Below are 144,179 nucleotides of genomic sequence, written 5' to 3' on the forward strand. Positions count from 1 at the left end.
CTAAAAGCACTAGCTTATTAGTTTCTACTGTCCATATATAGTCTACAAAGACTCAACTTGTTAGAACACATCCGCTTTCCAAGGACATGTCTCTTATTTTTGCCGAACATAGTAGTTCTTGGTAAGCTTCCACAGAAGAGTCAGGGCAAGCAGGATTATTAAGCAATATTCAGAAATCATTGTAAGTTGCTATAAGTAAATAAGTTGCAAAGCAGGTGATCATTTCCTTGTATCAACAGTAACATAGCAGTACTTCTCCTACCTTGTTGCCTATAACGTGACAAATTAGAACAGATAGAAAGAGGATGTTAGACTTGATAGCACAAAGAAAAAATGGTTTTAGCATTAACCCCTCAAAAAGCAGCCAATTTTCTCCAAGGAGATGTGAAAAAAACTTGGTGGAGCTAGCACATCTGTTTTTCATTTAGTTCCAGGAGAGAAATATACACTAAAGTTAGGACATCTCCCACATTTGTAGTTCTTTGGAAACCTGACAAAATAAATTAACCTGTGCTATACAGTACATCTCTGACAGTAGTTTACAGCATACTGTGATCAGTTTTCTTTTATCACACTAGACACAAGAACTCCTGTTTTCTGTACACATTAGCATCTCATTAAAAGCTAAATTTGAAAAAATTTATCCTAAGAATCCAGTTACTTGTATTATCTAAATAAACACAAATTGTTCAAATGGATAGTTTTTGGATGCTTTCTGAGCAGCACAAGCTAGACTCCCTCATGCGCTGATACCGAAAAAGCCGGTCGAAGAACTCTCTAAGACTCAAAGTTTAGAGTTTTAGAAAGCAGGCATTCTTTATTGCAGTGCTGGGTGCACGGGGGATCGCTCCACCTATCATGCACACCCAAGCTCCTTAGCTTACTTCTTAAATGCAGGTATCTTATACATATTCATAGAGTTACACAATACAAACATACATATGTGAAGTGCAAAGGCTTGGACAATAAGCCCAAGCCAAAGTTGACCTATAGATGAATCCCGTACATTTTATAACTGATAACCATTGTGCTAATAGGTATTATACTAAGTTATAGCAAACCAACTATTCTGATGTAAAAGGTGGGAGTACTGAAGCCTGAGCAACAGGCCCTGAACTGAAACTGCTAACTCCGCATGTAGTCATTAGTGAAATATGCATAGAAGACGTAGCTTAAACATCATAAAACATGTCTATCCTGAATGTATCCTTATATTTCTTTATGTGTGAGCAAGATAACACGGCCACAGAAACAGTTGTCTGGCCTTGTGACCTTGCTCATAAATCAACTAGATAAGCAGGGAAACTCCCTTAGCTTCTCCCTTAAGCCCTGGCCAGGCTCTGGGGGGAACCTAATGTGAGATGAAAACCAGATATTTCCGCTTAAAAAAAAAAGGTGCCAGCTATTCTGGCTTACTGATTTTTAGGTATATAAGGCTGGACCCGCTCACAGCGACTTTGGAAGCCTCACCTACGGGTGGACGCACCGCGTAGGATTTCCCACTTGCAGGGAAAGGTTCTCCAAATCCTCGCTGTAACCGGGGCTGCCCAGCGACTGCGGATCTGGATGATGGTAACGTATGCAAGTGGTGATGGGTCTTTCTTAATCACTATTCTCTCCCTCAGGTAGTAATGATTTGATGCATTACCCTGTATTTTCCTATTTAAGTGCACTATTCTGTCTTTTCTTACTGTATGTTTCCTGTATTATTCTGTTATATTATTTAGTTATTTCTAGTAAAATACGCCTGCTCTTTTCACTCTGGTGTCTGAGTTTAATTGATATCCCTGATCAGCAAAACAATATGCACGACTAAGGTGGGGTTAATTCAAAAGACTTGTGTCAGCAGTTTTAAAATGTTTATGTCATCCTTGCGCCTGCGCGTTGCCTCCTGGTGGTCGTCTTCGGGGGTCTTTGGGAGGAAGGCCGGCAGTCTTCCTCGTCACCTTTCCCTCAGTTGCAACATCGCCAGGTCACAGAATCAGTTCTTTCTGGTCAAATTGCTCATTAGCCTCCTTATCTGTAGAATGTAGCGCATCCTTGGGCCTAGCCTTAGTCCTCTGCGTAATAAATTGTCCGTTATCTTCCGTTGCCATGGTTCCTTCTCCTCTGTCCTTGGTGCCTCTATCTCTGTTCTTTAAGGCTCAGCAATTCTTTGGTTAAACATACAGTTCTTAGGCCTAATATTATTAGTCATTTTAGTTTCTCCATATCCCTATATTGTTAGTCTGTTAGTTAGTTTTTTCAGTGTCCCTATATCAGCGCAGTTAGATTCTTCTGCATCTACTTATTCATATATGAGCCCTTAACATACCTGCAAGGGAGGAGAAAATGGATCTATGAAGAGCATGACCTACTTATTCCTGCTCCCTCCTGTTGCTGGCTTTCTTTGCTGTGTGTCTGTTTATAGACACGAGGTGTTGAGTAACATTAGCACAGGTCTGCTTTGACACTGCAGGAAAAATACAGCTTGGGGGGCGGGGGTATTAAGCCTATAAAGTCCCCATCTTTGCCATTGATTATACCAATGTAAGATGGAGGCAAATGCTTCTGTATCAGCACAGCAGTAATGCTTTGTGCAAGTGTGAAAGGTGCACAAAATTGGGGATGAGTTCAAGGAAACTGGATGAATCGTAGAGGGGATCTAAACCAGTTAAATAAAGGAAGACCAAAAGCTAAGGTCTTTTCTGTACCTCAAAGTTTCACTTGTCTAAATTTCATTTTTAAAAAAGAGAAATTTGAACTTGTGCTAGATGATGTTGATGTCTCTATGGAATTTTCTATGCTGCTCATTCTGCTGAAACAAGAACTTGTAAATAGACCAATGACAGGGTAAGTTACTGATTTAAGACTTTTGTTGCAGTCAAAAGAAGGAACCAGGAGATAAGGGAGTGAGTTGCTCCAACTTTGCATAAACAATGCATGTCTTGCTAATGACTATACCTTTGAAGATGAGCTAAAAGATGGTATAAGAGGGGAACATCCTGCCCCAGAAGGTGCCAAAGGCTGGATGATTGTCTGAGAAGCATGAAGTCAGCGACAGTCAGCGGTAACTGTGGGAAAGGTAAAGGCAGCAGGGGGGAGACCGCGACCACTGACTCAATTTAAGTCCAAGAAGACGTGCACCCCCTCACTCTTTGAGTTTGCGCAGAATAATTAAAAGACACTGTAACTTTAAATCAAGACGAGGCATGTTGTTAACCAATGAAGGACAAAGTGATAAGAAATTAACCAATGGTCGTTACAGTAAAGGTGTATTTGTGTAGTCTGGAGTGTATAAATACACTGAAGTTCTTTTGTGCGGTGTGCTAGCTTTGTGGAATTACCACCTAGCACCCCACTCTGTGCAGACATGGAATAAATAAATACCTCTGCTCTGGGTGTATATTGGCGTATTGCACACTGGGTAAACAACCCCACTTGAGGGACAACAACGTGAGGTGTGAGCCAGATGCAAGCCTGCTTATAGCAAGTAACTTTTTCAAATTGTCAAGGGATTTTCTTACCTTGTCAGATCATCAAAGCTAATGTGGCTTGTGTCTGGGAGCCTATCAGAAACCTTGGGATGTCACCAGAAGTCAGTAAGGTATCCCAGGGGTGGGGCCCACAGAGCGCAATTCACGTGCACAGTGGGCAAAATATAAGCCTTCAAAAGAGACCAGGCACAAATGAAAGTAAATAAAACTTTTTCATTTAATGGAAAATTCACTAACCTTGTGTCTATTCCTTCCTCCATCTTAGAAATCATCCAAGTTCTTTGTACTACAGAGAAACAGGTAGAATAGCGCTAACTCCCAGAGAGTCGCGGGAAGTCACGAAAGAGAGGGCAGTACCTTTTCCTATTGCTTTTTTACCCCGGAAGAAGATTGAGACGAACAGGAAGTAGGGAGGGGGCAGGCGAAGGAAAATATTCTGATCCTTGTTGTGTGGTCTTTACATAGTGCTCTTCCTTCTTCTACTGTGGGTATAGCGTTTCTGCTTTTTCCTCTTTCAAACGCAGGTTTCTCGTAGGGGCGGTGCTAGTATGTCGCGGCGGCGGCGGCACAGCAACGAGAGCGATGGTAAGCATGGATGGAGTGAGTGAGTTAGTTCCAGGGTCTGGACTCCGCACGCCCTGCGCTTGGGGCCGTATCATCCTTAGGGCTGGGGGAGGGGGAGGTCTCGGCTGAGATGACTCCCCGCGGCGCTGCCTCGTCTTTGGCTCGGGGTGGTGGCGGCTCACCCTGTTCCTCTGTCAGGACTTGTAGGGCGCTCTGGTGCAAGGAATCGGATTATGTAACTGGGGCTAAAGACTGTCCTGAGCCATTGCTTCGGTCTGCCTCAAATACAGGGAGCGCCCTGGGTGAAAGTAAACGGATCAGAGCACTCAGCTCTGCATACGTGTAGTCAGAAGGATGTGTTCTCGCATCTCGTAGAGGCTTAATGGAAAACGTTCAGAAAACATTGAGAGTGGAGAACGACCAACTTCAGAAACGGGAGCAAATGCTGTTTCTCTTAATAATGTAAATCTGTGTGAGCAGAGAGTTGGACAGTTTTGTGACTAGCTTTTTCAGCTTTTGATTGCAAAGATAAACTGTTTTTTAATCACACTTTTTAAAATTGCTTTGATGTGCAGTTTTTTCTAAGCTTATAAAAAACCCTAAAGTATAAGCTAGGATTCTTAATATTTTGGGTTTTTTATGTATGCTGAAGAAGGTGTTATAAAACACTAACACAATACACAGTAACTGGTAACTCTGTAAAGTATGTTTAGTTTATCTCACATATACTGTCTCATGCTGTAGCAGAAATGCAGAATTATTTCTAAATAAAATTTGAGGCAGCTACAATGTTAACTGTTTCTACTTCATGGATTAGGTCATCCGTAATATACTTTTGTTTTTCTGTTTATTGAGTCAATTTTGAATGTTTTGTCAGGACTTCTTTTCTTAGAAGTATGTTGCTGGAATGGCAAAAGTAGAGAGTTCTTTTAGAATAAGCAGGTGTACCGGGTCTGGCTGGGATGGAATTAACTTTCTTCATAGCAGCCCATATGGTGCTGTACTTTGAATTTGTGACCAAAACATAGCGCACCAATGTTTTAGCTATTGCTGATCACTGCTTGCACAGCATCAGAGCCTTTTCTTTTTCCCCTCTTTGCCCCTCCAGCAAGTAGGCTGGGGGTGCACAAGAAGTTGGGAGGGGACACAGCTGAGACAGCTGACCCCAACTGACCAAAGGGATATTCCATGCCATATAATGTCATGCTCAGCAATAAAACTGGGGGGTAATCTTTCCAAGGTGGTTGTCACTCAGAGACTGCATTGGTCTGCTGGTGGGAGGTGGTGAGTGACTGCCTTTGTATCACTTGTTTCCCTCCTGCCCCCCCTTCTTCATTTATTAAACTGCTTTTTATCTCAGTCCATGAGTGTTCTTGCTGTTGCTCTTCCTATTATCTCCCCCAGCATGCTGGAGGTGGGGGGAGTGAGTAAGTGGCTACGTGCGTGCTTGGCCGCTGTCTGGGGTCAACCCACCACAGCAGGCAAATAATATATTTAATGTATTGAAACAGGGCAACCTCACAAAAGGCGGAGAACATCTGAGCCATCTGAAATTGAAGAGAGACTCGAATCTTTAATATGCAGAGTGGGAGAGAAGGTATAAATACTATTTCTATATTGTTTTGTGACTTAGGGTCCTTGAACATAAAACATCGTTTTCTTTGTTTTATATGTTTTTATGTGTTAATAGAACATTAGTGGTCCAAAAAAAGAAAATCCATAAAATCCATTGGAAACTTCCTAGCTGGAAAATTGTTGGCCTCTGTAAAACTGGGTTTTTAAAAAGAAAATTCTTAAATGCTAACCCTGTCATACAATGCTGAAGTATAACTAGTGAAGAGGTATCATTCGACTCTGAACTTTATCACTGCTTCCATTTTTTTCAAGGAGTAGAGGGGAAACTAATGAGATGTGTACCAAAAAAACCCAAACAAACAAACAACAAAAGACCCCACCAGTGTCACAACTGATCTTGGGACTTGGATGTGTTTGGTGCTTGTAACAAGCTTAGAAAAAAGGGTGACAACAAATATGATGGGTCTTATACATTAATTTAAACCACATACAAGCTATGTAGTTGTTTCAGTTGCCCTGATGTCATTAATATAATGTTAATTCAGTTACTGAGAGACCTCTGAATCTATGTTAATTCTTACTTCCTAGGAAAACACTATAGCTCCTTGCTGTGGAGAAGTCACAGTTGAAGCTGCTCTTAGTCATTTTTGCTTCTTATTTCTAGCAAATGAGAGAAATTGTGAATTCCTAGTGGAACTTGAATCATTACTTCTAACAGGAAGAAAATGTGGAGTAATATTTTGTTTATCCTATTTGCTTGTTTTCCACTTGTTACTGGGGGCATAGTTGATATACCCGATTGATGATAAGATACTCTTTTCTTTCTTAGAGTACTTCCTCTCTGGAGAGCAACTTGGAGGGTCTAGCTGGTGTCTTGGAAGCTGATCTACCAAACTATAAAAGCAAGATATTAAGAATTCTTTGTACTGTGTACGTATGCAGAAGATTTGGGAGGTGGTCCGTTATCTATGCTAAATAGAAAAATTTAAGTATTTGAAGTACTTTAAATGCTGTGAACAGCTTTTGGTTCTTGAACACTGTTATTGCTTAGGGTTTGTCTTACTCCAAGAAAAAGAAATCTGAGGAGAAGCTTAGTCTGTTGACTTAGGCATAAATCAAGGAAAATATCCATGTACAGTACTCTCACTTGAAATGTGTGCGCAAGGTCATAAGCAGAGTAGATCCCAGAGCTGCTTTCTCGTTGCCATGGGGAATATGCTGGGTAGTACCTTGTTTCTGAATTGAACAGTCACTAAAGAATACAAAAATCTGTTGGGTGCCAATTCTTATCTGTGTATTCCTACTTTTCCTATTTCCCTTTTTAGGGGCTGAGGTGCTCCTCTCTCCATGAACCTACCCTCTAGTAGTGGAGAGATGAAGGGACCAGAGGTAGGCTCCCCCCTTGGCTAGCAGCACTCCTTCCTCTCCCAGTACAGTACATCTGTTTCACACAACAGCTGAATGCCTTTGAAGGCATGGAGTTAGCTTACACGTTTACAAAACATTTGAAGAAAATAAGTGATTACGATAGGACCTAACCCGTCTATTTCTTTAAGACCTTATACTGAAAATTGCTTACTTAAGTTTGAGATACTTACAATCAATTTTAATTTTTAAGTGTTGTAAAATGTTTTCATCTCTTGTGTAATCTTGCTATTCTAGTATAATAGAATGGCTAACTTACGCTACACTGAACAAGTTGTCTTAAATGGTATTATATGGCCATATTCCCATAGAATATATAAAACACTGGAAAAATGAGGCAGAATAGTCAGAATGGTTTCTAATATATATATATATTTAATTAACAGATTTTTAAAAAAATTACTGATACTTTCAAAACTTTCTGTTAAATTGCCTATTTTGACAGTACTTAAAATTATATTACTAGAAGCTTTTGTCAAATGTCATTCCAGTCTGGTACTTATTGCCCTTTGCTTCAATAACAGCTTTTGTCCACATTGAAAGTTCTGCTGAGTTGGAGACTGAAGCTGAAAATGTCTTAAAGTGTAGTTGCTATAGGTTTTAGAACCTACTATAATCCTAAATGCTTACGAGTTAAAAATAAATAAAGAGAGAAAATATATTGAAATGTAGTTAAAAGTAGCGTATATATTCCTAAAGGATTATAGTCCTAAAAAGGTTGTTCTGTAATCTTTTGTCCACAGGACATATAACTAATGTCAGGTTAGCAGTTTACCTTGTTTAAACACAAGAGAAGCATAGCCTATACAAAGCAGGTTCAAAGATGCTATGTAAATGTAGTTGTTGGCATGTGATAAATGAACAGCTAACAAAATGCTTGTTTTTCTTTATTTAAATCAGTGCACGTCTATTACCAGAAAAGCTTACCATTTACACAACGTTAGTTGGGCTGCTGAATGCCAGGAACTACAACTTCGGTGGGGAATTTGTAGAAGCCATGATTCGTCAGCTCAAAGAATGTTTGAAAGTCAACATGTACAATGAAGCTGAGTACTTGGTAAGTGGAATCATTCACGTCTCTCTTCCCCCGCCCCCCCCCCCCCCCCCCCCCATCTTCCTCTCCCCATCCCCACCCAATATTACTTACTCTTCCTTTTGACATCCAGAGGGGCTGGAGGTTTTCTGTATGCAACATAGTCTTTTCTGGCATCCCCATGTAGTGCTCCATAGACATGCCAGGAGAAAGTATGTAGTATTTCTTCCTAAGGAGATGAAAAATTAGGTTATGATGGCAAAACTGACCTCCAAACTATGTGTGAAATTTCCCACAGGCAAATTAATTCTCAGGAAATCAGAGGGTTTCTTTCTCTCCCCACCCCCCCCCTCCCCCGCCTTGTTCAGTTTGTTCTACAGGAGAATGTAGAAGGTGAATGAAAGCTATTAATTTCTACTGTGCTCAGAGACAAATACTGTTCCTGTTGGGTCCCTTTATTTATTTATTTATTTATTTAAAAGGCAGATTATTCCCAAGTGGATAGGTTATATTGGATGGCTGTAATCAGTCCTGTATTCTCATCCTGCCTGTGAGTAATGAGGACTAAGTGGGTAATTTTCAGTGCTGGCTCCTTTTGAAACCACTTCAATTTGATTAGCAGCATACCATTAGTTTGGTGCCTTGTTAAAACCTGACAATAGCAGTGGTTTTAAGGGTCTGTCTTTGTGAAACTAGTTCAAGTTATGGATAAGTGACCGTAGAAATGTATTTTGTATGAAAGTCATGTATGAGCAGCATACTGATTTAACACTGATGTGTACTCTTATTCTTCTGGATACACGCAAAAAGTATCTTCAGTCTTGCATACTATGTGTGTGTTACTCTGTGTCTCTCACCCCCAACAGCTCCCCTGCCCCACCCCTTGCCCTCTCCCCATGTCTCTTATCTCTCTGACTCTCACCCCTGCCTCGTGTCACGCTGTCTCACTTGCAGGACTCTGCCCTATGTCTCATGCATGCTCTTTCCAGCCCCTGCCCTGTGTCTTGCTGGCTATTTCTTTCTCTGCCTCGTGCCCTGTGTCTCACTCTCTTGTTCTTTCTCCAGCTACTACCCTGTAATGCGCGTCTCGCTCTCAGGCTTGCGCCCTCTGGCTTGCTCTCTTGCTCCTGCTTTCTTCAGTTCCCTCCCTGTGATGTGCTCTATCATGCACTGGATTGCATTCTCTGTGTCTCACTTGTTCTTTCTTCAGCTGTCAACCGTTGGTGCCGGTCTCGGTCCAGCCGGGATCGGGACAACGCACAGAAGAAAGACAAACTCACACCAGTTTGTTGAAGGGGGGGCATTGCCAAGAGCAAATGCCCCTGCACTGTGTGCCAGCTTCCAATTTATTCCCACTTGTTTACATAGGTTTTTTTTTTACTTCTACATCCTACTGACCTTCAGGTTTTGTCTGTTTACTGCTCACACGCTCACCACGCATTCTGCAGGCGGTGTTCCGACCTGCTGCTTCTCACGCTCGCAACACAGGGTTCCGAATGTTGCCTCAGTTTCCCACAATCATTCTTCTAACCTCAAGGCCAGTTTACATTTTGCTAACTACCAGTTCTTAATTCCCACACGTTGGTGCCCTCTAGCTTGTTCTTTCTCAAGCTCCCACCCTGTCATGCACTCTAGCTCATGTGTTTTGGCTTGTGCATTCTTGCTGCTGCTTCTCATGCTCCCACCCTGTGACACGTTCTGGCATGTGCCCTGTGTCTCCCTCTCACTTCTTTCTCCAGCTGTCACTGTGTGTCCCATCCATTTCCCCCCCTGCTCTCTTGTGCCCTCTTCCCCCTCCCTGTGCGTGTCCATCCCTCTCCCTCCCACCTCCTTTGAAGTTGAAATAATGCTTATTTCTTTTTGTGTAGTTGTGTGCTGGTTTTGCGTGGCAGGGTTTTTTGGTAGTGGGGGAGGGGGCTATGGCAGTGGCCCCCTGTGAGAAGCTTCTTGAAAGCTTCCCAGGCTCCAAGTCGGACCTGCCTCTGGCCAAGGCCGGGCCAATTAGCGATGGTGGCTGCGCCTCTGCGATAACGTATTTAAGAAGGGAAACCTGAGAGGAAGGGGGGACTTGGAGGACGAGTTACGAGAAGGACACCTATGCGAATGTCACCAAAACGGGACAAAAGAACTTATCGACACCAGTGTGATGCAGATAAGCAGACACTCCTTTATTAACGGCCGGGTGCGCAGGGGAGTCGTCTCACCAACAACGCACCCCTAACTCGTGTAGCATGCTGATTATATAGGATACAGTAATACATAATAAACAAGTTCTCATACATAAACATGATAATTCCCGTAACTCATTTTCTTATTCCCACCTCTTTCCGGTCATGCGCACTTGAGTCCTGAAATGAGTCGGGGGGCTGCTTTTGCGACCACCATGGACCACTGACTCAAAAGAAAAGACCCTCCAATGTCCTTGTCTCAAGGACTTTGGCTCACATTGCAATTTTAACATGCTTCGAGGCCCTTTCACAATGTATCTTTTAGAACACCTGGTCTACAGGGCAATAAATCGTCCTTACCAAACAGCCTAACAATAGTACCTGGTCATGAGTCTTATCATTGAATAGAAATCTGGTTAATGATTATTACCGGCCTACTCGGCCTTAGCCTGGGACTTTACAAAGGACTTTGTAGCAGCATGACTGGTTGTATGGTTACTCTAAATCATTCCTTATTTAAATCCAAATCACCCCAAATCATTAAAATCAGCTCAAATTAATAAGAAATCAGTAACACGAACACCGAGGTCAGTGGAAGGAAGGAGGAGGAAGCAGGGGGAAGTGTGCCGGAGCAGAGAGCCCCCCCTGTATCCCGTGGTGAGACAGAAGTGCTGCCCTCCCTGCCACCCATGGAGGTCACTGGAGGAGCAGAGATCCGCCTGCAGCCTGTGGAGGACCCCCAGGACCCTGTGGGAAGAAGAAGCCCCTGCTGTTGTAGTTTGGCGCTGGGAGGACTGCAACACGTAGGGGCGACCCATGACAGAGCATCTCGAGAAGAATGCATCCCATGGGGAGGACTCACAATGAAGAAAGTTTGTAGAGGACACTCTCCCGTGAGAGGGACACCACGTGGAGCAGGGTTAAGAATGCAGAAGAGTGCTTCCCCCACACCTTGGAGGAAGAAGCGGCGGACTGATTGCACCCCCTATCCCCTTCCCCTGTGCCACTGGGGGAGGAGGTAGAGATATCGGGAACAAAACCGAGCCTGGGAAGAAGGGAGGGGTGGGGGGAGGTGTTTTTAAGATATGGTAACGCTTCTCACTGTCCCATTCTGTCTGTTAAGTGTCGTTATCATTAGTGTTTTGAATTAAAGTGATGTCCTTTTTCTTCCCCTAACAAGCCTGTCTTTTGCCTGTGACTGTTAATGGGTGAGCGACCTCTCCCTGTCCTTATCTCTATTCCAGAGCCTTTTGATTCATTTTTCTCCTTCCCAGCGCTGGGCGGGAAGGGACCCTTCGTGGTGCTCAGTTGCCCTCTGGGCTCAAACCACAAGTTGAATGCAAGAGTATTCATTTAAAAATTAATAACATTTCTTGTTGTTGTTCAATAGGTTCGTTTTCTATCTGATCTTGTGAATTGTCATGTAATAGCTGCACCTTCGATGGTAGCCATGTTTGAGAACTTTGTGAGTGTGACACAGGAGGAAGACATACCGCAAGTAAGCATAGTAACTGCCATCTCGAGTGTTGTGCTGTTTTTACACAATTTCACTTTATCACGAATAAAACATTCACTTAGCATGAATAAAAGGATCCTGTGAGTTAGACAATACATGCATACAGTGCAATAGCTAAGTCTTCTGTAGTGAGGTAACTCCAGTAAATTTCTTTTCCTTTGCTTCTGGCAAGTATATAATAGTCAGTGAGTTTTGCCAAGTTTATTGAACAGTTGTAATATATAGTTAGTTTGCAGAAAGATTCTAAAAGTAATATTTGCTCTCTTATGTGTGCATGTCATGTTCCAAATAAAATATAACATCTTTCATGTAAGAATATGTTTTTTCCTTGGCTGCCAATCCAGCTAACGCACCGTGGGCTATGGTAATTGGGTTTAGTTCGTTCTTTCATGATGAGTGAATTGCAGTAGCCTAAAGAATTTGTAGATCACATTAAGTTCACTGTAACAGTGATGCACTTAATTGACCCTTCCATAAAGTAGGCATTATTAAATCATTCTGCTGATAGCTTAGTTCAATTTCACTTTTTTTCTTTGTTAAGGGTATTAAAAGAAATTCTTCAGGAAACTTGGCATTAGTAACTTTGAATGATTTAAGTAAAGAGGCTCTGTAGAAGGGTTTTTGTGTGGGTCTCCAAATATACTGTATGTCTACATGTCTGCCTCTTGGATTATACATTCCTGTTTTCAAACAGCCTCTTGACACGTCTTCAGGAACTTGAACTGACACACAGTTGTAATCCCAAGTATTGATTGCTGATTTAACTGGAGTTGATATCTACATCCCCTTAAATACTCCTGGGTTTGCTACTCTTTGCATTGAGACAAATTCAATAAGTTTGTCAAAGAAATCCCTTTTTAATTTATTTCCTGTAGGTACGATGTGATTGGTATGTGTTTGCATTTCTGTCGTCTTTGCCTTGGGTTGGAAAGGAGTTGTATGAGAAGAAAGATGCTGAAATAGATCGCCTCTTGTCCCACACAGAAAGCTATCTGAAGTAAGCTATAACCAGTAAAAATAGACTTTTCCTGGTACCTATTCAAGTATGAATCAATAGCTTTGATTACTGTTAATTTAGAAATACTCTAAATTCTTAGACCCAAACAACTGTGGGGAAAAGACCCTGAGAAATAAAATAGATGGAGAGGTTTATGAATCTAAACAACTTAAGTATCATTCTCAACTTCTGTGTGTTTTGAAGGTAATATTTTCTTGATGCATATATGTCTGCATTGTTATGACTAGGCTGCTGGTCACCTGTGTCTGTGTGTGTGTCTCTTTTTCTCTAAGTGATTTGAGTTAACACTACCATTGAGACTAGGTGTTAGCAATAATTTAAATGTTCACAAACCTGGTTTTATACTACTGCAGACCTCATCAGCTCAATAGACCAAGTAGTAGTACACTCACAATAAGAAAACATTGCTTTCTTAGATCAGCTTTTTAAGTGTTAGGTTTTCTTTCCTGTATAAACAGGCGTCGCCAGAAGATTCACGTACCCATGTTACAAGTTTGGACTGCTGATAAACCACATCCACAAGAAGAGGCAAGTAGGCTTTATTTATTTTGTACTGTTTAAAAGATGCTTTAAAGGAATTATTTGGCTGAAGCATTCTTTGGAAATTTAAAATTAAATGTGCTTTAAGAAAAAACATAATTCTTTTGAATCGCCCTCCCATGTGTCTTTATTCCAAATGGATTCCAGGTAAGAAATTCTCTTCCAAGTCTTGGGCTAAAACTTAGAGCTGCATTGTGGGAGGGCATTTTGTTGTTTGGTGACAGTCCCCTTTAGGAGATGCTGCTAAACAAGGAATGGTCACTGAACATAATATTCTTGGGAAATGGGGTTACAAGGCTCTGTACTGAAAGTACCTTTTGGAGAAGAAAGATGTAATTTAACCATTAAAACATTTCCCTTCTGCAAAAAGAAAACCTTTAGAGTGCACTTCCCGCAGTGACTTTGCTTTTTATAGCTCTAGAAAGTGCTGAACAGATGCATGCAAATGTTATGCAGCACTAATTGCACCCTCTTTCATAATTAAACCAAAAGTATTAGAGGGTAGAGGTGGCTGATATGGGGTGGTTTTTCTTTTTATTGAGCTGTTACTTTTTCTTCCACTGGACTCACTCCATTATATATCAATGTCTGCCTTGTACTGAGGAGCCCAATACTGGACACAGCACTTCAGATGTGGCCTTATAAGTACTGAATAGAGGGGAAGGATCACTTCCCTCGACCTGCTGGCTATGCTCTTGCTGATAAAGCCCAGAATGTGACTGGCTTTCTTTGCTGCAAGGGCACACTGCTGGCTCACTTTTAACTTGTTCACCAGGACCCCCAGGTTCTTTTCTGCAATGCTGCTTTCTAGCTAGTCAGCCCCCAGCATATACTGGTGCCTGGGGTTGTTCCTCCCCAGGTGTAGGGTTTGGCATTTGCCTTTGTTGAACTGCATGAGGTTCCTGTCAGCACATTTCTCCAGCCTGTCCAGATCCCTCTGAACATCAGCCCTGCTCTCCTTGTATTAACTGCTCCCCCCCAATTCGATATCTCTTAGACTGTATTTAAATCTTTAACTGTAATATTGAAATAATGTGGGTCTTTTTGTAGGTGGAATGAATGTTGACTGAATTAATATTGATGCAGTGAATTTGCGTATTACACTTAGTCTCCTGGACTGCACTCTGGTGTTTATTTTACTAGTAAAATGGCAGATGCCTTTAATGTGTAAAATTAAGAGCAAGATTGCTGTTCAGAGTTGTTAAGTTGTCTCTTGGTTTACTGAATCATTAGATGGCTTCTAATAAGCAATTTAAGTAGCTGCTTGGGTTTTCTTCTGAATGCAATAAGGAATTTACCTATATGTTTAATAGTCCATATGTCAGAGGGAGCTACAAGTTCAGTTATAAAATTCAGCATATCTGATATTTTGTGTCTTTTCCTTCAGTACTTGGACTGCCTTTGGGCCCAGATTCAGAAGTTGAAAAAAGACTGTTGGCAAGAAAGACACATTCTGAGACCTTATCTTGCCTTTGACGGTATTCTTTGCGAAGCATTGCAGCATAACCTGCCTCCATTCACTCCTCCGCCTCACACTGAAGATTCAGTGTACCCAATGCCAAGGGTTATTTTTCGGATGTTTGACTACACAGATAACCCAGAGGTATGTATTTGCTAGGGTGGAACGGAATGTGCAATGGTGGGGTTGCAAGGCAGTGCTGGTCAAGATGCAGTATCGCCTCTCCCAGAATGGTTGTCAGTGTGAAAGTCAGCAGTAATTACATTTTGATACTGCTGGGGAGATTAACTAGATGAGAGTTAATGCTGACAGGTAGATTATTGAAGTTTAAAATTTAATAAGTGATTTTTCAGAGGTTTTCATTAAGGATATGTCTTGAATGGATTCTCTGATGTCTAATAATATAACTGTGTTTGGGTAGCAGCCTCTCCTTCTGGTTTGGGTTTCCTTAGCCTAGCTGCTTATAGGAACTTTATACATTGAAGACTATCCTCTACCCATCTGTTCAAATTGGTTGATAGAGATCATGGGACATAGTGGTTGACCTGGGTTAGATCAAAAGTCCATCTAGCCCGGTTTCTGTCTCCAGCAGTGGCCAAGAGCAGATGTTTTGACAAGAGAATTTAGGCATAGGAGAAGAAAAGAAAATGTTTTCTCCAAGCACTTTTCCACCTGTTAGCTTCATTTGATGGCCCCCACTTCTTGCATTGGAAGAGACAACAAACATTAGTTCTCAGCGAGTATGACTAGAACTTCATACGGAATGGAAGATGTGGATGCACCATGAACCTATACAGTGGCATAATGTTCAGTGTTGTTCCCTATTCCTTTTCTGATAAGTCCAGTCTGTTATTAAATACTGAGAATACTGTTTGTATAGAACTATGTCACAACCAAGTTTGCATTCCTGAACAGTAGAGGGCAGTTCAGTGCTCACCGCTTTATATGTGAAGCTGGTCTGTTTTTCCCATCTGTAGGCAAAAGTCAAAAAGTCATTTTATGGTTATCTTCTGCTTTAACACCCAGTCACCAAGTTTCTCAAGGGTTGGTTTTTTTTTTTTAATCTGCAATTTTTCATGGATGGCCCTTGTTGTTACCAAGTTATTTAAAAGTAGCATCTGCAAGCTTTTTCATATCCAATGCCTGCTCCCTTTCCAGATAATTTATGGATCTGCTGAACAGCACAGGTCCCTGGATAGATTCCTGTGGGATTCTGCTGGTGACCCTCCTCTGCTGTGAGAACTGATCACTCACTTATCTTTTAACCAGTTATTTACCTGTGTAAGGACTTCCCCTCTTATACTGGTTGCTTAGTTTACATGAAAGTCTTTTGAAGATACAGCTAGGCTGTCAGCCATGTTTCTCATATCTACACACAATTGTTGACTTTGTCAGAGAGCTCCAATAAGTTTGAGAGGCCTGACTTTACAAAACCTGTGCTGCCTCTTCCCCAAACAGCATTTATGCTTATGCCTCCTAATGCTATTATTTCTTTAATAGTTCTCAATAATTTGCCCAATATGGAAGTCAGCCTTGCTGGTTTGCAATTTCCTGGAAGACCTTTACAATTGATATTGTCTTAGTTAATTAGGTACCGAGTTGATTTTGAATGAGAGGATATGCACCCCAATTAATAGGTCAGCTCTTTCATTCTCAAGTTCCTCGAACTCTTCAGTGGGTAAACACTTGTTGGCATGTCTTCATCTAGACACAACTTCAGCTTTTAGGATTCCTTTTGCTAACCTCTCTTGTACTGCTGTTTAGCGCATCTGATTTCCTTTTTGCCTCTTTGCAAGTCTCTCTCAGTAAATAGTATGCATTTGCTACACGGTAACTTTAAATAGTCTCTGTGCCACCCTCAAAAATGGAACTTTTTAGCTGCCCCTTTTAGCTTCTATTCATAACATCCTTTTTGAAGCTAAGTATGTAAAAAGAAAAAATATAGCAGTTTATTTTTTACTCAGCATGTTATAGCCTGTGTTGCTGTCACAGTCAGTCATGTCTTTTCCCTGTTTAGGCCTGGAATTTCAATACATCAGGGTTCTGTTATTTATTTACATGTTTAGCTTGTTGATTTGATTTGCATCTGTGCTCCCTTTAACATGCAAGCAACATCACTCCTCTACCAGTATGGCCTATACTCACTCCTGCATGTTTTATACCTTGATGGTTCTTTAGTTTTACAATGAGATTGCCCTTACTTAGTCAAAATTTCCACCTTTCTGTGAACAGAGCTGTTATAGCCACAATGGGAAGGGCAAATAGATACAGTAATCTCAGTGCCATTTAGTTATGTATCAATGTTCCAAAAAATACAATTGTGAGCACATTACAAAGAATTAACAATGTGCTTACGAAATCATTCTGTCCTACTTTTTAGGATGTTTCTGGGACTATTTATTTTGGGTTTTTGGAAAATAATTCTCAGAGCCAATGAAATAGTTATCTTTTGCAAGTATTTCACTTGCTATAAATGTAGGTTTGTGATGCTTTGGGTCTAGTTTTGCAGGACTGTAAAGGATAATAAGGTACTGGTATACAAGTGAATTCGTGCAGCTTGAGTTCTTGCATCAGCTGATGCATAGTAACAGACAGTGAATGTACAACTAAGCCACACTGTGGACTAATTATGAAGTAAAGCATGTTTGTTAAGCTATCTATTAAACTATGCTTTTATAACCAGCATAAAGATGGAACATTGAGATGATTAAAGCTGCAGTGTTTTCATGTTACAACTAGAGCAGGCTGCATTGTCAGTTCCCAGATCACTCTGATCTTCTGTGCTGTAACTGGAAGAGATGAAGTGTGTATTAATACGTGCCCGATGTTTAATAATTTTGTGTCACTTGAAGAAACAAAAGGTGCAAAAAGTCAGTTGTTTAGCATGGTCCAAGCTGCCTAAATCTTGTATGTGAAATTGAAACAGTTTTGGTACTGTTTATAGTTTGTTATTGTAAATACCGGTGCAGTTGAAATCATAGCTGGCTATTTGTTTAGAAGATATTTACATGATTCTTGTACAAATCTGGTACAAAAATCAAAAATCTTTTCTTATGATAATGTTGTATTTGGTAACTTTGTACTGAAGTTTGAAGCATGTCTTTTAGCTGTTGACTCTAAAACTTGCACTCCATGAGTGCCTAATTCAATCTGTCAAGTTTTATTTTCATTTATATATGTGTGTGTGTGCATATTAAAAAATTGTGTTTCTCTACAGCGATCTTTCATCAATCTTGATTCCATTTTAATAGGGCCCTGTCATGCCTGGCAGTCATTCTGTTGAAAGATTTGTAATAGAAGAAAACCTCCACTCCATCATCAAATCCCACTGGAAAGAGAGAAAGACTTGGTAAGATGCTGCTTATTGTTATGGGTTCCCAGTGCTGTTTATATACAATCATGGCTTCCCCTAACATCAGGGACCTTCAAAGCCCAACAATGTTTAAGTAAGTTTGAAATTCAGCATTTCCTGAAGTGTTCAGTGAACTATGGTTGACACTTATCTAGAATAATGTGAGGCTGGAGTATCCTGATCATGGATTGTTCATGTAATTCAGTAGGGCTGAGGCACCCTGATGATTGCATCCTGGATTATCTAGGATTTCTCTACAGAGGATGGCACAGACCCACTCTTTGCAGTGCTGCAGAGACTCTCAATGTGTTTGTACCCTGCTTTCCAGCACAAGCACAACAGTGTTGAACTGGCTCTGTCTGGAAGTTTCCTGTTGCTCCTGCTTCTTCTTCATCCCACTGTTTTTTCCTCTTTTTGTAATCATATGGAAGAGATAAGAGCTATGTCTGCATGGGAGCCAGTACAGTGTCAACAAAGTTTATTATTTAAAGTTCCATGCAGCTGTAGGAAATGATGTTGCAACAATGTAGCAAATCTCAATGAGAGACCTTATGGGGAGGGAAGATGGTTTAACTTTAAAATAAAGCTGAAGTAAAGCTCATTCACACTCACCCTCTCAGGCATCAAAACATGAGTGAGTCCCAAGTGGTCTGTCCAGCAGTCGGGCACCAAGATGGCTGTATCTGGGTAATCTGTTCAAGATTACTTGAATTGACAAGGACAAGGGATTCCCACCAGCTATTGAGTCCTCCTCATGTCTCCTGGGTTGTTCTTCATTTGGCAACTGTGTGCTGGTTTGGGGGCCTTTTTGTATGCTTAAGGAGTTGACAAGTGGCTGAAATCTTTTGTCTTTCCATCCTGTGTCGGACACTTATGAGAGTCAGTAGGATTTGCTCACTGTTTCTGTTCTGTATCTCTTTATCTGGGTGTTTTAATGCTCCTACCCTCTTCTGTCTTCCCACCATTATCTCTTAATGGCTTGAATCTTTTAGTCTGGATGTGGGCTATCACTTCTTTTAGGCTGCTTTTCCTTTCCCCAAGTTGGGTATCCTGATAAGCTGCAGGTAGAGGCGTGCTAGGATCTTGATGACCTGTACATCTAGGTGACATTAACATATGCTCTTATAGCCTGTCAGGGAGCCACAAGGGTAGGGTGCCCTGCAAGGAAAGGGGAGCTGAGGGCGACCCCAGCACAGGCAGGGCAGTGGCCTCGCTGACAGGGTGCAGTCCCTCGGGACCCAGTCAAGAGCAAAGCGGGTCCATGATGATAACCAGGGTCAATCACAGTCCGGTGATCACCAGGCAAGTCTGTAGTGATGAGGCAGGGCTGAGGTTGAGTCAGCGTGTCAGAATTGGGGAGGTAAAAGCTCAAGTGTAGGCATAGCCGCAACATAACCGCAGTGTAGCTCATGCAGAGCCAGGTGCAAGAACCTCAGCTTAAAAGCAGCTCCCGAGGAAAAGGTGTTAGGGGGAACCTCTGCTGAGCATTCTTCTAAGTCATTATTTTAAAGGCCATGTAATGGGTCTGGCTGGGATGGAGTTAATGTTCTTTATAGCAGTCCGTATGGTGCTGTGCTTTGGATTTGTGACCAAAACAGTGTTGATAACACACTGATATTTTTGCTGTTGCTGAGCAGTGCTTGCACAGTGTCAAGGTCTTCTCTGTTACTCACTGCCCCCTCAGCAAGTAGGCTGGGGATAGACAAGAGGCTGGGAGGGGACACAGCCAGGACAGCTGACCCCAACCGACCAAAGGGATAGTCTGTACCGTATGACATTGTGCTCAGCAATAACTTTGGGAAAAGGAGGAGGAAGGGGGAGACGTTCATGGTTATGGCATTTGTTTTCTCAAGCAGCCGTTACATATGCTAAGGCCCTGCTTTCCAGGAAGTAGCTAGACATCCTCCTGCTAATGGGAAGTGAGTGAGCAGCTGGGGGTGGGGCGTGTGTGGTGTTGGCTGTTAGCTAAGGCTAACATACCACAGTCCAGCAGCAAAACCTTGGGGGGGATGTACTCGGGGCCTTCCATCCCTCTCTTCTTTCTGGTGCTTTCACACCCAGACATTCCTATTAATTTTCCATTGAGGCCAGTCTTAGCACTTCTCTTGCAATTTTGCTGCCAGGCAACAGTCCAGTTAGATTTCTTCATTTCTGCTGAAATAATATCTGATATGGGTAATTGGTAACCCAGATAATTTACCGCAGGTATTTAGCTCTCTTGTGGTCCCAAGTAAGAGCCAGCAAACTTGGTATACTGTGCAAAAATTAGGCAGGAAGAGTGGTTTTGGTGCGGATATGTGTTGTAGGTTTTTGGTTACAGCTTTTTGACTCAGCAGAGACTAGAAATCCAGCGCTGATGAAGTTAATGGAGGGGACTTCTTTACTTCCCCAAAGAAAGTAAGACTAGAGGGAGGCTATAAGAAGTGCTAGAGAGCTAAAATTTGAAAAATAGCATTGTTTTGCTTTTTATAAATAATGGGTGATGCTGTATCTTTTAATCAATTAATTTGTAACACTAATATGTCTTCTGTAGCCCATTAGTTTGATGGGTTGAGAATGACTGGAAAGCAAATCTATTGTTTGGATTTTTTAAAATTTTTCCTGATATACCAATGTAGTTTGTCCTTTAGTGGACAGATGACAGCATCACAGGTCACTGTGAGGGCTTATGTAAAATTGTGTTTTGTTTAGCAGTCTGTGTTCAAGCATTGCTTGGGTATGGATATGAAACGTGTCTCTCTGAACCATGGTTCAGGTACTGCTGTTAAGAGCTTGTGGCAAGTTTTTTGTATGTGTTCCGTGGATAGACAATTTCAGTCTTTGAGGTCTGCTTATTTTACCTGCTTCATGAGGGTAAACGCTTGCAAAGAATTAAGTATTTCACATCTGTTTAGTATCTACATCATTTTTGCTGTGTTTCAGTTTAAACTAAATGTGTCTGTTAATTTGCAGTGCTGCACAGTTGTTGAGCTATCCAGGAAATAATAAGATCCCCTTGAACTACCACATAGTAGAGGTATGTGTTTTACAGATAACCTCTTTATTTCCAAAGTAACAAGCCCCAATTAACTCCATGATGGATCTGCTAACCTACAGTGTGATTTAGGAGTCTGTAGTCTTATCCTGTTGACTTAAAGTGCAACGCCTTTGAACAGATTAGTTAATAATAAATTCAACTTTTATTATTATTATAACTATTGTTATTAATTAATTTATGTGATATTTAGGAGCCTTGTTCAGGAATCAGGATCTTATGGTGCAACAGCATTGCAAGTCGTGGTATTTCTCAAGCTATTCTTGAATGTTCCTCTGTGTTAATCACTCTGATGTGCTAGACTGTCTTGGAGATGACTGCACTTAAAAGATCTTGTGAATAAAAGTTACTTAAGTTAGTCTTTTTTTTAGTGGTCTTCTAAGTCACTTGGATGAATTGTATACTGTTACCATAAAAGCCAGCAGAGGAACTCTCTAAGACTCGTTTTGGAGTGTTAGCAAGCAGGCATTCTTTATTGCAGCGCTGGGTGCACACGCAAATAGCTTCGCAAAGGTGTGTGCGCCCCAGATCTATAAGCGGCAGCTGATATACAGTGAGATTATGCATATTCATAACTTTTCAGAGAAATGAGTTACATGTGCATTAGATTTCCTGGAACTAATTACAATATCTGCATCCTAATTACGCATGCGCTTTCTTGCTGGGTGGTGGTCTCGAGGGGTCCCTGGTGGTCGTTGGCAGTCTTCCTCACTGTGCCTGCTGGTTGACCTCAGCGCTCATGCGTGCTCACAAAGGTCTGTTTAGGAGGTGTTGTGCAGCTGTGTTGTGTCTTGAGCTGGTTTGTTTTAGTTTGTCCTGTCCTTGTTCCTGTTATCTTCAAGAATAGGCCCCAAGTGTCTTATTTATTACTGTCTTCTCTTCAAACCCCTTTCTTCTTCACGAAAGCACCAACCTTCAGCTGTGTCTGCACGTTCCAGAAGCTACATTGACACTGACATAATTTATTCTCAGTAAAAAAATGTTTAGCAAGACGGAAAAAAAAAATGTTAGCAAGCCATTTTGGCTTACAATACCAATGCCCCTGAAAGGCATTTGTTGTGAAATAGTGGTATGTTTTCTCCTTCAAGTTGGAGGATTTTAAATAACCATAAATATATATTGGAATAGGAATGTAGTTTTCCTCTTGCTGGCTTCTTTCAGTGGACTGCTAACAAGATGTAGAGATGTATAAAACTTGCTTCAAAAACTCCTGTCTAAAGTTAAAAGATAAAAAGAGATTGCAGTAATAACAGCAAATTGTCATGTGAAAAACTTAAAAAGGGGTAACCAGAAACGAAATTCATAGCTAATTGCAAGAAGTCATAAGACTGTGGAATGCTTACCTTAATCAAGATGGGATTAACAATTCAATTTTGCACCAAACCCCCAAATATTCTGAATGCCCTGAAGTTTAGTTTTGGTCAGCTTGAGACACTTTCCGTACTCCAAGTTCAGTCAAGAGAAATCTTAGAGTTAGTAAAGTTTTTCTGCCGTTAACATCTAAGTACTTTCAGGGACCTTAAAACCTCAGGTGTTTGTACAACTGTTTTACAGAATATTACTTTATGCTCAGTTACACATTACTTCCAAAACCAGTTGTTGCAGATCATGATTAAACAGACTACTTAAAGGCCTTGAAAAATTATTTCATTCAGAAACTCATCAAATCTGAAAATAACCAAAGTTTGTATAGATGAAATTCTTAGAATCATACAATGATTTGAATTGGAAGGGACCTTTAAAGATCATCTAGTCCAACCCCCCTGCAATGGGCAGGCACATCTTTCGTTTGATCAGGTTGCTCAAAGCCCTGTCCAGCCTGACCTTGAACGCTTTCAGGGATGGGGCATCCATAACTTCTCTGGGCGACCTGTTTTCCAGAGTCTCACCACCCTCATCATAAAGAATTTCTTCCTTATATCTAATCCAAATCTACCCTCTTTCAGTTTAAAACTGTTGCACCTTGTCCTGTCACTGCAGGCCCTGGTAAAAAGTCTCTCTCCACCTTTCTTCTAAGCCCCCTTTATCTATTGAAAGGCCACAATAAGGTCTCCCTGGAGACTTCTCCAGGTTCTCTGATTGTTTTCATTGCCCTCCTTTGGACCTGCTCTAACAGGTCCATGTCTTTCTTGTACTGGGGACTCCAGAGCTGGATGTAGTACTCCAGGTGGGGTCTCACAAGAGCAGAGTAGAAGGGGAGAATCACTTCCCCCAACCTGCTGGCCAAGCTTCTTATGTGGCCCAGAATACGATTGGCTTTTTGGGCTACAAGTGCATGCTGCTGGCTCATGTCCAATTTTTTGTCCACCAATGTCCCCAAGTCCTTCTCTGCAGGGCTGCTCTCAATCCATTCATCCCCCAGTCTGTACTGATATTGGGGATTGCCCTGACACAGGTGCAGGACCTTGTACTTGGCTTTGTTGAACTTCATGAGGATTGCATGGGGCCCACTTCTCCAGCCTGTCAAGGTCCCTCTGGATGGCATCCCTTCCCTCTAGCGTATCAGCTGCACCAATCAGCTTGGTGTCATCCGCAAACTTGCTGAGGGTGCACTCGATCCCACTGTCTGTGTCATTGATGAAGATATCAAACAATTTTGGTCCCAGTATGGACCCTTGAGGGACACCACTCATTACTGGTTTCCATTTGGACAGTGAGCCGTTGACTGTAACTCTTTGGATATGGCCATCCAGCCAGTTCTTTGTCCATCTAACAATCCATCCACGTCTCTCCAATTTAGAGGCAAGAATGTTGTGGGGGACTGTGTCAAAGGCCTTACAGAAGTCCAGGTAGAGGGCATCAGTTGCGCTTCCCTTGTCCACTGATGCAGTCACTCCGTTGTAGAAGGCCACAAGATTAGTCAGGCACTATTTGCCCTTGGTGAAGCTATGTTGTCTGCCTCCAGTCACCTCGCTGTCTTCCATATGCTTCAACATAGCTTCCAGGAGCATCTGCTCCATGATCTTACTGGGCACGGAGGTGAAGCTGACTGATCGATTGTTCCCAGGGTCCTCCTTATTACAGTTTTAAAAAATGGGTGTGATATTCCCTTTTCTCCAGTCGCTGGGGACTTTGCTTGACTGCCATGACTTTTCAAATATCATGGAGAATGGCTTAGCAACTACGTACTCCAATTCCCCCAGGACCTTGGGACGCATCTTGTCAAGTCCTGTGGACTTGTGTATTTTCAGGTTCCTTGGGTGGTCTCGAGGGATTTCATTGCCCCGGTCCCTGCCTGTCTTATTTATCAGAGCGGATACATTTTCTTTAATCTTCCTTTTCTGACCAACGTATCTGTAGAAGCCCTTCTTATGATTCTTCACATCCCTTGCCAAATTCAGCTCCGGCTGTGCCTTAGCTTTCCTGATCCCATCCCTACACATCTGAGCAGCGACCGTATATTCTTCCCAGGACACATGCCCCTGGTTCCACTGCCTGTGCATTTCCTTCTTACACTTTAGTTCGACCGGAAGGTCCTTGCTCAGCCATGCTGGTCTCCTGCCTTCCTTGCCCGATTTCTTACACGTTGGAATTGAGAGCTCTTGTGCTCTAAGAAAACTGCCCTTAAAGAGCTGCCGGCTCCCTTCTCCTCCTTTATCCCTCAGGACATTTTCCCAGGGGGTCCCATCCACTAGTTCTTTAAACACCTGAAAGTTTGCTCTCCTAAAATTCAGGGTCTTGACTTTACTCTTCGCCTGGCCTATATCTCTCGAGATCACGAATTCCAACAGGACATGGTCACTGCAGCCCAGGCTGCCACCAGTCTTGACCTCTCCAATTAGTTCATCTGTGTTGGTGAGCAACAGGTCCAGTAATGCTTCTCCCCTGGTTGGGCTGTCTATCACCTGGATTAAGAAATTATCCTCAACGCACTCCAGGAGTCTCCTGGACTGCGTACATGTTGCCGTGCTGCTTTTCCAGCAGATGTCAGGGTGATTGAAGTCCCCCAGCAGGATCAGAGCCTGCAAGCATGATGCTTCTTGTAGTTGAAGTAAGGACGCTTTGTCGACATCCTCCCCTTGATCAGGCAGCCTGTAGTAAACACCAACCACGAGGTTTTCTTTGTTGGCTTGTCCTCTAATTTTCACCCATAAGCTCTCAACCTGTTCATCACTGTCTTTCAAAGACAGCTCTGTGCAGTCAATCCATTCTTTTACATAGAGGGCAACCCCCCTGCCCCTCCTTCTTTGCCTGTCTTTTTACTGAAAAGAAATAGAAAGCTCATATACAGACTGTTTGAGCATAACTACTAATTTCCTTGGTTTCCCTCCCAAGTATTTTATTTTGGAATACTAACCTTATTTCTTGTCTACAGATGTTTTCAACAGAGCTCCAGTGTTTTAAACTTTAGTTTAGACTTGGATTAGAGAATAGATGTTACTTATTGGAGAAAACTTCTGCAGCCTTGTATTCCATTTGCTTATTGCTATTTCCTTGTAAGGCCTGTCAAGTTGATAATACATTGGCTTCAACTACAATATAATAAACATCTCTAAGAGATTTCCCTTGCTTTGCAGATGGACCTAGAGCAATAGATATGATTTAGCCTAATGAATATTTTCTAAATGTTAAAGCAACACTTTTATTTGTTTGCAAAGCAGAAGTATATATAAACTGAAAGCACTCTATCCCTTTTCAAATAAACCCACTTGTAGTGTTGACTTGAAAGGATTAACCACCTGCGGGACCTCATGTCTTTGAAGTTCATAAGTCCAAGCCCAGAATTCTCCATACTCCTCTGTAGTCTGTGTGAAACGCTCTGAAGTGTGGACCATTTTTCTTAATAGCTCTACATAGATGTATGTGTTGGTATTATTGGTGTCTGTCAAACCAAAGTGTCAAAACAACGTAAGAACTTAGAACTTAATATTTACAGAGTCTGGGTATGTCATCAGTGTCCTGATGTTCCAGGTAGCCAGGTGATTTCTCCCCCTAACCCCCCCAAGTATGATATGCCAGTTTGAAACTTGTATCTGAACATTTGATAATGAACACCTGATGAATTTCAAAAGCATGGTCCTATGTAATGTCTGGTTTGTTTTGGTTTTTTTTTTCCTGTTTTGTATCCTGAGGATAAGAGCAGTTTTTTGCCTAACAGACATGCAAATACCCTTATATAACTTTTTAAGTGGGAGTAAAGTAAATTCAGTGCTTTAAGAAAGGTACAGATGTCACTTTCATGCAACTGTTTTTTCATGTTAAATGCTTAGCTTTCATTTAATACTTTCCTAGCTTAGGAGCAGATGAATTCAGCTAGCTTGCTCGCTTCCTTCCTTCCTCAGATTCTGCTATAATATTGCGTTAGCTCATGCTATAACTCAGTGCACATTTCTACACTGTTCGTTCTATTTACTAGACCTAACAGAATCGTTGCATAGTGCTAGTCTTATGCATAGCATTAATCTAAAACGAAAGGGGTAATTAAGGAGGCTTATATTAGTATGGTGAAGAGAGGAATATATTGGTTTGGTGAAGAGTTTGCACTATCTTTTGAAGTTCCTCTCTTATTCCCAGAACGTGAGTTTGACAGAAAAAAATGTGCCTTGTTTTGGTATATAATTGCTGAATGTGTGCATTGCTGTTCTCAAGTTCAGGACTGTGCAGGCTGAGTCTGACTGTGCTCTGATTCTGTGCTTTCCTCCCACATAGGTAATATTTGCAGAATTGTTTCAGCTTCCATCTCCACCACATATTGAGGTTATGTACACAGCACTCCTCATTGAATTGTGCAAACTCCAGCCTGGCTCTTTACCACAAGTTGTATCCTTTTCATGCTGCTAAAGACCCTTTTAAAAATGGAGTATTTTTTTCTTTTGTTCTGTACAAGATGGAATAGCAATTGATCCTTGACAGCAAGTGCAGTAAGGATCAATAGGGATACAGCAACAAAGGATCAGGGTTGGCTGGCCATGGTCTTTGGGTCAGGCCAGCGTGGACGTACTTTCTTGAGCTGTTATGATGAGCAAAGATGGTCCGTTGATTAGGCAGCAACAGGAGCATGTGAAGCTAAAACCATGAGATCATAAAAATGTGGTCCATAACGAGGTTGATGTCCATTCATACCATTAGTGTGCAGTTTTTGTTGTCTCATGGTGGGGATTCTGGCTTCCAGTAGAAGCAGCTAACGGTCTCACTGTAATTAATGGAAGAAAACCAGACTTGGATTAGAGAATAGATGTTACTTATTGGAGAAAACTGCATGCTTCATTATTTATTTATTCCTGTGGCCTTTTCAAAATGGGGTAAGTCATGATACAGAGATAGGGAGCTGTCAGTAGAGAGTTGATGAAATCATCTCTGAAAAATGGAGAGAGTAACTTATGATTGCAGATGCTTCTCTGTTAACTTTAATAAGAAAGTTTCAGCTTGCACAAGCCACAGAAATGCTTTACATGCGCTTGGATACAATGAATACTACATGTATAGACAGGTAAGTATATATTTTGGGGACAACAGGAAATGTTTCTCATTTTTCTTGTGCATTGGATATTGATGCATTTTTGAAAGGATCATCTGAAATCCTTGATAAACAGTTTGGTTCTGTACAAAATGTTTTTGGGGATCTAGACTTGAGACATCTGAAGAGAAGGTAAGGGATGGACTGACCACTTGCCTTTCTTCCCCCAGAAATTCTTTCCTTCAAGTCACTAGTCTGATTAGCTATACAGTGCAGCTATAAAAACTATGACAACTCTTCCACATCCATAACCCCTTCTGTTATGTACTACTTTCTCCTCCCTATTGGCCTGAAGAAGAAAAGGGTTGGAAATGGGTTTATGGGAAGGTTGGCTAGCTGGAAAAGAACAGTGGTGTTTCTGTGGTTTGAGTGGTCTGCATTATGTAGAACTAAAATTACTGTGCAAAAATGTGAAAACCTGTAGACTTGCACTAAGTTTTTTCTTCACTGCTTATTTTAGTAAGTCATTAGTCTCGTATATGCACCAGAACAAGAGAGACTGCACATTCATCCATAAAGGCTGGCTTTTGACTCTCAATTCAGTCTTTTTGTATGAGTCAACATCAATGTCTATTTAATGCATTAATGACTACAGATTGGAGAATTTGGACTTATCTTTGAGATTTTCTTACAGATGTATTTTACTTGTCAATTAGGAGGTTTGTGGGGATTTTTTTTGTTTGTTGTTTTTCTTTGCAGTTCTGGTATTTAATAGAGTTTTCTTCTTTTAAAAAAAGGTTTATTAACTGGTTTTCCCACCACCTGAGTAACTTTCAATTCCGTTGGAGCTGGGAAGACTGGTAAGTCAGTCTCTGTCTCCCATCAGAACTTAAACCTTCAAATTTATCCAGCAAATGTCACAACATAGTGGTTCTGTTTAACTGCTTTCTACTAACGTTTTTGACTCCTCCTCCCCACCTGTTTACTACCATTCTTTGGTAGGCAAGGTTGGTAACCTTTAGTCACTATAAAAACAATCCCAGTTTTCTGTAATGAATATCCAAGCAGTACTGTGTTCTGTAAACAGTGGAAACCTGATTTGCTTGTAGATTTTTGTTCTTATCACTTCAGTCAGTTGTTTGCAAGCTTCTCAGAAGGGTTCTCCTACTTATCAGTAATTTGCCTTGACTCTCCTTCCCTTTGTCTCCCTGCATTCATATGTGTGACCTCACTCTCTGAGTGCCATCCTAACATGACACCCCCCACCCTCTCCCTGAATCTTGATCTTTTGGCTTCTAGCAGGAGCAGTGTCTAACCATGGCTTTCCCAAAGCCTTGTATTCCAGGTACCATGCCTTCTGCTTACTCCCATCCTGTCCTGCTCCCACATATAAAGAAAGATTACTTGGGGGCTTAGTCCTCACTACAGTCCAACTTCTGTAGCCTGCTACCATACCTGCATCCCATAGCCAATGTGCCTAGGTGTCCCTGGGAAGAGGGGTGCAGCCCTGTATGTGATGCATTACTTCAGATTTACTTACATCCCTTGTGTTGTGCCAATTGGGAATTTTATGCTTGCTGCTTATCAAGTTTGTTCATGTTGACTGACCAAGTGGGAGCCCCCAAATAGCTGTTTTTTCATTGCCTGCATTCCCCTTGTTGGGAACACTGATGTGGCTATCTCTCTACCAAGCCACCAGTTTTCACAAAACTTTTAAGAATATAACTGTCTCTGAGACTTCTCTTTCTCTGAAATGTATTTCATATCAGCTAAGAACCCAAAAATTGTTTGGAGGGAGGAACATAGTGAAATCATACAAGTTTTGTTTCTTCAGGAAAGCAGTCTAACCATCAGAGCAAACACTGCTTTAATTTTTCAGAGAAGCCATTCAAAAAGTTACCTTATGAAGGGATTCCTAAGATCGCTAATGGCCAATAAGGAAACAGTGATAGACTGGCTCCTTATCTTCAAATTATGTATACTGTAAAACATGAAAGTCTAAAACAGTCTGCTGACTAGGGAGTAATCTGCTGGTCAGTTGCTGTAGGTGACGCCTGTTTAAGTAAGCAGAAATGTAGCTCCCAGAGTACAGGAAACAGAAGCAGTTAGCAGGGTAGTCAGCACACCAAGGAGCTCTAGACAGCGTGAGGCTGTACAGCAAGGGTGGTGATGTGCCACAGGGCTCTGTCCCCAACACTGATTAGAAACAACACCCCTGGTAAATTAAAAGCCGTGTTCCAGATGGAGCTTTAGAGGAAGAATGTCACTTTTGAGTTTTGGGGCTGCAGGAATTGCCTGAAGCAGGAGGTAGTGATGGTTTTGCTTGTGAGAGGTGTGCTCTGGTCAAAGAGCAGAGTTGCCAGGTAAAGGAGCTGTGTAAGGAGGTGAGCAGGCTGTTGTAGCATTAGGAAAGGCAAACGGATCAACAGGGTCTGTGCAGAGACCTTGCAAAGACCAAAGCCTGAGCCACATAGTGCAAGGAAGAAGGGACAGCAAGATGCTACACTTAAACCAGTGGTGGATGGAGATAGCCAAGATGGGGGAGCTGGAGACTTCTAGCTTCTGGAGCAGGAGAAAGGCTCCTTCTTTGCCCTTAGATCTGAACTTATAGCATGAGTACAGTCCTGTAATAGCTAATGCAGGGGAATAGGCTCTTTAAGGAAGGCTTCAGAGCCAGCTGGGCATGAATTGTGCATTAGCACCAGGAGGAAGCAGTGGATGATAATGGTTGGAGATCCCTTTCTGCAGGGGATGGAGGCACCCATCTGCTGATCAGACATGCTATCATGGAAGGTTTGTTTCTTGCTAAGGGCCCATATCCAGGACAGTTGTGGAGAGACTGTTAAGACTTTTCTGGCCCTTGGACTATTACCTCTTGCTGCTCATCCATGTGGGCACCAATAACACTGCCAGGGGAGACCTGGAATATATCAAGAGTAACTACAGAGCTCTGGGGACAAAGGTGAAGGACATGGATGGTATTCTCAAACCTACATGAGGAATGGATGCATTTTGTGAGTTAACAGCTGGCTGCATGGCTGGTGTTGCAGGCAGCACTTTGGCTTTTATGACTGTGGGTCCCTCTGAGGAATAAGGACTGCTAGGGAGAGCCAGGATCCATCTGACAAGGTGAGGCAAGAACATCTTTGCCAACAGGCTTACCAACCTGGTGAGAATGACTTTCAACTAGGTATGTTGGGTGGACAAAAGGGCCCCCTTCAAGTGCCTGTGCACAAATGCACACAACCTGGGAAACAGACTGTCCTGGTTTAGCCAGGATAGGGTTAAGTTTCCCCAGCAGTGGGGGGGGGAGCTCTAGCCGGGTTATTCAGATACCATGCGGACGTCACATCCTGGCAGGTCACATTTTCCTGGCGCGGAGCGAGGTGCACGCGTGGTTTTGTACATAGTGCTTCAAACTGCTGTATTTGGTAGCTATTTTGCTCTGTTCATTGCTATCACTATTACTGTTATTGTTATTGTTGTTGTTGGTTGTGTTGCTATTGCATTAGTTGTATTAAACCTTTCCTTATTTCAGTCTTGGGGCTTTGTATTTCACTCCCTTTGTGGGGGAGGGGCAGCGGCCGCGTGGTCTCAGACCCCGGCAGGGGCTAAACCACCACACAGACAAAGTGCTAGAGCTCTGTGTGCAGATGAAGAACTGTGATGAATAGATGAGCTGTGGTGGGAGAACTCATATAACCACAGTTCTGTAATGGATGGTTTTAGACTTCAGAAGAGACAGGCAGGGAAGAAGAGGAAGGGAGTTGCACTCTATGTGAAGGACCAGATTGAATACATGGACCTCTTCTATGGAATGGGCAACAGGCTGATTGAGAGCTTGTTGGTCAACATGGGAGGAGAGTCTGGTGAGGGTGACATCATGGTGGGAGTTACAAACTGCCTGATCAGGTTAGAAAGCAGTCAGTCATCTTTAAACAACTGGAGGAATTCTCTGGATCACAGACCCTGTTCTTTATGGAGGACTTAAACCTCCCTGACATCTTCTGGAAGGGCAACACAGAGGGATGCAAGTAGTCAAGGAGATTTATGGAGGGTGTCAGGAATAACTTCTTGACACAGGTACTGGATGGGCCAACCAGGAGTGACACACAGCTGAATCTGCTATTCACTAACGAGAAAAGTGAGGAAGGAGACCCTAGACTTCAGGAGAGCGGATGTGGTCTTATTCAGGGGACTGGTAGGGAGGATCCCATGAGAGACAGATCTGAAGGGCAAAGGAATTCCAAAGAGCTGCCAGGTCTTTAAGGACACCCTCTTCCAAGTACGTGAATGGTCTGTCCTGATACTCAGGAAACTAAGTAGGCCAGGTTGGCTAATCAGGGAGATCATAACTGAGGTCCAATGCAAAAGGATGTGCACAGGAGGTGGAAGCAAGGACAGTCTACAAAGGAGGAATTTAGAAACATTGCCTGGGTATGCAGGGATGGTATTAAGAAAGCCAAAGCTCAACTTGTATTGAGATTTGCAAAGGACATGAAGGGCAATGAGAGCTTCTGCTGCTACATTATCCGTAAAAGAATAAACAAGCAAAATGCAGGCCTGCAGCTGAATGGGGCAGGTGATTTAGTGACAGTAGAGGTAGCTAAGGTACTCGATGCCTTTTTTGCCCCAGTCTTCACAAACATGGTCTCCTGAGTCTCTGTGCTTAGAGATAGTGTTCCAGGAGTAGAATTACCAGTAGTAGAAGAGGATCAAGTCAGGAATCTCTAGAGAAATCTCAACCCATACAAATTCATGGGACCAGATGGAATGCGCCTGAGGGTGCTGGGAGAACTGGCCGATTTCATTGTGAAGCTGCTCTCTATTGTCTTTGAAAGGCTGTGTAGATCAGGATAGGTCCCTGATAATTGGAGAAAGGTAAATGTTGAACCCATTTTCAGAAAAGACCAACAGAACAATCTGTGGAACTATAAGCCTGTCAGACTCGCTTTGGTCCCTGGGAAAATCATGGAGCGAGTCCTCTTGGAACGCATTTCTGAGCACAAGGGATAAGAAGGTGACTGGGAACAGTCAGTATGGGTTTACCAAGGGTAAATCATGTCTAACCAACTTCATTGCCTTGTATAATGAAAGGACTAAATTTGTGGATGAGGGGAGAGAGGTGAATGTCATCCACCTTGACTTTAGAAAAGCTTTTTATGTGGTCTCCTACAGAATCCTTGTATCTAAATTGGATTGTTATGGTCTAGGTGGATGAAAACCTATCTGGTTTGTTAGGCTCAGAGGGTAGTGGTTAATGGTTTGTACTCTACCTGGAGCCTGGTTACAAGTGGAGTACTACAGGGGTCAATCCTGGGACCTGTCCTGTTTAAGATCTTTATCAATGACCTGGAGGAGACAGAATGCACCCTCATCAAGCTTGCAGACAACATTACATTTGGAGGTGCAGTTGATATGCTTGAGGACAGGGCTGTCATTCAGAGGGACCTATTCAGGCTGGAGAAATGGCCTGAGAGGAACCTCCCAAAATTCTGCAAGGACAAACGCGGAGTCCTGTACTTGGAATGAATTAACACCCTGCAATGGTGCAGGCAGGGGACTGACTGGCTAGGGAGCAGCTCTGAAAAGGACTTGGGGGTCCTGATGGATAATAGGCTAAACAAAAGCTGGTAGTGTGCCTTGGCAGTGACTGTTAAAGAATTTCACCAGACTGCGGGTACCTCAAGGCTTGCTTTATTAACAACTCACAGTTGGGCCATCACCTCTGTGAGTGGCAACAGCTATCAAAAAGCGCCTTATATATATATGATTCTTCATAACATGCAATGCAATATAAAAAGTCTTTGGTGATTTTCCAAGAACTTATGGTTCTCAATTCATCATCAGTTTCAAAAGTCAATTATATTCCACAGTTCCGACTAGTTCTTCTCGTTCCATTCCAATTCTTCTTCTGACATCGCTGCTCACTGATGCAGTCTTCAGTCATCATGACTGTTTATCTTCTAATCAATCTTCATTCATTTTTAAACTTCTGTAAAAGACTCAAAATATTATATTTAACATATACTCAATCTATATCTAGTTTTTCTATTACCTAGTTTTTCTAAATTGCTTACCCCAAGTTAATCGCTTATTTCTTATCTTTTGTCATGTCTAAAACTTAATACCTAAGATTAATTTTTAATGATTCGGCTTGACTGGGTTTTAAGCCAGCCATGATGACGGCTGTACAGGGGACAAACAAACAGCATGTGCATTGAACTATCGGTATTGTTCTGGGAGCACCAGTGCATACTGCATTGAGCTGTCAGTATTGTTTCTAGTGCACCTGTGCTCTATTAATCAAACCTATAAAACAATATCTATTTATTAATTATTCCTGCTATTAATAATATCCTAAGAGAAAAGAGTTTTCTAAAGCTTGCTTCTTTTACAGTGACAAAGGCCAAACAGTATCCTGAGCAGTGTCAACAGGAATGCATCTAGTAGATTGAGGGAAGTGATTAGTCCCCTTTACTTGGCACTTGTTAGACCTCATCTAGAGTACTGTGTCCAGATTTGCCCCCCCCCAATACACGACAGACATTGAGAAACTGGTGGGAGTTAATCAGAGGGTCACCAAACTGGTGAGGGGGGCTGTAGCACATGCTCTATGAGGAGAGGCTGAGGGAACTGTGCTTGTTTGGCATGGAGGAAAGAAGGTTTCAGGGGGACCTAATAGCAGCCTTCTAATACCTATGAGGAGGTTACTGAGAGGGCCAGTCTCCTTACTTGAGGTGCATGACAGGTGGATGAGAGATGGTGGCCATAAATTCAAACAGGGGAGGTTCCATCTGGATATAAAGCAAAATATTTCATTGTGAGGATAAACACTAGAGCAGGGGGCCAGAGAGGTTGTGGCATCTCCATCCTTGGAGGTTTTCAGAACTGATTGGACAAAACCCTGAGTGACCTGGTTTGAGTTCATTGTTGACCATGCTTTGAGCAGGAAGTTGGAGTATGTAGCCTCCTGAGATTCTTTCCAACCTGAATGATTTTATGAATTGTGATCATCCAGTGAATGTTCCCTACCTGTTGTATCAGACCAAACCAGATTAGAATGCAAATACATTTGTTAGCAATGATCGTGTGGGTTTTTTGGGGGTTGGGTTTTTTGTTGGTTTTTTTTTTTGTTTTTTTCTTTGATAGGTCAGACTGTCTTACTCAGGACCTTGAGAAGCCCAAATCCAAATTTGTGAGAGAGGTTTTGGAAAAATGCATGAGGTAAGTAAGACTTCTGAACATCTTGCTTTTGTAGTTACATTAAATTGAAGCTTGGCCATTGCATCCAGGTGATGATGCATTCCTTTTAATGTGGCTCTTGTCTTAAGCATACATGTTTTCTCAGTTAACTTTTTTAGCTAAAGTCTGTTCTGTTGTCTTGCTCAGTTTTGTTCTAGGGTATCTGTTGTAGGGCACTGTTTTTCCTTGTGGACTGCGGGACAAATAGGTGGAGCAAGTGGAGGTGACATCCTTCTAGGTACAAATTAAGAAGGCTTTACATTTTCTGCTTGGGGATAGGTAAAAAGAGTGAATAATAGGGCAGGCAGGGAAGGAAAAAGTTCAGGTAATTTTCTGGAGAACAGTTATTTATAGAAATAGGGGGGGGGTTATTATATCCCTAGTTTAAGATAAATAAGTATCTTGATTGTTCTGGGCATCTACAGTTCTCATGGACCTTAAAGAAGCTTCAAAAGCACAACAGCTGTCAGGATTGGGCTAACGATTGTGGAAATGGGGGGTATAGGAGAGTGCAAGAGCAAAATGTTCAAAGAAACTATGTAATTCAGTATTTTACATGGAAAAAGCTTACCTGCTGTTTTGCAAGCATTTAATATACTAAGTGTGAAATTGTTGTGCTGCAAAAAGTTTTCATTTTGTCTGTGGCTCCTTTTGATTTTACTGTGAATTTAGTAGAGGAATTAAGTGTTTGTAAGGTAAGTAAGATGGAAGCTAAACTGAAGCCATTTGGTTTAATCTTGGTGTTTTGTTTTCTTTTTTTCTTTTTCCTCCCCCCCCCCCCCCCCCCCCCGCACTTTTAATACTGGCATTTTACCAGTTGTCCTCATAGCATCTTAGACTTGTGTGAGGATGAAATTCTAGTATTGAGCATCTACTAGAAAGATTTGATTAAGTTAGCTCTTGCTATCTATCAGGAACTACCATTGCATTGAGTAAACGTTTGATTTTTTTTTTTTTTTTTTTTTTGCACAGTTCAAATTAAAGAATAGGAAAAATACTTTAAATCAGTGAGTTGAGTCAGCCCTGATGATGATATGCTATTATAATTCTACTGCTGTGAAACTTACTTTTGTAGGCTTTCCTACCATCAGCGAATAATAGACATTGTTCCTCCAAGCTTTTCTGTCCTCAGTCCTGCAAACCCAGTGTGTATTTACAAATATGGAGATGAAAGCGATAGTAAGTATTTAAGTTACTGAAACTTCAATTCCAAGCAAATTGTTTCAAAGCAAGGGAATGTCCTAGCTTGAGTGTCAAGTCACTTCATGAAGGAAAACTCAGCTGAAATAAATATGCTTGATTTTGATCTAGTCTGTGTCTGGATCTTTCTAATCTAAACGTTTTTAAAAAAAATAAAAAAAAGTCTAGCTGTATGAAGTTAATTTATGCTGAGGTGACTGCAATCTAGGTGCTACAGCATTGGTTTGGTTTGCCAGGAGTCTAAAAAAAGAAAATTTCATTTGTTCCCATCATTCAGGCAGAATACTGTACAGAAATGAATGTGACAAAAGATAATATGGACTTGTTTTTGAATGAATGAAGCACTTGACAATAAAATATTTTACTAAACAAATTTGATTTAATGATGCAAGCAGAGAGGCAGCAAATCATGTGAAGGATCTATTGTTATTAAAGGCAGAGATAAGTGAGAAAATGCAGGTAAGTATTGTATTTTCAAGAAGCTGATGGAAATTAGAATGGAGTTTTAATCAGGGGAGTTATTCCCCCCTCAACTCTGAAGGTGCTAGAAAAGGGCTTGAATTTGTGAAGAATAGGAAACCTGTTGATGAATTTTATGGAATGGTCATGTGGCCAGTGGTATTGGGAGCAGCAAGTTTTGGGGGTAGCTGGGAAGTGTACATGCTTCTCTGAGGTGTTTACGCTGATGTAAAAATATTAATTCCATCCTAGACTTGAAAAGGATTATATGAACTTTCTTTTTTCGCTTAGGGTCTCTTCCTGGGTATACTGTAGCACTCTCTTTAACGATTGCAATTAAAAATAAGGCCAGTAACGATGAAATCTTCAACATTTTAAAAGATGTGCCTAATCCAAATAAGGATGATGATGATGGTAAGGACATCTGATATTAGGCATTTCAAGGTTATCATTAGTTTTGCATCTAAACCATTTTGCTGTCCTGTAGTTATGGTTTCTGCTGCTAATTGAACTGTATGCTTTCCTTTCTAATAGTTGGTTTCAGTTTAACAATAAATGGAAGTAACATACAGTTGTCAGTATTCATTCTGTTCTTGTCATGTACAGAGATGGGTCTGTTCTAGTTAATAGAAGCAACTTGGCCCTTGATGTGGGTTCTGCTAATTATCCACAGAGGTTGCATGAAGGATTTTTAATGTTTTCCTTTGCTTTCCTTCCTTCAGCATTAGAGCTCGTTTCATGATGTCAGCTTTGTCCTGAAGATCCAGTGCCTTTGCCCTACTTAAGAGCTTGCCTCCTGTTGATATTGACCCATAGCAGTTAAAGCTAGCTCCCTGGCTATCTTAGCTTTCCCAAGATCTAAATGAAACTGGCATTCTCACAATGGGACTTTGCCCAAGTTCTTTCCAGCTTTGCTGTTGGTCCAGCCACACCTAATGCTCAATTTCCAAAGCCAATATGCTCTTGGGGTCTGAAAGGAGTGTAAGCTACAGGTTTGAGGAGTGATCTTTAAAACTTAGGGTCAGTTTGGGTAATACTGCAATACTTGTAAGTGTTCTGTTATGCAGGCACAGAGCAGCAGTGAGCCTTTTTTTGCTTGGGAGACAGTATTGTTTTCCTTGATTTGCTATAAAGACCACATAGTAATCAATATTCCTTTTCTTACCTGTTGTTGCTAGCAGGTCTACAGCAGTGTCCAGGGGATTCAGAACCATTCACCTCAAGTGTCCCACATCCCCTATGCACAATTGTTGCCTCCCCAACCATTACAAATACCCAACCTCTGTATTATAATCATCTGCAGCTTCCTCTCTTCTTATCCATTCCCTCTTTCCCATGCTCTATGGCCTGCCTTGTCTCCAACCCAATGCAGACTTCTGCAGCATCTTCAGCTGTTGTTCCCTGCTTCTCTCCATCAGTGCTGTTAGATGCCACTAGCATAGCCGTCTCTCTGCTGCTATTTCTTGTTAACCTGTAACTATTTCTACATGTTTTCTCCATGACAGATGGAAGTCCCAAGATCTGCACCTTTTAGAAGATATTTACTAACTCCCTGTTCAGCCTTGCAAAATCCAGTTGCTGAAACTTAATTTACCATTTTAATTCATTTTACAAAAATTATCTTTAAAGATTCTGGAGCAACTTAAAAGCTCTACTTGAAGTACTTACTTTAACTTTAAATAACTTGCAGATGAAGGATTCACCTTCAATCCTTTGAAAATAGAAGTTTTTGTACAGACTCTGCTCCATCTAGCTGCGAAGTCTTTCAGCCACTCCTTCAGTGCTCTGGCTAAGTAAGTGTGGTATGTGCATTATTTTGGGGCTTACAGAATCATTTCATTCTGACAGTGAAGTGCCTGATAAAATAACTCATCTACAGGCTTCAGTAACATTTTTGATGATACACAATGTAATGTGATAGTGTGTTTTGGGCAGAAGCAGTAACACTGCTAAAAGGAAGGTAATGTGAAAACTAGGTTACATATCTGAATGGAGTTATTAAAAAGACCATACACATCTTAAGCATGTTGATTACATTAGGGTGAGGGTTCTGTCTTCTTTAAGTCTCTTGCAAGTATAAAGGTACATATCAATTTGGGGTTTTCCTGTTGTCATATCTGGTCATATCAGTGTTCTTCACCTGAGCATGACTCTGAGTACATCCTTGAATGTCGGTGACTCTACCAGTAGCCCTGTAGGGGTTCTAAAATAGAGACTGTTTGGTACTCAGTCACTGCACAGAAGCAATTAGGTCTTTCCTGGGATTTAATGTTGGCAGAAAATGCGAGAGGAAACGTACATCTGTGCAGCGGAGAATGTTGTAAATGTCTGTTGTTGAAATAAAAACCCCAAAATCTGTGTAGCTTTCTCAAATGCAAATGTACTTCTGAAGTTGAGCTGAAATAAATTCCCTTGTACCCTTCATTGTAGCCTACAAAGATGTCCTTCAACCTAGCTCTCACCTTGCTTGTTACTAACGAAAGGTATTGTGCTATGAGTTAGTTGCCTGCACAAGCATACTGCTGTTGGGTTGTGCTGCTGTGTTTAAATTGATCAATAACATGCAGGTTAGTCAGTTGGTTTAAAAAAACAAAACAAAAAAAATCAAACAGGAGATCATTTGTGTGGCAGTTCATCTGCTCATTAAGTGTGTAGATATTTCTGTATGTGACTTCTAATTATGAAAACTTAATCTGCCTGAAATATAAAGAGAGTTAGTAGGAAGTCTTAAGTACTCTTTCTAACAAGTGTGACATGTTATGATTCTTTGTGCATACTATTGCAAAGTCTTAAGAAACACCCACTGTGTAATGAAAAATATCCTAGCTAGTGTCCGGACTAGCTACTTGCAAATCCATTACATCCTCTTAATGATAATTTCTAAATCAAACAAATAAGGCACTCTGTCTGTACTTTCCTTTGAAAGAGGAAAGTTATTGCTCAAGCCATGGGGTCTCTGGTTTTGGTTTCATTTGCATTACTGAACTTTAGACTTACAAAGTCCATGCTGTTACCTGCCTGGAAGAAAAGTTGAAGTTGAAAATGGTCACAGTGTAGCAGATAGCTTATTGCCTGTCCTGGAGTTGCTTGGAAGTGCTTGACTACTTTGTGATGCTAATGAATTTTATGTTTAGAAGACCCCAAAGAATAATGGGAGAGGAGTACTGCTGCAGCTGGCTTTTAAATGTACTTACTGTACTTTGCCCTGCTTTTTTCCTCTCACATCAAGCCTTACCTATTCTTCTTTAACTGTCCAACAGCACAGTATGCTACTAGTATGTGAAGTGCTGGGAAGCCACCGTAGAGTGAATCAGGTGGTTTGTTTTTTTGCTGTGTATTCTGTATTCCAAAGACTGATGCATATTTAAATGTACAAAGCCATATAGTGTATGCATGGAGGGAACGTTTCCTAAACCCCTTTGGCTGGCTCCATCTGTGAGTTCACAAGTATAATGTACTTTGGAGCATCACAGAGAAGGAACAGCTGGTATATTAGTTCACTTTAAAATTAATCATTTGCTGAGTGTGCTGAGGAGCAAGTGATATTGCTTCATGTTGAGTGACTGCATACCTCCCATGACAGCATTGTGTCTTCTACAGTGTGTTGCAACAACCAGTATGACTCAAAATCAGTTAAATTGCTGGGTTTTTTTTAAAATAAAAAATAATTAAACAAAAATCAACCCACAACTTCTTAAATATAAAATTTATTCTAGAATAGTTTTGCAGTGCATGCTCTTAAAGACATGCTTTAACTTCTAGAGGATTGACTGCAAGTATTTAAGCAAACTGAGATTAAAAGAATTTATTTTTGACTGCATACTTGATGCTGTTAAACTGTCTCAGTATGAAAGAGGTGGTCATGTGTCTTACTGAATTATTTTTCTTTTTATACAACTTTATATACTTACAAATGTAAAAGCTTAATTTTTGTCTGCACGTGAAAGATTTATGCTGATGGTTTATAACAAATGATGGTCACTAGCCTACGCTCAGTAACATAAGGAGCAGGACTCTGTGTATTCAGAGCTGTAGTGGTTTCACTGCTACCTATCAACAGTGATATCCATAAGGTCAAAAGGAGCCATTTAAACTTTATAGCTACATTACATAAACTGGGCTGCGAATACTGACATAGGAGTCAGCTTAACTCTACTGAAGTAGATGATCTCAGTGCTTTCCTCAGTAGGGGGGAGATTGAATAATCGTCTACAGTTATGGAAACACCTATCAATAGGCAAAGTCCAAGGCACAAAAAGCAGCAAATTTCACTCTGCCTGCATATAGATAAGCACACGAAGCAGCAGAGTTCTCTCCTGCATTTAAAAGCATGAGAACTATAGCCTAGCTTTGAGGAGTAAGTTTGCCCCTGAGATAGGGTTACTTTGCTTTTAGGAGTTGTCTTGTCTCTGCAACCTTTTAAACTCAGGACAGTTCTATTTGTCAGGGGGTAGCCTTTCCAGAACTGTTGTGGATTGGCCAAAAGAAAATGTTGGGACCATCTGAACCACTTACTATGCATCTTCTGCTTCATTGCCCTGATCCTAACCCTCTATTGACTACTTATATTTCCTTAAAGGTTTCATGAAGTCTTCAAAGTACTTGCTGAAAGTGATGAGGGGAAACTCCATGTCCTGAGAGTTGTATACGAGGTTTGGAAGAATCATCCGCAGGTAAGAGCATCAATGGCAGATATTTGTTGAAGTTCCCACTCACATGAAGTCATGTTAAAATATAAAGCATTACAATTTCCTTTGTTTACTTAAAAATACTGTCTATTGTCTATTTGTATTTAAAAGAATTGAAGTCATGTTTACTACTGTTAAGTGCCTTAAACTGGACATCAAATGTCAATGAGAATTTCACATTAAAAGTAATCTCATTGAGTGCTGGAGAATCCTTGCATCTGCTACTGGGCCTAAGGCCCATTTTCTAGGGTTACTAAAAGATTACTTTAAATATTCTTAAAAGTCAGGTCCTGAAAGAGAGGCAAGATATTGTAGAATAGTTTCTTAAATAAAAGGATCAAAAAAGGCAGAGATTAAATATATATATAAATTCCTACCTGAAGTATCAACCTTTAAATTATGGATGGTCACAGTCTCAGCTATTTTCTGGGGCACAAAGGCTTTGATGTCATAAAGGAGAACTTTAACATCAAGATTGAATACTTTCACAAATTTCTATGTCTGTGTTACATGAAGGCTCAAACTAGGTAATCTGGATAATGCCAGGAAGAATTTCTTAAGACAAATGCATATAGGAAGCAATCTTGGAAATTGAGAAATGAGTCATGAGTTCTCGGATTCATTCAGTTAATTTAGTTTTCTACCTTAAATTGAGCTTTGTTACACTTCCCTATTCTATTTGAGAATGGATGATTATGAGAATAAACATGTTGCAGGCTGAGTTTCTTGGGTATTGCAGTATGGAGTACATGAATAATTAAGATGGGCCTTTTCTTCTGAATGGCACAAAACTGTTCTAATCACAAGATAATTTTTGTAGCTACCTGCTTGATTTTCCCACAAGCCTCATCAAGGTAGGGTCCTGTAGTAAATACTTATATGCAGTGCTGGTTTCATTCTAAAATGAAGAGGTCCTGCAGGAAAGAGCATATGGTTGTGCTTGGGGACTGTTGCAGTCCAAGGAGAGTAGGCTAGCAGTTGCTGTTGCCTTATGGTTATGTAGCAGGAACATGTCTTCTGATTTGATACTCCAATGTTGACTATTGGGACTTGCTTCTCTGATGCCTTGTCTCAAAAGTCAGTTCTTGTATTTTTGCTCTTGGGAACAGCAGAAGTACTCACTTGAATGAAAAGTGAAGTCATCACTCTCATGAGGAGTAAAGATGACTTGTGATGATTGATTGTCATGATTGATACAGCTCCCCTAGTCTGAGCATTTTTAGGTTCAGCAAATGATATGTCTTCTTTAAGCAGTAATAGCTTCCTGAAGTATTTGAAATAATTCATTAGTTTGACTAATATATTTGCAAAGTTGCATAAAACCAAACTTGACTCTAATAGCTTTTCATACAACCCAGCACTGGTTGTACCTTAGCCCACAGTAATTTCACAGACTCCATGTTGCAGCAGGTAAACTTGACCGTTTCTTGTGGTAGGAATGACCATCTTGTCTTTCCCAAAATGTAGATGATTGCTGTTCTTGTGGATAAGATGATTCGAACACAGATTGTTGATTGTGCTGCAGTAGCAAACTGGATCTTCTCTTCAGAACTTGCACATGATTTTACTAGGTAACAAGTGTGGAATTTCTGTCTTCAGTTGCTTTTTATCTGAATTTTTATTTTAAATGGTTAGAATCCATTTTTTTTAACTTAAAATAATTGTAGTTTTTACTTTCATTATTTTGCTTTAAACTCTACATAAAATTGTGTTGCTTCCCTAAAACACAAGCTTTAGTATTCTCCTCTGAACTGCAGCATGCCTTTTTATATCCTGCAAAAAGCTATGCTAGTAGCCTGTAAGTTTGCCAAAGTGGAAGGAGAAGCTCTAGGACCATTTCTGGACAAGAACCATTAACCCTGTTGTATAGTTGCTAGCCTGGTGGGATCTTGGCTTGCACCTAGGGCATGTATCCTGCATCACCCTCAGATATATTGTTTACTGAGAGTGGGAAAAATGCTCAGACCTGGCAGTTTGATGCTAGTAGTGTTGCAGAATTATTCTGAAATAAAGTGCTGGTTTGGTAATTCAATGCAAACTACAGGTAAGAAGTAAGTGATATGCTTTCTTAGTGTTGAATGTTTGCTCACTCCAGTAGATGTCCTAGGTAATAACAATGAAATATTGTAAATTTCCCCCAGATCAGTGTTCTGCGCTTCTATTTGTTTATTAGTTTAACTTGCTCTGTAGCAATAGAAAGTTGCCCTGTTTCTGATGGTTTGAATAAGAAGAGTTGAGAGTTATAGCAGACCTGTGCATTTACTGTCTTGGAACAGTATGCAACTTACTGTTTTGGGTTCTGCATCTTTCCTAGGTTCTATGTCTGGGAAATCTTACATTCCACAATTCGTAAAATGAATAAGCATGTACTGAAGATTCACAAAGAACTGGAGGAGACTAAGGCAAGATTGGCAAGACAGCACAAAAGAGTAATTTGTTTATTTTTTTTATACATATTTTTGACACTAAGTAGCCTGCAGGCTGTCATGTTTCAGACTGACATGCAATTGGTTCTTGGAGGGGCTGAATAAAAATACTGTCAGAAGGCATATCTACACGTGTTACCATCTCTAGTACTAGGACGCTAAAGTTGACACATTTTTCGTATGTTTTTCTAAAGGCTGTTAGAGCCTGAGAATTCAGTAAAGTCTTTAAAGAAGTTCGCGTGCATTTGTACCATTCAGGGTTTTTCTCTTAAGTTTTTGTTCCAGCATGAGCTTCTTTCACTCTGTTTTTTGAATCTTGGTTTGTGTTACATTATTGGGTAGCAATAGGAACAGTCAAATTCATACTCAAGTTTCCTGTAGGTTCTATTGGTTACTTTCAGATTTTACTAGTAAGTAGTCATTTAGGACCTCATATCTTGTGTGGAGAAGTGCATGGAAACAGCCAGCTGTCATTGAGAAGCAGAGGTAGTTGTCGCTGTTCTTTTAACAGATGCTGCTGGATTCAGAAAGTTGCATCTGCCTTTTGCTTCTCTTGGATTTTCTTTTCGAATGTCCTTGTATTATTTACAGTGAGATGACTATCAAATATTTTTAGACACACTGTGTGTACTCTTTAAGTCCTAAGTGATAGTAGAAGCTTGTTATTCTTGGACAAGCAGCTGGGTTACTGGGATTTTGTACTGCACTTGAGAAAAGAAGGTGCTTTCTGTGCCTTCCCCATCTGAGTGTTTTAGGCACCAAATACTTTCAATGCCCCTAGCCAGTCACTCCAATCTAATTAGTCCTTTTTTTAAATTTACTTTTGACTATTTTGGGGCTTCAGATCTAAGTAATGATGCTGTAAAGTATGGTGAGAGTGGTATCTCCTGTAGCAGACCCAGAAGGCAGGACCCAAGACAGTTTGGCTGACTACAATATTTAATGCTAATATTGAATGAATCCAATTTATAGAAAATATCTTAGTTTCATAGAAAGGAGATTTTTTTTTTGTTGATCTATGGTCTTCCGGTACCTGCACAAAACACTAGGCTACTTCTAAATCTTTGGCCTAGGTTAACATCAGAATTTGGCAAAACATGGAACACATGCAGGATCATGCAAAAAATGTCACCAGCACAAGTCATTTCCAATGAGCATCAGCTGAGAGATCACTAGGACCTCATGGTTTGCTGATGTCAGTTCATCCCAACTTTCAGCTCTTTTCCTTGCTCATTCCCAGCAACAGCCACAGTAGTTGCTTACTTCCTCAATCTATGTTCATCAGCAATTAACAAATGTTTGTGAGTATTGAAGAGCTATTCATTGATTTCACTGTGAGGCAAAGAGAATGTCTGGTATCATTCAATGGATATGCCTATGTTTTTGTTTCTGTACTGTCTCCTAGCTGCACCTCTTGAATACTGAGTGCTTTAAAGGGCAGTGTTATGCCATGAGATAACTTTTGTAAGTAAATGTATTAGGTCTGGCTGGGATGGAGTTAACTTTCCCCATAGCAGCACTCAGTGCTGTGCTTTGTATTGGTAGCTAGAACAGTGTTGATAACACACCAGTGTGTTGGCCACTGCTAAGCAGTGCTCCCACAGGATCAAGGCTGTCTCTCCATCCCACCCCCAAAGGCCAGTAGGCTGGGGGTGGGAAAGATCTTGGGAGCGGACATAGCCAGGACAGCTGACCCAAGGTGACAAAAGAGATATTCCATACCATATGACATTGTGCTCAGCAATAAAAGCTAAGAGAAGGGGGGGGGGGGGCATTATTATTAAAGCATTTATCTTCTGAAGCAACCACTATGTGCACTGAGGCCCTACTTCCCAGGAAGTGGCTGGATATCGCCTGCTGATGGGAAGTAGAGAACAGATTTCTTTTTTGTTTTGTTTCCTTTGATTCCTCCCACAGACTTTGCTTTTTCTTCTTAAACTGCCTTTATCTCAACCCATGAGTTTTTCATCTTATTTTCTCCCCCTGTCCTGCTGAGGAGGGGGAGTGATAGAGCAGCTTGGTGGGCACCTGGTGTCCAGCCAAGGTTAACCCACCACAGTAAAATAGACAAAATATGAGTAGTTCTGGAAGCAGATGCTTTACCAGACTGCAGTTCCTCATTGAGGATATAAAATGTCAAATTTTGATGGCCCCAGTGCTAAGTGGACTGGCATGTTATGGGATGAGGCCAAAGCTTACCTGCCTGCTCCTTAGGGGAGTTAACACAGTGTCCACTGGTCCTTGAGCAGTTAGTCTAGGTGGGGGGGGGGGGGGGGGGGGGGGGGGGGTGTATGATCCTGTGGTGAAGAAAATATCAAAGTTCTCAATTACTACAAATTCTCAAGTCCTTCTGCTTTAAATATTGCAGTAATTCAGAGTTGTCAGAATATCTTTCAAGGTACTAGCTTGCATTCAAAAATATAAATTGCAAGTGTGATTTGCATACAGTAGTTGAGTTAGCACATGGCCCTATTTTTGTCTTAAGTTGCACATACTCTTCTTACAAAAAAATTATGTTTATAGCTATTAATTTATGGATATTATTGCAGAGAAACAACATCGTGAGACTGAAGCAATATCTGTAACTGAATGTATTGAATGTGCCTTACTCTACCAGATTCCTCCTTTCTTGCTATACATCATTTAATCTCAGAATGATTGAGGTTGGAAGGGACCTCTGGAGGTCATCTTGTCCAATCCCCTGCTCAAGTAGGGCCACCTAGAGCCGGTTGCCCAGGACCATGTCCAGATGGTGTTTGAATATATCCAAGGAGGGAGACTCCATAACCTTTCTGGGCAACTTGTTCCAGCGCTCAGTCACCCTCACAGTAAAAAAAGTGTTTCTTTATGTTCAGATGGAACCTCCTGTGTTTCAGTTTGTGCCCATTGCCTTTTGTCCTGTCACTAGACACCAATGGAAAGAGCCTGGCTTTGTCTTCTTTGCATCCTCCCTTCAGGTATTTAGATATATTGTTAAGGTCCTCCCTGAGCCTTCTCTTCTCTATGCTAAACAGTCCCAGATGTCTCAGCCTTTCCTCAGGAGAGATGCTCCAGTTCCTTAATCATCATTGTGGCCCTTCGCTGGACTCTCTCTACTAGGTCCATGTCTCTTATACTGAGGAGCCCACAACTGGACACAGCACTCCAGGTGTGGCCTCACCAGTGCTGAATAGAGGGGAAGGATCACCTCCCTCGACCTGCTGGCAATACTTTGTCCAATGCAGCCCAGGATACCGTTAGCCTTCTTGGCTGCAAGGGCACATTGCTAGCTCATGTTCAACTTGGTGTCCACCAGGAGCCCCAAGTCCTTTTCTGCAAAGCTTCTTTCCAATTGCTCGGTTCCCAGCATATACTGGTGCCTGGGGTTGTTCCTCTCCAGGGGCAGGACTTGGCACTTCCCCTTGTTGAACTGTGTGAGGTTCTTGTTGGCCCATTTCTGCAGCCTGTTGAGGTCCCTCTGGATGGCAGCACAACCCTCTGGTGTATCAGCCACTCCTTCCAATTTGGTGTCATCTGCAAACATGCTGAGGGTACAGTACACTCTGCCCCATCATCCAGGTTCTTAATGAAGATGTTGAACAGAACTGGACCCAGTATTGACCCTGGGGTACACTGCTAGTTACTGGTCTCCAATTAGACTATGTGCCCTCTGGGCCTGTCACGTCCCGCTCAGACGAGGGAGACAAGTGACTCAGATTCGCAAATCCCCAATGGAGTGGACAACAAGTCTCCAAGTCCAAGCATTTATTAGCTACCCACAATGTACTAATTGAACACACGATAGTTGGCTAAGTATATAGCAAGTTGTGGCAAGCAATACAATATGCCTTGCATTGCTTAATATAAAAGGGAAAAGAGGGAGATAGAGGGAATACGGAAATACAGATCACCGGTCTGGGTTTCTGCGCTGATCCCGCCAGCGAGGGTTCCAGGAGGCATCCGTCTTTTTCGCTTGCATCCATCTTCTTTGCTTCACTGCACTCTCCCGGGCCCCCCCTTTCTTCCCCCTCCCTTGATTTATACCCACTTTCCTTGGGTCCGTCCCCTAGGTCGACCCACATACCTACGTATCCCATGTACGGGGAGGGGTGAGGTGTTTCATGGGATGATGTAATTAGCATGATCGTGTTAGCCTTCGTTAGCATATTGCGGGGTGTGAACTTTAATATGCATTTTGTGGATAATGAAGCAAAGGTCATTCACCGGACAGATGGCCCTTGAAATTTGTCCGGGTGCACCAGAGCAGAGCCGTCCTGTCTCCACAGGGCTCCCTCCTCCAGTCCCATCTTGTGTTATTGGGGCAGCCTTATCAGCTTTGACCTCCACACCATCCACCCTGTGACTCATAGTTTTGTCTTGCGAGTGTTTGAGGCATTTCTTTGATCAGCCTCAACTTTTGCTTTCTCAGGCTGTTTTTCTTAGTTTCTCACAGGCCTGGTTTCTCGTCTCTCACATCCCACCCCGTGACTCAAACACTCCAAGTTCTTCTTTGACCATTGTGATCTCAAAAAGGTATAGGGAAAAAGAAGACAGAAGGTGAGAGAGCATATATCTAACTGCTGCAAGGCATACTATTAAAAGCAAAAATTTGCATAATATCACAATACTAATATTTACAAGCCATCTTCCCCACCCCGTGAGTCCTGAGGATCCAGTGATGTGACCCATGACCCAGGGTTCCATCCATCAAACTAGTCCATCAGTCAATAAAAAGGTTCTCACTTCCCATTGTTGATCATCTTCATCGTGGCACGGTCTCCTCTATAGAGGTGGTGGCACTGTGGATGGTGATGCAGCATTCTCCCTCAGTTAGATTCAGCACACTGCACAGTCCATGTTCCTTCAGCAATGCTAGCCGGATTCTGCAACGCCATCTTAGATGCTTGTTGGGTCTGCACCTTTAATTCCTTAAAGGCATACCTTGTTAGTACATATAATTGCTAAGTTAAATTTTCTAAAACTATTTGAGGTTACACAATCACATTATCAGGTCTATAAGGATTTAAATGGGAATACAGTTTAATATTCAGGTACAATTCATTAATGCTTAATTTGTGGGATCAGACCCCTTCAACTAGTCTTTGATGACTGCATCTTGCTGTTGGTGGATGTGGTGTTGTAAGGACCACATCCAGTTATATGAGCTAGCACTGTAATCTGTTTGGTATTTGCAAGCACCAGTTTGCAGTCACAGGTGGCTCACAGGCTTCCTTTATTTTGGAGGTGATTCCCAATAAGGTAACTTAAGGCACAACTCCAGGTTAGCCTTCCAATAAGTGAACTCATTAAATGTACCTGTAAAATTTCCTGGATTGTTGATTGTAATTGATTGGCAATGATTTATTCCACACTCAGCAGGTATGATTCCACACATTATATAATAATGTAAGCAGATTACAAATAATAACTAGCCAATAATGCCTACAACCATTGAAAGTGCTAAAAGTAACATAGGTCTCCTGTTGTCCAGGATCAATGCTCTGTAAAACACATATATGCATAACAAAACAATGATGGTTAGAAAGAAGGGACAATCCACCTGGTATTGATACGGGATTCTTTCCCATGGGCATCAGTAGCCACCCATGAACAAATATTGATGGGAGTTTTTAGGGTTAGGGGTACTTGCCCCACGGTGGGCAAGTCTACTAGAACAGGTTGTCCAGGATAATGGAGCGGGTTTGTAGGGTCTTTAGTCTCTTTTTTCCCGGCGAGTATGGAGAGAGGCTTAGGACAGAACGCGGTAAGTCGTGGGCACCCATTAATTCCCCACCGGCTGTTTATCTTCATTACTGCGTCTGGCACCCGTTGCGGCCATCCTGGTTCGAGGGGTTTTAGGGCCTGCTTTAACAGTCCGTTGGTGCGTTCCACAATTCCATTTGCTTGGGGATAGTATGGAGTATGGAAAATCCACTGGATTCCTTCATCTCGAGCCCACTCCTGAACCACCCCGGCAGTAAAGTGATTACCGTTGTCTGATTGGATCGATTTGGGCTTAGGCAAGCAGCTAAACCAGCGTTTTAACCCCTTCACCATATTTTCTGCAGTTGCTCGAGATACAGCTTCTGCTTGGGTTAGGCCCGGTACTATTTCCACCCCCACCAATACATAGTGTTTTCCCTCGGAGAGCCGGAGAGGGCCAATATAATCCACCTGGTTGTTTAGTAGGTGGGCAGGGTGATTTCCTGACTGGGTCTGTCCCACTGCAGCAGCATCAGAGCCACCAATCAGGACATCGTCAATATATTGATATATCCTGACCCCTTCCCTAGGAGGGATTTGAGCAAGCTCCTGCGCTAGTGCATAATGAGCGATGGTCGGCGAATGACAATATCCCTGGGGGAGACGTGTAAAAGTAAATTGCACGCCTTCCCATGTAAAGGCAAAGCGATCTCTGTCTGCCTCCTGTATGGGGACCATAAAGAACATATCTTTCACATCAATAGTTGCTAAGATCTGGTGGGCTTGTTCCTGTATGGTTGCAATCAGTTCAGCTATGTTAGGTACTGCAGCTGTTAGAGGACCTGTATTGGCATTTAATCGCTGATAGTCAATTGTCAGTCGCCACTTTCCGTTAGGTTTACGGACTGGCCACACTGGGGAATTATAGGGTGAGTGAGTTGGAACGATTATCCTTGCTCCCGCAGCTCTGCTCTTACCGGAGTGATCCCCTCCCTGGCCCCTAACGGTAAGGCGTAAGGTTTCACATTAACAGTTTTAGAAGGAGGAAGCGCAGGCGCTTGCTGTAAAAGTCTGATAGAGGCAGTTGGGGGCCCAAATTTCCATTCCCTTCCTTTTGAATCCACCCAGGCTTGTCCCTTCAATAGGTCAAGTCCCAGGATATTTGTGGGGAAATTTCCCAGGATCATCATAGCCTCTGTTGCAGTTTTATTCCCAGGTAACCAGCATTTCACCCGAGCAGTCAGCTGTGGCTTAGAGTCCCCGAAAACATCTGTAACCCAGATCTGCTTTTTGTCAGCAATTATGCCATTGCGCTTGGCAACCTCAGCTTGGAGTGCTGAGATCTGAGCACCCGTATCTACTAGAAATGTAACTGGAGTTTTAAGGGGACCGAGCGGAAAGGTAATCAGCAAGTCTCCTTTAGTATTCTCTGTGAGCCTCCTTAAGTGGACCCACCCGCCATCCCCCGGCTCACTTACTGGGGATGGCGAGTCCAGTTTCCCCTGACCCGAAATCAATCAAGTCCTCTTCAGGGGTGTGGAGGTTTGAACTCAGCCGGCAGCCACGTGGCCGGCTGTTCACCTCCCCCTCCCCCCTCTGGTGAAATAGGGGAGGGATGAAAAGAAGAGAATTCGTAGGTTGAATAAAAGAAAAAATTTACTAAATATAATAAGAGAACAACAGTAACAATAGTGAGTCCAAAAAGAACCGGGTAAAATGCAACAGTGGCTTACCGAGCGTGGTGACCACCCCCCCCACCCCCCCACCCCCCCCCCCCCCCCCCCCCCCGAGAAAGAGAGAGAGAGAGAGAGAGTGCGGGCCATCCCACCTAAATCCCTGGGCGTGACATCACATGGTATGAAATACTCCAATGAAAATAAACTCCATCCTGGTCAAAACCAGGACAAGGGAAGTTGGTGTTTGAGAAGCAATTACCACCATCTTGTTAGTTTTCAGTTTTTTCCTTCCCCGAAAGGTCCGCTCAGTTGCGGGGGGCAGCTTCCTTTTGTCTTTCCAGGCTCGAATGAGCTTTTCTAAAACTGTAGTAGGCATACCATCCACTAACTCTCGGGAATCCCCTGTCCAATTCCCTCAGTCCACAAGAGGTTTCTCTTTGTTCTTAAAACTTGCGGAGGGGAAGGAGGCGGATTTTCCTGCTGTTCTACTCTGCGTACCGAGGGCTTAGGTTTACCTGTTCCCCAGGTAAGGCCCATTCTCCGGCCATAATTTATTAAGTCCTGAGCTATCTCTCCCCAGGTCATGGCTTCTCCCCCGCCCGTCTCCCCCCTCGTAGGGCTACTGCATTCCGCAAACGATCTTGTAATTGTACTGCATGTGATTTCAAAGAGTCCGGCAAGCCCCGAATCAGGGGAGTCATTTGATCAGGGTTAGCAATTAATAGCATCGGGGAAGGCTGCTGTGGAACCAAACGCCTGTCATGCATTAATTGGAGACTGTTATAAATTGGGGAAAATAACTTTCAGAAGCCAAATCAAGTGACTTATAAAATTTATTAATTCAGCAAGCAGTTGAGCAAGTAAAGCAGCGCTGGGCGGCCGGGGAGTCACTGCTCCGCCAACGGCGCGCGCCCCTCCTCTTTGGCAGTCTCTTTTTATAATCTTCAGGTTCTGGGCTGACGTGGCCTTTTTGGTTTCATCTGCGGCTGCGCCTTTTGTTGCTAGGGGGGTCGTAGTCTTCCTCTGCGTTATCTTCTGCTGACCCTCTCGGTTTTTCCCTTACATGGCATAGCTCATCTCTATGCCTACTTCACAGGATATTGCTAATTGCAGACTTGGCGTAAATCACATCAAACAGACATGCCCACACTCAGGCCTTCACCCTTTGTAAACTATCTGACCACCAAATGCCATTTGCCTCTTATCGCAATTGTAAATCACATCAGACAGACATGCACATACCCAGGCTCCCACCCTTTATCTGATTGACAAATACCATATGTCTCTTATCACCTCACCCTTTATCTGATCACCAAATACCATATGTCTCTTATCACAGAGACAAGCAGCCTTCTGCAGACTTTCGGTCAAATGATTTATGGTTGGGGTCTCAATACATACTGGATCCCCCCTTTCCAAGGGGTCCAGACCCCCAGCCCAATAAGCAGCTCGTTGAGTTAACTCTCTCTGGTCGTCAGTGATTAAGAAAACCCCTGGCCCCCAGTACCCCTGGGCCTCATCTTCTGATAACAAAATTCGGACGCCACCAGTCAAAGATACCCTCCACACGTATTCAGTCTCAGTTTCCTGAGCTCGTCTGGTATATTTCTCCTGAATTTTCGCAAGCTCAGTCGCTGGATATGGTGTAGTTCGAATGGTGACCTGCGGAGCTCTTCCACCCTGACCATCGGTGGTCTCCGTTTTAATTAATGGTCTTAAATTTGCCCCCTCATTTTTGGGGTAAAAAATTTCTCGGCTTATCTCTAAATCCTTTGTTGGATACAAGGGTCTGGCTGCTGCTTTTGCCAGACTCGTAACTCCCTGTTCACTATCTGGAACAGAGACAAGATCTGTCTGGTTGCAGGTTTCTTGTTCATTCCCCTCTTTTTCGGACCGTGAGATTTTTTCTCGGTCCAAGGCATCTAACAGAGCCGTGTGAAGTCGCTGAGAGGTGTTACGCTCATCAGCTAATTGGCTTTTCAGAACTTCAGTTTGCTCTTGCCAGATTTTAGCTTTTTGTTCAGTAACTTTACGTTCCTCGACCAATTGATCCTGGAGAGCTTTTACCAGATCTTGTAAGGATTTGATCATTTCCCCTTCTAATTGTTTCTTAACATGTTTATCTTTTTGGGCTGCAGTCAGTGCTGCCCCCAATACAGCGCACACTACAGCTTTTCCTTTGCCTGGTCGCGACCCTTTCACCCCCACAAGCACACTGATATAGCTTGCCACTGCTTCTGGATTATGCCAATTATTGTGGGCCCAAACCTCTACTAAAGGAGGAGGACAAGCCTTATACTCCTTCAGTTTCTCAAAAATAGGGGAGCAGTCAAGCACCGACATTTCCTGGCCAGTCATGGCTTGCCACTGCTCGAACCTCTCCTGGCTTAGAGCTGAGAGGTCACTTCCCGATTCTCCCTGTCCTTATCGGATAGAGAATCGGTATCCCTCCGACCCTCTCCCAGCATATAGCTGAGGGGCCAATTCCCGGTTCTCCCTGTCCGAGTTGGTCGGATAGAGAACCAGTATCTCATAAGACTTTCCGACACCGAAGGGGATCCTGCCGACTACGCCAATTTTAATGTCACGTCCCGCTCAGATGAGGGAGACAAGTGACTCAGATTCGCAAATCCCCAATGGAGCGGACAACAAGTCTCCAAGTCCAAACATTTATTAACTACTCACAATATACTAATTGAACACACGATAGTTGGCTAAGTATATAGCAAGTTGTGGCAAGCAATACAATATGCCTTGCATTTCTTAATAGGAAAGGGAAAAGAGGGAGATAGAGGGAATAGGGAAATACAGATCACCGGTCTGGGTTTCTGCGCTGATCCCGCCAGCGAGGGTTCCAGGAGGCATCCGTCTTTTTCGCTTGCATCCATCTTCTTTGCTTCACTGCACTCTCCCGGGCCCCCCCTTTCTTCCCCTCCCTTGATTTATACCCACTTTCCTTGGGTCCGTCCCCTAGGTCGACCCACATACCTACGTATCCCATGTACGGGGAGGGGTGAGGTGTTTCATGGGATGATGTAATTAGCATGATCATGTTAGCCCTCGTTAGCATATTGCAGGGTGTTAACTTTAATATGCATTTCGTGGATAATGAAGCAAAGGTCATTCACCAGACAGATGGCCCTTGAAGTTTTGGCCAGGTGCACCAGAGCAGAGCCATCTTGTCTTCACAGGGCTCCTTCCTCCAGTCCCATCTTGTGTTATTGGGGCAGCCTTATCAGCTTCGACCTCCACGCTATCCACCCTGTGACTCATAGTTTTGTCTTGCGAGTGTTTGAGGCATTGCTTTGATCAGCCTCAACTTTTGCTTTCTCAGGCTGTTTTTCTTAGTTTCTCGCAGGCCTGGTTTCTCGTCTCTCACAGGGCCCGGCTGTTCAGCCAGTTTTCAACCCACCTCACTGTCTGCTCATCCAGCCCATACATCAACAGCTTCTCTATGAGGATCTTATGGGAGACAGTGTCAAAAGCCTTCCTGAAGTCCAGGTAGACAATATCTGCTGCTCTCCCCTTATCTACCAGGCCAGTCGTTTCATCATAGAAGGTTATCAGGTCAGTCAAGCCTGACTCCCCCTTGGTGAATCCATGTTGACTACTCCTGATGACCGTTTTGTCATTCTTGTGCCTGGAAGTTGTTCCCAGGATTAGCTGCTCCATCACCTTCCCAGGGTGAGGCTGACCAGGCCGTAGTTCCCTGGGATCTCCTTCTTGCCCTTCTTGAAGATAGGAGTGACATTTGCTTTCCTCCAGTCTTTGGTCACTTCTCCCAATCACAATGATCTTTCAAAGGTTATTGAGAGTGGCCTTGCAGTGACAGCTGCCTGCTTCCTCAGTGCTCATGGGTGCATCCCATCTGGGCCCATGCACTTTTGTACATCCTTTTTGCTTAAGTATTCCCTAACCTGATCTTCCTGTACCAATGGTGCATCTTCCTTGCTCCAGACTTTCCCCCTGGTCTCTGGGGCCTGGGATTCCTGAAGGCTGGTCTTGTTAGTAAAGACTGAGGCAAAGGCAGCATTCAGTACCTCAGTCTTTTTCATGTCCTGTGTCACCAGATCTCCTGTCTCATTCAGCAATGGGCCGACATTTTCCCCAGTCTTCCTTTTGCCACTTATGTACTTACAGAAGCCCTTTTCGTTGTCTTTGACATCCCTTGCCAGATTCAATTCTAGGTGGGCTTTGGCTGTTCTAATGTCACCCCTGTATTCTCAGACAGTGTCTCTGTATTCATCCCAGGTTTCCTGTCTCTGCTTTCACCTTCTGTTTTGTGTTTGAGTTTGGCCAGGAGTTAATTGTTCATCCACGCAGGCGTCCTGGCATTTTTTCCCAACTTACTGCTCTTTGGGATGGACCGCTCTTGAGCTTGGAGAAGGTGATGCTCCAATATTAAGCAGCTTTCTTGAGTCCCTCGTCCCTCCAGGGCCTTATCCCACAGGACGCTTCTAAACAGATTCCTGAAGAGGCCAGAGTTGGCTCTCCTCAAGTCCAGGGTTTTGAACTTGACTTTTACCCTTCTTCTTCCCCTCAGGACCCTGAACTCCACCATCTCATGGTCACTGCAGTCAAGGCTGCCTTTGGCCTTCGCATACCCGATGAGCCCCTCCTTGTTGGTCAGCAGGAGGTCCAGCAGAGCACCTCCTCTCATTGGCTCCTCTATCATTTGGGTGAGGAAGTTGTCATTGATGCTCTCCAGGAACATCCTAGATGGCTTATGCCCTGCTGTGTTGTCCCTCCAGCAGATATCAGGTTAGTTGAAGTCCCCTGTGAGGACCAGGGCCTGCAAACACAAGGCTGCTCCTACCTGTCTGTAGAGGGCCTCATCCACTTGTTCTTCCTGGTCTGGCAGCCTATAGCAGACACCCATTACAATTGTCACCCTTACCTCTCTTTTCTTTAATCCTTACCCATAAGCTCTCAGTTGGCTCCTCAGCCCTCCCCAGTCAGGGCTCCATGCATTCCAGCTGTTCTTTCACATAAAATGCAGCTTCCCCTCACAGAGAGTACCCAGCCACAATCTTACTGAAAGTATTACTGCATGGACTTTCAAATGTCTCTGTATGTTCTTGCGTATGGCTCCTTTGACCAGATGCCCTTAAAGGAGCAGACACTCTCCTTCTACATACCATTACAATGAAGTGGTCAAGGAATCTGGGTCATACTTTATTCTGCACAGACCATCACTGAAATGAGTAGATTTCCACTAAAAATGTATCAAGGCTCTGGTGTTACAAAAGGTAATGAAAAGGTAATGCTAACACAAATGTACAAAAACATGGCAAATACTGTGGATCGGGGTTTATGCTTTAGGCAGTAAGCAGTTTAGCTAGGGTACATATACATGAGATGCAGTCACATAGTTTACTTCAGTGTAGACACACTCTAATTATTAGCAAGTGGAAGAAGCTGTTCATGAGGGTAAGGGACAGTTATCCTTAGAGATACTGAAAGTTTCACTGGACAAGGCCCTGAACAACCTGATCTGATTGGACCTGCTTTGAGCAAGAAGAGTCTCCATCAGTGGAGATAATCAGAACCTGACTGGACAATGTCCTGAGCAACCTGCTCTGGTTGACCCTGTTAGAGCGGGGGGGGGGGGTGGGGTGGGGAGGAGGACAAGATGATCTCAAGAGATTCCTTCCAACCTCAACGATTCTGTTGATACCATGTGATTCTGAGCAGTGTGTTGGACTAGAGAGCTCTAGACATCCCTTCCAACCTACATTATTCTATGATCATTCAGCTCCACCCATGACTCCTTCAACGACTGCCCTGCCAGTGCTATTTTGTTCTTCAGACTAAAGGGTCCTCTTTGAGTCATCTGTCTTAATCGTCAGTTGCTCCAGGCTGGGCTGACAGAACAGAGATCTCTCAGGCAGAATCTCACCTGGTTGTTCAGGTGGACTGAGTCTTTATTGATGCTTTGCACCTGACAAAGCACTGTATGATCATGCCTCTCTGCTGGCCAGAGGTTTCAGCACCATCTTTGTCCATCACCATCTTGAAACTGTTGTCACTATGTTATTCTCCAGCTTCAAGGCCCCTGGCAGGCAGCAAACCTCTCTAGATGACAGGTCAGGTCACCAGATGAGTGTCTCTGTCCCCCACAGCAGGGAGTCACCCATTACGATCACTCACCACTTCTTCCTGGTGGTCTTGCATGGTTTAGGGTAAGGTGGCCCAGATCCTTTGCCTGAAGGCACATCTGGCTCTTCTTCAACTTTGAGGGTGGTGAACTTATTTCATAGTTGCAAGCCTTTAGGTGGGGCAGGAGCCTTCCCCTTGGTGCCAGAAGTCACCCGCTTCCATCCTTCACTGTCTGCAGAGGTTGCACTTACCTTCATACTAGGGGGAGATGCTGCCTGAATGCAGTTGGGGTCGAGGGCTCTTTAAGCTGATGCATCTCAGAGAAGATCCTGTCTATCTCCCTTTCATCTTGCCTTATGCTGCGCAGCCTGCTCAGTTCTTCCCATAACTCCTCCACTTGGCAACACAGCTCCTCCAAGACAGCACACCTCCTGCAGGACAGAAGGCCATCTCTCATGATGAGAAAGGCCCCAGGCACTCCCTGCAGCCTCAGATTGGAGAGGTGCTTTTACTATCTGAAGCTCTGTCTGCATTGAAGCTTCTGCAGGGTCAGCTGATCCAGCACCTGCCGGGGACTCTGCCCTGTGGCATGTTGCCACCATAACTGAGACTTACACCGGTTCAAATTCATCTGAGGCCTCTTTCTTTGTGCCTTTCTGCTCAAATCTCTAGATTCACAAGCACATGCACATTTGTGGATCTCTCAAGTACCAGCACAGCCCCTCTGTCCAAGTGGTACCGCTACCGGGATCCCAGGCCCTCTTACATACCCCATAAGTTCCATATTTTCTAGCTGGTCCAACTTGATACTTGCTACAAGCACGCAGCACTCACACACTCGTCTCACAGGCACTCTGCACTCATAGATCCCTCCTAGATACCAGCCTTTGCCCCACCTGATACCTGTGCCTGGACCCAGGGTCTCCTACTGGACAGCTAGTCCAGCTCCAGCCACTGGTGCTGAGCCTCTCACCTCACTCACTCCAGTCCCTGCCAGTAGCTGGTTTTGGGGACACACACTGTTCCTACCCCAGTGGCTGGCAGCTGAAATTCCCACCTGCTCCAATAGCTGGCACTGGGATCCCACTTGTTCCAGTAGCTGACACCACAGGCCATGGGGTACCTACATCCCTGGTCTGACTCCAGTTGCTGGCACCCAGTCCACTCACACACACACAGAGAGGTCTTACCAGGAGCTGGTACTTACTTCTTGCAGCACACATACACACAGGATAGAGTCAGATTATGCAGAGATAGTTAAGAAAATATTTAATAAGAAGATAGAACAGACTTGATCAGGCGCAGGGTTCAGTCAGACAAGCATGCTGACTGGCCCCATTTTACATGGGACTGGTGGTCCCTGGAGTTTTTGAGGAGGGCCATCAGCTTGTGCTTACATCTTCATGTGGTTGCAGAGGCTTGCCACAGCCTAGTGGATGTTTTCCATTATCAAAGGGTTCCTTGCCCATCAGTAGGCCTTGCTGGAGCCAACCACCATCTTTTGTTGCCCTTAGGTGAAGCATGTGGAATGGTACAATTGGGCAAATATATGCAGATCAGATTGGTATTGTGATTGAACTGTATATTGCAATTGCTATATTTTGCTAAGAGTATCTCACATCTGTATTGTGATTTCAGTATATTTTGTATCACTCTGCTAAATTAGAAATCCTGTGTAACATCAACTATCTTCAAATAAGTAAATTCGATATCATACATTATACCCTCCATGCGTGGAATATCTGAAAGAACCCAGTCAGAGAATATTGCACTCCAACATCTGGTCATAGGGCATGTGCAAGAAAGCTGAGCCCCCATTAAAATTGATTCTGATACTTCACTTCTGGATTTTCTCCAGTGGCATCCTTCCTCTCCAGTCATGATATTGGCTTGTGTCTGGTTTTCTGGAATGTCTCTTCCCCAAGAAATTGTGGCACAGTTCCAGAGCTTGGTCTCAAGCATAGCAGGACAGGCCTTACAAAAGAAAGTAGGCAGCTGTTTAGCACTCACAGAGGACATTCAAAAACCAGCATTAAACAATGCATTAAAAAATCTGGAGGGGAAAATATTAAAGCATTTGACTGGTAAGATTTTTGGAGTTTATTCACTGTGGGGAATATTTTGGCTATTAAATAATTTTAGTTTATATCTATAATTTTTACACATCTCATTTTCCTCCTTGCTTCTTTCTCTGGAAGTTAATGGACCCAAGAACTAACAGCACCTTACACAAACGCTGGACAACTGAAAAAGGTTGGGGCTGCTCTCCACATGCCAGCCTTTGTTAATTCTATTCAGCTACGCCTGTGTAGCCAGGGGGTAGATGTCTCCCTGATATGATTCCAACTGCAAACAAATAGGAAATCCAGAGTCGCATCAGACACTAGTTACAGTTAGGTTTGCAACCATGCTCAGGAGCATGGCAGAGGAAGTAATTTTTTAAAATCTTGGTTTGAGATGTGCACCACAAATGTTGACCAGCACTGACACAAAATTTTCTCACCAGCCCTGAGCTTCCATCCTCCTGATCTAAATCATTGCTTGGAAGAAGAGAATTTTGAAGGTCTATTTTAATTCATTTCAGTAATGCTTTTATGCATCCAGAAAGCATATTGGGAGATGGGTAACGTAGCCCTTGTTAACACAATGGATACAAAGGATTGGCACAAGCCACAAATCATCAGCCAGTCTTAGATTAATTGGTTCAAGGAATAATGTTTGAGGAACCCAGGCTGTACAGCCTGCTCACTTCTTACTGTAACTCTTCCAGTGGGCAACACAGCTCCTACAAGACAGTACATCAGCTGCAGAACAGAGGACTTTATCTCCCGGTGTCAGAGAGAGGCCACAGGCACTCCCTGCAGCTTGGGACTTGGAGAGGTGCTTTTACCACCCAAAGCTCTGTCTCTCTTGAAGTCTTTGCCCTGGCAGTGTTATCTGAAAAGCGGATTCATGCCCGGCATGCAATAAACCAATCTCAACATTCCTTTTTCTTTGATTTTAGTTGATTTACTTAGACTATATATGTTAAGTCAATTTGGCATCAAAATTTTGGAACATAGTATAGTTTTTCAACAAGTCTAAAGGAGTTGGTACCCCTATAAGACAAGAACTATAAATTCCTCCTACTGATTTTTCTGCAGATATACAGAAGGAAGATGTGTTGGTTACTTCTCTGGCTAAGAGTTCCCAAATATTTCGATCTCTATCCCATTTTGGCATCAAGAATTGAAGCTCAACACCATCTAATGAAAACACTAAGAAACTTAATAAGACTTTGATCTCCATTCCAAACAATCTTAACACAGGTTAAATTCTTTATACAAATAGATCAATACAGTTATTCCCCCCTCAATTATAAGGATACAAAATAAAAATATCCCTCGCATACAGTCTAGATGAATAAATGATTCAGCAGTATTCTAGGTGCAATTCATTAATTTCATCTTAAGGTTAATTTCAAAGGTCCCTTAGGTACTGATGTCCACAGTGCAGGAGGTGTTTTCTTTATCCTAGTGTAATGGATTCAGGGTTCCACTCCTCTCATTTTCATGGCAGTGTTTGCAGTTAGAAACACTTGATAGGGTCCTTTACACTTTTCTTCAAGAGGATCATCCTTCCATGTCCGTAGGTAGACCTGATCTCTGGGACAGAAAGAGTGTAGCAGGAAATCAAGGGGTACAGGTGCTCATAAAAGTACATATTTGTGGATGGAACTCAATACCTTGTTCAAAGATAAAAGATAATCAGTTAATACATTTTTCCCCTACTATATGCATTTGTTCAGGCCTCCCTGTCAGATTGACATTATAAGGTTTGCCATATGGAATTTCAAAAGGGCTTAACCTTTCTCTAGTTCTAGGAGTCACTCTAATCCTCAAGAGAGCAAGTGACAAAGCTTTGACTGATTTTAATTTGGCTTCCTGGCATAATTTAGAAATTTGTCATTTTAGTGTTTGATTCATTCTTTCTACCTGTCCACTGGACTGTGGCCTCCAGGGGGTGTGTAAATTCCACCTGATCCCTAGTATTTCTTAAAGAAACCCCAAACCTTGGAATAAATTCTTTTAGTAAAGGCTTTGTTACCTCTTTTGCCTTGTTGGTTTGACATGGGAAAGCTTCAGGCCAACCAGAAAAGGTATCCACCAATACCAATAGATATCAATATTGGTTACACCTTGGCAATTCTGAAAAATCTATTTGCCAGTACTCACCAGGAGTTATGCCTTTTCTTACCTCTCCTGGAGGGGGTTGGGCTTGTATCTTTGGATTGTTCCTAAAACAAATTTCACATTGGTTACTCACACTTTTAGCAATGAGCAACATTTTGACCCCTATTGCATAATGTCTTACTGATTCAACCATTGCTTCTGCTCCCATATGGGTTTCTTCATGGGTTTTAGCCATTAACTTTTTCATGATTTCAGGAGTCACTACACATTGTCTGTGTGGGGTTAACCACCACCCTCCATTGTCCTTTTTGCATTTCAGTGACTCAGCCAATTTATCTTCTTTTTCTCTATACTTTGGGGGTTCTACTTGCATTTCCCTTTATGGAATTAGAACACAAATGGTACTAAGTGCCACTCATTTTGCAGCTTCATCTGCCCTCTGATTTCCTCAAGTTACATATGAATTTCCTTTCTGATGTCCTTTACAGTGTATCACGGCAACTTCCTTTGGCTTCTGTACGGCTTCCAGCGAGTTTAAAATTTCTGCTCCATACTTTATAGGTGTACCACTAGCAGATAAGAGTCCTCGTTCTTTCCAAATAGTGCCATGAGCATGAACAACTGCCCTCCTGGACCTGCTTCTTGTGAACAGGGAAGAGCTTGTGGGGGAGGTAAAGGTTGGAGGCTGTCTAGGGTGCAGTGATCATGAGATGATCGAATTTTTGATCCTTCAAGAAACAAAGAGAGGGGTTAGTAAAACTGCCACCTTAGACTTCCGGAGGGCTAACTTCAACCTGTTCAAGAGACTGGTTAACCAAATCCCCTGGGAGGCTGCCTTGAAGGATATGGGAGTCCAGGAAGGCTGGACATACTTCAAGAGAGAAGTCTTAAAGGCACAGGAGCAGGCTGTTCCCGTCTGCCGAAAAACAAGCAGGAGGGGAAGGAGACCAGACTGGCTAAACAGGGACCTTTGGCTGGATCTCAAGAACAAAAGGAGAATCTATGACCTGTGGAAGAGGGGCCAGGTATCTCATGAAGACTATAAAGATGTAGTGAAGCTATGCAGGGAGAACATTAGGAGAGCGCAGCTAGAGCTCAACTTGGCTACAGCTGTTAAGGATAATAAAAAATCTTTCTATAAATTCGTCAACAGCAAGAGGAGGATTCGAGAAAATCTCCCTCCCCTACTGGATGCAGAGGGAAACATGGTAACTAAGGATGAGGAAAAGGCTGAGGTGCTCAACGCCTACTTTGCCTCAGTCTTTAGCAGTGGAACTGGCTGTTCCCTGGACACCCAGCCTCTTGAGCTGGGAGATGGGGAGGGGAAGCAGAATGAGGTCAGCACAGTTGAAGAGGAGGTGGTCAGAGACCTGCTACACCACTTGGATGCACACAAGTCTGTGGGACTGGATGGGTTACACCCAAGGGTACTGAAAGAGTTGGCAGATGTGCTCGCCAAGCCGCTCTCCATGATTTACCTGAAGTCATGGCTAACTGGGGGGTGTCCCATTGGACTGGAGGGTGGCAAATGTGACACCCATCTACAAGAAAGGCAGGAAGGAGGCTCCAGGTAACTATAGACCTGTCAGTCTGACCTCGGTGCCAGGGAAGGTCATGGAGCAGGTCATCTTGAGTGCCATTAAAAGTCATATAATGGACAACCAGGGAATCAGACCTAGTCAGCATGGGTTTATGAAAGGCAGGTCCTGCCTGACAAACCTGATCTCCTTCTACGACAGGGCGACCCACTTATTGGATGAGGGAAAGGCTGTGGATGTTGTCTACCTTGACTTTAGTAAGGCCTTTGACACCGTTTCCCACAGCATTCTCCTGGCAAAACTGACTACTCGCAGCTTGGATGGGCACATGCTTTGCTGGGTAAAAAACTGGCTGGATGGCCGGGCCCAAAGAGTTGTGGTGAACGGCGTTAAATCCGATTGGCGGCCGGTCACGAGTGGTGTCCCCCAGGGCTTGGTTTTGGGGCCACTCCTCTTTAATATCTTTATTGATGATCTAGACAAGCGGATCGAGTGCACCCTCAGTAAGTTTACAGATGTCACGTCCCGCTCAGATGAGGGGGACAAGTGACTCAGATTCACAAATCCCCAATGGAGCGGACAACAAGTCTCCAAGTCCAAACATTTATTAACTACTCACAATGTACTAATTGAACACACGATAGTTGGCTAAGTATATAGCAAGTTGTGGCAAGCAATATAATATGCCTTGCATTGCTTAATAGGAAAGGGAAAAGAGGGAGATAGAGGGAATGGGGAAATACAGATCACCGGTTTGGGTTTCTGCGCTGATCCTGCCGACGAGGGTTCCGGGAGGCACAGGAGACATCCGTCCTTTTCGCTGGCATCCGTCTTCTTTGCTTCACTGCACTCTCTCTCTCCCGGGCCACGCCCCCCCCCCTTCTTGATTTATACCCACTTTCCTTGGGTCCATCCCCTAGGTCGACCCGCATACCTACGTATCCCATGTACGGGGAGGGGTGAGGTGTTTCATGGGATGATGTAATTAGCATGATCATGTTAGCCCTCGTTAGCATATTGAGGGGTGTTAACTTTAATATGCATTTCGTGGATAATGAAGCAAAGGTCATTCACCAGACAGATGGCCCTTGAAGTTTTGGCCAGGTGCACCAGAGCAGAGCCGTCCTGTCTTCACAGGGCTCCCTCCTCCAGTCCCATCTTGTGTTATTCGGGCAGCCTTATCAGCTTCAACCTCCACAGTATCCAACCTGTGACTCATAGTTTTGTCTTGCGAGTGTTTGAGGCATTTCTTTGATCAGCCTCAACTTTTGCTTTCTCAGGCTGTTTTTCTTAGTTTCTCACAGGCCTGGTTTCTCGTCTCTCACAACATCCCACCCCGTGACTCAAACACTCCAAGTTCTTCTTTGACCATTGTGATCTCAAAAAGGTATAGGGAAAAAGAAGACAGAAGGTGAGAGAGCATATATCTAACTGCTGCAAGGCATACTATTAAAAGCAAAAATTTGCATAATATCACAATACTAATATTTACAAGCCATCCTCCCCACCCCGTGAGTCCTGAGGATCCCAGTGATGTGACCCATGACCCAGGGTTCCATCCATCAAACTAGTCCATCAGTCAATAAAAAGGTTCTCACTTCCCATTGTTGATCATCTTCATCGTGGCACGGTCTCCTCTATAGAGGTGGTGGCACTGTGGATGGTGATGCAGCATTCTCCCTCAGTTAGATTCAGCACACCGCACAGTCCATGTTCCTTCAGCAATGCTAGCCGGATTCTGCAACGCCATCTTAGATGCTTGTTGGGTCTGCACCTTTAATTCCTTAAAGGCATACCTTGTTAGTACATATAATTGCTAAGTTAAATTTTCTAAAACTATTTGAGGTTACACAATCACATTATCAGGTCTATAGGGATTTAAATGGGAATACAGTTTAATATTCAGGTACAATTCATTAATGCTTAATTTGTGGGATCAGACCCCTTCAACTAGTCTTTGATGACTGCATCTTGCTGTTGGTGGATGTGGTGTTGTAAGGACCACATCCAGTTATATGAGCTAGCACTGTAATCTGTTTGGTATTTGCAAGCACCAGTTTGCAGTCACAGGTGGCTCACAGGCTTCCTTTATTTTGGAGGTGATTCCCAATAAGGTAACTTAAGGCACAACTCCAGGTTAGCCTTCCAATAAGTGAACTCATTAAATGTACCTGTAAAATTTCCTGGATTGTTGATTGTAATTGATTGGCAATGATTTATTCCACACTCAGCAGGTATGATTCCACAAATTATATAATAATGTAAGCAGATTACAAATAATAACTAGCCAACAATGCCTACAACCATTGAAAGTGCTAAAAGTAACATAGGTCTCCTGTTGTCCAGGATCAATGCTCTGTAAAACACATATATACATGACAAAACAATGATGGTTAGAAAGAAGGGACAATCCACCTGGTATTGATGCGGGATTCTTTCCCATGGGCATCAGTAGCCACCCATGAACAAATATTGATGGGAGTTTTTAGGGTTAGGGGTACTTGCCCCACAGTGGGCAAGTCTACTAGAACAGGTTGTCCAGGATAATGGAGCGGGTTTGCAGGGTCTTTAGTCTCTTTTTTCCTGGCGAGTATGGAGAGAGGCTTAGGACAGAACGCGGTAAGTCGTGGGCACCCATTAATTCCCCACCGGCTGTTTATCTTCATTACTGCGTCTGACACCCGTTGTGGCCATCCTGGTTCGAGGGGGTTTAGGGCCTGCTTTAACAGTCCATTGGTGCGTTCCACAATTCCATTTGCTTGGGGATAGTATGGAGTATGGAAAATCCACTGAATTCCTTCATCTTGAGCCCACTCCTGAACCACCCCGGCAGTAAAGTGACTACCGTTGTCTGATTGGATCGATTTGGGCTTAGGCAAGTAGCTAAACCAACGTTTTAACCCCTTCACCGTATTTTCTGCAGTTGCTCGAGATACAGCTTCTGCTTGAGTTAGGCCTGATACTATTTCCACCCCCACCAATACATAACGTTTTCCCTCAGAGAGCCGGAAAGGGCCAATATAATCCACCTGCCAGGTGTCCCATAGTCCCTTGTTGTCCCTTAGGTGTAGGGGTTGGTCCTTAAGAGGGTTGTGCTCTCCCAGCCGAGTACGACATAGACTACATGCTGAAATAATGGTATTGCACAATTCCCTGGTTACGGACCATCCCCTGCTTATCGCTTCTTTAAACAAATCTTTGCTTCCTGAATGACCCCGCTTTACATGCAGCCATTCCAGTAAGTGTTCCCATTTCTCCTCCTCACCTTCTGTAGCAGTTCTCATCAAACGAGTCATTGAATCCACCTGGTTGTTTAGCAGGTGGGCAGGGTGATTTCCTGACTGGTGTGCAGCAACCCATCCTACTAAAAAGGACTTCCGTTTTGCAATGTTTAAGATTTCCTCCCACTTTTCACGCTGCCACACTGGTACCCGATTTACTTCCCAGTGGTTTTGTTCCCAAAATGTAAGCCATTCGGTACATCCCTTGAATACGGCATAGGAGTCTGTGTAAATAAATACTGGTTCTGTAGTCTCAGCTTCTTTAACAATCACGCTCCATACCGCTGTTAACTCTCCCACCTGAGCACTTCCCTCACCCTCTGTTATGATTCGGTCCCCCGAGTCAACATGCAGTGCTACTGCTCGGTATTTCCATACCTTTCCCTCTCTTCTAGAAGATGCATCGGTGAACCATACATTCTTTAGATGGGTTTCAAATGGGGGAGCAGGTTTTATGTATGAGGGAGGAGGTTCAGGGTGGTCAGAAGGTGGATCTTGTATTTTGAGCACTTTAGATGCCCCCTCCTCTATCTGATATGTGTGGCAGTAATGATCTAATTGTGCATACCACTTCCTAACTGTGTCTCGCTGCGCAACCCCCACAGGAGGGGGGGTTCCAGCCAGTACTGGTTTCAGGACCTTAAAGGGTCCTCGTAGAATGATTAGTTGCTGCCTTATGATTTTTTCAGCTTCCTGCAAAGCTAGGGTAACCACAAAAAGACCCTTCTCCCAGATCGAGTAAGGCTTTTCTGCATCTTTGAAACTGCGCGAATGAAACCCTATAGGGCGAGTGGTACCCTCCGGCCCACGTTGCCACATATGTATGGATAGTCCATGAATTGCAAAACCCCACTCAATTTGGAATGGATCTGTTGGATGTATCGGCCCTAAAGCCTGATATACTCCAGCCTCAAAGATTAACAGCTTTAAGGCTTCTTCATGGACAGGAGTCCAGTCCCAAGTAGCCCTTTTGCGTGTTAAATCATATAAAGGACGAGCTATGATGGAAAAATCGGGAATATGTTTCCTCCAAAATACCAGCAAGCCTAAGGCATGTTGCAGCTCCTTCTTATTTTCAGGGCTCTTTACTTCTTCCAGGGTAGTTAAAGTTTCTGGGGGAATACACACTGTTCCTCCCCGCCACCAAATACCCAGAAACTTTACCTCAGAGGATGGGAGTTGTACCTTTTCAGCTGGAATTTGGAGCCCTAAATTTTCTAGGTGGGTGATTATCTCTGTCTGGGTCTGTCCCACTGCAGCAGCATCAGAGCCACCAATCAGAACATCGTCAATATATTGATATATCCTGACCCCTTCCCTTGGAGGGATTTGAGCAAGCTCCTGCGCTAGTGCATAATGAGCGATGGTCAGCGATGACAATATCCCTGGGGGAGACGTGTAAAAGTAAATTGCACGCCTTCCCATGTAAAGGCAAAGCGATCTCTGTCTGCCTCCTGTATGGGGACCATAAAGAACATATCTTTCACATCAATAGTTGCTAAGATCTGGTGGGCTTGTTCCTGTATGGTTGCAATCAGTTCAGCTACGTTAGGTACTGCAGCTGTTAGAGGACCTGTATTGGCATTTAATCGCCGATAGTCAATTGTCAGACGCCACTTTCCGTTAGGTTTACGGACTGGCCACACTGGGGAATTATAGGGTGAGTGAGTTGGAACGATTATCCCTTGCTCCCGCAGCTCTGCTATTACCGGAGTGATCCCCTCCCTTGCACCTAACGGTAAGGCGTAAGGTTTCACATTAACAGTTTTAGAAGGAGGAAGCGCAGGCGCTTGCTGTAGAAGTCTTATAGAGGCAGTTGGGGACCCAAATTTCCATTCCCTTCCTTTTGAATCCACCCAGGCTTGTCCCTTCAATAGGTCAAGTCCCAGGATATTTGTGGGGAAATTTCCCAGGATCATCATAGCCTCTGTTGCAGTTTCATTCCCAGGTAACCAGCATTTCACCCGAGCAGTCGGCTGTGGCTTAGAGTCCCCGAAAACATCTGTAACCCAGATCTGCTTTTTGTCAGCAATTATGCCATTCCGCTTGGTGACATCAGCTTGGAGTGCTGAGATCTGAGCACCCGTATCTACTAGAAACGTAACTGGAGTTTTAAAGGGACCGAGCGGAAAGGTAATCAACAAGTCTCCTTTAGTATTCTCTGTGAGCCTCCTTAAGTGGACCCACCCGCCATCCCCCGGCTCACTTACTGGGGATGGCGCATCCAGTTTCCCGACCCTAAATCAATCAAGTCTTCTTCAGGGGCAGTTGGTGTTTGAGAAGCAATTACCACCATCTCGTTAGTTTCCAGCTCTGTCCCTCCCTTTGCTCGAAAGGTTCGCTCGGTTGGGGGGGGCAGCTTTCTTTTGTCTTTCCAGGCTCGAATGAGCTTTTCTAAAACTGTAGTAGGCATACCATCCATTAACTCTCGGGGAATCCCCTGTCCAATTCCCTCAGTCCACAAAAGGTTTCTCTTTGCTCTTAAAACTTGCGGAGGGGAAGGAGGCGGATTTTCCTGCTGTTCCACTCTGCGTACCGAGGGCTTAGGTTTACCCGTTCCCCTGGTAAGGCCCATTCTCCGGCCATAATTTATTAAGTCCTGAGCTATCTCTCCCCAGGTCATGGCTTCTCCCCCCGCCCGTCTCCCCCCTCGCGGGGCTAATGCATTCCGCAAACGATCTTGTAATTGTACTGCATGTGATTTCAAAGAGTCCGGCAAGCCCCGAATCAGGGGAGTCATTTGATCAGGGTTAGCAATTAATAGCATTGGGGAAGGCTGCTGCGGAACCAAACGCCTGTCATGCATTAACTGGAGACAAGCAGCCTTCTGCAGACTTTCAGTCAAATGATTTACGGTTGGGGTCTCAATACATACTGGATCCCCCCTTTCCAAGGGGTCCAGACCCCCAGCCCAATAAGCAGCTCGTTGAGTTAACGACCATGGCTCTCTCTGGTCATCAGTAACTAAGAAAACCCCTGGCCCCCAGTACCCCTGGGCCTCATCTTCTGATAACAAAATTCGGTCGCCACCAGTCAAAGACACCCTCCACACGTATTCAGTCTCAGTTTCCTGAGCTTGTCTGGTATATTTCTCCTGAATTTTTGCAAGCTCAGTCGCTGGATATGGTGTAGTTCGAATGGTGACCTGTGGAGCTCTTCCACCCTGACCCTCGGTGGTCTCCGTTTTAATTAATGGTCTTAAATTTGCCCCCTCATTTTCGGGGTAAAAAATTTCTCGGCTTATCTCTAAATCCTTTGTTGGATACAAGGGTCTGGCTGCTGCTTTTGCCAGACTCATAACTCCCTGTTCACTATCCGGAACAGAGCCGAAATCTGTCCGGTTGCAGGTTTCTTGTTCATTCCTCTCTTTTTCGGACCGTGAGATTTTTTCTCGGTCCAAGGCATCTAACAGAGCCATGTGAAATCGCTGAGAGGTGTTACGCTCATCAGCTAATTGGCTTTTCAGAACTTCAGTTTGCTCTTGCCAGAGTTTAGCTTTTTGTTCAGTAACTTTACGTTCCTCAACCAATTGATCCTGGAGAGCTTTTACCAGATCTTGTAAGGATTTGATCATTTCCCCTTCTAATTGTTTCTTAACATGTTTATCTTTTTGGGCTGCAGTCAGTGCTGCCCCCAATACAGCGCACACTACAGCTTTTCCTTTGCCTGGTCGCGACCCTTGCACCCCCGCAAGTGCACTGATATAGCTTGCCACTGCTTCTGGATTATGCCAATTATCATGGGCCCAAACCTCTACTAAATGAGGAGGACAAGCCTTATACTCCTTCAGTTTCTCAAAAATAGGGGAGCAGTCAAGCACCGACATTTCCTGGCCAGTCATGGCTTGCCACTGCTCAAACCTCTCCTGGCTTAGAGCTGAGAGGTCACTTCCCGATTCTCCCTGTCCTTATCGGATAGAGAATCGGTATCCCTCCGACCCTTTCCCAGCGTAGAGCTGAGGGGCCAATTCCCAGTTCTCCCTGTCCGAGTTGGTCGGATAGAGAACCAGTATCTCATAAGACTTTCCGACACCGAAGGGGATCCTGCCGACTACGCCAATTTTAATGTCACGTCCCGCTCAGACGAGGGGGACAAGTGACTCAGATTCGCAAATCCCCAATGGAGCGGACAACAAGTCTCCAAGTCTAAACATTTATTAACTACTCACAATGTACTAATTGAACACACGATAGTTGGCTAAGTATATAGCAAGTTGTGGCAAGCAATATAATATGCCTTGCATTGCTTAATAGGAAAGGGAAAAGAGGGAGATAGAGGGAATGGGGAAACACAGATCACCGGTCTGGGTTTCTGCGCTGCTCCTGCCGACGAGGGTTCCGGGAGGCACGGGAGACATCCGTCTTTTTCGCTGACATCCGTCTTCTTCGCTTCACTGCACTCTCTCTCCTCGGGGCGCGCCCCCCCCCCCCCTTCCCTTCTTGATTTATACCCACTTTCCTTGGGTCCATCCCCTAGGTCGACCCCCATACCTACGTATCCCATGTACGGGGAGGGGTGAGGTGTTTCATGGGATGATGTAATTAGCATGATCATGTTAGCCCTCGTTAGCATATTGAGGGGTGTTAACTTTAATATGCATTTCGTGGATAATGAAGCAAAGGTCATTCACCGGACAGATGGCCCTTGAAGTTTTGGCCAGGTGCACCAGAGCAGAGCCGTCCTGTCTTCACAGGGCTCCCTCCTCCAGTCCCATCTTGTGTTATTCGGGCAGCCTTATCAGCTTCAACCTCCACAGAATGCACCCTGTGACTCATAGTTTTGTCTTGCGAGTGTTTGAGGCATTTCTTTGATCAGCCTCAACTCTTGCTTTCTCAGGCTGTTTTTCTTAGTTTCTCACAGGCCTGGTTTCTCGTCTCTCACACAGCTCCTTCTTATTTTCAGGGCTCTTTACTTCTTCCAGGGTAGTTAAAGTTTCTGGGGTAATACACACTGTTCCTCCCCGCCACCAAATACCCAGAAACTTTACCTCAGAGGATGGGAGTTGTACCTTTTCAGCTGGAATTTGGAGCCCTAAATTTTCTAGGTGGGTGATTATCTCTGTCTGGGTCTGTCCCACTGCAGCAGCATCAGAGCCACCAATCAGAACATCGTCAATATATTGATATATCCTGACCCCTTCCCTTGGAGGGATTTGAGCAAGCTCCTGCGCTAGTGCATAATGAGCGATGGTCAGCGATGACAATATCCCTGGGGGAGACGTGTAAAAGTAAATTGCACGCCTTCCCATGTAAAGGCAAAGCGATCTCTGTCTGCCTCCTGTATGGGGACCATAAAGAACATATCTTTCACATCAATAGTTGCTAAGATCTGGTGGGCTTGTTCCTGTATGGTTGCAATCAGTTCAGCTACGTTAGGTACTGCAGCTGTTAGAGGACCTGTATTGGCATTTAATCGCCGATAGTCAATTGTCAGACGCCACTTTCCGTTAGGTTTACGGACTGGCCACACTGGGGAATTATAGGGTGAGTGAGTTGGAACGATTATCCCTTGCTCCTGCAGCTCTGCTATTACCGGAGTGATCCCCTCCCTGGCCCCTAACTGTTGCTGTTAGCTCTGCCTCTTTGAACCTGCCTCTCCACGTGTCAGTGGCGCTCAGGTCGCAGAGACTAACACCGCAACACCGCAATTAGCCTGCCTCATTAAACCTGCCAATCCACATATCAGTGGCGCTCAGATCGCAGACTAATGCTGCAGGAGGTTAAGACCTTCACGGGGACATCAGTACAAACACCAATATGATGGATACAAAATGTCCGTTTATTAAACTGTGTATCTCACCTATATACACTCACCAAGTACCTCCTTCGTGGGTGTGCCCTTAACATTACAAGCCTATCCATCACCTTACCTCGTAACAAGGGAGGGCTACAGCTATTCCTTCCGTACATCGCGAGATCTTCCGAACGCCACTCCCTACACCTAACGGTAAGGTGTAAGGTTTCACATTAACAGTTTTAGAAGGAGGAAGCGCAGGCGCTTGCTGTAAAAGTCTTATAGAGGCAGTTGGGGACCCAAATTTCCATTCCCTTCCTTTTGAATCCACCCAAGCTTGTCCCTTCAATAGGTCAAGTCCCAGGATATTTGTGGGGAAATTTCCCAGGATCATCATAGCCTCTGTTGCAGTTTTATTCCCAGGTAACCAGCATTTCACCTGAGCAGTCGGCTGTGGCTTAGAGTCCCCGAAAACATCTGTAACCCAGATCTGCTTTTTGTCAGCAATTATGCCATTGCGCTTGGTGACATCAGCTTGGAGTGCTGAGATCTGAGCACCCGTATCTACTAGAAATGTAACTGGAGTTTTAAAGGGACCGAGCGGAAAGGTAATCAACAAGTCTCCTTTAGTATTCTCTGTGAGCCTCCTTAAGTGGACCCACCCGCCATCCCCCGGCTCACTTACTGGGGATGGTGCGTCCAGTTTCCCGACCCTAAATCAATCAAGTCCTCTTCAGGGGCAGTTGGTGTTTGAGAAGCAATTACCACCATCTCGTTAGTTTTCAGTTCTGTCCCTCCCTTTGCCCGAAAGGTCTGCTCAGTTGCGGGGGGCAGCTTTCTTTTGTCTTTCCAGGCTTGAATGAGCTTTTCTAAAACTGTAGTAGGCATACCATCCATTAACTCTCGGGGAATCCCCTGTCCAATTCCCTCAGTCCACAAGAGGTTTCTCTTTGCTCTTAAAACTTGCGGAGGGGAAGGAGGCAGATTTTCCTGCTGTTCCACTCTGCGTACCGAGGGCTCAGGTTTACCCATTCCCTCGGTAAGGCCCATTCTCCGGCCATAATTTATTAAGTCCTGAGCTATCTCTCCCCAGGTCATGGCTTCTCCCCCCGCCCGTCTCCCCCCTCGCGGGGCTAATGCATTCCGCAAACGATCTTGTAATTGTACTGCATGTGATTTCAAAGAGTCCGGCAAGCCCCGAATCAGGGGAGTCATTTGATCAGGGTTAGCAATTAATAGCATCGGGGAAAGCTGCTGTGGAACCAAACGCCTGTCATGCATTAATTGGAGACAAGCAGCCTTCTGCAGACTTTCGGTCAAATGATTTACGGTTGGGGTCTCAATACATACTGGATCCCCCCTTTCCAAGGGGTCCAGACCCCCAGCCCAATAAGCAGCTCGTTGAGTTAACGACCACGGCTCTCTCTGGTCGTCAGTGATTAAGAAAACCCCTGGCCCCCAGTACCCCTGGGCCTCATCTTCTGATAACAAAATTCGGTCGCCACCAGTCAAAGACACCCTCCACACGTATTCAGTCTCAGTTTCCTGAGCTCATCTGGTATATTTCTCCTGAATTTTCGCAAGCTCAGTCGCTGGATATGGTGTAGTTCGAATGGTGACCTGCGGAGCTCTTCCACCCTGACCATCGGTGGTCTCCGTTTTAATTAATGGTCTTAAATTTGCCCCCTCATTTTTGGGGTAAAAAATTTCTCGGCTTATCTCTAAATCCTTTGTTGGATACAAGGGTCTGGCTGCTGCTTTTGCCAGACTCGTAACTCCCTGTTCACTATCCGGAACAGAGCCGAGATCTGTCCGGTTGCAGGTTTCTTGTTCATTCCCCTCTTTTTCGGACCATGAGGTTTTTTCTCGGTCCAAGGCATCTAACAGAGCCGTGTGAAGTCGCTGAGAGGTGTTACGCTCATCAGCTAATTGGCTTTTCAGAACTTCAGTTTGCTCTTGCCAGATTTTAGCTTTTTGTTCAGTAACTTTACGTTCCTCGACCAATTGATCCTGGAGAGCTTTTACCAGATCTTGTAAGGATTTGATCATTTCCCCTTCTAATTGTTTCTTAACATGTTTATCTTTTTGGGCTGCAGTCAGTGCTGCCCCCAATACAGCGCACACTACAGCTTTTCCTTTGCCTGGTCGCGACCCTTTCACCCCCACAAGCACACTGATATAGCTTGCCACTGCTTCTGGATTATGCCAATTATTGTGGGCCCAAACCTTTACTAAAGGAGGAGGACAAGCCTTATACTCCTTCAGTTTCTCAAAAATAGGGGAGCAGTCAAGCACCGACATTTCCTGGCCAGTCATGGCTTGCCACTGCTCGAACCTCTCCTGGCTTAGAGCTGAGAGGTCACTTCCCGATTCTCCCTGTCCTTATCGGATAGAGAATCGGTATCCCTCCGACCCTTTCCCAGCATATAGCTGAGGGGCCAATTCCCGGTTCTCCCTGTCTGAGTTGGTCGGATAGAGAACCAGTATCTCATAAGACTTTCCGACACCGAAGGGGATCCTGCCGACTACGCCAATTTTAATGTCACGTCCCGCTCAGACGAGGGAGACAAGTGACTCAGATTCACAAATCCCCAATGGAGCGGACAACAAGTCTCCAAGTCCAAACATTTATTAACTACTCACAATGTACTAATTGAACACACGATAGTTGGCTAAGTATATAGCAAGTTGTGGCAAGCAATACAATATGCCTTGCATTGCTTAATAGGAAAGGGAAAAGAGGGAGATAGAGGGAATGGGGAAATACAGATCACCGGTCTGGGTTTCTGCGCTGATCCTGCTGACGAGGGTTCCAGGAGGCACAGGAGATATTCGTCTGTTTCGCTGGCATCCGTCTTCTTTGCTTCACTGCACTCTCTCTCTCCCGGGCCGCGCCCCCCCCCCCCCCCTTCTTGATTTATACCCACTTTCCTTGGGTCCATCCCCTAGGTCGACCCACATACCTACGTATCCCATGTATGGGGAGGGGTGAGGTGTTTCATGGGATGATGTAATTAGCATGATCATGTTAGCCCTCGTTAGCATATTGGGGGGTGTTAACTTTAATATGCATTTCGTGGATAATGAAGGAAAGGTCATTCACCGGGCAGATGGCCCTTGAAGTTTTGGCCAGGTGCACCAGAGCAGAGCCGTCCTGTCTTCACAGGGCTCCCTCCTCCAGTCCCATCTTGTGTTATTCGGGCAGCCTTATCAGCTTCAACCTCCACAGAATGCACCCTGTGACTCATAGTTTTTGTCTTGCGAGTGTTTGAGGCATTTCTTTGATCAGCCTCAACTTTTGCTTTCTCAGGCTGTTTTTCTTAGTTTCTCACAGGCCTGGTTTCTCGTCTCTCACAACAGACGACACCCAGTTGGGTGGGAGTGTTGATCTGCTCGAGGGTAGGGAGGCTCTGCAGAGAGACCTGGACAGGCTGGAGCGATGGGCTAAGGCCAACTGGAGGAGTTTCAATAAGGCCAAATGCCAGGTGCTGCACTTGGGTCACAACAACCCCCAGCAGCGCTACAGGCTTGGGGAGGAGTGGCTGGAGAGTTGCTAGTCAAAGAGGGACCTGGGGGTGTTGATTGACATCCGGCTGAACATGAGCCAGCAGTGCGCCCAGGTGGCCAAGAAGGCCAATGGCATCCTGGCTTGTATCAGAAATAGTGTGGCCAGCAGGGACAGGGAAGTGATCCTGCCCCTGTACTCGGCACTGGTGAGGCCGCACCTTGATTCCTGTGTTCAGTTTTGGGCCCCTCACTACAAAAAGGACATTGAATGACTCAAGCGTGTCCAGAGAAGGGCAACGAAGCTGGTGAAGGGTCTGGAGCACATGTCTTATGAGGAGCAGCTGAGGGAACTGGGGTTGTTTAGTCTGGAGAAGAGGAGGCTGAGGGGAGACCTCATTGCCCTCTACAGCTACCTGAAAGGAGGTTGCAGAGAGCTGGGGATGAGTCTCTTTAACCAAGTAACAAGCGATAGGACAAGAGGTAATGGCCTCAAATTGCGCCAGGGATGGTTTAGACTGGATATTAGGAAGCATTTCTTTACAGAACGGGTTGTTAGGCGTTGGAATGGGCTGCCCAGGGAGGTGGTGGAGTCCCCATCCCTGGAGGTGTTTAAGAGTAAAGTTGACTTAGCAATTAGAGATATGCTGTAGTTGGGAACTGTAAGTGTTAGGTCAATGGTTGGACTGGATGATCTCCTAGGTCTTTTCCAACCTAGACAATTCTGTGATTCTGTGAAAAGCATATTTGGAGTCTGTATAGCTATTGACTCTTTTCCCTTTGGCTAATTCCAAAGCCCTGGTTAAGGCAATGATTTCAGCCTTTTGCACAGAGGTATTTGGAGGTAATGCTTTAACTTCTTGATCCTCAGTGTCACCACAGCATAGCCAGCCTTTCTTGTCCCCTTCACAACAAAACTGCTTCCATCAGTATATAGTTCTTCATCTGGAGTTTGGAGGGGAGCATCTCTCAGGTCTGGTCTGCTGGCATACACCTGTTCAATGACTTGTAAACAATCATGGTTAGAATAACTTTTTCTCCTCTGTTGGCATTAAAGATGCAGAATTTAGTATTGTACTTACTTTTAAAGTGATGTCGTCTTGTTCCAATAACAAGGCTTGATATTGTAACAAACGGCTCCGTCCAAGCTTATGATGTCCTTTTTGTTCCAATACAGTAAGTAGATGAGAGACATGGACTGTTACTTTTTGCTCCATAGTCAATTTTCTGGTTTCTTGGATAATGAGAACAGTAGCTGTGACTGCCCGCAGACAGCCAGGCCACCCTGAACTCACTTCATCCAATTGTTTAGAGAAATAAGCCACAGGACTTCACCAGTCTCCTAAGAGCTGAGTTAGAACGCTACATGACCCTTTTCATGAACAAACAACTCAAAGGGTTTAGTCAGATTGGGTAGTCCTAAAGCTGGGTCTTTCACTAAAGTCCGTTTAATATCATCAAAACTTTTCCTTCATTCCGGAGTCCATTCTAGCAGTTCCTCAGGACCTTTAGTTTCCTCATATAAGGGTTTTGCTAATAGGCTGCAATTTGGAATCCACAGGTGACACCATCTGGCAATTCCTAAAAATCCTCTCAGCTCTCTTTTAGATTGTGGGGGTCCATTCTACAAATGGCCTCTTTTCTATCATTTCCCAGTCTTCATTGTCCCTGGGAAATCTCAAATCCAAGATAGGTTACAATTTGTCTTGCGACTTGTACTTTACTCAGTACCCAGCCATTCCCCAAAAAAATCAGGAGGCTGACACTTTTTCTTCACAAGTCTCAATAGTATCTGCCCCCAACAAGATATCATCAACATACTGAAGAAGGGTTATTTGATTCTCCTTACCCAGCCACTGTTTCAGCTCCTTAGCCAGGATTGTTCCAAAAATGGTCAGGCTGTTTTTAAATCCTTGGGGTAGCACAGTTCAGCAAAGTTGGGTTCTTTTTCCGGTCAACGGATCTTCCCATTCAAAGGCAAAAATCTTTTGGCTGTTTTCTTCCAAAGGTATACAAAAGAAGGCATCTTTTAAATCTAAACCAGAAAACTATGCATTTGATTCTTTTACTGTTGTTAACAATTAGGAACCACTGGGTGGATGTCCACTACCAGTTGATTTATTGCTCTTAAAGCGAACCAATCTATATCCTTGATTATGCAATTTTTTCACTGGAAGGATAGGAGTATTATATTCAGACTGACACTCTCGTAAAAGTCCATATTTAAGAAAATTATCCACTACTGGTTCCAAGCCTTTCCTGGCTTCCATACTAATAGGATATTGTTTTTTTCTTACCAGCTGAACTCCTGGTTTTAATTCAGCTTTTACCAGTTCCACATTCTTCACTTTTCCAGGTTTCTCAGATGTCCATACAAAGGGAGTAACTTCATTCTTAATTTCCTCAGGAACATTTCCAAATTCTTCTTCTTTATCTTCTGACTCTACTTGTAATAAATATATTTGTGCCTGCCAGGAATTAGTTTTGGGAAAATGAACTTGAATCTTTCCTTTCTTAAAACTGATTCATGCTCCTAGCTTATTTAATAAATCCCATCCCAAGAGAGGTATTGGGCACTCCGGCATGTATAAAAATTTATGCATTACTGGTTTTCCTCCAATTTCACATTTCAAGAGTTTCAAAAATGGTCTGACTTCTCTCTTTCCCGTGACCCCAACAACAGACATATTAAATTTACTTGGAGGCCCCTTACAGGTATTTATGACTGAATATTTTGCTCCTGTATCTACTAGAAAATCAAAAGTTTCATTCCCCAGCTTTATTGGAACCAGGGGCTCAGCTGGGGAGTCCTTCTTCCCTGCCCCCAGTTCCCATCACTCAGATTCAGTTCCCATCATTATCAAGTCAGCTTCAGGAGGTATTTCCCAGGGCTGACTGGCTCTTTTATTTTTTGGACATTTATTTTTCCAGTGTCCTTGCTCCCTACAAAAGGCACATTGATTAATTCCTAGGGGTACCGACTGTCTGATCATATTTCCACGTCCTACCTACTCCCCTACTCCTTTTTCCTTGTCTTCTGGGAAATTCTCTACCTTCAGTTGAAATTTGGGCATTAGCAAGGGCGGCTGCCAAAATTGCAGCTTTCTGTATTCTACCTTTTAATTTGTCCTTCTCCATTACCTTTTTCTTTTCCACTTCTCGATTGTGTCCTGGTTTCGGCCAGGATAGAGTTAACTTTCCATGGGCTGAGAGGGAGCACAGCTGAAGGGCTGGGTCCTGATCGATCATTAGAGCATTCCATGTCATGTGATGTCAAAGCTCAGCATATAGGCGGGCAGCGTGTGCTCTCTCATGGGAGTTGTTTTGGTTTTGGTTTCTGGATTGGCTGGGCAGGTTTCTCTGGTGCCGTCAGATCGCTGCTGGGGACGGGCTCTGTACCGGTCACCGCTCGATGAGCCACTAGTGCATTTTACCTGTTTTGGACTACTATTATTACTGTTGTTTTTTGCTAGTAAATTTTTTTTTATGTAACCTACAAATTTCTTCTTTTGTCCCTCCCCTATTTCACTGGGGGGGTGGAGAGTAATCAACTGGCCACATGGCGATTTGCTACCGGCTGAGTTCAAACCACAACAGATTGTTATAAACTTTGTATGCAATCTCAATTAGCTGAGAGACAGTCATTCCAATAACTCCATCCACTTTCTGTAACTTTTGCCTAATGTCTGGGGCAGATTGCCCTACAAACAAGGTAGTGAATACTGCCTTGTTGTCCTCATTCTCTGGGTCCAGATCAGCCCATTTTCTGGCCGCCTCACATAACCTTTTGTAGAAGGCTTGAGGGGTCCTCTGATTTTCCTTGAATTACTTGAGTTAATTTAGCAAGGTTCTTTGGCCGAGTAATTCCATTTTTAATTCCATATAATATTAATTGCTGATATTGTTTTATCATGAGATTTCCCTCATCTCTATTAGGGTACCAATTAGGTTCCTGGGTGGGCATAAAACACGCCAGACCATCCCTTGCATTTATCCTTTCATTCTCTGCCTCAGCTTTCTCTAATACAATTCTCTTCCGGGGTTAACAAGCTATTTAATAAAACTTGCATGTCTTGCCAATCTGGATTATGATTTTCAATAATCATTCTAAAAGAACAATACATTTTGTCTGGGTTTTCTGTATATGATCCAGCTGACTTCTTCTAATTCATTAAATCAGAAGTAGTAAATGGTACCTTGACAAATACTGGATTTCCCCCTGGACCTACAGCCTATTGAAGAGGAGCTAATAGTGTAGGGGTTTGAGTTCACCCTGCTATAGGGCTAAAACTACCACCTCCTCCAGCATTATTTTCCTCATTATCTGGAGCCATCAGCATCTGTGCATCCTCCTCTTCATCACTCAATTTTAAACACCTCCTCCCAATACTACATGCAGAACAACAATGGGATTCTCTATCTTCCATCATCATCATTACATTAGAATCAGAATCCAAAAGCTTACATTTCTTTTGTGTTTCATGATCATTTGTCAAAGTAAAGAATAAATCAACATAAGGTACCTCATCTCATTTGTCTTGTCGTTGACCAAACAACATTAATTGCAAAATAGTATTATATTTCAATGACCCCTTCTTGGGTCATTTTTCTCCATCTTTCAACTTATACAATGGCCACCATTTAGTACAATATTCAATTAGCCATTCCCTTGTTAACGGATCTCCTCCAAATTTTCCCCAATATTTTATAATACACCCAAGAGGAGAACAAGGAGTCATTTTAGACAGCTGAGCTCCCATATTTTTACCCAAAAAGAACGTTCTGATCCATGACTTCATATACTCCAGTCGTCACTGTCAAATGTATATGAATTTACCAAATTTACCATCAATCCCCCCTTAAGTGCATGCACAACCTTACATAAAACAGTATCTCTTTTATCAAGCATTGCACAGTTGTGTCGCTTACCCGCTCTGGTCGGGGAAAGTACTCATGGAGTCCCCGATCAAAAGGTCAGTGTGAGCTGCAGTCCTGAGAGTAGGGTCTCCTGGCCAAGAGTCAGCAAGTCGATCCGGGCAAGGCGTTACAGTTGTCCCATCTGGGTCGCCAGAAAACTGTTATCCGAAAAGCGGATTCGTGCCCAGTGTGCAATAAACCAATCTCAACACGCTCAGGAGAGATATTGTATTTATTCAGGCCTGGGTGCTCGGTGGACTTTTCCACAAATCAAGCACCCCAATGGCAGGTTTTCATGCTTCTTTTATACACAGATATCAGAAGTTAGTACTTTTCCATGCATGCCCATTAGATACTGATTGGTTAGTGATTAACATACAATTATAATACAGTTTACCTACTGCTTCTACTACTACACATGCTCAGGGGAAGGGTCTTAACCTGGGCAGGGGTCTTTTTGACCTGTGGATGTGGTTTTTAGTATTATAATGAAGGTTGTTCACTTTCAGGACACTCAAAAGTTAGTTTCATTGCCAAGTTAAGTAATCCAGACATTCTCTTTTATGATCCAGGATGTTCTGCTTATTGTCTAAGGTTTGGAGATCAAAGCTTGTATTTAGTAAACTTCTTATCAATAATCAAGGTTGCCTCAACCACAGTTCAAAGTCTTGTTCAACCAGGTTTTGAAAACTCATAATTCTCCCCATATGTGCAGTAACTATAGCTACTAGCACAATTATTAACCATGACTACTAGCAAATGCAAAGTATACTGTATCAGCAGGGGCAGCTGCTCCAGCAACTGCTGGGGAGTGTTACCACAATACCTGAGACTGTTATTGAAGGGAAGCTGCTATAAGTATACTAGAAATTGCTAATGTACAGGGACCTGTAAAATAAGACATTTAGTTTTAATGTTAGACATCACTTATGTTTTACTAGCTTTTACTTTTTTTCCAGTATTTTTCCTGTATTTTACTGTAATGTATATAATTTCATTTATACTTTTTCCTAACTACCCTCTGTAGTCGTTACCCAGTTACCCACTTATAAGATGTTTTAAAACCTTTAACTCCTTGCCTAGCAAAGATAAGACAGACCTTGGACAGTCTGAAAAACTCCCTGAGTACATCCCTAATAGCAGGAACCTAAAGAAAACAAGGACCTAAGAAGACGCCAGTGTGGAGATAAGTGCTGAAAGCTGGAACAAACAGGAGCAGAAGGACGGATGAGGTCACTCTATGACCATATATGGACACAGGAAACCTAAAGTTCACTAGCGGACAGTGTGAGAAAGGCTGTGTGGACCCCTAAGGAGGGGAGAGGACCCTCACTCTATTTTTACTACGCATGCTCAGACTATGTAAATGAATTCTAAGAACCCATTAGCATAAGACTGCCTTTTCTAAGAAATCTGATGCATATGTATGCTTTTTGTGTATATTAGAGAGTTTTGTTAGTAAGGGTGGCACTTGTGGTGGAGTGATCCCCAGTGCTGCCCAGCGCTGCGAAAAAGAATACCTGCTGAACAGTTATACTCAATTCTGACTGTTGAGTGAAGCCCTTTGTTTCACTATGCTGGTATAAATTCAGCTGAGGCACCCTTCTGCACAAACTGCTGTACCTGTTGGATGTTTCCGTGAGCTGCCTTCTAGGCCTGGTTCTTATATTGGCCAATCCTGAGCACCGACTTAAAGGGTGCTTGACCCTCCCTAATCTGGGGACAGCTGCAACAAAGGCTTCATGCACCTTGGAGCCTTTTACAGGACTTTCCTTGTGTAGGACTTTTCTTTATCCAATTACTAGATAGTAGATCTGATATTATGTACTCTTTTTTTTAAAGGGGAACTGTTATGGCCCAGACTGGGAGCCCAGAGAGTCATAAAGGTTCTGTGATCCCCTTGGGTTAAATTAAGGTGAAATGACACCAAATGACCAGTTAAAATGTTTTACTTGCGGTAGAAAACAATTTAAACTTGGAAAAGGATAATAAGCAATGTGGTCTCTTATACATCTATAAGGAAGAAAAGAAAGGAAAGAAAAGAAAAAGAAAGGAGAGAAAGAGAGTCAAAGAAATCCAAATCACCACCCGTGGATCCAGCGTTGTCTCAGGTCTGGTAATCTTGGGTGGTGGGTGCACACACAGCAAAGTTTTCTGTCGCCTTTTAAGTTCATCTTATCAGCTGATTAGCATAGTAGACAAAGAGAGGCAGGTATTCCACAAACTCATTTCCATAAGTATGCATTGAGGGGGAGTGGGGCCCACCAACCCCCTCGTCCAATAGAGTTGGCGGTCACGATCTCCCCCAGTTTCCACAGACTTTTGCTGACATCATGCTTCTTGAGCAATTGTCCAGCAGGATGCTTACCTCTTATCAGTCCTTATCACCTCTTCAATGGTGAAGTCTAGCAAGGCCTGCATGGTATCAGGCTTACACAATGGAGCCAGTGATTAGTGGTCTTTGTGCTTGACAAGAAACTTTTGGTTTCACTCAGTCCATGTTTCCCCCCTTTGAGGCTTATCTAAGGAGTTTGTCAATACAACTGTAAGGGAGTGTTACAGAGGCTCTCAAATAAACAACCAATCACCAAAAATTAAAAATTTATTAACACAATTAACTAGCTCTCCGTAAATTGCAGGTTCGAATATCTGTGAGAGGAGAACAGAACAACTTCCTAGGGTTTAAGGAGCAACCCGAAATACATAACAAAGCACAACTCCTTAGGGTTTAAGCAACCCAAAACACAGAACAAAGCACCACTCCCTAGGGTTTAACGACATCCCAAAAAGCTCTATCACTCACCTAACAAGTGAGGGCTTTCAACCTCGAGGACCTGCTCAGGGCAGCATCCCGACCCAAGGCACCTCAAGGAGTTTCCTTGGGCAGCGTCCTGACCCAAGGGGAGAGTCCTCGACCGCAACATGATGCTCCAGGGGATGAGCTCCAAATGGCTCCCCCAAGGGACTCCATTTATACCCAGGCCGAATCTGACCTGTAGTCAATAGCGGCTCCCATTGGTCAAAGGCCCCAATTACCGCAAAGCCCTGAGAACAAAGGCAGTCAGGAGCTGATACCCTTCAGCAGCCAAGAAGCTACGTTTTCATTGGGTGGATACACCTGCCACAGGGAGTAGGGGCGTGCATCCTTCGATACGCTCCGCTCTTCCTTGGGTGACATTCCTTAGACTAATCACAAAGGCCACAGCTTGTCCTTGAGGTTTTCTGTCTATGAATGTTTGAGGCATTGCTTCCTTCAGTTCCTTACAGGAACTAGCATGATATTTTTATTGTTATGAGGTTGGCTGTCTTTCTGGCCCTTTTTAATTGTAGAGCATCCTCTTAAGTTTCATATGTAGTCTTCCCACTTGAACACCCTGGGATCCAGTACCTTTCCTCTTGCTGTGCTAACCCACCCACCAGATCTATCTGAGTTCTGGCACAAAAGATATTTGGTTTTGGCAGTCCTGTGACATCAGTGAGGTTCTTAAATGAAATCTGAGTCCTGGAACAGTGTTTAGACAATTTTTTAAAAAGGTCTGCCATGGATATGTTACTGAGCTGCTATTTGTCTGTTGATGATACTCAGCCTACCGTCTTTTTGTGGCTCCACTAGAAAATGATCTTGCAAGTCTCACCTGTGTGGTGAGTTGACTCCAGCTAGCAGTCAAGCACCACACAGCTGCTCGCTCACTGCAGTGAGATGGGGGAGATAATAGGAAGAACAAAAGCAAGAACAACTGGGTTGAGATAAAGACAGTTTAATAAGTGAAGGAAAGAGGAAAAAACAAGTTATACGAAGGCAGTCACTCACCACCTCTCACCAGCAGACCAGTGCCCAGGCACTCTCCAAGCAATGGCTACCTTGGAAGACCATTTTTTTATTGCTGAGCATGACATTATATGGTATGGAATATCCCTTTGGTCAGTTTGGGTCAGCTGTCTCAGCTGTGTCCCCTCCCAGCCTCTTCCCCACCCCCAGCCTACTCACTGGAGGGGCAAAGTGGGAAAAAGGCCTTGATGCTGTGCAAGCACTGTTCAGCAATAGCTAAAACATTAGTGTGTTGTTGTGGTGGGTTGACCTTGGCTGGCAGCCAGATGCCCACCCAGCCACTCTCTCACTCCCCCTCCTCAACAAGACAGGAGGAAAAAAGAGATGGAAAATCTCATGGGTCAAGATAAAGACAGGGAGATCACTTACCAATTACCATTATGGGCAAAACAGCCTCAACTTGGGGAAAATGAAATTTATTGCCAATTAAAATAGATTTGGGTAGTAAGAAACAAATTCAAAATTAAAACAACACCTTCTCCCCAACATTTATCCAAGGCTCAACTTCACTCCTTCATTCCCAACTCCTCTACCTCCTCCCCCTCAGCATCGCAGGACGGATGGGGAACGGGGGGTTGTGGTCAGTTCATAACAGTTCCTCTCTGCTGCTCCTTCCTCTTCACACTTTTTCTCTACTCCAGCATGGGTCCTCTCTGTAGGCTGCAGTCGTTCAGGGAATATCCACCTGCTCCACTGTGATCTCTCCATAGGCTGAAGGGGAATCTCTGCTCCAGCACCTGGAGCACCTCCTCCCCCTCCTTCTTCTCTGACCTTCGTGTCTGCAGGATTGTTTCTCATACTTTTTTTCCCTCAGTTCTCTCTGATGTGTAGCATTTTGCCCTTTCTTAAATATGTTTCACAGAGGTGCCACCAGCTTCTCTGATAGGCTCAGCATTGTCCAATGGTGGGTCTGTTTTGGAGCTGGCTGGCACCAGCTGTGTCCAGCACAGGACGGCTCCAATCTCTTCTCACAGACAGCATCCCTGCAGCCCTCCATCTGCCAAAACCTTGCCACATAAACCAAATACAGTTTTCAACACTGTTTTAGTCACAAATCCAAAACACAGCACCATATGGGCTGCTATGAAGAAAATTAACTCCACCTGAGTCAGACCCTGTACAACCTGGCATGTTTCTTCTGTTTGTTTTTGTTTGTTTGTTTGTTTGTTTGTTTCCGGTCCTTTTCTGCCGACACGGAAGTCTCGGACACAACTTAGACGACCAATGTGATCAAGTTGATGCCACTTTATTAAAGGCTACACAGCAATTTATACTCTATCACAGGCTTCACGCGCTGCTATCTTATTGCTAATAGGCTAAAGCTACTTGTTCACGTGCCCTTCTGCCCCCTATGATTGGTCCCGGTGTGGTGTCCACGCGATGCTCTCCCCCCAGGTAGACCCCCTGTTTTCGACATTCCAACATCTTTATCTCTTGGGCAGGAATGTAGTTTCTCAGGCCGTCTCGGCCTTGTTTATGTCCTTGAACACAGCTGCAGCTTGCTGTTACAGTGAGGCCCCTTGGTCTGGATCGCTCACAACATGTCCGTTGTTCTCCAGCAATGCCACAAATCCCCCTTTTTGTTTTTGAGCGATCCAGACCCCCCTTTGTTCCTGTGCTAAAAATTTTGCACCGACAGTCCTCTGCAGGGCCCTTTGCAGAAGGCTGATAAGGCAAGGCAACATTAAGAGCACAGTCACTACAATCAAAAGGACTACCCCTACAGTTTTGATTAACGTTTTCAACCAACCAGATAATCCCCAACCTTTAAACATCCTTGTCAGCCAGTCCAAGCCATCATCTTCTGTTAAGCGTTTGACTCCATCCTTCAATTGCTGAATGCTTTTAAAAATAGATTCTGAATGATCGGATAGATTCATACAACACATTCCTCCAAATTCAGCACAACCATGTCCTTGCGCTAGAAGCAAAAAATCAATCGCAGCTCTATTTTGTAATGTAGCACGTCTGACACTATCAACATCAGTTAAAAGACCACTTAAAGCCAAAGAAGTAGCATTAGTTTGTTTGCTAAGCCAGAACTGCAGTGGGCTCGGCCATGTATCCACAGGTATTTCTACCAAGCATGTAGAGAACGGATTTTCAGGGCTTGCGGTGGCGTTTGGTTGTGAGACCACCCATCCTTCACCCTGAGGCAGGTTCCAATACAGGCCGAACACACCGAGCAGGAACCCAGCGAGAGCTGGCATCTGTGAAAACACAAACATAACCCCTGCTCCAAGTTAATATCTCATTTGGTTTCTGTTTCATCTTTCTTAACTTCCTTTTTCCAGGGTCGCACCCATCGACTCAGAACCCATCTAGTGCCGGTATCGGTAATAACGCAGGCATAGCCTCGACCCGTCATTGTTAGTTCCACAGGTCCTTTCCACTCTCCTATAGCAACATCTTTGTACTGAGCAAAAGCACCATCTCCACACCGGCTTATATCAGATTTCAGACCCATACTGTGTATTACTACTGGTGGTTCCTCCCTATCACCTGTGAGCCGTAAGTAATTTAACACATACACCGCTTTTGCAAGTGGTTCTGCAGCAGCCAAGACCTCTCCCCCTTTTTGTTTTTGCAAAAGCGCTTTGAAAGTTTTGATGCGCTCTCTCCACTATGGCTTGCCCCGTGGGGGAATGTGGTATACCTGTGATGTGACGTATACCCCAGAGTTGACAAAAAAGAGCAAATTTTTGAGAGGTAGAGGCTGGTCCATTATCAGTTTCACGGGTCAATTGAACTAATTCCCCATATTCCCTGGGCGCATTCTGCCCTACCGCAATGGTAACTTCTCACAGCTTAGTGCTTTTCCACAGTTCAGTGTTGCAGCTGTCCGCTGTTTTTCCCTGCCACCTTGGCACAACTGAGCAGTTGCTTATCTATCTTCCAAGGCCTGTTCTTCATCAAACCCTAGCTATTGCTCAGAGGCTGTGTAAGGCTGACAGGCCAATGCCTCCCACATCTCCCCTTTCTTTGTTTTGCAGCAGCACCTGCAAGACTTATTTCGAGACTTTATCAATTAAGGGTTAGGCAAACTTCAAAAAACACAGCATACTTAAAATAGTTTCACAGAAAGCTAGAAACAATACAGCAGTTACAGTTACTAGGTAAAAAGAGTAGGCTAATTTCAGTACCCATAATTAGGGGATATAACTAAATACTACAAAATAAACAGTAAGGAAAATACGAAATAGCACACTTACTTAATGGGGTACTAACATTCAGATCCGCAATTGCTGGGGAACCCTGGATGCAGTGAGAATTTAGAGTGCCCTTCCTCGCAAACCGGAAATCCTACGCGATGCGTCCATCCGTAGGTGAGGCATCCAACATCGCTGCAAGCAGGTCCAGCCTCTAAATCAACAGGCCAAAATAACTGGCAATTTTCTTTGAGCGGAAACATCTGATTTCATCCTCCTGTTGGGTTCCACCCAGAGCCTGGCCACCACTCAAGGGGGAAAACCAAGGGAGTTTCTAATAAGGTTAAACACTTGAGTTCTTAATTCTTAATGTTGCTAAACAAAGGAACTTGAATACACACATTCTTACAGCATTTCATCCTTATTAATAACTACATTTTGTCTAAGCTACATCTTTCACTAGTGACTAGCAAGCCTATATATTTCATTAAGGAGTTGCAATTACTGTCAGCATTTTCTCTTAAAAGAGTTGGCAACTGTAGTGTGATTAAGGACAGAGATAGTGTATTTTGTCCTATTGCAGCAGCAAGCATTACCCATACATTCTGCTTAAATGATCAGTCGAAGAGACCGCAAACTGTTGGCACAGGGGCACCCACAGCACCCACAGCCGGCTCCTGAGTGTCCACCAAAAGCTGCCTCTCACGCCTCAGGTATGGTCGCACACACCTTGCCGGTAACCACCAGGGACCGTGACCTGTGGAGACACAAGCATAACCTCTTCCCCAGGTTATTAAAGGATATGGTCCTTCCCAGTTAGCACTTTCCAGGATTTTTGCTAACACTTGAGCCTTGCCCTGGACTTCTTGTTGATCTGGTATCTGCGACGAGAAGTGATGCAATATTGGTGGCACCTGTGAGGCAGGGGAAATGTTTAAAAAGTTCATGACATATAATGCCTTATTTAGCCTTTTGTGAGGTGTAGATTGATACCCTCCATCTCCCCCTTTTTGTTGTTGCAATAGATGCTTTAGCGTGCCATGCGTACGCTCCACAATGGCCTGTCCGGTCGGTGAGTGGGGAATGCCGGTCAGATGCTTGACTCCCCACTGTATGGCAGGACGCAAACACTGCTCCAGAAAAGGTATCAACAGACACATGTACATATTTTAACGTTCCAAATGCAGCGAAGTGAGTGACGTCAGATTGCCATAATTCTGAGGAGGTGAGTCCCCGAGGGTTGACACCACTAGCTGTTGAAGAGAGGGAGTCCTTCTGGTATTCAGGGCAAGTGGCAATGATGTCTTTAGCCTGACGCCTTGATAAAGAAAACTGGTTTTGTATTGCCCTGGCGTTTTGGTGGGGAAAAAAAAAAATGCATGTGAAAGCCGTGCTTGCTGTGTTTCTGAGATGGCATTAGCTGCACGGTGGAGATCTTGTTTTGCTTTCTCTTTACGTACTCTGGGTGATGTCAGTGAAGGATCTCTTGGCAGAATATCAAACAAGCTATGCAGATCATCATTAGTTAGGCCCAACAACAGCTGTATCCAATGTATGGTTCGTAACAGTTTCTGTAAATCATTTAAAGTCTTAACATCAGTTTTAAGTTTAACCTGTTGTGGGACAATGGTCTGTTCACAAATTCTCCACCCCAGGTACAGCCATGGTGATGATCTCTGTACCTTTTCAGTGCTATTTGTCACCCCATTTGAGATACTGAGTCTTTGGGTAAAGCAAGAGCCTTTTCCATGATCTCCTGTGTTTCTGCTGCTCTAAGGATGTCATCCATATAATGATATATAACAGCCTGGGGGACCTGCATTCTAACAGGGCTCAAAGCCTTTGCAACAAACCACTGACACATCGTGGGACTATTTTTTATGCCTTATGGTAAAACAACCCAGTGGTACCGTCTTGCAGGTTCACTAACATTAATACTGGGAACAGAAAAGGCAAATTTAGGTGCATCATCTGGATGCAAGGGAATGGAAAAAAAAATATCAATCCTTCAGATACAAGATGCCAGTTTCGGGGACTCATTGTTGGGGAAGGCATTCCTGGCTGTAACGTACCCATATCCTCCATGGCATCATTAATGCATCGGAGATCATGTAAAAGTCACCATTTACCACTTTTCTTTAAAATAACAAACACTGGGGAGTTCCAAGGACTCGTGGTAGGTACGAGATGTCCTGCACTTAATTGTTCCTGAACTAAATCATTAAGGTGGCACAACTTTTCCCTTGGCAAGGGCCACTGACCCACCCACACAGGTGATTCTGTTTTCCAGGTTAGTTTCAGGGTGGGTTTCAGGGTGGGCTGTGCTGCAGTGGCGATTAAGACAAATTTGATCCAATTTGAGTTCCCCATCGAGCCATACAGTCACGACCCCATGATGTAATAGGGGTTTCCAATATAAATGGATGAATATTTGCTACCTGGTTTTCTGGGCCCCTTACATGAATGAGATCTTTGCTTTGAAACGTTACAGCATGACCACCAACCCCGAAAAGCACTTGAGTTACCCGAGCTAACGGCCAATCTGCTCGCAGATATTACGGTCACATCCGTGCCAGTATCTAAAATGCCTGTCAGTTCAACAGATTCTTCTGCTTTGGTGTGGGTACATTTTATCAGAGGTCGACTTTGTCTCACTGTCGAAGCTCAAAATATTTGAGGAGTACCTGCTGATCCAAATCCTGAGTCACCCCGGCTTCTCAGCATACTATTAGGGGGAGCCGCAGTAAAATAAACAAGCTGAGCAATTTTTGACCCTTTTGTTACTGAACACGGGGGTCCAGGGGTCCAGGCCATAATTCTGATTTCCCCTTCATAATCGGCATCTATGACCTCTGGTAAAATGAACAACCCCTGTAAGGTTGTAGATGATCTTCTGACAATATCCCCTCAGGCAGATGGTACAAAGGTGCACTCTCCCCACAGAGTATGCACCTAAATTCAAGACAACAATTAACACAGAATTACTGCCTCCTGCTAGAGGAGATATTTCACCTGTGACACTTCAAACACTGAGCCCGAACAAACAGGCAGCACCGATGACCCAGCAGGCACTAGGACGCTCTGTCAGAGAACTCCACACTCCGCAGCTGCCGCTGGGCTGCGTCTCACACCCACAGAACAATCACACAAAGAGGCCTCTTACACTTATTATTCACACAACATAAAATGACAAATACTACAAACATCAAAACAGCGTTAAGAATATATAAAGCCATTGCTTATTGATTATGTGGTGTTGGCAGACAAGGGGCGCTGCATCCCAGTGTCAGCAGCTTCTGTAAAAACTGCCGCTTGTGGCGGGGGGGGGGGGGCCGAGAGCGCAGTGCTGGGCTCGGCCGCAGGCGGGGTAAGAGACTGAAGACTTTCTTAGTTTTCTCATTAGCATTATCATAAGCAAGCATATCAAGAAATTTAACTTTCATTTCATCATTTAAGTCAGGATTACCATTAATAGCAGCATGTAGTCTATCAGTAAATTTAGGCTAGGGCTCCGTGGGCCCCTGTCTTAATCCTGTAAATGCTGGCGCCGCTTTTTCATCCTGTACGGCTAAAACCGTTTTTAGGGCTAATTCTTGGGTTAATGTAACTCTTCCGGTTGAAACCCTGCTTGCCAGTCCGGGTTGGCAAAAGGGCCTGCGCCCATCAGCATCTGAGCTTGCACCCCATATAGAGGATCCCCTTGCTGACGGGGTGTGGCTGCCGCAGCCTCGCAGGCCACTTGCCAACGTTGGAGAAATTGCAATTGTTGGGAAGCTGTTAGTAAGGTTTGTATAATCATGCGCATGTCATAGGGAGTTAATAAATGTGCTGTAAAAATATGCTGGATTACTAAATTAGTATATGGTGATTTTAACCCATATTGTGTTACTGCTAATTTGGCCTCCTTAATCACTTTACAGTCTCAGGCCTCCCACTCATTGCCCTGTGGGGTTACTGTTACCGGGAACACCACAGGTCCCAGCTCGTTAAACTGCCCCTCTATTATCGCATCCCGAGTAACTCCCCGCCATCGATGTGCCGGATTACCATTACCACCCGCGCCTCCCAGTGCCCCCCCTCCCTTTGAGCCGACGATGGCCGCAGCCCGATTGCCACTGTTCCCCCTGACCGCCCCCCCCAGTGTCGGGGAAAAAGGGGTTAATCGGAAGAGGGGGAGGCGGCGGTGCCGTAGGAATAGGCTGAGCCGATTCCTTCATTCGCATTTCAAGTTGCTCTAGTTTTCTCGTTAGTTCTCGCAAGTGTGGATCTTGTAAACCATAACGAGATTGTTCCTGCACCGACCGGGGTGTCGGGGGCGAGGACGGGGGCAGGGCTGGGTCGGGGCCTTCCTCTGGCGAGGCGGCGGCGGCGGCGGGCGCGGGGTCGGGCGGGGGGCGGCGGGATCGGGGCGGGTCCGTGCGCTCCGGGGATTGATCTTTTGGGCTTGAGGGGGGGGAGTCGAGCTGTAGTAAACCTGTTGATTTTTGCTCTTGCCTTCCCTGCCGCACGGGTGCTGCGCGTGCAGCGTCCCCGTCCCTCCTTTTAGGAGCCGCCTTGGGGAACAGGGATCCCGCGAACGTCCCAGCAGTGGCGGAATCCTGAGCGCCAGCGCGTTCGGCCTCTGCTGACCAGGCAGCGAAAGCGGAGGCGGGGGTCTGCCGTTCTGCTTTCAGTTCTGTCAGAGTGTCTAGGACCAATCTCCACACGGTGGAGAGTTTCCCACTGTCTTTAGAACCTGAACTAATGTTGTTCCACAGTGCCGCGCCGATCTTTTCCCAAGTAGCTGCTTCAAAGGCTGCGCTCACTGAGGGGATTAGTCCGTGCTGCCGAGCCCACAACAGCACCCTCCTCAGGTTCCCCTGATAAGATAATCCTCTCTTAGAGAGTATATGTTGGAGGAGCTTAACTGACTTGCGGAAAAAAGAACTTTACAACTTTGGGGTTGTAAAGCAGGTATGTTTATTCAGCGCTGGGCGCACAGGGGATCGCTCCTCCACAAGCATGCGCGCCTTTCTGTAGTTATTCCCTTGCTTTTATGGTACAAAGTATTGTATATTCATAAGACACCTATACATATTCATAGCCTATCACCGCCTCCCCTTGCTTCTCATGGTAATTAGGTCTCCTCCCCTTGCGCCTGCGCATTGAGCTCCTCAAGTCCTGGGCAGTGGTCGTAAATTCCTGGGCGGGGGTCGTATAGATGAAGTATCTCCTCTTCCTCGCTGGTGAACTTTTCACCCAGTCGTTCTGCGCAGCCTCAGTCATTCCCTGTTCCCTGGCCAAACTGCCAGGCCAGTTTGCACCGGAATCCGGGGTAATCTTGCTGCTGACCCACACATCTTCAAGGCTTCTGCCCGGACCAGGAGATAGTAGCCTAGCAACACTATCAGCACCTGGTATGTCTCTGCACGTAGCCCTCCCTGCCTCTGCACGAGTCCCTCTGTCTTGTGCCGTCTAACTACAATTTGTTTGCATTCCCTGTCTCATAACCACTGCCGCTTCTTCTTTACCCAGCGCGGACCCCATCTCCTCCCCAGCCGCTCACCTGATCAGGGCGAGATTCCCACGATTGCGCGCGCGTCTTCCCAGGTGCCGGGGCAGCGCCTGCTACGGCTGATACTGCCCCCTCTGGGCCGTCTTCTCTTGCTCGGGAGAGCACCGACGGGAGGGTCCCGACTCCACTGTATTCAAATCTCACGTACTTTTCATAAGGCTCTTGTGGGTCCCTGTTCGGGCGCCACTTGCTGACGTGGAAGTCCCGGACACAACTTAGATGACCAATGTGATCAAGTTGATGCCACTTTATTACAGGATACACAGCAATTTATACACTATCACAAAGCTTCACGCGCTGCTATCTTATTGCTAATAGGCTAAAGCTACTTGTTCACACGCCCTTCTGCCCTCTATGATTGGTCCCGGTGTGGTGTCCACGTGCTGCTCTCCCACTAGGTAGGCATCCTGTTTTCAACAGTCCAACTTCTTTATCTTTTGCCCAGGAATGTAGTCTCTCAATCTATCTCGGCCTTGTTTATGTCCTTGAACACAGCTGCAGCCTGTTGTTACAGTGAGGCCCCTTGGTCTGGATCGCTCACAACGTGTTCATTGTTCTCCAGCGATTCCACACTTTTCCATCCTGGCATTGTCTTAAGTTGATTCAACTTAAGCTTCTCATTCTCCTTCCTTCCTAATTTCCTTGAATTGTATTCATAAAGTAAGCAGCCCTCAACATATAGTACTTGAAAGGCTACAGAGCAGCTTAAGTTCTGCTGCAGACTTTGTGTTTGGTCAGTCAAGAGGCCTGTTTATCATTGCAATGGATACTAGCAGAATCCACAGATAGTCACATCTCCAGTTAGTTGTGTTTCATTTTTACTTACAGCGAGAAAGTGATGAAGATGATGACGACGATGACCAAAGTAGTGATAGGGAAGATGGACCTCTAGAAGAGCAAATAGAACGCTTGCAGGAGAGAGTAGAATCAGCGCAGAGTGAACAGAAGAATCTCTTCCTTGTTATATTCCAGGTAATGATGGGTGATGTCTTTGCAGCATCATTTGTATCTTAATTATTTTCTTGGAGTGAGTACATGGGAAGGGGTAGATGGGCTTATTCTGGATAAGAATCAAAGAACTGCCTAACTCCCCTAAACAAGAATTGTTTCAGCATCAAGAGTCTGAGAAAACAAGCTGAACCAACATTCTATTTGTGTTCTTCTACAGCGTTTCATTATGTTGTTAACTGAACACTTAGTGCGCTGTGAAACTGGTGGGATTGATGTATTTACGCCTTGGTACAAAAGCTGTATAGAGAGGTTGCAGCAAATCTTCCTACAGGTAAGTTTCACTTCTTGTTTTGAAAGGCTTTGGGCAGCTGCTGGAAAGAAAAACTTACATGATTTGAGAGCTGAGCTTGGTCACTTATTTTTACCAACTCCATTAGAACAGACATAGCTGGCATCAGCAGTCTTTTTCAGGGAATAGTGTTAGTTTTGGCTGTGTCTGTCTGGTTTTGACCCCATCTTTGCTACAGACTTGCTAAATGACTGGAGGGTGAGCTCCTTGATTTGTTTCTTGCACTGTGAATATAGTGCAAAACAATATTAAGATGTGATTGTAAATGTAGCTGAGTTTTTCTTACTACATGTTATATTAAGCGTAGAGTCTTGAGAGAACAAGTATACCAAAATAAGTGCCTAACAAGTGGATGAAAATGTTTTAAATTTATGTATCTGATTATAATGGATAACTATTTAAAAACATAGTTTGGAACTCTTGGCTCTATATTAAATCTGGCAACAGATGTAAAAAGCTAGTTAAGTAACTGCCTGAAAGCATGTCCTGGTTTCGGCCAGGATAGAGTTAACTTTCCTTGGGTTGAGAGGGAGCACAACTAGAGGGCCAGGTCCGGATCCATCATTGGAGCATTCCATATCGTGTGACGTCATGCTCAGTATATAAGGAGATGTGTGCTCTCCCATGCCTCGTTTTGGTTTCCGGGTCAGCGTGGTGGGATTTTTCTGGTGCGGTCGGATCGCTGCTGGGGTAGGGGGGCGGGCTGTGTACCTGTCGCCATGCTCGGTAAGCCACTGCTGCGTTTTTACCCGTTTTAGACTTACTATTGTTACTGTTGGTTTTGTTACTAAATTTTTTTTATTCAACCTACGAATTTCTTCTTTTGTCCCTATTCCACTGGGGCGGGGGGGGGGGGGGGGGGGGACACGAGTAAACAACTGGCCACGTGGCAATTGCCTACCGGCTGAGTTCAAACTACAACAAAGCAACAGCCAGAAAATTATTTGTATTTACATGAACATAAATTGTGTTAGAGGATGGGAAGCTGCATAGGATTAATGGCATAATTCCCCCTATGGGTTAATCTCTACCCTGATCATAAAAATTACTTAATGCTAAAGCAAATGTTCTGAGTCCTAGCCTATCTGTGCAGTTGCCTCTACACACTATTCAGAATCAGGATTAGAACTGAGTAGCTACAGGGAACCCAGTACTTCTCAAAACAGGATTTCAATGTACACTCCATTCTTACAGTCAACAGTGATTAATGTGTTGTGGAAATTAGATGTGCTTGTTAGTTCTGTTGAAAACATTTGATCTGTGATATGTCTTGACTCTTCTGCCTGTTCTTGTGTATGAAGATGAATGAAAACAACAAAAGTTTATCTTTTTATCTGCAGCATCACCAGATAATTCAACAGTACATGGTGACCCTGGAGAACCTCCTGTTTACAGCTGAACTGGACCATCACATACTGGCTGTATTTCAGCAATTTTGTGCTCTGCAGGCCTGAGGATTTTCCTGTGTTGTTTTATCTGCAAGACTTAAAACCATTTTTCTTTAATGAGAGAAGCTCACCGTGGGGAAAGAGGAAAGTCTTTAATTCAGAACAGCTTTCATGTGTTCCTATATAAAGCAATATGGTACTCTAATAGTAACTGGTTTAGCATCATAAGTCTTATTAGCTATGACTGATAGAGGATTGGAATAATGTATGTACTCTTTTAATTTGTCTAATTTGGTTTGAATCTTTATTTTATGACAGTATTTTTGCTCCTTCCCTCTGTCATTTATATAACAATAACAAATAGGTCAAAAAATTACAAAATTGGTTACCTCTGACTGTTTGTTAAAGTAAATAAATTGCAGAAATGTGAAACAGGATTTGTGGATGTGGCAGAAATGCACCTCTTCAGTGAGCAGTTTGATAAAATCTTGGTAGTATGACACAAGAAAAATGACTTAACTCTAAGCGTGTGAAAATGAGCTTTCAGAATAGTCTAGAGCATGTGAGTTTGTCTGGCTAGATTATCACAGTTTGAAAGAATGTGGTTGACAAACAATTAAAAAATATTTTTTAAATGTATTGTCTGGTGTATTATTACAGTAGCTGCAAACAGCCAGTAGAGAAATTTCATGAACAATTTTTTAAGAGACTGATTCTTTTCCTAGTGTCTGAAAAAACATGAATAGCCCAAACACTGTTCCCAGCCAGTAAATAATTTAGACCAGTCAGAGGCAATCTGTCCTGAATGGGGCAGAGTTTTCACTTCAGTATAGCAAAGTACATAAACTTTGGATACCTTGCACACATGTTACTGAGGGTGTTTATCCTGTTATTTTGTTTTAGCTCCTTGGGCAGCTGAGCTTGCACTGCATTGGACCTATGGATCACCAATGATGCTAAAATCTTTTTTGATGTTGATTGTGGATAAACCAAGTGCCTATCTCCTGTGATCCAGTAACAACTGCTCCATGTCAGTTGAATTTGCTTGCTTTTTAATCTCTAAAACCTGAAGGCAGCGTCTGGCTCCCACACTTTCAAAGAGCATTTTAGAGCTGAATTAGGTGGGACTTTGCAAGAAACTTAAATTGGGGGCATGCAGTAGCCTTATCTTTTGTTTGATAAGTTTGAGTTATGCAAATAATATTACTTACATAAGCACTAAAGTGGTTGGTATCAGGGCAAGCAATAAGAAAGGCAGGGTGGAGGCATTATCTTAGGTGCTCGGTTCTCTGCAGTAATTCCAGTGTATTTACAAGCTGTTTACAGTCTCTGTCAGATAAGTGTTCATACTCAGTGGTATTCAATACCTGAACTAGAAAATGGTGAGCTTTGAAAGATTTAGTTCTGTAGTGGTTGCTTTTCCCCCCCAAATAAGTAACAAGTAATGCATAATCACTTTCATTCCTACATTAATCAATTGGCCTGATACACAAGTGCAGAAGGCAAAAATTAACAGTTTGAGCATAGATGTAAAGCTTTTGTGTGGTCTACAGCAATTGGGCACATCTTCAGAATCTTGAGTCTGCTACTTTTTTCTTTACCTGTTCTGTGTGATTTGACTAATTCCTCCACTCTTCTAGAGTCAACCTTAATGTGTTTGTAAATTTGTTTTATACAAAGTGTCTGTCAGCAGAGACACTTGCTTCAGTCAATGTCACGGATGCCCCCTCTCTGACTGAGTGAACAATACGTTGGTTCAGGCATCACCGACATGTAGACCTGACTGAAATCAGCCCTGCTGTGCAAACCTTGAAAATTGTGCAAGGCCATATCTTCTCAGGAACTAAGGAATCTAGGCCACATCTTATCAGGAGCTAACAGTACCAGCTTGAGCTGGGACTAGACAGAAATACAACTGGTACAGCTGCACTCCTGCACATACACCAAAGGGGGGGGTTGACTATGAGTCAATCACTTTACGCTATAAATACCTGTAGCCCCCTCAAGCCCATTGAGCAATCCTGTACAGCAGCAGGTGGCATGGCGGTTATCTCCCCCTTGAGCAGGAACGCCTCTCAAGGTTACTCCTTACCCGACATCTGATATCTATAACGAAGTAAGTGACATTTTACATTAGGCCTAAAATTATATTGTAGGCTAGTGACATTTATATATCCAGATATAGCTTAATTATTAGAAGTGTAGTAAGTAGTAGAGTGTTTGATGGCCATCTAATCACCATCTAAATTATTAAATCATCATTTAAATCATTGTCAAATCACTGTTTAATTACCATTCAATTATTTCTTAATCACCATTTAATTTTCATTCAATCATTGATCACTTATCATTTGATCATTGTTTAATCATTAATAAAACCCTGTTAGTTAACCCCACAATGATCACTTCTCTCAGTAATTCACCTGTGACAAAAATTGGTGTAGTTGGCAGGATGGCAGATTCAATCACTGACTATTTACAGAGGCGTGGAGTTAACCCTTCACCAAGATTTTCAGATGATTTGGTGCATGAAAAGTGGGACAACTGGAATAAGATAAAAGAACAGTTAAACCTCATAAGAAGGAAACTGAAAGATAAGAGAATAACAATATACAAGATGTTGAAAAAGTATTTAGAAGCAACATGTCAGTATAAGAAATGTAAAGAAAAGGAAATGTGAATATTAGAAGATGGTTGAACAAAGAAAGCGACAAAAAATGCTGTTATCTCTTCAAATAGAACAATTGCAGAAAAAACTGAGGGAGGAAAAAAAAATGCAGGAAGGTAGAGGATAAACTAGAACTCATGATAATTTGGGCCCCCAACCCCCCAGATCCTCTAAAAATTTGTAATCTAATAGTTTCCCTGGAAGATTGGGATGGAGATATTTGGGAAGACCCTGACCAAGAATTTAATGATGAGATTGAATCAGAATTTAAGGTAGCCCATATTATTTAAACTGCGGTATCTGCCAGACCTCAAGGGGGGAAGCAGAGAAATAGCATAAAGACCATTCCATGAGGCCCCTTTCAACTGGCCAAACTGCATGAAAAATATGGGTGGAAGCCTGGTGAAAATGAGACTGAATATCTGTGGCATGTCTCCTTAACTGGAGGAGACTGCATTATGTTAGATCAAGGCAAAGTGGATGGTTTTTTGGGACCAGGAGTGTTCCTGAATGAGGGACCAGCCCCTAACATTGAACCACACTGTTACACGCTGAGTAACGTATTGGGCAGGGGACATACACCCTCGGGATAGAGGGGAGCCCACTGATATAACAATAAGCTCATTAAGTGAACTTTCTACTGACAGTACAGAAGCAGCCTGCCTTCAGGCTATGACTGACAGGGATGCACATGGTGATTGCACTATCTCTGCCCCTGTTGGTCCCCAAGCCATGAGACCACTGATAAGGTGAGACCCTGATGTTTTAAAATCGTACCTCATTGCAAGAAGGAATTAAATAAGACAAAACATAGAACATAACTATCAGGAGGGTCAGGACAGCCAATCCTGTCTCCAACCCATCCTGACCTGGGCAGACTTGATGTAATTGTAAATGTCGAGGTTTAAACCCTGCCAGAAGGCAAACACCACGCTCTCATGCCACTCACTCACCCTTCCCTGCCTGGGGGATGGGAGAGCAAATTGGAGGGGTAAAGGTAAGGTGACTCGTAGGTTGAGATTAAAACAGTTTAATAATTGAAATAAAATATAACAATAATAGAAAATGCAAATGAGTAATGCACAATGTGATTACTCACCACCTGTTGACTGATACACAGCCTTTTCCTGGCTAGCGGTCCTGGAGAAGCCAAGATCCCGAAACCACAATCCTGGAAGTGAGAGACAGCCCCCCCTTCCTGGTCAACCCTCCTCTATATACTGAGCATGATGTTACATGATATGGAATATTTCATTGGCCACTTTGGGTCCGGTGCTCTGACTCTGCTCCCTCCCAGCTTCTTGTACACCTGTACATGGGCAGGGCATGAGGAGCTGGAAAGTCCTTGATCTCTTAGCAACAACTGAAAACATCAGTGCATTATCAACATTCTTCTCCTACCAAATCCTATATTGAATCCAAAACACAGCACTATTCTAGCTACTAAGAAGAAAAATTAACCCTATCCCAGTCAAAACCAGGACAGTATCCACCCCTTATTCCATACCATTTACGTTATGTTTAGGTTCCATGTTTCCCAATACATTCTAAGTAATCACCATCCCTTTCCGTGGTTTCTGATGTATACACACAGATATCATTCCCTTAATCTATGGGCCATCTCTCCAAAATGCATAGTGAGTTCATTTAGTCCATAAATTTGGGTTTGTTCTGTCATGACAGTCTTTTAAGGCAGGAGGGGTGATGCAGAGTTGGCTCAGTTGGTGGAGTGGGTGACCTTGGTCACATCAGGGGAATGGTGTGTAGTCTCTGCTACATTTGGAGCTCATAGCTGATGTATCTGTCATGGTCCATGCTCATGGTCTGCAGCCTGAAGATGTCAATCTCGAGGAAGTTGCTGGCCACCAATTGCTGAAATCAGTCCTGACTCTATTAAAGTATATTTTTTATTAATGTGATGCCATTAGTATAATATATATCAACCATAGTGATGATGATAAGCAATACCAACAGGGTTATTTAGCAATTAACATCATACAATTCAATTCATTGGCTATTTTCACCTAAAATCAAATCCCCTTGAAGTACACATCAGACTTCCCCATCCTTCTGCATTACCTACCAAGTGCACCAGGTCCTTGGGCAAAAGTAATCCCACAAATGGGTTTACCTTTACCTGAGGCAGGAATAACCCAGACTGTCTTCCCCGGCATATTTTTAATGGGCACTACAGGGACCCATCTACAGAACATAGAAGGTTTGACTGGGCAGGTTGAGCCTGACTGACAGATCCCCTCCTAGCGTTGACTAACCAGGTGGCTTTTGCTAAATGTGTAGCCCAATGTTTGAAAGTTCCATCACCCATTGCTCTCAGTGCAGTTTTTAGCAACCCGTTGTACCGCTCAATTTTCCCAGAGGCTGGTGCATGATAGGGGATGTGATATACCCACTCAATGCCATGTTCTTTGGCCCAAGTGTCTATGAGGTTGTTTTGGAAATAAGTTCCATTTTCTGATGCAATTCTTTCTGGCGTGCCATGCTGCCACAAGACTTGCTTTTCAAGGCCCAGAATAGTATTCCGGGTGGTGGTATGGGGCACAGCATAAGTTTCCAGCCATCTGGTGGTTGCTTCCATCATTGTAAGTACAAAGTGTTTGCCATGCCGAGTTTGTGGGAGTATGATATAATCAATCTGCCCGGCCTCCCCATACCTATATTTTAACCATTGTCCTCTATACCAAAGGGATTTTGACCGTTTGGCTTGCTTGAGCGCAGCACATGTCTCATGTTCATGGATAACCTGTGCCAGTGTCCATGGTTAAATCCACCCCTCAGTCACGAGCCCATCTATATGTTGCATCTCTTCCCTGATGGCCTGAGGAGTCATGGGCCCAGCAAGATGTAAATTGTTCACCCTTAATTTGCCAGTCCAGATCCACTTGAGACACCTTAATCTTAGCAGCTTGATCCACCTGTTAGTTGTTTTGATGTTCTTTGGTGGTGTGACTCTTGGGTACATGAGCATCTATGTGACGTACTTTCACAACCAGATTCTCTACCCGAGCAGCAATATCTTGCCATAATTCAGCAGCCCAGATGGTTTTGCCTCTGTGCTGCCAGTTGCTCCGTTTCCACTGCTGTAACCACCCCCACAGCACATTTTCCACCATCCATGAGTCAGTATAGAGGTAGAGCACTGGCCACTTTTCTCGCTCAAAAATATTCAAGACCAGCTGGATGGCTTTCACCTCTGCGAACTGACTCGATTCACCTTCTCCTTCAGCAGCTTCTGCGACTTGTCATGTGGGGCTCCACACAGCTGCCTTCCACCTTCGATGTTTCCCCACAATGCGACAGGACCCGTCGGTAAACAGGGCATATCGCTTCTCATTATCCAGTAGTTTATTATATGGTGGGGCCTCTTCAGCACGTGTTACCTCTTCCTCTGGCGCCATTCCAAAATCTTTGCCTTGTGGCCAATTTCTGATCACTTCCAGTATTCCTGGACAGCTGGGGCTCCCTATTCAAGCCTATTGTGTGATCAGTGTAACCTACTTACTCCACATGGCATCAGTTGCATGGTGTGTAGAGGGGACCCTCCCTTTGAACATCCAGCCCAGCACCAGCAGTCGGGGTGCCAGGAGGAGCTGTGCTTCAGTACCAATCACCTCTGAATTAGCTTGGACCCCTTCGTATGCTGCCAATATCTCTTTTTCAGTTGGAGTATAGTGGGCTTCATATCCCCTATATCCCCGACTCCAAAACCCCAGGGGTCGGTCTTGGGTCTCTGTGCCAGATAGGTTCATTCTCCCCTGCTGTGGTGTAGAGCACATTTTTAACATTTTGTCCTGTCCAAACTGGCCCAAGTGCTACTGTATGAACTATTTTGTGTTTAATTTGTTCAAAGGCTTGTTGTTTCTCAGGGCCCCATGTAAAATCATTCTTTTTCTGGGTCACTTGATAGAGAGGGCTTGCAATCTGACTGTAATTTGGAATGTGCATTCTTCAAAAGCCCACAATGACTAAGAAAGCTTGCATTTCGTTTTCACTAGTTGATGGGGACATAGCTGCTATTTTGTTGATCATATCCATTGGGATCTGACGACGCCCGTCTTGCCATTTCACTCCTAAAAACTGGATCTCCTGTGCAAGTCTCTTGACCTTATTTTGTTTTATGGCAAAAATGGTTTTCAGAAGGATTTGGATTATTTTCTTCCCTTTCCCAAAAACTTCTTCTGCTGTATTACCCCATATGATGATTTCATCAATGTATTGCAGGTATTCCAGAGCTTCACCCTGTTCCAGTGCAGTCTCGATCAGTCCATGGTGAATGGTGGGGCTGTGTTTCCACCCCTGGGGCAGTTGATTCCAGATGTACTGGATGCCCCTCCAAGTAAAAGGAAACTGTGGCCTGCACTCTGCTGCCAGAGGGATGGAGAAGAACACAGCATTATCAATTGTCGCGTACCACTTGGCTGCCTTTGACTCCAGTTCGTATTGAAGCTCTAGCATGTCTGGCACTGCAGCACTCAGCGGTGGTGTGACTTCATTCAGGCCACGATAGTCTACTGTCAATCTCCACTCTCCATTAGACTTTCGCACTGGCCATATGGGGCTGTTAAAGGGTGAATGAGTCTTGCTGATGACTCCTTGGCTGTCTAGTCAGCAAATCAGTTTATGGATAAGTATAACAGAGTTTCGGTTGGTGCAATATTGAAGTGCTAAGGCTTGGACAACAGGCCCAAGCCAGAGTTGGCCTATAGATGAATCCTGTATATTTTATAACTGATAACCATTGTGCTAGTAGGTATTGTATGAGGTTATAAAAAACCACCTATGCTGATATAAAAAGTGCTAAAGTGTGAAGTACTGAAGCCTGAACAACAGGCCCCAAGCCGAAGCTGCTAAATTAGTATGTAGTCATTCGCGAAATATGTGTGCTCATTAATGAAAGATGTAGCTTAGAGATCATAAAGCGTGTCTATCCAGAATATATCTTTATTCTTCTTTGTGTAGGGGCAAGTTAACAAGGCCATGGAGCCAGCTGTCTGTCCTTGTGACCAGATGTGTGACCTTGCTCATAAATAAAGTAGATAAGCAGGGAAACTCCCTCAGCTTCCCCCTTGAGCCCTGGCCAGGCTCTGGGGGAATCTAATGTGAGAGTGAAACCAGATGTTTCCGCTCAAAACAAAGGTGTCAGTTATTCTGGCTTGCTGATATTTAGTATATAAGTCTGGACCCACTTGCAGTGACTTTGGATGCCTCACCTACAGATGGATGCACACGTAGGACTTCCCGCTTGCCGGGACAGGCTCTCCAAATCCTCGCTGTAACCGGGGATCCCCAGTGTTTGCGGATCTGGATGATGGTAACGTATGCAAGTGGTGATGGATCTTTCTTAATCACTATTCTCTCTCTCTCAGGTAGTAATGATTTGATGCATTACCCTGTATTTTCCTATTTGTTTGCTTTAAGTGCACTATTCTGTCTTTTCTTACTGTACGTTTTCTGTATTACTCTGTTACATTATTTAGTTATCCCCAGTAAAATATGCCTACTTTTTTCACTCTGGTGTCCGAGTTTAATTGGTATCCTTAATCAGCAAAACAGATATTGCTGTCAGTGAACTGTTGTAGTAGTGATCGGCACCTGTTGTTCTTCAGCCCTCAGCAATCCCACAACAGAAGGGTCCTCTGAGAGACTGGGCAAAGCAGACAGCTGTTTGATTCCCTCCATCTCTAAGGCCACTATACCAAAAGCCCACAGGTTCCCTTTTGGGTCCATGAAATACCCTCTCCTGAGATAATCTATACCAAGAATGCATGGCGTTTCTGGGCCAGTCACAATGGGGCACTTTTCCCACTCATTCCCACTTAGGCTCACCTCAGCCTCCAATACAGTCAGCTGTTGAGACCCCCCTGTCACTCCTGTAATGCAAATGGGTTCTGGCCCTTTAAAATTTGAATGGCATTAGGGGGCATTGGGCACCAGTGTCCACTAGAGCCTTATACTGCTGGGGGTCAGATGTGCCAGGTCATCGAATCCACATGGGCCAATAAACTCGGTTGTCCCTGTCCTCCACCTGGCTGGAGGCAGGGCCCCTCTAATGTTGGTCATAGTATTTGTTATCGACAAATGGGTTATTGTGGTATGCACGGGTCTCAGTCTCATCTTCGTTACTCACTTCTTGTTGAATACTAATCAGTTCTTCTCATAGGATCAAGAACAAAGTCAACCTTTCTGCTCTGTTTGGACAACTGATTAGTGGAAACTTGAGCAGCATTTCTCCTGAAAGAACCCCTATTTTTAGTTGTTCTTTCTTCCAACTCACGTAACCGCTCTTCTAGGAGGTAGGTAGGTTTCCCATTCTATTTTCTCATGTCTTCTCCATGGCCACGCAAGTTATACCACAGTTTCCCTCTTGGTGTATACTGTTTCTCTTGAGTAGGGGAACGCTTGCTCCTAATAGCTGAGATATTCTTCTGTACAGGTGGAGGGTGGAACTTATCCTCGAATTGCTGGAACTCTCAGGACAGTTTCTCCATATGTTTCTCCAGGATGTTGGCACTTACTCCACAGCTGAGATGCAGGCCCATAGCGAAGAAGAGAGACTTTGAATTGCCAGAGTTGAGTAGCCACTTCATTCACGGTTGGTGCCTCATCATCTCCTCCTAAATCTAGAACCTCCAATGAGTTGGCATACAATGATGGTGCGCTCCGTACAACATTCCACCACATGGCTCGTCCATACTGGATGTCATCTGGGTCTTCAGATAACCGTGCATTGGTCATATCATAATAAATCACCTCCCGCACATCTAGTTCCCTCAGGTACTGGATACCTTTCTCTATATTGACCCACTTGCCTGGATTACATACAATCTCTTCCTTGTAGGGATACCTTTCCCTCACACCTGACAAGAGCCACCTCCAGAGGCTGTGGGTTTGCACCCCTTTTCCAATCGCTTTATCAATGCCCTCTTCCCTAGCAAGGGACCCCAGCTGCCTGGCTTCTTTACCCTCTAAATCCAAGCTACTGGCCCTGTTATCCCAGCATCTGAGCAGCCAAGTGACAATGTACTCGCCTGGATGATAGCTGAAATATTTTCGCATATCCTGCAGCTTGCTCAGAGATAGAAATTGGGTGGAGGTGGTTATCATCATGACTTCTATTCCCTCCTCCTCCTCCTCCTCCTCCTCCTCTTCCTCCTTCGAAGGACCTTCTTCATCCCTTTCTAAATGTGCTGACCTTCGTGTCCATTTCTTCTTCCATATGGGGGTGACTGGTTGGAGGACGACTAGGGCACAGCGATCTATTCTTAGAGAGGCCAGGAGAGGGGGAAGCAGAACAGACATCCTGGACTTCCAAAGGGATGACTTTGTCTTCTTTGGGCACCTGCTTGACAGGATCCCTTGGGAGACAATCCTGAAGGGTATAGGGGTCCAGGAAGGCTGGGTGCTCTTTAAGAAGGAAGTCTTAATGGCTCAGGAAAAGGCGGTCCCCAGGTGCTGTAAGAGAAGCCGGTGACAGAGAAGACCACCCTGGCTAAACAGGGAGCTTTGGCTGCAACTCAGGGAGAAAAGGAGAGTTTACGGCCTTTGGAAGAAGGGGCTAGCCACTCACAGTGATTACAAAAAGGCTGTGAGGCTATGCAGGGCAGAAATCAGGAGGTCTAAAGCCCAGCTGGAAATTACTCTGGCTTCAGCAATCAAGGACAACAAGAAATGTTTCTATAAGTATGTCAGTAGCAAAAGAAAGACCAGGGAGAGTCTCCATCCCCTGCTAGACGCAGGAGGAAACATGGTAACGAGCGATGAGGAAAAGGCTGAGGTCCTTAGTGCCTTCTTTGCCTCAGTCTTTAATAACAAGACTAGTTGTATTGAGGAAATCCAGCCTCCTCAGCCAGAAGACAGAGACTGGGAGAATGACCCCCCGCAATCCAGGAGGAGATAGTCAGTGACCTGCTGCATCACATAGACACACAAGTCTATGGGACCGGAGGGGATACACCCGAGGGTGCTGAAGGAGCTGGCTGGGGTGCTTGCCAAGCCGCTTTTCATCATTTACCAGCAGTCCTGGCTGACCGGGGAGGTCCCGACAGATTGGAAACTGGCCAATGTGATGCCCATATATAAGAAGGGTCGGAAGGATGATCCAGAAATTACAGGCCTGTCAGCTTGACGTCGGTGCCTGGGAAGCTGATGGAGCAGCTCATCCTGAGTACCATCATACAACACATGCAGGACAACCAGATGATCAGGCCCAGTCAGCATGGGTTTATGAAAGGCAGGTCCTGCTTGACAAACCTGATCTCCTTCTACGACAGGGCGACCTGCTTATTGGATGAGGGAAAGGCTGTGGATGTAGTTTACCTTGACTTCAGTAAGGCCTTTGACACCGTTTCCCACAGCATTCTCCTGGCGAAACTGGCTGCTCGAGGCTTGGATGATCGCACGCTTTGCTGGGTAAAAAACTGGCTGGATGGCTGGGCCCAAAGAGTTGTGGTGAATGGAGTTAAATCTGGTTGGCGGCTGGTCACGAGTGGTGTCCCCCAGGGCTCGGTTTTGGGGCCACTCCTGTTTAACATGTTTATTGATGATCTAGACGAGGGCATCGAGTGCACCCTCAGTAAGTTTGCAGACGACACCAAATTGAGTGGGAGTGTTGATCTGCTCGAGGGTAGGGAGGCTCTGCAGAGAGATCTGGACAGGCTGGAGCGATGGGCTAAGGCCAACTGTAGGAGTTTCAATAAGGCCAAATGCCGGGTGCTGCACTTGGGTCACAACAACCCCCAGCAGCGCTACAGGCTTGGGGAGGAGTGGCTGGAGAGCTGCCAGTCAGAGAGGGACCTGGGGGTGTTGATTGACAGCCGGCTGAACATGAGCCAGCAGTGTGCCCAGGTGGCCAAGAAGGCCAATGGCATCCTTGCTTGTATCAGAAATAGCGTGGCCAGCAGGGACAGGGAAGTGATCTTACCCCTGTACTTGTCACTGGTGAGGCCGCACCTTGATTCCTGTGTTCAGTTTTGGGACCCTCACTACAAAAAGGACATTGAATTACTCGAGCGTGTCCAGAGAAGGGCAACGAAGCTGGTGAAGGGTCTGGAGCACATGTCGTATGAGGAGCGGCTGAGGGAACTGGGGTTGTTTAGTCTAGAGAAGAGGAGGCTGAGGGGAGACCTCATCGCCCTCTACAACTACCTGAAAGGAGGTTGCATAGAGCTGGTGATGAGCCTCTTTAACCAAGTAATAAGCGATAGGAGAAGAGGTAATGGCCTCATGTTGCGCCAGGGAAGGTTAGGCTAGATATTAGGAAGTATTTCTTTACAGAACAGGTTGTTTGGTGTTGGAATGTGCTGCCCAGGGAGGTGGTGGAGTCCCCATCCCTGGAGGTGTTTAAGAGTAGGGTCGACATAGCACTTAGGGATATGGTGTAGTTGGGAACTGTCAGTGCTAGGTTAACGGTTGGACTAGATGATCTTCAAGGTCCTTTCCAACCTAGATGATTCTGTGATTCTGTCATTCTGTGACTGATACCAGTGTGGGTTGGTCCTTTGGTTCATCTGCAGCGCCTATCGCAGGGGTTGGAGTGGCTGCAGTGTCTGTCATTTTGTTATCAGATGCAGAGACCTTCTCTTTCCCTTGAGGGTACTGAGTACTGTTGAACAGGGCTTGGTAGGCATGGGCCAGGCCTCAGCACGTTGCAGTGATCTGTGTCTCTCTGGAATTGCCAGGGTGACAGCATACTCTTTTTGAATGTTTTACTAGTTTTTTGGGATCCTGCACTTTTTCAGGGGTGAAGTTACAAAACATTGGCAGTTCCCACTGTCCTAGGTACTTGCCCATGCTATCCCACATTCCCTGCCACTCATAACTCTCCAGCCTTGGGGCAGATCTCCGGGTGATACTCTTGAATAGTTGCTTAACCCTGAACAAAACCTGAACCACATGCAGGGCCACGCTGGGTCCCAGCAATAAGACGACCTTGTTAATTTCAACATTCCAAGGATATTAAAAATTTTCAAAATTCTCAAATGCTATTGTAAGTAGCCTGGAGGAGAAGGGGAAGGTGAAGGAAGGTGTCTCCCCCATGGATTGGCTCTTGGAGGAGAAAAGTTAAAGGGTGTAATTGTTAACCCATTCCGCTAGATGACCCCAGAAGTGCAGAGGTGATGACAATGCTGAGACTAGTCTCAGGACCGACAACTTTATTGTGCCATAAACCAGTGTTACATAGTACAGCAAAGTGAAAATCTTAATCCACCTCCCATGGGTGATAAGAAGCATCATGAGGACTATATACGGCAAGTGAGGTGATACATAGCACAACTGTAAGAACAAAAGCCATGACTCTAGGAGCCAATAGATCAACTTTATGACAAGCAACTGGTAAGCCAATATAATGAAATCTTATAACAGATTCATTGTAACACAGTCTGATCAGATCTGTCTTTATCTCAACCCTTCCTGCTCCACGTTGGGTGCCAAAAAGGACTGTCATGGTTTAAACCCGACTGGCAGCCAAACACCACACATCTGCTCGCTCACCCTCCCCCACTTGGAGGATTGTGTGGTAATTGGAGGAGTAAAGGGAGACTCATAGGTTGAGATAAAAAGAGATTAATGTTAAGATCAGCTGACAAAGGGTTAAAATAACTGGATTTACCATCAGAAGTGAAATATACCCCATAGCTAAAGCAAACTTGTTATTGCCAGGGGAGACAAGGATATCAAGGCACCAATTAGCAGTAGTTTCAGGGAAGGAAAATGTTTTAGGCTTTGACGTATTTCAAAGACGAGTTTGGAAATTGCTGGACGGTAGTGTTTGGTCTTTTGGCTGCCTTTGGTTAGCTGAGAGAAAATCAGCAGCTACCTGTGGGCATCAGTTAACTGGGGTAGTTTGCTTGCTGTGAGCTGCACCCACACTGCCTGACTCAAAAATAACTAATATCCCTCAGTATCCTATCTCTGCTGCTGCCCAGATGGGTATTGTGGAAGTTATAGCTGACTTGGAAAAAAGACAAATTATCTCCTGAACACACTTCCCATACAACTCTCCAGTGTGGCCAGTTAAAAACCCAGACGGGAGATGTTGCTCACCCCTGGATGACGGTACTGGATGCAAAAGATATATTTTTTATGGTGCTGCTGCAGGAGAAGGATAAAAGAAAATTTGCTTTTAGCTGGGATGGGATACAATTTACTTTTACCAGACTTCCTCAGGGCTATAAGCATTCACCCACTATAGTTCAGTGGAGCTAAACATCTCATTAGTGCTAGATGGATATACCCTAGCTATTAACTAAAAGTGGTAAACATTCCGGAGTCACCCTGCCAAGACTTGTGTTACTTTCTCTCTTTGCAGGAACAGTATGGAGAATGATATTGGAATGCCTCCCTTGGAGATCGGATTGGTCATCGGAGCAATATTCATCCTTCTTGCAGGAGCAATCATTGCCAACATAAAACAGGTCCAGTTTGCACCTAGACAAGAGCAATGCATAGGGTGGAGGCCCTCACTTTTATTTGTGTTAATCAATATGGTAACTGTAGTACATTCTACATCTGTGGTGGGTTGACCCTAGCTGTACACCAGGTACCCACCAAAGCCACTCTATCACTCCCCTCCTCAGCAGGACAGGGGGGAAGGAAATAAGATAGAAAAAAACCTTGTGGGTCAAGATAAAGGCAGTTTAATAAAGCAAAAGCAAAGGCCACATACCGAAGCAAAGGAAAACAAAATAATTATTCTCTACTGCCTATCAGCAGGCGATGTCCAGCCACTTCCCGGGAAGTAGGGCTTCAGTATGTGTAGCAGTTGCTCTGGAAGACAAATGTTGTAATAGCAAATGCCCCCACCTCCTCCTTTCTCTTAGCTTTTATTGCTGAGCAGATGTCATAGTGTATGGACTATCCCTTTGGTCAGTTTGGGTCAATTGTCCTGGCTATGTCCCCTCCCAAGATCTTGCCCACCCCCAGCCTACTGGGAAAGGCAGGGGAATGTTGGAGAGACAGTCTTGATGTTGTGGGAGCACTGCTCAGCAGTAGCCAAAACATTGGTGTGTTATCAGCACCTTTCTAGCTACCAATACAAAGCACAGCACTATGAGGGCTGCTATGGGGAAAATTAAGTCCATTCCAGCCAGACCCAATACAGCACCATACATGTATAAAATTTTTGGAAATACTGGAATATTGGGAGAACCAACACAAAACCTAACAATGAGAATCACTGGTAATCACACAATTGTAAAAGCAAATAATAGTCACCTTATTTCTGCTACACCAGGTGACAGAGTCTCTATTGAATGTTATGTGACAAATTATTCAAAGGGAAACACATATGTGGTCATCAGGAACATAAGTCAAACTCAGTCAAAAAGCAGAATAGACTGTCCCTAACACCCTGATTGTAGAATCAGTTTCCTCTTTAATGACACAACTATAGAAGCAGTGTGTCTGTGGACAAATGAAGGGAGGGACAGTGAAAATGGACTATCTTTAAAGCTTATGCTAACATATACTCCCAGACCTCACACTATACCAACAACTACCTCTACTACCTATCAACCTACTCTCTATTCTATTAGTCCCACAAACAACGAAGCTACATATCTACAAATTTCCATGTTTGGATCCTTCACTATTAAATATACAGGACAACAAGAAGTCATATTTAATTCATCATGGTCCCTAAAAAGGGTAGAACTGTCCAGGTCCAAGGCAATATGATAAAAACCCAAGATATTTGCTTAGATACACAACAAAGTGTCTATCATTCTGAAATCCACCCCAAATAAGCAACTGATTCTATGCTAATTTATAAAGGGAATGGATGTGCCTGTATAAGAACTCTTTTTGAAAACTTAATTGTTAATGGAAATTTTGCCTATAATGTATTCAATCAATCAAATGTATGTGTTTGTAACTTTGTAAACGTTACTGGATGTGACTTTAACTATACAGCCCCAGTGACCTCATACGCACTGTTAAAGGAAAATTGCACACTGTATTGAGACCTTTTACCTCCCCCCATCGAAATGAACTTGATGCTGTTTCACAAGCTACTGGAGCATAAAGACTTACAAGCCTTATTACAATACACGACAACAAAGCAAAACCACATTGATAACTGCACATCATGATGGAGAAGAAATATACCGCATACCAGGTAAAGTGAAGAAGGATGGGGAACACTCCTGGTGGGAAACCCTATTAGGATGGTCTCCAACAGCAATAGGTGTATTGAACGCCACTTTACATCCTGTGATAATAATGTTTGCCCTTGTGGTAATATGTACTGTTGTTACTGTCTTTTTATATATTCATAGGATCATCATAGAATCATAGAACAGTTTGGGTTGGAAGGGACCTTAAAGATCATCTAGTTCTAACCCTCCTGCCATGGGAAGGGACACTTTCCACTTGATCAGGTTGCTCAAAGCCCCGTCCAACCTGGCCTTGAACACTTCCAGGGAGGAGGCATCCACAACTTCTCTGGGCAACCTGTTCCAGTGCCTCACCACCCTCACAGTAAAGAATTTCTTCCTTGCATCTAATCTAAATCTACCCTCTGTCAGTTTAAAACTGTTACCCCTCGTCCTATTACTACACTCCTTGATAAAGAGTCCCTCCCCATGTTTACTGTAGGCCCCTTTAAGTACTGGAAGGCTGCTATAAGGTGTCCCTGGAGCCTTCTCTTCTCTAGGCTAAACAACCCCAACTCTCTCAGCCTGTCCTCATAAGGGAGGTGCTCCAGCCCCCTTTGTGGCCCTCTTCTAGACTCGCTCCACCAGGTCTATGTCCTTCTTACGTTGGGGGCCCCAAAGCTGGATGCAGTACTCTAGGTGAGGTCTCACAAGAGTGGAGTAGAGGGGGAGAATCCCCTCCGTTTACCTGCTGGACACACTTCTCTTCATGCAGCCCAGGATATGGTTGGCTTTCTGGGCTGTGAGTGCACATTGCTGGCTCATGGTCAGTTTTCCATCTACTAATACCCCCAAGTCCTTCTCTGCAGGGCTGCTCTCAATCCACTCATTGCCCAGCCTGTATTTGTGCATGCAATTGCCTCAACCCATGTGCACGACCTTGCACTTGGCCTTGTTGAACTTCATGAGATTTGCACAGGCCCACATCTCAAGCCTGTCAAGGTCCCTCTGAATGGCATCCCTTCCCTCTAGCGCATGTCAATCGTACCATGCAGCTTGGTGTTGTCGTCAAACTTGCTGAGGGTTCACTCAATTCCACTGTCCATGTCACCAACAAAGATGTTAAACAGAACTGGCTCCAATACCAACCCCTGAGGAACACCACTCATTACTGATCTTCACTCAGACATTAAGCTGTTGACCGCAACTCTTTGAGTGCGACCATCCAGCCAATTCCTGATCCACCGAGTGGTCCATCCGTCAAATCCATGTCTCTCCAATTTAGAGACAAGGATGTCATGTGGACAGTGTTAAAAGCTTTGCACAAGTTGTCACGACCCAGACTGGGATTCCAGAGAGTTGTAACAGTTCTGTGATCCCCTCAGGTTAAATTAAGGTGAAACAACACCAAACGACTGGTTAAAATGTTTTACTTGTGGTAGAGAACAATTTAAACTTGGAAAAGGATAATAAGCAATGTGGTCTCTTATAAATCTATAAGAAAGAAAAGAAAGGAAAGGAAAGAAAAAGAAAGGAGAGAAAGAGAGTAAAAGAAATCCAGATCACCACCCCTGGATCCAGCGTTGTCTCAGGTCTGGTAATCTTGGGTGGCGGGTGCACACTGATCTAGCTTTGATGGTGGGTGCACACACAGCAAAGTTTTCTGTTGCCTTTTAAGTTCATCGTATCAGCTGATTAGCATATCTGCCCACCTTTAGTTTTTCCTCTGGTCCCACAGGTTTTTGCTGACTTCATGCTTCTTGAGCAATCATCTGGCTTCTGGGGCAGAAATGCTCGCCTCTTACCAATTCATTATCAATTCATGCATGGTGTCTGGCGTACACAATAGAGTCACAAATGGCTACATGATGGAGCCAGTGATAAACATTTGGTTTCCCTCAGTCCATGTCTCCCCCTTTGAGGCTTATCTAAGGAGTTTGACAATGCAACTGCAAGGGAGTGGGGGGTGCGTCCTTTGATACACTCCTGCTTCCTTGGGTGACATTCCTTAGACTAATCCAAAGGCCACAGCTTGTCCTTGAGGTTTTCTGTGTTGATGAATGTTTGAGGCATTACTTCTTTCAGTTCCTTACACAAGTCCAGGTAGATGACATCAGTTGCTCTTCCCTTATCCACCACCACTGTAACCCCATTGTAGAATGCCACCAAATTCGTCAGGCACAATTTGCCCTTTGTGAAGCCATGTTGGCTGTCACCAGTCACCTCCTTATTTTCCATGTGCCCTAGCATAGTTTCCAGGAGGATCCACTCCATGATCTTGTCAGGCACAGAGGTGAGACTGACTGGCCTGTAGTGCCCTGGGTCTTCCTTTTTTCCCTTTGTAAAAATGGGGGGTATTTTTCCCCTTTTCCAGTTAGCAGGAACTTCACCAGACTGCCACGACTTCTCAAATATGATGGATAGTGGCTTAGCCACTTCATCCGCCAGTTCCCTCAGGACCCGTGGATGCATCTCATCAGGTTGCATGGACTAGGGCACCTTCAGGTTCCTTAGATGGCCTCAAACCTGATCTTCTCCTACAGTGGGCCCTTCTTCACTCTTCAGTCCCCGCCTTTGCTTTCTGCGACTTGGGTGGTGTGGCTGGAGTCCTCGCTGGTGAAGCCTGAGGCAAAAAAGTCACTGAGTACCTCAGCCTCCTCCATATCCTGGGTAACCAAGTCTCCCATTTCCTTCTGGACATACATTTTCCCTAGTCTTCCTTTTATCACTGATGTACCTATAGAAGCGTTTTTTGTTGCCCTTGACATCCCTGGCCAGATTGAATTCTATCAGGGCTTCCTAACCTGATCCCTGGCTGCTCAGACACTTTCTCTGTATTCCTCCCAGGCTACCTGTCCTTGCTTCCACCCTCTGTAGGCTTCCTTTTTGTGTTTGAGCTTGTCCAGGTGCTCCTTGTTCATCCATGCAGGCCTCCTGGCGTTCTTACCTGACTTCCTCTTTGTCAGGATGCATCGCTCCTGAGCAAGGTGATCCTTGAATATTAACCAGCTTTCTTGGGCCCCTCTTGCCTCCAGGGCTTTATCCCATGCTACTCTGCCAAGCAGATCCCTGAAGAGGCCAAAGTCTGCTCTCCCGAAGTCCAGGGTAGAGATCTTGCTGTGCGCCCTCCTCGTTGCCCTAAGTTTCTTGAATGCCACCCTTTCATGGTCATTGCAGCCAAGGCTGCCCTTGAGCTTCACACTCCCTGCCAGCCCCTCCTTGTTGGTGAGAACAAGGTTCAGCATAGCACCTCTTCTCGTTGGCTCCTCTATCACTTGGAGAAGGAAGTTGTCATCAACACATTCCAGGAACCTCCTGGATTGCTTATGCCCTGCTGTGTTGTCCCTCCAACAGATATCGGGGTGGTTAAAGTCCCCCATGACAACCAGGGCTTGTGAACGTGCGGCTGCTCCTATCTGTCTATAGAGGGCCTCATCCCCTTGATCTTCCTGGTCGGGTTGCTGGTACCAGATCCCTACTAAATGTCACCTGTCCCTGACCTCCCTTTAATCCTGACCCATAAGCTCTCTGTCAGCTACTCATCCATCCCCAGGCAGAGCTCCATGCACTCCAGCTGGACACTGACATAGAGGGCTACCCCCCCCCCTTCCTTATCTCCCCTGCCTGTCCTTCCTAAAGAGCCTGTATCCTTCCATGTCAACACTCCAGTCATAAAGGTCATCCCACCACGTCTCAGTGATGCCAATAAGATCGTAGCCCTGCAGGCATGCGCACGTCTCTAGCTCCTCTTGTTTATTCCCCATGCTACACGCATTTGCATAGAGGCAGTTAAGTTGGACGGCTGATGAAGCTGTCTTACTGGCTGGAATTCCTCTGTGCTGCTCTTCAGGTGCTCTCCTGCTGCCCTGTGACCCCTCTCTGGGCATCAATTGCTGGCACTGGCATCAAGCTGGCTCCCCTCCCCTGGCAACTTTAGTTTAAAGCCCTCTTCACCAGCTTGTTTGTTTTTTAGCCTGATCAGTATATCTCATTTTAAAATGCACAAATTATTTTATTACTGATGATGTGAAACTATCTGATTGTGCGGAACTGCCTTATAATTAACCCTTTTAATTTTTGTGTTTATCACTTAATCCTCCAGTAGATAACATGATGCCATTACCACCTCATATTTATAGCAGAGAGGCAAGAGGTGACTGTACCACCATTCTGTGTAGCAAAGTGAATCGACTGTGGTCACGGGTTGGAGTGTAACGGATGACCCCACTCTGACTGACTGAACAGTACCAACATGTAGGCCTGACTGAAATCAGCCCTGTTGTGTAAACCTTGAAAGTTGTGTGAGGCCATATCTTCTCAGGAACTAAGGAATCTAGGCCACATCTTATCAGGAGCTAACAGTACCAGCTTGAGCTGAGACTAGACAGAAATACAACTGGTACAGCTGCACTCCTGCACATACACCAAAGGGGGGTTTGACTACAAGTCAATCACTTTACGCTATAAATATCTGTTCAGGTGGCATGGTGGTGATCTCCCCCTTGAGCAGGGGTGCCTCTTAAGGTTACTCCTCGAGGTTGAGAGACCCCTTACCCAGCATCTGATATGTATAATGAGGTAAGCAACATTTTAATTAGGCCTAAAGGTATATTGTATGCTAGCGACATTTATATAACCAGCTATAGCTAATTATTAGAAGTATAGTAATCATAGAAACATAGAATGATAGAATACTAGGTTGGAAGGGACCTCAAGGTCCAACCTTTCTTCACAAAAGCACGGTCTAGACAAGATGGCCTAGCACCCTGTCCAGCTGAATCTTAAAAGTGTCCAGTATTGGGGAATCCACCACTTCCCTGGGGAGATTATTCCAGTGGCTGATTGTTCTCATTGAGAAAATTTTCCTCTTGTGTCCAGTTGGAATCTCCCCAGGAGTAACTTGTACCCATTACCTTTTCCATGTGACTCCTTGTAAAAAGGGAGTCTTTATCCTCTTTGTAGCCACCCTTTAAATACCGGAATGTGGTGATAAGGTGTCCCCTAAGCCTTCTCTTCTCAAGGCTGAACAAACCCAGTTCTCTCAGCCTTTCCTCATATGACAGGCTGCCCAGCCCCTTGATCATCTTTCTGGCCCTTTTCTGGGCCCTCTCCAGCCTGTCTACATCTTTTTTGTATAGCAGGGACCAAAACTGAACACAGGATTCCAGGTGTGGCCTGACAAGCACTGAGTAGAGTGGGATGATGACTTCTTTCTCTCTGCTGGTGATGACCTTGTTGATGTAACCCGGAATCCTGTTGGCTTGCTTTGCCACAGCAGCAGCACACTGTTCACTCATATTGAGCTTGTTTGACACCAGGACCTCCAGGTCCCTTTCCACAGAGCTGCTCTCCAGCCAGGTAGATCCCAGCCTGTGCTGCACTCCTGGATTATGTTTTCCCAGGTGCAAGACCTTACACTTGTCCTTGTTGAACCTCATAAGGTTCTTGTTAGCCCACTCTTCCAGCCCATCCAGGTCTTCCTGCAGGGTGGCTCTCCCTTCCAAAGTGTCCACTACCCCACTCAGTTTGGTATCATCATCAAACTTCATCAGGATACACTTGATCCCATCATCCAGATCACTTATGAAGATATTAAACAGTGTTGGGCCCAATATTGATCCCAGGGGGACCCCACATGTGACAGGTTGCCAGTTTGAAAAGGAGCTATTTACCACCACCCTCTAGGTGTGGCTTGTCAGCCAGTTCCCCACCCACTGCACAGACCATTTGTCTAGACCATAACACATCAGTTTCTCTAGGAGGAGGCTGTGGGGAACTGTATTGAAAGTTTGGAGAAATCCAGGTAGACAATGTCCACTGCTCGCCCCACATCAACCAAGAAGGTTACTTTGTCATAGAAGGCAATCAGGTTTGTCAAGCACAGCTTGCCCTTGGTGAATCCGTACTGGCTTTTCCCAATCATATGCTTCATTTGACTTGTGGTAGCCCCCAGGAGGATTCGTTCCATAACTTTCCCAGGGACTGAAGTAAGACTGATGGGCCTATAATTTCCTGGATCCTCCTTTAAGCCCTTGTAGATGGGGGTGACATTAGCCTTCTTCCAGTCTTCTGGGATGTCCCCCAATCTCCACAACTTCTCAAACGTTATGGAGAGCGGCCTCTTAATGACATCAGCCAGCTCTCTTAACACCCTCGGGTAGATAACATCAGGGCCCATTGATTTGTAGGGGTCAAGCTCCTGTAATAGTTTGCCTACCAGCTCTTCCTTCGCTGATGGTGGGTCTGTGTTTGCATCGACCTGGATTTTTGTTCCCAAGGCCTGGGGCCCAACAGTGCTGGTAAAGACAGAGGTGAAGAAAGTGTTGCGAACCTCTGCCTTTTCAGCGTTGTTGGTGACTAGTAAGTAGTAGAATGTTTGATGGCCATTTAATCACTGTCTAAATTATTGTTTAAATCATCATTTAAATAATTGTAAAATCACTGTTTAATTAGCATTCAATTATTGCTTAATCACCATTTGATTGCCATTTAATTATTCATTCAATCATCAATTAATTATGATTTGATCATCATTCAAACATTAATAAAACCCTGTTAGTTAACCCCACAATGATGACTTCTCTTAATAATTTACCTGCAACAGACAAATACCCTATTTTTCTCGAAAGCATTTAATACAGTACAGAGATTTGAATTGGGATCATAGCCTTTGATTTCCAGTGGAACTGACCAATAAGGGGTTCTCTCACTTTCATTAATGGAGGGGATGTCATTGAATTTGAAGTTGATTTCTCTAAAACTGAGAATGCAATGAAACTTACAGATGTGTAACTTCCTCTCCAAGCCTTTCATTAAGTCGACAAATGCTCCTGCTGGGGATATAGCAGCAAATAACTGAGCACAGACAGAGTAATAATAATCACATAATTTAAAACCAAATTACAGTGCCTTTAAAAATAATCATTATAACGACCTGTCATAAGGTAATGGTTTAGGCCCTGCCGGGGTCTGAGACCACGCGGCCGCTGCCCCTCCCCCACAAAGGGAGTGAAATACAAAGCCCCGAGACTGAGATAAGGAAAGGTTTAATACAACAGTACAACAGCAACACAACAAACAATAACAATAACAATAATAGTGATAACAATGAACAGAGCAAAATATCTACCAATACAGCAGTGAGAGGACCAGATGTATAAAACCATGAGCCCCGAGCCCCGCACTCCCACGCCAGGATGTGACGCGCCAGGATGTGACGTCTGCATGGTATCTGAATAACCCGGCTAGAGCTCCCCCCCCCACTTCTGGGGAAACTTAACCCTATCCTGGTTAAACCAGGACATAATCCACCCCTTTATTCTATACCATGTACGTCACATCCAGCTGCCACTTAGCAATTAGCATTGACAAAGAAAAAATTAACAAAAGCACAGTATAACTCACGGTGTGTTTTCACCCACAATCAAGTCCCCTTGTGGTACGTATCGGACCTCTCCATCCTTCTGCATCACCCACCAGGTGCACCCAGGACCTTGAGCAAAAGCAATCCCGTGGATGGGTTTGCCTTTGCCTGGCGCAGGACTAACCCAGACCATTTTTCCCAGCAGGTCCCTCATGCGCACCACAGGGACTTTATCCCCATCTACAACACGTGGAAGTTTTGACTGAGCCGGGCCAGCTCGATTGGCAGATCCTCTTGTGTTCACTAACCAAGTGGCCTTTGTCAGATGTGTGTCCCAGTGTTTGAGGGTTCCACCCCCCATTGCTCTCAATGTAGTTTTTAACAGTCCATTGTAGCACTCGATCTTCCCGAGGCTGGTGCGTGGTAGGGGATGTGGTAGACCCACTCGATGCCATGTTCTTCTGCCCAGGCATCTATGAGGTTATTTCGGAAGTGAGTCCCATTGTCCGACTCAATCCTCTCTGGGGTGCCGTGTTGCCACAGGACTCGGTCTCCAAGGCCCAGGATGGTATTTCGGGCGGTGGCGTGGGACACTGGATAAGTTTCGAGCCATCCAGTGGTTGCTTCCACCATTGTGAGCACGTGGCGCTTGCCTCGGCGGGTCTGTGGCAGTGTGATGTAGTCGATCTGCCAGGCCTCTCCATATTTATATTTCATCCATCGATTTCCATTCCGCTGGGGCTTCACCCGTTTGGCTTGTTTGATTGCAGCACACGTCTCACATCCATGGATGATCTCTGCGATGGTGTCAATGGTGAGGTCCACCCCTCGATCTCGAGCACACCTGTATGTTGCATCTCTGCCTTGGTGGCCCGAGGTCTCATGGGCCCACCGGGCTATGAACAGTTCACCTTTACGCTGCCAGTCCAAGTCCACCTGAGCCACGTCGATCTTAGCAGCTTGGTCCGCCTGCTGGTTATGTTGATGTTCATCAGTGGCTCGACTCTTGGGTATATGGGCGTCCACATGGCGCACCTTCACAACGAGGTTCTCCACCTGGGCTGCAATATCCTGCCATACTTCAGCGGCCCAGATGGGTCTGCCCTTGCGTTGCCAGTTGTTCTGTTTCCATTGCTGCAACCACACCCACAGGGCACTTGCCATCACCCACGAGTCAGTGTAGATATAGAGCCTCAGCCACTTTTCTCGCTCAGCAATCTCCAAAGCCAATTGGATGGCTTTCACCTCTGTGAACTGGCTCGATTCCCCTTGTCCCTCAACAGCTTCAGTGGTTCGTCGTGTGGGATGCCACACTGCAGCCTTCCATCGTCGATGTTTTCCCACAATGCGACAAGACCCATCAGTGAACAGGGCATATCGCTTCTCCTCCTCTGGCAGCTCGTTATATGGTGGGGCCTCCTCAGCACATTTCACCTCTTGTTCTGGTGACATCCCAGCATCTTTGCTCTCTGGCCAGTTTATGATCATTTCCACTAATCCTGGGGGGTCGCGGTTCCCTATCCGAGCCCGTTGTGTTATCAACGCAACCCATTTACTCCACGTGGCATCTGTTGCATGATGTGTGGAGGGAGCCTTTCCTTTGAACATCCATCCCAGCACCGGCAGTCGGGGTGCCAGGAGGAGCTGTGTCTCAGTGCCGACCACTTCTGAGGCAGCTCGAACTCCTTCGTACACTGCCAGTATCTCCTTCTCAGTCAGGGTATAGTTAGCTTCAGAGCCTTTGTATCCCCGGCTCCAAAAGCCTAGAGGTCGGCCTCGGGATTCCCCATCTGCTCTCTGCCAAAGGCTCCAGGAAGGGCCATTCTCCCCGGCTGCGGTGTAGAGCACATTCTTAATCTCCTGCCCTGTCCGGACTGGCCCGAGAGCCACTGCCTGGGTAATCTCCTGCTTAATTTGTTCAAAGGCTTGTTGTTGCTCTGGGCCCCATTTAAAATCGTTCTTCTTGTGGGTTACGTGGTAGAGAGGGCTCACAATCAGGCTGTAGTTTGGGATGTGCATCCTCCAGAACCCCACAGCGCCCAGGAAAGACTGAGTGTCCTTTTTAGTGGTTGGTGGGGCCATGGCTGTTATCTTGTTTATCACCTCCATTGGGATGTGGCGACGCCCATCTTGCCATTTTATTCCTAGGAACTGAATCTCCCTTCCAGGCCCCTTAACTTTCTGTCGCTTGATGGCAAAACCGGCCTTCAGGAGGATTTCAATTACCTTCTTTCCTTTCTCAAAGACTTCCTCAGCTGTGTCCCCCCATACAATGATATCATCAATGAACTGCAGGTGTTCTGGAGCCCCACCTTTCTCCAGTGCAGTATGGACCAGTCTATGGCAAATGGTGGAGCTGTGTTTCCACCCCTGGGGCAATCGATTCCAGGTGTACTGGATACCCCTCCAAGTGAATGCAAACTGTGGCCTGCACTCTGGTGCTATTGGGATGGAGAAGAACGCGTTAGCGATGTCAATCATGGCGTACCACTTGGCTGCCTTTGACTCCAGCTCATACTGGAGCTCTAGCATGTCCGGCACTGCAGCACTCATCGCTGGCGTGACTTCATTCAGGCCACGGTAGTCCACCGTCAGTCTCCATTCGCCATTAGGCTTTCTCACTGGCCATATAGGGCTGTTGAAGGGTGAATGAGTCTTGCTGATCACCTTCTGGCTTTCTAGTCGACGGATCAGCTGATGGATGGGGACCAGGGAATCTCGGTTAGTGCGGTACTGCCGCCGGTGCACCGTCTTGGTGGCAATTGGCACTCGCTGCTCTTCAACCTCAAGCAACCCCACCACCGAGGGATCCTCTGAGAGGCCGGGTAAGGTGGACAATTGCTCAACCTCCTCCAGGGCAGCTATACCAAAGGCCCACCGGTACCCTTTTGGGTCTTTAAAGTACCCTCTCCTGAGGTAGTCTATACCTAGGATGCACAGGGCATCTGGGCCAGTCACAATGGGGTGCTTATGCCAGTCCTTCCCAGTTAAGCTTACTTCAGCTTCTAATAGGGTGTACCGGGTCTGGCTGAGCCAGAATTGGTTTTCCCCTGTAGCAGCCCTCATGGTGCTGTGTTTTATGTCGGGAGCTGGCAGGGTGTTGATAGCACACTGGTGTTGTGGCTACTGCTGAGTAGTGCTTACACAGCACCAAGGCTCTTTCTGACATTTCCCCCCCACAGTGGGACGGGGTGGGCAAGATCTTGGGAGGGGACACAACCAGGACAGCTGACCTGAACTGACCAAAGGGATATTCCAGACCATATGGCGTCTGCTCAGTATAAAGCTGGGAGAAAGGAGGAAGGGGGCGGGGTCACCCTTGGTCCTCCGAGGCAACCACTATGCGTACTGGAGCCCTGCTTCCTGAGAAGGCCCGACATCGCCTGTTCATGGGAAGTAGAGAATAAATCTGTTTTCTTTTTTTTGCTTCTGCGCGCGGACCTTTGCTTCGCTTTGCTTATATTAAAACTGCATCTGTTGTTTTACCAGCAAGGGTTGTTTTTTTTTTTCCTATCTTATTTTCTTTCCCCTCTTTGCCCTGTTGAGAAAAAAAGGGGAAGGGGGGGGAAGTGATAGAGCGACTTGGTGGGTACCTGGCATTTAGCCAAGGTCAAACCACCACATAGGGTCAGCTGTTGGGACCCGCCTGTCACTCTGGAGATGCAGATGGATTCGACCCCACTGTGGCTTGATGGCATCAGAGTGCACTGTTCGCCAGTGTCTACCAAGGCCTTATATTCTTGTGGTTCTGATGTGCCAAGCCATCGGATCCACACCTTCCAGTAAATCCGATTATCCCTTTCCTCCACCTGGCTGGAGGCAGGGCCCCTCTAATCCTGCTCACCATCACTCACTTGATCTAAGAGTGATTCCTGCAAGAATGACTTCCTGGTCCCCTCAAGAGGGTCAAGCATACTGTTGGCCATTCTATTCTGTCTGGGGGATTTCTGACTAGACACTGGAGCTGCATCTCTCTTGGAAGACTCCCCTTTCATGGTGGTTTTCTCTTTCAGCCGCTGTACTCGTGCAGCTAGGGCGGAAGTGGGCTGTCCATGCCACCTCCTCATGTTTTCCCCATGGTCGCGGAGGAAAAACCACAGGGTGCCCCGTGGTGTGTGTCTTCCACTGCCCTTCTCTTGGGTGGGGAAACGCCTGCTTCTAATGGCTGAGACATCGGCCCATGCAGGTGGAACATAGGACATGTCCTGTTCCACTTTCTGGAGCCTCTGAGACAGTTCCTCTACAGCTGAAACCAAAGCATGTTGGGAGGAAGGGAGATTTCCCTCATATTGCCAGAGCTGGATAATCACTTTGTCCACTGTCTGAGTCTGGGTGTCTCGCCACCAGGACGCTACTGCTAATTCTTTGAATGTCCCTCTGGTCCACTTTGCAGGAACTTCCGCCACATCAACTGTGTGCAAGGGGCCTGATCTGGATCCATTGGTGACTGCTCATCATTCAGATCACCATAGATCATGTCAAACACAGCCATTTCCCTGAGGTTTTGGATGCCTTTCTCCATGTCGGTCCACTTGCCCAACCGACATAGAGCATCATCCTTGTAGGGGTACCTCTCCCTCACAGCGAGCAGGAGTCGCCTCCAAAGGCTGAGGGTTTGAGCCTGTTTCCCTATTGCCTTGTCGATACCAGCCTGCTTGGCTAAAGGTCCCAGCTGCTTGGCCTCTCTCCCCTCCAATTCCAAACCAGCAGCTCCACTATCCCAGCACCGGAGCAGCCAGGTGCAAATTTGCTCGCCTGAACTGCGGCTAAAATCCTTCCGAATATCTCGCAATTCACTGAGGGATAGAGATCGGATGATTACCTCTGGCTCTTCCTCCTGCTCTCGTGATGGGCCTGGTTCATTATCACCCTGTACATTGCGAGGGGATTTTTTGGTATATTTGGTTTTCCGTATCGGGGCGACTGATATTGGTAATGCTTGTCCCTGTGGCTCAGCTGCTGTGCTGGTGGAGGTGACTGGTACTGGCACTGCCTGTCCCCCTGGCCCAGCTGCTGCACCAGTAAGTTCACTTTCAGACCCTGCAGCCCCTTCTCCCCCTTGAGGGCAGTGAACAGTGTTAAAGATGACACGGTAAGCATGGGCAAGCCCCCAGCACATCGCAAGGATTTGTGTCTCCCGGGGTTTGTCAGATTGGCAGCACACCTTTTCCAAACACTCCACCAGTTTATCAGGACTCTGCACTTGTTCGACAGTGAGATCCCAAAGCATTGGAGGTGACCACTGACTCAGGCACTTGCCCATCTTTTCCCACACACCTTGCCATTTATAACTATCTGCCCTCAGGGCAGGTTTCCGGGTGGTGCTATTGTTGGAGAAGTACCGCATGGCCCAAAACAAGATTTGGCAGACATTTAGAAAGCATTGTGCCGCGAACACAGTGGCCAGGAGGCTCCAGGGATAGCTGAAACTCTCAAAAACCAAGAGAATCTCTTCCCCTGGCTCACCCATAGAGGGGGTGAGACCCCAAACAAAAGCCCAGGCAGCAAACAGGTATCGGTTCACCCCCACAAGCAGCGAAACGAGCCCATTATAAGCAGACAGTAACCAGTAGAGCAAAATAAAACCCTTGACACATTTTCCACTGACAACAAATGCCAGTACTAGGAGCACAGAGTGGATATGAGGATTAATCCAGCCCCACCACGCAAGCAAATTGCCCAGCATTGCAAACATTTCTTATCAAACAATACAAATAAAAACAGAAAAAAATTACACCTAACAGATTGCTCTAACACACCTTCTCCTTTTGTCCTTATCTCAGTCTTCTGCAGCCCCACGTTGGAGCGCCAAAGTTGTGATGGTTTAGCCCCTGCCGGGGTCTGAGACCATGCGTCCGCTGCCCCTCCCCCACAAAGGAAGTGAAATACAAAGCCCCGAGGCTGAGATAAGGAAAGGTTTAATACAACAGTGCAATAGCAACACAACAAACAACAACAATAACAATAATAGTGATAACAATGAACAGAGCAAAATATCTACCAATACAGCAGTGACAGGACCAGATGTATAAAACCACGAGCCCTGAGTCCCGAGCCCCGCGCTCCTGCGCCAGGATGTGACGTCCGCATGGTATCTGAATAACCCGGCTAGAGCTCCCCCCCCCACTGCTGGGGAAACTTCACCCTGTCGTGGTTAAACCAGGACACATAATAATGGCTGTTGAAGCCTCTCTTGTAGAGTGTTTTTATCAGTATGTGTTTTGCTGGTGTTGGTCTTGGTTGTAAGCACTGAAAATACATGAGAATGTGCTTGACCACGTTTGTTTTAGTGGCTATATGACAAGTTATCTGCGCGTCTGTGGCTTGACAGAGTACTGCTCTCCTGCAAGGGAGAAGCATTTTCCTTTCCCAGCTGGAGTCCTCTTCAGAGAGTTGAAGTTTTCAGAACCAAAGTAGAAAAAGGAGTTCTCATGGCTTTATCAGCTACTTGCCTTCTGCTGGTCCATGACAAACCACTCAGATATTAAATTGGTAACTACACAATACGTTGAAAACTAGTCACAACACAAGTAATTTCATTTTATTCTCATACAAAATCTCCTTAAAAACATATTTAGTGAAAATAAAATCAGGGTAACTCTACATCTTGTTAATTTATGATCACATACAATATGCCTTTGTATATCTATCTACTCTTTACTGAATGAGTTTTGATTTGTCTTGCAGAATCTAACTTTTCCTTGTTGACATTATCTTAATGGACAGAACTACAGAAGTATGAGATCTCATGTGTGGTGCAGGCCATAAAAGAGTTTTGAGTCAGGGAATTTTGATGAAGTTATTATCAATTAACAAACATTTAATTACTAATTATAGTATTGGGAAATAAAACTGAACAAATACATAAACACTTAGAGAAAACACAACTCAGCTCCTCTCCAGACACCTCTTCTCCCCTTTTACTGGTATCCTTTCCCCTTGTTGACACTGTCCTGGTTGTGGCTGGGATAGAGTTAATTTTTCTTCTTAGGAGCTAGAATAGTGCTGTGCTTTGGATTCAGTATGGGATTTGGTATGAGAAGAATGTTAATAATACACTGATATTTTCAGTTGTTGCTAAGAAAGCAAGGACTTTCCAACTCTCCATGTCCTGCCTGTGTGCAGGTGTACAAGAAACTGGGAGGGATCACAGCCAGAGCACCAGACTCAAATTGGCCAATGAAATATCCCATATCATGTAACATCATGCTCAGTATATAGAGGAGGGTCAGACAGGAAGGAGGGAGTTCTCCCTCATTTCTGGAATTGTGGTTTCAGGATCTTGGCTTTTTCCGGATCACTAGCTGGAAACAGGCTGGGTATCAGTTGGCGGCTGGTGAGCAATGGCATTGTGCATTACCCATTTGTACTTTCTATTATTGCTATTATTGTTTTATTTTATTTCAGTCATTAAACTGTTTTTATCTCAACCTACGAGTCTCCTTACCTTTACAGCTCCAATTCTCTCCTCCATCCCCCAAGCGAGGGAAGGTGAGCGAGCACCAGTGTGGTGTTTCGCTGCCAGCCGGGTTTAAAACACTCTGTCCCTTTAGTGAAGTGTATTGGGTCTGGCTGGGATGGAGATAACTTTCCCCTTAGCAGCCCTCATAGTGCTGTGCTTTGTATTGGTAGCTAGAAAGGTGCTGATAACACACCAATGTTTTGGCTACTGCTGAGCAGTGCTCCCACAACATCAAGACTGTCTCTCCAACATTCCCCTGCCTTTCCCAGTAGGCTGGGGGTGGGCAAGATCTTGGGAGGGGACATAGCCAGGACAATTGACCCAAACTGACCAAAGGGATAGTCCATACACTATGACATCTGCTCAGCAATAAAAGCTAAGAGAAAGGAGGAGGTGGGGGCATTTGCTATTACAACATTTGTCTTCCAGAGCAACTGCTACACATACTGAAGCCCTACTTCCTGGGAAGTGGCTGGACATCGCCTGCTGATAGGCAGTAAAGAATAATTATTTTGTTTTCCTTTGCTTCGGTATGTGGCTTTTGCTTTTGCTTTATTAAACTGCCTTTATCTTGACCCACAAGGTTTTTTTCTATCTTATTTCCTTCCCCCCTGTCCTGCTAAGGAGGGGAGTGATAAAGTGGCTTGGTGGGTACCTGGCATACAGCCAAGGTCAACCCACCACACAGGCAGGGCAGGAGATTGGGGTCAGTGCACTGTGGTTCCTTTTCTTTTGTCATTCCTTCTTTCTTGCTCAATTGCTCCAGCATGTGAAGGGGAAATTCAAATTGTAACTGCTCAGCAATGGTCATTTGAGGCTGAGGAATGATCTGACCTGTTGGGCAAGAGGACCTAACTGCAGAACCAGGTTAAGCAATGAATGCTGTAGGTGGAACAACTTCATATAAGTTTCCATTGCTGATAAGAAATGCCATAGTATTGACTTGTAACAGTGCAATTCTATATAAAGAATCAGCTGGTGCCACATCTTTGCAGACTCTTTGTAGAACCACTTATGGCGGTAGGGCTCTGTCCAATGCATTATTCATTAAATCTCTTTATACTTAAGTACAGACGTGTGTTTAATTTGCCTCAAGGGATACAATAAAAATTCCCCAGCACGTGGGTTCCTCCACCAGCTACAGTCCCTTCAGAGTTGTACCTCCTCCTCTCTGTCCCTGCCTGGGCAACTCTTTTCTTTTGGTGTTTTCCCTGCTATACTTCCCTACCTGCCCTTGCATTTCACTTGTGTGTCCTGACTAGCAACTACCACCCTTTCTTAAATATGGTTTTGCAGAGTCAACATAAACTCATCTGATTGGTTCTGCTTTGGTGCACAGTGGGTCTGTTTTGTCCATTGCCAAGCCATCTGGAACTGACTGTGCCTGACACAGGACAGTCCATGATCTCTTCTTACACAGATCACCCCTACAGCCACCCCCCCCCCTCCCCAAAACCCCCTCCCTGCCAATTATGACCAATACACATATGAAAGGCCCTTTTGTCTGTTTTCCCCTATTTAAAAAGTTATTCAAGTGTATTTAAGTGGGTTAGTTGAAGGTTTGGAGGTATGAGGAGAAAGTGTAGAAAAGTATTTTTCAAAATACTTTACTGTAAGCCAGGCACACCTGAAGTCTCTGAAGTAGACATGGCAAAAGAAACCCAACATACCATTCTAGTACAATAAAGGCTCTCATTTGTTCCATTAAGCTCTCATCACCTTTATGGCTTCATAAAAATTATTTCTAACTTTTAAAGAATAATCCAAATACTTAAAATATGGAGGGCTCATATTTTGACTATGATGCAACCACTTCCATTTACCTCAACCCTTCCATGTTACACAGTGGTCAGAGACAGGAATGGGAACCATCCATTTTAACAGACAGCTCTTAATTTGAGCTGTGTCTTATCTGCACTGTAAGTCTCTGAGTCCCTGCAGCCTTCCTACCACAATTATTTTCCACTGACCAAGAGGAACTACTTCTCATTCACTTCTGAGTATTCATTCCAAATGGTTCAAAGCTCTTTGTGAACTTTAGGCCAAATCTTATGAGTTCCTACCCCAGTAGTTCCAGTGAAATATCAGCAGGTTCTCAACCAAGCATAGACAGGAGATTGAGATAGACACATTAACAGTATCTACCACACAGGCAGCAAGTACATTATACTTACTTACACAAAATTTCAATCACATGAGAAGTCAAGGGTACCTATGTGGTATCATGGTGGATGGTTATTAAAGTTTGTTGTGCCTACTCCTTTGCCTGTTTCAGTAGTTGATGTAAGTTTTTGTGTTGCAAAAGCTATTCAGTTAGAGATAAATTCATACCTCCAGGGGTAGGGGTGATGTGGTAGAGGGTAATTAGCTGGCAGTATTTTGGAAGTGATAATTGGGGGAGTATAGTTAAAATCACATCCAGCTAGGGTAGTAAAGTTGCAGATACATAAATCACCACCTCTAGATAAAGTATAGTTATACATAGAGTCAATATATTCAAAAGGGTATGAAGATTATAAGCATACACAGCCATTGCCAACATACATGAGTATTGTCTCAGCATGTTCATTGGGGAGAAATGACAGATTCCACTAGGGGAATTAAGGCACATATCAGACGTTCTAAAGGAACTTTCTTCACGCACAAACCCCAGACCTGTTTCAGGGATGCAAGCTTCAATGTCTGCTGATCACCATCTTTTCGTTCCCTGCTGGGCCCATTGTTGATAATCCATGGGATAGATCACAGATCTGGCTTGGTGTAAATTCAGAGATACTATTCAATAGTAACATCTCGTATACTTGATATGTAGGCAACAGCTAAGTCTGCATTTGCATCGTAAGTAAAGTTTACCAAGTGCCAACAGGCTTGTAGGTGTTATTCAGTATTGGTGGCATTATCCTAAACAACCTTATGAATTTCAGCAGGTAGAATTCTGCTGACACCTTGTCTCAAGATTCCAGCTACTGCATCTTGGACCTATAGCTGGGCTTAAAGGCAGTTCAAAGCCAAGGAAACATTCCCTTGGGTTACCCCTAAGCCATTTAATAATAGCATAGTCACCATGATTTAGACATCCCCATAAAGGGAAAGTGCGGTCAACCAGTCCCATTCCAACTCAATTAGTGATGATTGTAAAGGAATGTGAAGATTTCACAGTGAGATAGTCATTGCATCTAGCTTACAGGTCAGGACACCTGCATCAGTACTCTTCGGCACTCCCATGCCTGTCTCCAGATAGCCTGTAAGGCCTCTACATGGGCATAGGTTTGGCTGAGGTAGGGTACACCTATGGATACAGGCTAGACATCCCTCATAAGTGGTTGTCGTGGTTTAACCCCAGCTGGCAATTAAGCACCACACAGTCGCTCGCTCACTCCCCACTCCAGTGGGATAGGGGAGAGAATAGGAAGAATAAAAGTGAGAAAACTCATGGATTGAGATAAAGACAGTTTAATAGAACAGAAAAGGAAGGGAAAATAATAATAATAATAATAGAAAATACAAAACAAGTGATGCACAATACAATTGCTCACCACCCGCTGATCGATGCTCAGCCAATCCCTGAGCCACGGTGTGCCCTGGCAACTTCCCCCAGTTTATATACTGGGCATGATGTCATATGGTATGGAATACCCCTTTGGCTCGTTTGGGTCAGCTGTCCTTGCTGTGTCCCCTCCCAGCTTCTTGTGCACCCCCAGCCTCCACTAGCAGGGCAGTATGAGAAGCTGAAAAGTCCTTGACTTAGTATAAACACTGCTTAGCAACAACTAAAACACTGGTGTGTTATCAACATTATTCTCATCCTAAATCCAAAACACAGCACTATACCAGCTACTAGGAAGAAAATTAACTTTATTCCAGCCAAAACCAGGACAGCAGTAGATGAGAAAGGGGCACACTGCGGGTTCAGTCTGGATACGCTGGTTAACGGTGTTAACTCTACCCATTTTAAGGACCAGTTACAATCCAAAAGTAGTTGTTGCATATGATTTTTTCCAAATCACATAGGGATCTACTTTGCTAATGATGGGGGATGAAGCCAAGTGTGAATTGGGAAGGATAGTTGGAGGGATGGTTGTGGTGAGTTTGGGAAGAGAAGTAGGAGAGGAACTCGGAGACAAGGGAATAGCATTAAACTTAAAAGAGAGAGTGATTGCAGCCTTAGCCCAAAGGCACACAATGGTAACAAGTGAGAAAGTACAAGTCAAATTACAAAAAGGGTTGATGTAGACACATGACACCCTGATTGTTGTTCTGCTGATGGGTTGGTCCATTAACTGATATAGAGGTGTCCCCCATTATATTGCTTACAATCCCACAATTAACTGTGACATTCTGCCCTTGAGGTACGGAGGTATAATATTGTCTCAAAGGATTACATACTGGGGGAAGTGTGGGGTTTTCCTCCTACCAATATTAAAGTAGTGAGGTTCCATGAGCCAGGTTGTCCCATTTGTCCTATAAATTTAGTGAATCAAGAGGCATGGGAAACTGGGATTTCTTTTTCAGAGTAGCAGGATGTCAAAGGATGCAATCTGTAAGAAAAAGAACAAAATGAATCCTGTCTAGGCTACAAGACAAGTGGCAGATTATGTTATTTGAGTTCCTCCTTCCAGAATTCCTTCATACAAATCTGGTCATAGTAAACCTGTATTTAGAGCTGTGGTGCTGGTGTTGGTAGGGGGAATACATACTCACACGATAGTACTTATGAGAACTTGTGAAGGTGTCAGGGTTTCCATGGAGTGTAAAGACGAGTTTTCTGAGTGTGGAATGGGCTAATATGTGAGTTTTATGGGGCTACCCATTAGTCCTCTCCAATAGTTCAAGAGGGCAGCTGCTTGGGGTAATAATATATCCCAGTGTTGCTGAGGAGAGGTTATTTCTCTAAGCGTGTTTAGTTCAGCCTTTAGCAACCTATTCATCCATCCACTAAGCCATTAGCCCATGGGTTGTAAGGATGGTGAAATGCCCACCTTACTTCGTGTTTATCTGCCCAGGCATGAAAATGATGGTTCTTGAAGTGCAACGTGTCTGATTCAGTTGTTACAGGTTGTATGTGGGCTGGCTGGAATGGAGTTCACTTTCTTCATAGGAGCCTGTATGGTGCTGTGCTTTGCACGTGTGGCTAAAACAGTGTCGATAACACACTAATGTTTTGGCTGTTGCTGAACAGTGCTTGCATGGTGTCAAGGCTTTCTCACCAACTCCACCCCCACCCAAAAAGTGAGTAGGCTGGAGGTGGGCAAGAGGTTGGGAGGGAACACAGCCAGGACAGTTGACACAAACTCACCAAAGGAATATTCCATACAATATGATGTCACACTCAGCAATAATAAGGTCCCAAATACTGACACTGTTGAATACTTTTTAGGAGAAGGGTTAGGGCCTGTTGATGATTCACATTCCAGCCCCAGGTGGAATGTTTGCTCAGCGAGAAATACAGAGAATGCACTACCTGACTAAAACCAGAGATATGGGCATGCCAAAAATTTAAAGTTCCTAGGAGGCTCTGGAGATTGTGTTTAGAGGAGAGTGTCGTGGTTTGAACTTGGCCGGTAGCCAATCACCACGTGGCCAGTCATTTACTTCCACACCCCCCCCCCCCCCCCTAAAATAAGGGAGGGACAAAAAAAAGAAATTCGTAGGATGAATAAAAACAAAAAAATTAGTAATAGTAACAAAACAACAGTAACAATAGTAGTCCAAACAGGTAATATACAATGCAGTTGCTCACCAACCAGCGACTGGTATGCAGCCCACTCCCAGCAATGATCCCGACCGCACCAAAATTCCTGCTGCGCCAACTGGAAAATAAAAATGAGAGCGCACTCATCTCCTTTATATACTGAGCATGATGTCACATGATATGGAATACTCCAATGACCAATCCAGGCCCGGCCCTCTAGCTGTGTTCCCTCTCAGCCCAAGGAAAGTTAAATCTATCCTGGCCGAAACCAGGACAGTCTCCACCCCTTATTCCATACCATTTACGTTATGCCCAGGTTCCAAATACATTCTAAGGAATCACTACCCCTTTATTGGGTCTCACAGATATCATTCTCTTAGTCTATGGGCCATTTTTCAAAAATGTCTACTGAGTTCATTTAGTCCATAACTTTGGGTTCCATCTATCATGACAGTCTTTAAGGCTGGAGGAATGAGGTGGATTTGGCTCAGTTGGTGGAGCAGGAGGCTTTGGATGTGGCAGGAGGATGTTGCAAGGCACCAATTGCAATAAGAAGGGTTATTTCACAGTTCGATTCATCAGCTATTTTCACCCAAAATCAAATCTCCTTGAGGCATGCATCGGACTTCTCCATCCTTCTGCATTACCCACCAAGTGTACCCATGTCCTTGGGCAAAAGTAATCCCACACATGGGTTTACCTTTACCCAATGCAGGAGTAACCCAGACGGCCTTCCCCAGCATATTTTTAATGCACGCTACAGGGGCTTTATCCCCATCTACAGTATGTAGGAGGTTTGACTGAGCAGGGCCAGCTTGCTTGGCAGATCCTCTGGTATTGACTAACCAGGTGGCTTTTGCTAAATGCACATCCCAGTGTTTGAAAGTTCCACCACCCATTGCTCTCAGTGTAGTTTTCAGCAATCCATTGTATCGCTCAATTTTCCCAGAGGCTGGTGCATGGTAGGGAATGTGATATATCCACTCAATGACATGTTCTTTGGCCCAGACGTCTATGAGGTTGTTTTAGAAATGTGACCCATTATCTGACTCAATTCTTTCTGGCGTGCCATGCCACCATAAGACTTTCTCCTCAAGACCTAAAATGGTGTTCCGGGCAGTGGCATGGGGCACAGCCTAAGTTTCCAACCAACTGGTGGCTGCTTCCACCATTGTAAGGACATAGTGTTTGCCATGCCAAGTTTGTGGGAGTGTGATATAATCAATCTGCCCGGCCTCCCCATATTTATATTTTAACCATCGTCCTCCATACCAAATGGGTTTTAACCGTTTGGCTTGCTTGATCGTAGCACATGTCTCACATTCATGGATTACCTGTGCAATAGCATCCATGGTTAAGTCCACCCCTCAGTCATGAGCCCATCTATATGTTGCATCTCTTCCCTGATGGCCTGAGGAGTCATGGGCCCAGCAAGATGTAAATTGTTCACCCTTATGTTGCCAGTCCAGATCTGCTTGAGCCACCTTAATCTTAGCAGCTCGATCCGCCTGTTGGTAGTTCTGATGTTCTTCAGTGGCCCGACTCTTGGGTACATGAGTGTCTACATGACGTACTTTCACAACTAGATTCTCTACCCGAGCAGCAATATCTTGCCATAATTCAGCAGCCAAGATGGGTTTGCCTCTGCGCTGCCAGTTGCTCCGTTTCCACTGCTGTAACCACCCCCACAGCACATTTTCCACCATCCATGAGTCAGTATAGAGGTAGAGCACTGGCCACTTTTCTCGCTCAAAAATATTCAAGACCAGCTGGATGGCTTTCACCTCTGTGAACTGACTCGATTCACCTTCTCCTTCAGCAGCTTCTGTGACTTGTCATGTGGGGCTCCACACAGCAGCCTTCCACCTTCAATGTTTCCCCTCAATGCGACAGGACTCGTCGGTAAACAGGGCATATCGCTTCTCATGATCCAGCAGTTTATTATATGGTGGGGCCTCTTCAGCACGTGTTACCTCTTCCTCTGGCGCCATTCCAAAATCTTTGCCTTGTGGCCAATTTCTGATCACTTCCAGTATTCCTGGACAGCTGGGGCTACCTATTTGACCCCGTTGTGTGGTTAATGCAACCCATTTACTCCACGTGGCATCAGTTGCATGGTGTGTAGAGGGGACCCTCCCTTTGAACATCCAGCCCAGCACTGGCAGTCGGGGTGCCAGGAGGAGCTGTGCTTCAGTCCCAGTCACCTCTGAAGCAGCTTGGATCTCTTCATATGCTGCCAATATCTCCTTTTCGGTCAGAGTATAGTGGGCTTCATATCCCCTATATCCCTGACTCCAAAACCCCAGGGGTTGACCCTGAGTCTCCCCTGGTGCTCTCTGCCAGAGACTCCAGGTAGGGCCATTCTTCCCAGCTGTCGTGTAGAGCACATTTTTAACATCTTGTCCTGTCTGAACTGGCCCGAGGGCTACTGCATGAACTATTTCCTGTTTAATTTATTCAAAAGCTTGTTGTTGCTCCAGGCCCCATGTAAAATCATTCTTTTTCTGGGTCGCTTGATAGAGAGGGCTGACAATCTGACTGTAATTTGGGATGTGCAGTCTCCAGAAAACAACAATGCCTAAGAAAGCTTGCGTTTCCTTTCTGTTAGTCAGTGGGGACATAGCTGTTATTTTATTAATCACCTCCATTAGAATCTGACGAAATCTATCTTGCCATTTTATTCCTAAAAACTGAATCTCTTGTGCAGGTCCCTTGACCTTACCACACTTTATGGCAAAACCGGCTCTCAGAAGGATTTGAATTATTTTCTCCCCTTTCTCAAAAAATTCTTCTACTGTATTACCCCATATAATGATGTCATCAATGTGCTGTAAGTGTTCTGGGGCTTCACCCTGTTCCAGTGCAGTCTGGATCAGTCCATGGCAAATGGCGGGGCTGTGTTTCCACCCCTGGGGCAGTCGATTCCAGGTGTATTGGACACCCCTCCAGGTAAAAGCAAACTGTGGCCTGCATTCTGCTGCTAGAGGGATGGAGAAAAGTACTGTTGTAGTGGCAATTGACACCTATTTTTCTTTGACCCTCAGCAATCCCACAAGAGAAGGATCCTCTGAGAGACCAGGTAACACAGAAGGCTGCTTAATTTCTTCTGTGTCCAAGGCAGCTATACCAAAAGCCCACCGATACCCTTTTGGGTCCTTGAAATACCCTCTCCTCAGATAATTTATACCAAGAATACATGGAGCTTCTGGGCCAGTCACAATGGGGTGTTTTTCCCACTCTTTTCCACTTAGGCTCACCTCGGCCTCCAATAGAGTCAGCTGTTGAGACCCCCCTGTCACTCCTGAAATACAAATGGGTTCTGCCCCTTTAACATTTGACGTCATTAGGGTGCATTGAGCACTAGTGTCCACTAAAGCCTTATACTGCTGGGGGTCAGATGTGCCAGGCCATTGAATCCACATGGGCCAATAAACTCGATTGTCCCTGTCCTCCACCTGTCTGGAGGCAGGGCCCCTTTAATGTTGGTCATAATATCCTCTAAGAACAAATGGGTAAGTGTGGTGTGCATGGGTTTCAGTCTCATCTTGGTCACTCACTTCTTGTGAATACAAATCAGAAGTTCTTCTCATTGGATCGTGAGCAAAGTCGACCTTTCTGCTCTGTTTGGGTACTTGATTACTGGAAACCGGAGCAGCATTTCTCCTGAAAGGACCATGGTTTTGTACTTGTTCTTCCTTCCAACTCACGTACCCGCTCTTCTAGGAGGTAGGTAGGTTTTCCATCCCATTTCTTCATGTCTTCTCCATAGTCACGCAGGCAATGCCACAGGTTCCCCTGTGGTGTATACTGGTTCTCTCAAGTAGGTAAACGACTGTTCCTAACAGCCGAGATCCTAGTCCGTGCAGGTGGGGAGTAGGCCATGTCCTCTTTAAATTGCTGCAATTCTTGAGATAATATCTCCACAGCTGCGACGATGGAAGAAGAGAGACTTTCTTCATATTGTCATAGTCAACGAGCCAATTCATCCACTGTTGGTCCCTCTTTGTGTCTCCAGTCCATTACTGCTAATGCATTGCCACATGATGATGGTGTGCTTCATACAAACTTCCGCCACATGATCTGGGGCCATTGACTTCATCTGGATCTGTGGGTAGCCACATATTATCTGGGTCATAGTAAACTGTCTCCCACACGGCGAGTTCCCTCAAGTATTGAATACCTCTCTCCATAGTGGTCCACTTACACAGCATACAAAATCTTCCTTGAAGGGATACCTCTCCCTCACACTTGACAGGAGTCGCCTCCAGAGACTAAAATTTTGTGTCTTCTTTCCAATGGCTTTGTCGATGCCCCCTTCCCTAGACAGGGATCCCAGCTGCCTGGCCTCCCTACCCTCTAATTTCACACTACTGGCTCCACTATCCCAGCACCGGAGCAGCCAGGTAACGAGTTGCTCACCTGGATGGTGGCTGAAATCTTTTCGCATGTCTTGCAACTCACTCAGGGATAAGGATCGAGTGACTATCACTGGCTCTGACTCCTCCTCCTGTTCTTGTGATGGGTCTAGTTTGTCATCACCCTGTATACTGCAAGGGTATTTTCTTGTGTATTTCTTCTTCTGTATGGGAGCAACTTACAGAGTCATGGGTTGGTTCTCTGGTTCAGCTGCAGCGCCTGTGCTTGGGCTTGTAGTGACTGCAGTTTCTGTTGTGGACTTTGGAGTGGTTGCACTGTCTCTTATTTTGTTACCAGATCCAGAGCCCTTCTCTTTCTTTTGAGGGTACTGAACAGTTTTTAATAGCTCTTGGTAGGCGTGGGCTAGGCCCCAGCATGTTGCAGTGAGCTGTGCCTCTCTGGAATTATGTGGGTGGCAACATATTTTTTCCAAATATTTTACTAGTTCTTCAGGATTCTGCACCTGTTCAGGAGTGAAGTTCCAATACACTGGAGGTGCCCACTGTCCTAGGTACTTGCCCATACTACTCCACACCCCCAGCCACTCATAATTCTCCAACCTTGGGGTAGATCTCTGGGTGATATTCTTGAATAGTTGCTTAACCCTGAACAAAACCGGAACCACATGCAGGAACACACTAGCTCCTAGCAGTAAGACCACCATGTTAATGTCAACATTCCAAGGATATCTGAAATTCCTGAAATTCTCAAACACAATTGTAAATAGCCCTAGGACCCACGACTGCATTGTGTCATAGGTCAGCATCACATAGTACAGCAAAAACAAAATCTTAACCCAACTCTCATGGATGGTGAGCAACAGCATGGGGAATACGTATGGCAAATGAGGTGATAAAATCTTAAGGAGCAAATCAATAGACATTATGACCCGATATGTCGCTATCTCAGAGCTCAAGCCCCATGTTGGGAGCCAAAATAGACTGTCATTTTTTGAACTTGGCTGGTAGCCAATCACCACGTGACCAGTCGTTTACTTCCACTCCCCCCCTCCAGTGAAATAGGGGAGGGACAAAAAAAAGAAATCCATAGGTTGAATAAAAAAAAAAAAAAAGTAATAGTAACAAAATGACAGTAACAATAGGAAGTCCAAACATGCAATATACAATGCAGTTGCCCACCAACCGGCGACCGGTACGCAGCCCACCCCCAGCAGTGATCCTGACCACACCAAAAATCCCACCGCACCAACCGGAAAATGAAAATGAGAGAGCACTCATCTCCTTTATATACTGAGCATGGCGTCACATGATATGGAATACTCCAATGATCGATCCGGGCCCAGTCCTCTAGCTGTGCTCCCTCTCAGCCCAAGGAAAGTTAACTCTATCCTGGCCGAAACCAGGACAGAGGGAGAAGGTAAAGATAAAACAAATTGCAAGACATTCTCAGGGATACTTTAGGTACCAACACACAAGCAGACTCCTAAGAAAATGACATTCTAAGCAAGACTGACATTTACCAGAAGGAATGGAAAGATCCCAGCATTCTTTGAGGGATGAAATTAAGAGGGTCATATCTTGTGCAACAGATTTGCTTGTAGGTCCGCCCAGGAGTTTTTAATTAACATACTGGTGGTGAGAAACATCAGCAGTGGGAGAAATTTCAGCTAAGGCTGAGGCTAACAGGCCATGAACAATGGAAGGGGTATGGTGATAGTCTTGAGGTAAACAAGTAAAGGTGTAATGAATGCTATTCCAAGTAAAAGCAAAGCGAGATTGGTTGTCTGATCAGATAGGGTACATATCTTTAACATCCAAAACTGCCATGCATAGATAAGAAGCAACGGTACAATGGTGTTGAGTACTTCTGCAGTTCTTGGTACTGCTGCATGAAGTGGAGAGGAGGCAGAGTTTATGCCTCAGTAGTCAATGGTCAGACACCAAGACACCTTGGGTTTGCACACTAGCCATATGGAGCTGTTAAAAGGGGAGTTGGTAAGAACGGATACTCCCTGTTCTTCCAATTCTGTGAGAAGGAAGGTGATGGGTTTTGGGGCTCATGGGTTCACAGGGTATTGTTGTAAATTAACAACATGTGCCACTGGAGGTAGGGGAGGTGCTTTTCACAGTATGCAAACTAGCAGGAGGTTAGGTTCAGAAGTACCAAGAGACCATACCTTCCCTTTAGCATCACGGAAGATTTGGCATCTGAGTAGACAGAGGGAGAAAAGGCACTAATTAGTGTATCCCATTTAACTTCACATTATCTTGAGTTCTTTTCCACATGGCCAGCCAGAAAGCCAAGCAGAATAATCGTCAGGTACACAGAGGCCAATTCTCACATATGGCCTTTTGCCTCTGTAGAAGAAAACTGGAGGGAGAAAGAAAGTGAAACTGCTGATGGGTAATGGAAGATTTAGAAGTTGGAATTGCTGTGGTGCAAGTAACAAGGAAAATACAAATCTATAAGAAACCAAGACCCTTTAGTTCTGCTGTCTGAAGGACACCATCTATTGGAGTCAGCCTTCTGCATGTAATGACAGTTACAGATGGTTTTGCAGGTTTCAGTTCAAACTTTGCCTGATGACTACTAAGAGAATTTTGAACCTGAGTTTGGAGTCACTTCTGGCCCAGGCTATTTGATCTCACTAAATTATGAACTATAGCTCATGTGTTCTGGTCTGGAGCATCTGCACTCCTCAGTGAGGATATGGGCAACAGTGCTTGGAAGGTATACCTTACAAAATACTGAGTTCTGTTTATGACAGAAATCCTAGCAGTTATCCTTTCTTTTCTAGGTTCTTTGGGAAATCATGTGCTTTTATATTAATAGACTAACAACATGAGTGTTTGGAGGGCAGGGACACATGTGATAGGGGAGATGAGGCAAGAAAACCGAGGCTCTGGATCAGCCTCACAGGTGTTGTGAGTAGAGTTCAGTATTTTCTAAGACATACCTTCTTCTACTTAAGAGCATATTGAAATGATGTTTGCATTCTGGCAGCCAGAACTTCAGCTGAGGTGCTCTGCTCTCCCCCTCCCTTTTCACATATTTAAAGATGGTATAAAGACTCAGAAAAGTCCCTTGGTTGGCTCATTTAAAGGACTATGCAGTTCTGGTTCTCCTGCAAAAAAGAGAAAAGTGCAGAACTCCTGATCCACTCTGGCCCAGAGTTTATGCCTCACTGAATGAGTATAATGACACTTTTGAGTTTACAAGTTGCTGCTTCAACACAGATATGTATATAACCCATTGATAGCTATACAAGCCAGTAAAACTGATGAGTCTGGGAATGCTAACTGGAAACATCTCTGACTACAACAGCATATTGTAATATGTTTATAGGTGGGCTAGGGATTTGTGACTACCAGCACTATTGAAATCCTAGACTATTTCCTAGTGCTTTTCCTCTCTAAGGAAGAAAGAGGCAGTAGTCCACAATTAGTCTGTGATGACTCCAGTTATCAATGCTCATGATAAAAACCTTGATATTTCAGAATATGTGCCAAGGAAAAATTTCCAGTCTAATGCTATAGCAACTTCTCACTGCATTACTTCCTTTGAAAGCAGATTTGTACAGTTCCTCTTCAGTATTATCGCAAGTGGAAATTAAAATGAGTTTGAAAGCAGATGCTTAAAGAAGAGAATGGTATCAGCAATGTGAATTGTTAAACACAAACCAAGATCCAAGGAGGTTGCCTGTATTTTCTAACAGCACCTATGGTTGGATGCTAGCAAGTATCACTAAGAAGGGATTTCTTCCTCAAAACCAGTCTGAATTCCAGGGGGAAACCTCTCTTCCATTCGTCTTTGGAGACTGGTTGGCTGTTTTTTGGAGGTTTTTTGTTTTCTAGTTATTTAAAACTTGTATCACATAGTCTAATCTTTAGGTTTGTGCCCCTGGATTTTTTCAGCCCTGATTCTTCTCTCACCTGTAACAGTACACACTAGGATCAAGTCAATGGATGGATGGATGAATTAATTAGAGAAATTTAATTCATTGTACTGGGTCTGTCTGGGATGGAGTTAATTTTATTCATAGCAGCCTGTATGGTGCTGTGTTTTGCATTTCTGACTAAACCAGTGTTGATAACACACCCATGTTTTAGTTATTTCTGAGCAGTGCTTACACAGCAGCAAGGCCTTTTCTTTTTCCCACTACACCCCACCAGCCAGTACTCTGGGGGTATGTAAAAAGTTGGGAGGGGACACAGCCAGGACAGTTGACCCAAACTAACCAGAGCAATGTTCCAGACCATATGACACCATAATCAGCAATAAAAGCTCAGGGAAAAAAGGAGGAAGGGGGTGACATTTGTGTCTATGGCATTTGTCTTCCCAAGTAATTGTTAGGTATGCTGAGGCCCTGCTTTCCTGCAAATGGCTGGACATCTGCCTGCTGATGGGAAGTAGTGAATTAATTCCTTATTTTGTTCTTCTTGTGTGCACAGCTTTGTTTCACTTAGTAAACTGCGTTTACGTCAACCCCACAAGTTTTTCTCCCTTTTGCTCTTCCAATTCTCTCCCCCATCCTGCTGTGGGGGAGTGTTGCAGGAGAATATTGGACTTGCACAACTCTATGAGAGTTATATCAAGCAAAGCCATTTATTTTTCCAATAGTACATACTTATGCTCTCACCAAAGATCTTACTTCATAATTAGCAAATCAGCAATTAGACAGCTATCAACCTTTTCTCCTACCAGCATAAGACCACTCTAACACGCGCTGTGCAGACCAATCAACTTCTCGTTCATGCACTGTTCACGCAGCGGTAACTTCTCACAGTTCAGTACTTTTCCACAGTTCAGTGTTGCAGCTGTCCGTTGTTTTTCCCTGCCACCTTGGCACAATTCAGCAGTTTCTTATCTTTCTCCCAGGCCCTGTTTCTCATCAAAGCCCTGCTGTTTCTCAGGGGCTGCACAGAGCTGACAGGCCGATGTCAACTTGCCTCTCTCCCACATCTCCCCCTTCTTTGTTTTGCAGCTGCACCTGCAAGACTTGTTTCAAAGCTTTATCAATTAAGGTTTGGACCAACTTCAAAAAACACAGTATACATAAAATACTTCCACAAAAGGCTAAAAACAATACAGCAGTTACAGTTACTAGTTGAAAAGAGTAGGCTAATTTCAGTACCCATAATTAGGGGATATGACTAAATACTACAAAATAAACAGTAAGGAAAATATAGAATAGCACACTTACCTAATAGGGTACTAATATTCAGATCCGCAATTGCTGGGGAACCCTGGTTGCAGCGAGGGTTTGGAGTACCTTTCCTTGCAAGTTGGAAATCCTACACGATGCGTCCATCCGTAGGTGAGGCATCCAACATCGCTGCAAGCAGGTCCAGCCTCATATATTTAAATCAGCAAGCAAAAATAGCTGGCGCTTTTCTTTGAGCGGAAACATCTGATTTCATCCTCCTGTTGGGTTCCACCCAGAGCCTGGCCACCACTCAAGGGGGAAAACCAAGGGAGTTTCTAATAAGGTTAAACACTTGGGTTCTTAATTCTTAATATTGCTAAACAAAGAAAGCTGAATACACACATTCTTACAGCATTTCATCCTTATTAATAACTACATTTTGTCTAAGCTACATCTTTCACTAGTGACTAGTAAGCCTATATATTTCATCAAGGAGTTGCAATTACTGTTAGCATTTTCTCTTAAGAGTTGGCAACCGTAGTGTGATTAAGGACAGAGACAGTGTATTTTGTCCTATTGCAGCAGCAAGCATTACCCATACATTCTTCTTTGGTTGTTCTGGAATCCAGGCGATAGTCAGTCCACCTGTGAGGATGGTGCTGGCAATGATGACAAGGCAGGCCACACCCATCTAGATGGGATCCACTGAAGTCTGCTGCTCAGCAATACTGTTCCTGTTTTGCAATTGCGGTTAACACAGTTTCTTTATCAATGTTTATTCTGAATTCTTCTTCACTGATAACCGCTCCCAAGGCTTACTGCCAGCTAATTCAACAAGATCACTAGCGCTGTTATGTTCCAAAGACAGGCCATACATCGAACCAGCCATATTGCTCTATCAATCAAGCATTGCACACATTGTATAATACATGGTATACATATAATACATAAGAATATTCCTACAACTATCAAAGTTGATTTTAAGATAGACTTAAGCCAGCCACTTATTTCCCATCCCCCTAAAAACTCATCAAGCCAACTACCTTGAACCGGTAACATGGAAACATGCTCCTTCAAAAATTGTATACTCTGTCTTCCTCCAACACATCCCAAACTCACAGCAAATGATCAGTCGAAGAGATCGCAAACCATTGGCACAGGGGCATCCACAGCACCCACAGCCGGCTCCTGAGTGTCCACCAAAAGCTGCCTCTCACGCCTCAGGTATGGTCGCACACACCTTGCCGGTAACCACCAGGGACCGTGACCTGTGGAGACACAAGCATAACCTCTTCCCCAGGTTATTAAAGGATATGGTCCTTCCCAGTTAGCACTTTCCAGGATTTTTGCTAACACTTGAGCCTTGCCCTGGACTTCTTGTTGATCTGGTATCTGCGACGAGAAGTGATGCAATATTGATGGCACCTGTGAGACAGGGGAAATGTTTAAAAAGTTCATGACATATAACGCCTTATTTAGCCTTTCGTGAGGTGTAGATTGATACCCTCCATCTCCCCCTTTTTGTTGTTGCAATAGACGCTTTAGCGTGCCATGCGTACGCTCCACAATGGCCTGTCCGGTCGGTGAGTGGGGAATGCCGGTCAGATGCTTGACTCCCCACTGTATGGCAGGACGCAAACACTGCTCCAGAAAAGGTATCAACAGGCACAGGTACATATTTTAACGTTCCAAATGCAGCGAAGTGAGTGACGTTCGATTGCCATAATTCTAAGGAGGTGAGTCCCCGAGGGTTAACACCACTAGCTGTTGAAGAGAGGGAGTCCTTCTGGCATTCAGGGAAAGTCGCAATGATGTCTTTAGCCTGACGCCTTGATAAAGAAAACTGGTTTTGTATTGCCCTGGCGTTTTGGTGGAAAAATGCATGTGAAAGCCGAGCTTGCTCAAAGACATTAGGTACCACCTGTGCCACCAGAGTCAACGCATCTGCTTGTCGATTGCCTTCAACCAAAGGTCCAGGTAGTGCAATATGCGCTTGGATATGTACAATAAAATAAGAAGTCTTGCGATTATATAATAACCGTAAAAGGGTGTGCATTAATGAATATAACAGTGGATTATTAATGTCCTTCAGACATGAATTCTCCATACGCTGTACAAGATTGGCAACATAAGCAGAATCAGTAACAATGTTAATTGGGGTGTCCCAGCGTTGAAATACACGGACTACTGCAGCTAACTCAGCGATCTGTGGCGATCCCAGGGATCGGGTAATGTCTGATTGCCAAATTTGAGTATGCGGGTCTTGCCGTACTATGACTGACTTTCCCATTTTTCCAGATCCATCAGTAAACACAGTCAAGGCTTGCAACGGTACGTCGCTGCACTTTGGCATGGCATATAATAAAAAATTTTGCTGTAATAATTTATGTGACGGGCTGTGTACTAAAAGCTGTCCGGGGTAGTCACAGATCGCTTTCTGGAATTCTAAAGACATTTGTATTAGCCACTGTAACATGTGCATAGTAACCAGAACAATGATACACGCAGGTTCCTGACCAGCAAGTAATAGTAGGCGCTGCCTACCTTTCATGATCAGTTTGGTAAACATTTCTGGACGAGTAGTGACCATCTTGTGCATTTGGTGTGACAAAAAAAATCCGTTCAGTAATAACAAGAGGGTCACTAAGTGTTTCATCCCATTGAAACAGCAGAGCATAGGGCTGCCCTGGAGGGTTAAATAATATCAGTTGATACGGATGGCCGGGCACACATCACGATGCTTGTCTTTCTGAGATGGCGTTAGCTACCCGGTGGAGATCTTGTTTCACTTTCTCTGTAAGTACTCTGGGTGATGTCAATGAAGGACCTCCTCGCAAAATATCAAACTAGCTATGCAGATCATCATTAGTTAGGCCCAACAATGGCCGTATACAATTTATGGTTCCCAACAGTTTCTGTAAATCATTTAAAGTCTTAACATCAGTTTTAAGTTTAAGGTGTTGGG

At 44.4% G+C, this 144,179-nt stretch overlaps 1 protein-coding gene across 4 annotated transcripts; it reads left to right on the top strand.

Annotated features, from left to right (window-relative positions):
• Window positions 1-3,857: 3,857 nt before the first annotated feature.
• Window positions 3,858-96,032, top strand: LOC141917557 (nuclear cap-binding protein subunit 1-like). Of its 4 annotated transcripts, XM_074810827.1 has the most exons (24): window positions 3,858-3,882; window positions 4,001-4,061; window positions 5,552-5,637; window positions 6,445-6,545; window positions 7,941-8,097; window positions 11,632-11,739; window positions 12,633-12,754; window positions 13,234-13,303; window positions 14,703-14,918; window positions 18,026-18,123; window positions 21,079-21,142; window positions 26,810-26,920; window positions 27,520-27,590; window positions 28,355-28,417; window positions 34,710-34,784; window positions 35,878-35,981; window positions 36,753-36,875; window positions 38,152-38,254; window positions 41,041-41,134; window positions 42,617-42,720; window positions 43,464-43,578; window positions 93,538-93,681; window positions 93,878-93,991; window positions 95,350-96,032. In XM_074810827.1, exons 2-24 carry the CDS (start codon window positions 4,025-4,027, stop codon window positions 95,461-95,463), a joined length of 2,394 nt encoding a protein of 797 aa, XP_074666928.1. In that variant the 5' UTR covers window positions 3,858-3,882; window positions 4,001-4,024; the 3' UTR covers window positions 95,464-96,032. The 4 variants fall into 4 exon arrangements, with proteins under 4 accessions (XP_074666928.1, XP_074666931.1, XP_074666929.1 ...); XM_074810828.1 differs by lacking the exon at window positions 3,858-3,882 and having other exon boundaries at window positions 3,888-4,061; window positions 27,526-27,590; XM_074810829.1 differs by lacking the exons at window positions 3,858-3,882; window positions 4,001-4,061; window positions 5,552-5,637 and adding an exon at window positions 6,941-7,004 and having other exon boundaries at window positions 6,461-6,545.
• Window positions 96,033-144,179: the final 48,147 nt, after the last annotated feature.

This window comes from Strix aluco, chromosome W (assembly GCF_031877795.1).
Source record: "Strix aluco isolate bStrAlu1 chromosome W, bStrAlu1.hap1, whole genome shotgun sequence".
Classification (NCBI taxonomy): Eukaryota; Metazoa; Chordata; class Aves; order Strigiformes; family Strigidae; genus Strix; species Strix aluco.

Bases quoted from the DNA above. Each gene is read 5' to 3' on its own strand.
- LOC141917557 (XM_074810827.1), top strand. From the start codon at position 4,025: ATGTCGCGGCGGCGGCGGCACAGCAACGAGAGCGATG. The intron at 38,255-41,040 runs GTAAGTGTGGTA...ATTTCCTTAAAG, and splicing joins TCCTTCAGTGCTCTGGCTAA to GTTTCATGAAGTCTTCAAAG. The intron at 42,721-43,463 runs GTAACAAGTGTG...CATCTTTCCTAG, and splicing joins CTTGCACATGATTTTACTAG to GTTCTATGTCTGGGAAATCT.